Source organism: Bufo gargarizans, chromosome 3 (genome assembly GCF_014858855.1).
Source record: "Bufo gargarizans isolate SCDJY-AF-19 chromosome 3, ASM1485885v1, whole genome shotgun sequence".
Taxonomy (NCBI): domain Eukaryota; kingdom Metazoa; phylum Chordata; class Amphibia; order Anura; family Bufonidae; genus Bufo; species Bufo gargarizans.
Genome location: NC_058082.1, coordinates 589,279,255 through 589,423,433, shown reverse-complemented (window position 1 = coordinate 589,423,433; position 144,179 = coordinate 589,279,255). Strand labels below are relative to the sequence as shown.

General features: G+C 46.3%; 1 protein-coding gene across 2 annotated transcripts; it reads left to right on the top strand.

Annotated features, from left to right (window-relative positions):
• The first annotated feature begins 42,213 nt into the window (after nt 1-42,213).
• On the top strand, nt 42,214-110,617 carry DYRK1A (dual specificity tyrosine phosphorylation regulated kinase 1A). Of its 2 annotated transcripts, XM_044287653.1 has the most exons (13): nt 42,214-42,627; nt 67,674-67,745; nt 87,684-87,880; nt 90,570-90,662; nt 91,622-91,810; nt 93,859-94,006; nt 94,957-95,243; nt 95,339-95,485; nt 96,852-96,992; nt 97,123-97,429; nt 106,840-106,964; nt 108,227-108,874; nt 110,587-110,617. In XM_044287653.1, exons 2-12 carry the CDS (start codon nt 67,736-67,738, stop codon nt 108,857-108,859), a joined length of 2,277 nt encoding a protein of 758 aa, XP_044143588.1. In that variant the 5' UTR covers nt 42,214-42,627; nt 67,674-67,735; the 3' UTR covers nt 108,860-108,874; nt 110,587-110,617. The 2 variants fall into 2 exon arrangements, with proteins under 2 accessions (XP_044143588.1, XP_044143587.1); XM_044287652.1 differs by lacking the exon at nt 110,587-110,617 and having other exon boundaries at nt 108,227-110,143.
• Nucleotides 110,618-144,179: the final 33,562 nt, after the last annotated feature.

The window sequence follows — 144,179 nt, the reverse complement described above, 5'->3', positions numbered from 1 at the left end:
GCCGTCACGGCTTGGTGGCTGTTTACCGTAACACTTTCTCCGTGCATGTTTGTTGCCTGTGGCAACGTGTTGTTGTATTGCATGCGTGTGTGCTTTCCCTTTAAGGCTGTTGCCCTTCCTTTCTAGTGTGCACAGGGTTAAGGTGTGAGCAAGGTAGGGTTGTTTCGGGTATCGAATTTTCGGTATCGGTATCAGCTGTTTGAAGAGAAGGCAGCATTGTACGAGCGCTGCCTTCTCTTCTCAGGTTACCTGCTCGCCACAGCAATTGCAACAGCAAGCAGTGTAATTACAACTATGGCGTTCCCTTTCACTTCTATAGGACGTCTCTGTAGTATTCGCTTACATAGAAGTGAACGGGGACGCCATCGTTGTAATTACACTGCTCGCCTCTACAATTGCTGCAACAAGCAGGTAAACAGAGAAGAGAAGGAAGTGCTTGTACGAGCGCTGCGTTCTCTTCAAACAGTTGATCAGCAGGGGTCCGACACACCTAAGGATAAGTCATCAATAGTAAAGCGGACAACCTCTTTCCCACCTATCTACTTTTTCAAACGTGGTGAGAGTGACAGAAAGTAAAAAAGCAAAAGTTGCTTGTCCAAATATGGCTTGTACAAATATCTGTGACTTTTTTACACCAGAAAATTGATACAACTTAAATTATAAAATCACCCAGATCTCTGTTATGATGAAATCTGTTGGAATTTCACATACAGGGGTGGACTGGCCATAGACCCTACAGGGAAATTTCCTGGTGGGCTAATACCCATAGGGCCACCCTAGCCCTCCTCACTGCCGCTGGCTGGGTACATTCTACTGGGGGAACTATAGGGGTAATTTTTACAAGAAGTCCAGGCAGCATACTGAAGGTAGGGCTGGCTTGGTGTTGTGGCCCACATGTCACCTCCTACGCCACCTGCTCCATATCCATATTAGAGACAAGTAAAGGAGGCCAGAACATGGCAGATATTGATGGCCACCACAGAGGGACAGCTTCTGGGGAGGTATTTTGTGCTGAACTGTGGTATTTAGTTCTGTGGGATGGTATTCTGTGCTACACTATAGTAATACTGACCCTGCCAACTTGTATTGGCCTCAACTACTTCTGTTGCCCCACCTTATGTCTATTTGGTCCCACCTACAACATTAAGGCCACTTTAAAGGCTATTTATACATTTGAGGGCAATTTTTTTTATTGCATTGTACTTATCTTGACCTATATATAATTTTTTCAATTGGTCTTTATTAACAATATGGAATCCCTTTTTGTATACAGAGCTGTGATGCTGTAGCTGTAGCCTGTGGATTTTTTTGTCTTTTTCGTCATCTGAGGAGCAGACGGACTCCTTATCTCTGCTCTCTCACATTATAAACATTTTAGTAAACATTATAATGTGGCTTAAATAAGTAGTTTAGAGATAAGATTTATTAGATGACACAATGTTAAAGTGAAAGTACCAGTCACACAGTTAGAAAAACAGTTAGCGTATTCTTCACCACATAAGACGCACCAAAAGTGGGGGAAATATGTTCCTGCATCTTATGGGGTGTATACTAATGAGCACTTCCATTATGGAAGCGCTCATTAGTACCGGAGAACCGGAAAGCGGTGAAGGTTCTGTACTCATTTGACCCTGGTCCTAGGCTGTCGTCTGTGCAGTGACTGCGCACAGCGTGAGGGCACTCTGTGACCTCACACTGTGCGCATCAGATCATAGCACAGCCGGCAGCAGGATGAGGAGGATAGTGCTTTAGGTGAGGAGTGGCAGGGGGCTGATTAGAGGCATATGGGGGCTGATGAGAGGCATGGGGTTCTTATCTGAGGTCTGATTGGGAGTTGTGAAGAAATCCCCCTTTTCTTTCAATATTTCTTCCTATGCCATTCGGTAGTGAACGAAGCCCACCCAGGGTGAACCGGTCACAGAAGACTTCCATGTCTCTTTGAGAACCCCTAAACCGATCTGGGTGAAATTTGAATATGTTGATCACCCAGATCGGGGCTATCAGGGGACATATGATTTGTGGGGATACCTCATGTATAAAGGGGTGTTCCAGATATTGGGGAAAACTGTGACTTTTCTGCCTAGAGATAATCAAGTTGTTACTTTATCAGGCTTGATTATATCCAGGACTAGGGGAGGGCATTGTATGTTTATGCTGGAAGGGTTTTATGTTTCCATTGTACTGGATTGGCTATACTGTGTCCCTCCCTGTGGGATGTCCCCTTGCATGGGGACTTGCATAAAAAGCCTGTGTGTGATAATTAAAGCGTGTTCTATTTGTACCCTTCTTCTTGACTTCTGGTGATGTTTGGGGATCCGCATGCTTTATTAAGGGAATCATCTTATAAAGTCATTGGCATTTCGGATGGAATTAGTCTACTTCAACTGCCGAACGGAGCGCTATATTCACCAGGCTCTGGCGGTTCGGGAGGAAACTACCGAATGTGGTTTAAATATACTTGGTTTCCTTACAGGAGTCATTCACATTGGGGTCTGAGCTGAGGACTTATTGGGGGTCTGATCTGAGGTCTTATTGGGGTGTTATTAACATTGGGGGTCTGATAGGGGCTGTGAGCTGAGGTCTGATTAACATTGGGGTTCTGTCTGCTGGTCTGACCTGAGGTCTAATGAAAAATATTTTTTTCTTATTGTTCTCCTCTAAAACCTAGGTGTGTCTTATGGACCGGTGCGTCTTATAGGGTGAAAAATATGATAACCCTTTGTGACAGAATGGCTCAATATTTTTAATAAAGGCCAATAAAAAATATGATTTTTAGCCAAAATGAGTAAAATGCAATAATTAAAAAAATTGACTCCGAAGGTGTACATAGTGTGGGGATTCGCTCTGGTAGACAGGATAAGCGGATGCGGTATAGAGGCACCAACCAGTTCTTAAATCAAACAGTTCAGTGTTTATTCACACTCTTGGCAAGTTCATAAACAAAAAGTCACATTCAACACAAAAAGTCACCTTGTGGTTTTGGTGTTAGTTCACACCCTGCTGGCAATTCTGCCTCAAGTCCATGAACACGCTTTAGATCCCAATATAGAGATTCTTTTTGAACCCAGCTGTCTTTTAAAGGCAGCTAGGTGTTGCCAAAACCCGGACCGGCATATGAGATCCAGTCCGGTGTTTGACCCCACCTGGCCGCTAATCAGTCCAGCAGCACACACTGGGAGGAAAATACCTGCCTCTCCATACAACTCCCTTTACTGTGTCACATACCCTCCCCTTTGTTCAACCTTGAGTGGGTGAACACATGCCAAACAGTGCACCCGGGACAGGGCATCCGCGTTTCCCTGCAACTGGCCTGCTCTGTGTTCTACCGAGAACTTAAAGGGACACTGTCATGTGGATTTTACTTACTGAGCTAATAACATCACCACATTAGTCTCCACGATTTACATAAAAATATACTAGTATTACTGCCCTGTGTCGTTTATTTGGTCTACAAAATCAGTTTTATTAATATGCATAAATTGGCAGTGGGGTGGTGCTGGGCTCTGAAGTAATGGGCATGGCTGGGCTCCAACTGCTGGAGGGACGTCCCCTTGGGCTCCTTATTGAGGTACTTTGCATATTAATAAAACCGATTTTATAGACCAAATAAAAGACACAGGGTAGTAATACTAGTATATTTTTATGTAAATCGTTGAGACTGATGTGGTGAGTAAGTAAAATCCAAGTGACAGTGTCCCTTCAAAGTTCTGTAAGGATAAGAACCATCTGGTGACCCGGGCGTTTCTCTCTTTGGCCTGGCTCATCCACTTGAGAGGGGAGTGGTCGGTCAGCAGGCGGAACTTTCTCCCCAACAAATAGTAGCGGAGAGACTCGAGTGCCCACTTGATAGCCAGGCACTCTCTCGGCTGGGGTGAGCTTGCGGCTTAGGAAGACAACGGGATGCTCCTCCCTGTTGACTTTCTGAGACAGTACAGTAACGAGGGCTACTTCGGAGGCATCCGTCTGTACCACGAACTCCCTCTTGAAGTCGGGTGTCACCAAAACCGGTGACCCACACAGGGCCGACTTCCAAAGCGAAAAAAGCCTCTTCCGCCCGATCATTCCAGCGAACCATCACTGATGTTCGTCCCCTCAAGAGTTCTGTCAATGGTGCGGCTAGAGTAGCAAAGTTGGGGACAAACCTGATGTAATAGCCCACTATTTCCAGGAATAACTTTACTTGCCTAGTGATAACAGGAAGGGGCCAGTTCTGTATCGCCTCTATTTTGTTCAATTGAGGTTTGATGAGTTCGCGCCCAATGACATACCCTAGGTATTTAGTCTCTTTTAACCCTATCGCACATTTTTTGGGGTCAGCGGTTAGTCCAGCCTTCCGAAGGAAGTCCACTATGGCCTGCACCTTGGGAAGGTGACTCTCCCAGTCGGTACTATGAATGACAATATCGTCCAGATAAGCCGAGGCGTACCTACGATGGGAACGAATCACAATGTCCATTAGTGGTTGAAACATGGCGGGGGTGCCATGAAGACCAAAGGGTAACATCTTATACTGATACAGCCCCTCAGGGGTGATGAAGGCAGTTTTTTTCTTTGTTCGGCTTTGGCCAGTACCCTTTTGTGAGGTCTAAGACAGAGAAATACCTTGGTGATGGATCATGTGACTGACCATGTGATGAGCGTAGTGACGTCATCAAAGGTCCTTTTCCTCACAGATGAAGACAGAAGAGATGCCGGCTGCGCGAACAAGCGGATTAAGGTGAGTTAAATTATTTTGTATTTTTTTTTTAACCCCTCCATTCAGAATGCTATTATTTTCCCTTATAACCATGTTATAAGGGAAAATAATACAATCTACACAACCTTGAACCCAAACCTGAACTTCTGTGAAGAAGTTCGGGTCTGGGTACCTCAGTCAGTTTTTTATCACGTGCGTGCAAAACACATTGCACGCGCGCGATAAAAACTGAACAACGGAACACAATCGAAGTCAAAACTACTGCAGTTGCGTACCTACTCGCGCGGGTTTGCTGCAATGCACCGGGACGCATCCGGACCTAATACGGACACGCTCGTCTGCAAGGGGCCTAAGGGAAGTCAGCTCTAAAGTCCGTTCTGATCATTGGGATTTTTCTCCTGGGGTTTCTCCTTTCTTTTTCTCTTCTGTTCTTTTTCCCTTTGTATGGTTTATTATAAAAAACGTATCAGTTAGACACACCTTCCCAACTTGGAGTTGTCCCAATCATTGTCGGTTAGGCGTGTACATATGATAACGACTGTGATGTCACTGTATTATTGTGTTGGTGTAATGTTACTTATTTATACCTAGGTGGCACTATTGCATAAGTTACTAGCATCATTACTAGTAAGGATTAAATGTCCAGGTCTGACTAGGGTTGTTTCAGGTATCGAACTTTTGATACCCAGTCGATACTTTTGTCCCGGTATCGATACGATACCGAGATTTGCCTTTTATCGATACTAGGCTGTGCTACTGCACAGCCCAATATCAGAGAACATGAGCGTCCTGCTCTCAGCGTGGCTATGTTCCCTCAGCAGCACAGGGAGAAGGAAGCAGTCTCTCCCTCCCCCTGTGCTTTCCCCTGTGCTGCTGCTGCCATTGCCACCAATCAGAGTGCGGAGGAGGGGAGGGGCTGTGGCCACTGTGCCACCAATGATAACTAACGTTTAATACATTACAAATACAGCCGGCGGCAGAAACACATTGCCGACACCCGACCTTTTACAGGGTGCTGCAATCCGTGGCAATTAACCCCATCAGGTGCCGCACCTGAGGGGGTTAACTGACGCTGATCGCAGCGCCATGTCAGAGGTTGGGTGCCGGCAATATGTTTCTGCTGCCGGCTGTATTTGTATATTAAACTTTAATTATCATTGATGGTGCAGTGCGCCCCCCCGTCCGCAGTATAAAAAACATTGGTGGCGCAGTGCGCCCTCCCCCCCTCCACAGTATTAAAATAGTTGGTGGCAGTGGCCACAGAGTTCTCTCACCTCCTCTCATTGTTGGCAGTGGCAGTTGTGATCGGAGCCCCAGCAGTGCAATCGGTTACCATGGCAGCCAGGATGCTACTGAAGCCCTGTCTGCCATGGTCAGCTCCCTGCTGATGTGTGCACAGAGCACAGGGCAGCAGGGACAGTGTAAGATCCTCTTCACCCTAATAGAGATCTATTAGGGTGAATAGGACAAGGGATTAAAAGATCCCAGGTTCTACCCCTAAGGGGGGAAATAGTTATTAAATAAACTGTAAAAAAAAAAAAAAGTTAAAAAAATACACAAAAATAGTATAAATCACCCCCTTTCTCAATTTTACGTTTAAAATATATAAACAATAAATAAATAAAATATTACATATCGCCACGTCCGAAAAGTCCAAAATATTAAAAAAACTCTCTTATGCGGCGAACACTGTAAAAAAGAAAAACTGCACGATTCGCAATTTTCCATAAAATGTGGAATGCACGCAGCTTTTTGGAGTGTTTTATTTATTTTGCGGGGTATCGAATGGTATCGAGTATCACAATACTTTTTTATGGTATCGAAACCGAATCAAAATTTTGGTATCGAAACAACTTCATCTTACATTTCATACACATAACATATGGAATCCTAAATCAGAGCTACAGGGATTAACTTTGACACATGTACCAATTATAGCATAGACATTAAGGTACCATTTTAGACATCTCCCAACTATCAAATTTATGGTACCGATAAGAATATAATAGACCTTGTACTCTCACAGACGTGTGTCTCCCCTGTCACTTCAACGGGTGATTGATTGTTAGTTAAAATAACACCGCCTTCCCTGAATGCAGATTCATTAACAAAGTCTATACTTACAATTCTTCTCATCATATTTTAGGAGTACATGCATTCCTAGTGAGAAATATATAAGATAATAGAGGCATTGACGTCCTTCATAATATTTAACAATATAAAACAATACATATGTCCTATTGATTATATCTTGCACAAAAAAAAACTAAGGTTCATTATATGTGTATACAGACACCACAGATTTTCAGCTTCACCAATAGACATCAACTGTAGGGCTAATTAGTACCAGATACATCTAGAGAATATACTTATCTTAGTCATAGATATATAAGGAGACAAGAATGACTCTTCTCAGACTGGTACATCTATAAAGAAGAAACCTTATGAACAGCGTACTTTCCATGAGCCTATTTCGGCCAACTTTAAAATATATACAAAACGGTGAATATATCACAATATGGCATTTTATATATAATTAAATCCACTATAATTATATTTAGATATAAATGTTATATACCTATGAAAAAGCACAACAGTTGGTGCCCTCTAGCGAACTTTGGTACTGGTCCTATGAGATCCATAGTGATTCTTTCAAACGGGACCTCGATGATTGGGAGAGGTACTAAGGGACTACGGAAATGGTGCTGGGGGCTAGTTATCTGGCAGGTTGGGCAAGACTTACAAAACTCTTCAACCTCTCTAAACACACTGGGCCAGTAAAAGAGCTGTAGTATACGGTCCTGTGATTTCTGCAATCCCAGATGACCCCCGAGAACATGTTGGTGCTCTAGATCTAGTACCAGTTTGCGATAAGCCTTGGGCACCACCAACTGTTCAACATTCTCACCGTATTTGATTGACCCGATACAGCGAATCATGGAGAACCACAAAACGTGGAAATATCGACTTGGCCCCCAGTTGTGGTTCTCCATGGATCATTAACACATTTTCCCAGGCTCGGGATAATGTTGGGTCCCGGTGTTGTGCTGTACCGAAATTATCAACAGAGACATTCAAGTCTGCCAATTCAGGGCCCGCCAGCAAGTCCTCCACTTCCTCAACCACCTTATTCAGCAGGGTTATTTCCCCCTCATCTACCGAACTGGCGGTCACCCCTACCGCTGGCCCTTAAGCCTCGGGTTCCAAGGGTTCTGGCCTCCCACCTGAGCAAGGCCAATCCACTGAGGTTATCCCTAACTCTTGGGGACCAGTAAGTCTCATAGCTGGCCACAGTGACGGGAAGCACGGGAAGTCTCTTCCTATTAGTTCATAGTGCAGATTTGTGGCGACGGCCTCTCCTTATGAATCCTCCTACTGGCAACCGTGGTTAAAGACACCAGAGCAGTGGGGTAGTGTTTTAAGAGATTTTACGAGATTTCGCCCATTATCGCACACCACCAGGGCGGGCTTGAGGCTCAGTGGCACCAACTAATAATCGTCTGTTGTTCCATGCCTGTCCACAGCTCCTGCGCGGTTTCGGGTTTCCCCCCCAAACAGATGAGTTTCAAAACAGCCTGCTGTCGTTTCCCCCTGGCTGTGCTGAAGTTGGTGGTGAAGGATGATATATTTTTGTGTCAGGGGTACAAAGATGGTGGATTGCACCCACAATAAAAAAAATCGCTATAGTTCACCCACAGAATTAACAGCCAGATTAATTATTATATTTCTTTGTCAGGGGTACAAAGCTGGTGCATAGCACCCACAAAAAATCCACTATTAGAGATGGCCTTGCGGTTCACCCGGCTGTCGGTTTGTGGCGAACTTTGCTCGTTCACGATTCGCCGAATATGCAAACATATGGCGATATTCGCGCCCGCCATATTCTTTTACATTGTGAAGAACTTTGACCCATGACACATCCATCAGGTGGTACAGGACAGCTAACTGAGACGTTTCAGCACATGGACATACCCCCTACCTTATAAATAAACCCGATCTGGCCGCCATTTTACATTCAGTCTTTTGCCAGTGTAGGGAGAGGTTGCTGTGTGGAGCAGAGACAGGCTGTTAGGGACAGAAACGCTAACAAATAGGTCCACAAAAGTCCTTTTAAGGGCTGGTATAGGTGTGCTATTGATAGGTGTGCAGTACAGAGGGGTGTAATACACTTATAATATACTTTCTAACATAGAAAGCATATTATAGTGGATTTGTATTGTGCAGCAGTGGTGAGCGGTTCTGCAGCTACACAGAGTGACAAACGCAATTAGAAAAAATAATTATAACTGGTGTGATATACCAGTCGCCCCCCCCAAAAAACTGATAGAAGTGGGGTGTTGTATACCAATAATATACTTTCTATATAGTGCATTTGGGTACAGCAGCATTTGTTTGCGGTTTTACTGCGTTCCATCTGCTACACACAGTGACAAACGGTATTGGAAAAAATGATTATACCTGGTGTGCGGGTACGCGAAAATTATATTGCTGATATTTCGTATTGAAAAAAATAATGAAAAGAGATCACAAATTCGAATAATACATCTGGTATGTCACTGTCCATGTTGTGAGACTATTTGTGCACTTCTAGTAATTATTTCTTGGCTGAAAATATGAGCTGAAGGTTTTTCAGGTTCGCCTGCCATTAACCCCATATTTCACCTTAAGGACCAGGCCATTTTTTGCAAATCTGACCAGTGTCACTTTATGTGGTGATAACTTTAAAACGCTTTTACTTATCCAGGCCATTCTGAGACTGTTTTTTTTTCATCACATATTGTACTTCATGACACTGGTAAAATGAAGTAAAAAATAATAATTTTTATTTATAAAAAAAAAATAAAAAATTACCAAAATTTTGAAAATATTTGCAAATTTCAAAGTTTCAATTTCTCTACTTCTATAATACATAGTAATACCTAAAAAAATAGTTATTACTTTACATTCCCCATATGTCTACTTCATGTTTGGATCATTTTGGGAATGACATTTTAGTTTTTGGGGACGTTACAAGGCTTAGAAGTTTAGAAGCAAATCTTGAAAATTTTCAAAAACCCAATTTTTAGGGACTAGTTCAGGTCTGAAGTCACTTTGTGAGGCTTACATAATAGAAACCACCCAAAAATAACCCCATTCTAGAAACGACACCCCTCAAGGTATTTAAAACTAAGGGTTAACAGCCAAACGAAACTCTATATTTATGGCCCTGATTCTACGGTTTACAGAAACACCCCATATGTGGTCGCACACTACTGTACGGCCACACGGCAGGGCTTAGAGGGAAAGGAGCGCCGTGTGGTTTTTGGAAGGCAGATTTTGATGGACTGGTTTATTTACACCATGTCCCATTCAAAGCCCACCTGATGCCCCCCTACAGTAGAAACTCCCTAAAAGTGACCCCATTTTGGAAACTACACCCCTCAAGGTATTCAAAACTGATCTTACAAACTATGTTAACCCTTTAGGTGCTCCACAAGAGTTATTGGCAAATGGAGATGAAATTTCAGAATTTAATTTTTTTGCCAAATTTTCCATTTTAATCCATTGTTTCCACTAAAAAAGCAAGGGTTAACAGCCAAACTAAACTCTAAATTTATTGCCCTGACTCTGCGGTTTACAGAAACACCCCATATGTGGTCGTACACTACTGTACGGCCACACGGCAGGGCGTAGAGGGAAAGGAGCACCGTGTGGTTTTTGGAAGGCAGATTTTGATGGACTGGTTTATTTACACCATGTCCCATTTAAAGCCCCCCTGATGCACCCCTAGAGTAGAAACTCCCTAAAAGTGACCCCATTTTGGAAACGAGACCCCTCAAGGTATTCAAAACTGATCTTACAAACTATGTTAACCCTTTAGGTGCTCCACAAGAGTTATTGGCAAATGGAGATGAAATTTCAGAATTTAAATTTTTTGCCAAATTTTCCATTTTAATCCATTGTTTCCACTAAAAAAGCAAGAGTTAACAGCCAAACTAAACTCTAAATTTATTGCCCTGACTCTGCGGTTTACAGAAACACCCCATATGTGGTCGTACACTACTGTACGGCCACACGGCAGGGCGTAGAGGGAAAGGAGCACCGTGTGGTTTTTGGAAGGCAGATTTTGATGGACTGGTTTATTTACACCATGTCCCATTTGAAGCCCCCCTGATGCACCCCTAGAGTAGAAACTCCATAAAAGTGACCCCATTTTGGAAACGAGACCCCTCAAGGTATTCAAAACTGATCTTACAAACTATGTTAACCCTTTAGGTGCTCCACAAGAGTTATTGGCAAATGGAGATCAAATTTTAGAATTTAAATTTTTTATTATAATCCATTTTTTCCACTAACAAAGCAAGGGTTACCAGCCAAACTAAACTCTACATTTATTGCCCTGACTCTGCGGTTTACAGAAACACCCCATATGTGGTCGTACACTACTGTACGGCCACACGGCAGGGCTTAGAGGGAAAGGAGCACCGTGTGGTTTTTGGAAGGCAGATTTTGATGGACTGGTTTATTTACACCATGTCCCATTTGAAGCCCCCCTGATGCACCCCTACAGTAGAAACTCCCTAAAAGTGACCCCATTTTTGAAACTACGGCATAAGGTGGCGTTTTTGTTGAGACTATTTTAAGGGTACATATGATTTTTAGTTGCTCTATATTAAATTTTTGTGAGGTAAGGTTACCAAAAATAGAAATTCTGAAATTTCATCTCCATTTGCCATAAACTGTTGGAGAACACCTAAAGGGTTAATAAAGTTTGTAAAATTAGTTTTGCATACCTTGAGGGGTGTAGTTTCTTAGATGGGGTCACTTTTATGGAGTTTCTACTCTAGGGGTGCATCAGGGGTTCTTCAAATGGGACATGGTGTAAACAAAAAAAGGCCATCAAAATCTGCCTTCTAGAAACCATATATCGTTTCTTTTTTTTTGCGCCCTGCCGTTTGGTCATACAGCAGTTTACGACCACATGTGGGGCGTTTCTGTACTGCAAAATCAGGGTAATAAATATTAAGTTTTGTTTGTCTGTTAACCCTTGCTTTGTTACCGGAAAAAATGGATTAAAATGGAAAATGTGCCAAAATAGCCGTTTTGGCACCGTTTTTAATATTTTTTTGGGGACCGTGTTAGGCCTCATGCACACGACCGTTGTGTGCATCCGTGGCCGTTGTGCCGTTTTCCGTTTTTTTTCGCGGACCCATTGAAAGTCAATGGGTCCGTGGAAAAATCGGAAAATGCACCGTTTTGCAGCCGAGGCCGTGATCTGTGTATCCTGTCCGTCAAAAAAATATGTCCTATTTTTTTGACGGACAACGGTTCACGGCCCCATTCAAGTCAATGGGTCCGTGAAAGAACACGGATGCACACAAGATTGGCATCCGTGTCCGTGATCCGTGGCCGTAGGTTGCTTTCATACAGACGGATCCGAAGATCCGTCTGCATAAAAGCTTTTTCTGATCTAAGTTTTCACTTCGTGAAAACTCATTTCCGACAGTATATTCTAACACAGAAGCGTTCCCATGGTGATGGGGACGCTTCTAGTTAGAATACACTGCAAACTTTGTACAAGACTGCCCCCTGCTGCCTGGCAGCACCCGATCTCTTACAGGGGGATATGATAGCACAATTAACCCCTTCAGGTGCGACACCTAAAGGGGTTAATTGTACTATCATATTCCCCTGTAAGAGATCAGGGCTGCCAGGCAGCAGACCCCCCCCTCCCCAGTTTGAATATCGTTGGTGGTGGCACAGTGTGCGCCCACCATCGCCCCCCCTAACTCCCTCTATTGTAATAAATCGTTGGTGGCACAGTGTGCGCCCACCATCGCCCCCCCTCCCTCCCTCTATTGTAATAAATCGTTGGTGGCACAGTGTGCGCCCACCATCGGCCCCCCTCTCTCTATAGCAGTAACAACATTGGTGGCAGTGTGCTGCCTCCCACCTCCCCCCCCCCGATCATTGGTGGCAGCGTGGTTCCGATCGGAGTCCCAGTTTAATCGCTGGGGCTCCGATCGGTAACCATAGCAACCAGGACGCTACTGCAGCCCTGGTTGCCATGGTTACTTAGCAATAGTACAATAGTAGAAGATTCATAGTTACCCGCTTGCTGCTGCGATGTCTGTGACCGGCCGGGAGCTCCACCTACTGGTAAGTGACAGGTCTGTGCGGCGCATTGCTAAAGAACTGTCACTTACCAGTAGGAGGAGCTCCCGGCCGGTCACAGACATCGCAGCAGCAAGCAGGTAAGTATGAATCTTCTACTATTGTACTATTGCTAAGTAACCAGGGCTGCAGTAGCTTCCTGGTTGCCATGGTTACCGATCGGAGCCCCAGCGATTAAACTGGGACTCCGATCGGAACTACGCTGCCACCAATGATCGGGGGGAGGGGGGAGATGGGAGGCCGCACACTGCCACCAATGTTGTTACTGCTATAGAGAGAGGGGGGGCGATGGTGGGCGCACACTGTGCCACCAACGATTTATTACAATAGAGGGAGGGAGGGGGGGCGATGGTGGGCGCACACTGTGCCACCAACGATTTATTACAATAGAGGGAGGGAGGGGGGGGCGATGGTGGGCGCACACTGTGCCACCAACGATATTCAAACTGGGGAGGTGGGGGGGTCTGCCCCCTGCTGCCTGGCAGCCCTGATCTCTGGGGGATATGATAGTACAATTAACCCCTTCTGGTGCGGCACCTGAGGAGTTAATTGTGCTGATCACGGCCCTAAGATCGGGTGCTGCCAGGCAGCAGGGGTCAGTCATGTACACAGGTTTTCAGTATATTCTAACCTGAAGCGTCCCCATCACCATGGGAACGCCTCTGTGTTAGAATATACTGTTGGAAATGAGTTTCACGATGTAGCTCATATCCGACAGTATATTCTAACATAGAGGCGTTCCCATGGTGATGGGGACGCTTCAAGTTATGTTCGGGTGTCCGCCTGGCCGTGCGGAGGCAAGCGGATCCGTCCAGACTTACGATGTAAGTCAATGGGGACGGATCCGTTTAAAGATGACACACTGTGGCTCAATTTTCAAACGGATCCGTCCCCCATTGACTTTCAATGTAAAGTCTGGACGGATCCGTCTGAGGCTACTTTCACACTTAGAAATGTTTTAACAATATAATGCAGACGGATCCGCACTGAACGGAGCCACCGTCTGCATTATATGAACGCAAGTGTGAAAGTAAAGGGACTCCTGACTTTACATTGAAAGTCAATGGGGACGGATCCGTTTGCAATTGCACCATATTGTGTCAACGTCAAACGGATCCGTCCCCATTGACTTGCATTGTAATTCAGGACGGATCCGTTTGGCTCCGCACAAAAATCAAGGAAGACCCACGGACGAAAAAACGGTCACGGATCACGGACCCACGGACCCCGTTTTTGCGGACCGTGAAAAAAAACTGTCGTGTGCATGAGGCCTTAATCTGGGGGGTTAGGTCATGGGGTATTTTTATATAGGAGATTCTTACGGACACAGTGATACCTAATATGTCTACTTTTATTACATTTATTTAGGTTTTACCCTATATTATCCTTTTATAAACAAAAAAAAAACATTTTAGTATCTCCATAGTCTGAGTCATTATTTTTTTTGTTTTTTAGCCGATTATTAGGTAGGGGCTCAGTTTTTGCAGGATGAGGGGATGGTTTTATTGGCACTATTTTCGGGGCTATATGACTTTTTGATCGCTTGCTATTACACTTTTTGTTATGTAAGGTGACAAAAAAATACCTTTTTTTGCACTTTTTTTTTTTTTTTGACCGGGTTAATTTGGGAGGTTAGGTCATTGGGTATTTTTATACAGGAGATTCTTACGGACGCGGCGATACCTAAGGCTACGTTCACCATGTCGGATCCGTCCTGCGGCTATTTTGCCGTGACACCGGGCCGCCGCTCCGTCCCCATTGACTATAATGGGGACGGGGGCGGAGCTCCGGCGCAGCACGGCGGTGCAAGGCGAAAGTTGCCGGACTAAAAAGTCGGACATGCAGGACTTTTTAGTCCGGCGGCTTTCGTCGTGCTGCGCCGGAGCTCCACCCCCGTCCCTATTATAGTCAATGGGGACGGAGCGGCGGCACGGCGAAATAGCCGCAGGACGGATCCGACATGGTGAACAGCCTGTCGGATTCGTCCTGCCGCAAGTATGAAAGTACCCTAATATGTCTACTTTTTAAAAAAAAAAAAAATTGTTTTACTAAACATCCGTTTTGGGGGAAAAAATTTTTTGGGGGTGTCTCAAGTCTGAGAACCATAGTTTTTTTTTCCGATAGTCAGTGGCTAAATTGTGAAAGGGGATTATAAATTTAGTACTCCATGGAAGTGTGGTACTCCCTGAAGCAACCAATAATGCAGAGGCCCGGATGAACGGGGCACATGTCACACTGAGTGGTGGTGTCCTTTCGTATCCCCCTCTTGTGACACACTCTGCACCTTTTTTGGGTCCGTCCCTTCTTTCCATTATTGGGGACCACACCTGTAAAGTGTTGGCCAGGGACGATCCGGGCGCCTCCAGTTCCTGAGGTACTCCCGCCTGCTCTTTCCTGGTCAGAAAAGATCAGGGCCTTGAGGACTGCCTCAAAGAACTGAAGGAATGTCCCTGTGTTGCCAGCGCTCTGGGACAGTGCAAAAGAGTTGTACAAGGCAACCTGCACCAAGTAGACTGCAACTTTTTTGTACCATGCCCGGGTTTTGCGCACAGCGTTATATGGCTTGAGGACTTGATCAGAGAGATCAACTCCTCCCATATACTGATAGTAGTCGACGATACAATCGGGCTTGAGGACCGTTGCTGCGGTACCTCGCACAGGGGTGATGCCGTTACCGTGAATTGTGGACAGTACAGGGACATCCCTCTTGTCCTTATATCTGACCAGCAGCAGGTTTCCACTGGTAAGGGCACGGGTCTCACCCCTGGGGATAGGTACCTGAAGGGGGTAGGTAGGGAGGCTGTGCAGATTTTTCCACACAGTCCCACAAGCGGACGTGGATCTGGCGGCGAGGGACTGGAACAAGGGGATACTAGTATAAAAGTTATCCACGTACAGGTGGTAGCCCTTATCTAGCAGTGGGTGCATAAGGTCCCACACAAGTTTCCCGCTAACACCCAGAGTGGGGGGACATTCTGGGGGTTGAATACGGGAATCTCGCCTCTCGTACACACAAAACTGAGGTACTCTCACAAAGTTTGTACAGCTTCACGCCATACCTCGCCCGCTTAGAGGGAACATACTGGCAGAAAATGAGTCTCCCCTTGAAACAATGAGAGACTTATCAACCGCGACCTCCCTTCCAGGTACAAAGGCCACCTCAAATTTGGCCCCAAAGTGATCGATGACGGCCTGATTTTGCACAGGCGGTCATAGGCAGGATCACCTTGGGAAGACATGCTGCATTATTTGCATAATGCAGGCATTTCCGGATGGCCTCAAACCGGGTACGTGTCATGGCCATACTGTGGAGTGGGGTCTGGTAGAGGACGTCCCCACTCCAGTACTGCCTGACACTGTTTTTATTTTACTAGGCCCATGTGCAGCACGAGGCCCCAAAACGTCCTCATCTCGGCTGCACTGATCGGAGTCCAGCCACCGGCCCTAGCCAAAAGGGAGCCTGGGTGTTGAGCAACGAACTGTTAAGCGTACAGGTTCGTTTGCTCCACCATCAGATTTACAAAGTGGTCACTGAAAAAAAGATTAAAGTAGTCGTATTCAGTGAAGCCCACTGTGGAAGTCTGGATTCCTGGTTGTCCTCCGCCGCCTTGCGGGCTAATCATCATCGCTAGATGATGAGGAGGACGCAGATGACAACAGGAAAGTGGGGTCATCCTCGTCCTCACTGGGGCTCTTGGACTCGGAGGCAAGCAGGGCGTATGCCTCCTCGGCTGAGAACGTCCGGCGGGCCATAGGGGAGTGTGTGTGTGTGTGTGTGTGTGTGTGCGTGTAAATCTTTATTTAGTGTGCGTGTGTGTGGGGGCACGGGTGTTCGCGAACTTTGCCCTACAGCTAAAAAAAATAAAAAATAAAGAAAAACTAACAAAAAAATTCAAAAAAAGTGTAAGAAAAAAAGAAAGTTTCAAATGCGCTGTGGGGTGGGGTGGGCACTAATAGTGGCCGGACGCAAAGAGTGCTGACTACAGTCAGCGCATGCAAAAAAATATAAATATGCCCCGCAGCCTTTCAACAAGCTTTATTAAATGCCCAAACACCGAACTCGAACCCAAACTTTTCCTGCAAAGTTCGGGTCAGGGTACCCAAAATAGTAAAGTTCGGTACAGTTCGGGTTTCGCTCAACACTAATCGTGAACGCTCGGGGATGCTCCTGCCTTCTGTAGAGCCATCACGTATTGCAGCAGCAGCTGGTTTGTTTCTTGCTGCTGCTTATTAGCCTCCCGCTGTTGCAGGTTAGCCTCCATTACAGCTTCCATTTTGCGGTGTGACACGGGTTGAAATTTAGCTGGTTTAATCCAGGACATACAGTGCTGCCCATAATTATTCATACCCCTGGCAAATTTTGACTTTACTTTTATTCAACTAGCAAGTAATTTTTTGACAGGAAATGACATAGGTGTCTCCCAAAAGATAATAAGACGATGTACAAGAGACATTATTGTGGAAAAAAAACATTTCTCAGCTTTTATTTACATTTGAGCAAAAAGTGTCCAGTCCAAAATTATTCATACCCTTCTCAATAATCAATAGAAAAGCCTTTATTGGCTATTACAGCAACCAAACGCTTCCTATAATTGCAGACCAGCTTTTTGCAGGTCTCCACAGGTATTTTTGCCTATTCATATTTAGCAATGAGCTCCAAATCTTTCAGGTTGGAGGGTCTTCTTGCCATCACCCTGATCTTTAGCTCCCTCCACAGATTCTCAATTGGATTCAAGTCTGGACTCTGGCTGGGCCACTCCAAAACGTTACTGTTGTTGTCTGCTAACCCTTCCTTCACCTCTTTTGGTGTGTGTTTTGGGTCATTGTCCTGCTGAAATGTCCACTGGTGCCCAAGGCCAAGTTTCTCTGCAGACTGCCTGATGCTGTCGTTAAGAATCTTCATGTATTGCTCTTTTTTTCATGGTGCCGTTTACTGTGATTAGGTTCCCTGGTCCAGTGGCTGAAAAACACCCCCAAAGCATTAGGTTCCCACCACCATGTTTGACAGTGGGGATGGTGTTCTTTGGGTTAAAGGCTTCTCCTTTTTTACGCCAACTGGACACTTTTTGCTCAAATGTAAATAAAAGCTGACAAATGTTTTTTTTTCCACAATAATGCCTCTTGTACATCGTCTTATTATCTTTTGGGAGACACCTATGTCATTTCCTGTCATAAAAAATGACTTGCTGGTTGAATAAAAGTAACTTTAAGTCAAAATTTGCAAGGGGTATGAATAATTATGGGCAGTACTGTACATCCGTGCCGGAGGGAAAAACAAAATATTTAGGCTTTTACGTCAGCCTCACTGCATCTGCCCGCACCCTCCACCAACTGTGGGGATTCGCTCTGGTAGACAGGATTAGCGGACGCAGTATAGAGGCACCAACCAGTTCGTAAATCACACTCTTGGCAAGTTCATAAACAAAAAGTCACATTCAACACAAAAAGTATCCCTGTGGTATTGGTGTTAGTTCACACCTTGCTGGCAGTTCTGCCTCAAAGAGTCCATGAACAGGCTTTAGGCGGCCTGTTTCCCCTCACCCGGGACTCAGCCCTCTAAGTCCGGCACAAGCCTCAGATCCCAATACAGAGATCCTTTCTGCTGAACCCAGCTGTCTTTTAAAGGCAGCTAGCTGTTGCCAAAACCCAGACCGGCACATGAGTCCAGTCCAGTGTTTGACCCCACCTGGCCGCTAATTGGTCCAGCAGCACACACTGGGAGGAAAATACCTGCCTCCCCATACAACTCCCTTTTACTGTGTCACAATAGCCTTTAAGTTCCCAATCCACCTCTGAGCAAAATGAACCTGCTGCTCACCCACCCTCTAATGATAATGAGATGAATCTGCCCTAGTCTACACAGCAAAGCAAGTGAGCTACAAAGAACAGGAAATATCAGCTCACTGTGAGTGCTCTAGTGTGAAAAATTGAAAATTTTAGACACAACTATTTTAATTTCTTTCTGACACAGTGATTTTCCTTTTTTTTATTTTTCGACTTACAGGAGACATATCTTTTTTTGTTTTGCTTATATTACATTTTTATAGTTTTTCTTGTGTTTTAATCCTTTCTTTAATAAAAACAACAATGCATCACCTTATTTTATACCACCGTATCTATGGGGCAGAACAAGGACTCGTTTTTTGCAGGGTGATCTATATTTTCATTAGTGTAAAAAAGTGTATGACTTTTTCATCACTTTTTATTAAATTTTCTTGGAAGCGATCAAAAAATGTCGACTCATCAATTCTTTTTTCCTTTATGCCATTTACCATATGGGATAAGTACTTTTTTATTTTAATAGTTTGGGTATTTTGGGACACTGGCAATACAGATGAATTGTATTTGTTTATTATTTTTATTTATAAAATGGGGAAAGAAGGGTTATTTGGATTTTTCTTTTAATTTCTATTTATTTTTTTACTTATTTTTAGTCCCTCCCAACTGGGACTTTAAAATGCAATCGTCTGATTGCTTCTTTCATAAACGGCAATGTTTTAACATTGCATCCTGTGGTAGACTCAGTCCATGCCGATCAAGCCCTGCTGCAGGTAGGGCGTGAAAGGAACTTTGCTTTGGCAGGCCTCGGAGCTTTCAGAAGGCCTGAGGGCTGCTATAGCAACTGAAGAGCTCACGTGATCTCACCATGGGGGAGCCGTTCGAATACTGGAAGCGCAGCGCTCCTAGTAACTGACTGCTTATATGCCGTGTTCAGAGTTGACCACAATATTTTAGGGGTTAAAAGTCCATGACTGGTGTTATTGCCAATCATGGACTCTGCCACTAGGTGTCTGCTGCATAAAACAGCCGACACCTGGCGGCTATGGCGACTGCTCAGCTCCCGAACTGGCACTATCCTTAAAGACCTGACATTTGCCGTACATGTACGCCCGATGTTGGGAAGGGGTTTATCTAACATTTTTTTCAAATATATTTAAAAAGAAAAGCTAATGAAAATATTTACCGCTCCCTGGTCTTCTGCAGGCGCCGTGCTCTGCTGTTTCTTGACTCCATACAGTCGCGGTGTTGTCTGGTGCAAGAAAGTTCTTTTATTTATGTCTGATGAGGATTGGGGGTCTTATCTGAGGTCAAATGAAGATTGGGGGTCTGATATGATGTCTGATGAAGAATGTTTGTCTGATCTGAGGTCTCATGAAGATTGGGGGTCTCATCTGAGGTCTGATTTGGGGGTATGACGAAGATTGGGGGTCTGATAAAGATTAGAGTCTGATCTGAGGTCTGATGCGGATTGAGGGTCTGATTTGGGTGGGGGGGGGGGTGATAAAGACTGGAGTCTGATGCAGATTGGGGGTCTTATATGGGGAGTCTGATGAGAATTGGGCTTCTGATCTGAGGTCTGATGAAAAATACTTTTTTTTCTTATTTTCCTCCCCTAAAACCTAGGTGCGTCTTATCGAGAAAATAATGCAGTAATGTTCTGTAGGCCGCTTTCACACAGTCATAGTTTTTTCAGTGATTTTTCCATCAGTGATTGTGAGGCAAAACCAGGAGTGAAGAGTAATATAATAATCTACAATGGATAGATTTCCACCTCTTCTGTGTTTTGGACCCGTGTCTAGTTTTGGCTCACAATCACTGGTGAAAATCACTGATCAAACAATGACCAAACACTGACACTGTGGAAGTGGCCTAAGATGAGAAGGAGTAAATCAACTAGTCATGTGAACCATCGAAAAGTTCTTCCTAACAGGGCCAAAAAGAGGAATTTTCCTATCCGTAAACCCGATAAAATCTTCATAAAGAAACCTGCGTCTATTTACCCAACAATACTTACATAAAATCCATATGAAGGGAAATCACTTGAGTCGGGGACCCTTTAACTATGTAAAGCAGGGAAAAAAACGCTTCAGGCAAGAACACTGTGGTCTGCTGTGTACAGCACGATATGCAGAGCGAGAGACGATCGAGGGTAACGTGCCTGTAGCTCAAACTGTTCGCTTGTTCCCTCTCTGTAATTTCCCCAAATTCAGATGACAGTCTGAGTTTTCTACATACAGTCCACCTAATGAGCCTCATGCACTGACCGTGTCCATACTGCAGTCTGCGAACCACGGATCCGCAAAATACGGACACCTTCAGTGTGCAATCTGCATTTTTCTCACTCCCATCATTAGAAATGTCTATTCTTTCCTGCAAAACTGACAGGAATGGGACATGTTCTATAAGTTGTGAAACGGACACACAGATGATATCCATGTACTGTCCATTGTTTTTTTTTTTATTGTGGACCCATAGAAATGAATGGGTCCATGCAGGGCCGGCTCCAGGTTCATGTGGGCCCTTGGGCGATAAATCCCAGTCAGCACCTTTGAGGCATTTTGTACATTTACACGTCCCTCTGTGACTCCAGCACGGTATAATGACCACCAGTGGCCCCTATACAGTATAATGACCACTAGTGGCCCTTCACACAGTATAATGACCCCCCAAACACAGTATAATGACCCCCAGTGGCCCCACACACAGTATAATGCCCCTACAGTGGCCCTACATTCAGAATAATAACCCCCAGTCGCCCCTATTCAGAATAATGACCCCCAGTCGCCCCTATTCAGAATAATGACCCCCAGTGGCCCCCACACTGGGGGTTATACTGTATGGAGGGGGCACTGGGGGTCATTATACTGTATGGTGGTCACTGGTGGTCATCATACTGAATGGAGGGTCATTGGGGATTATTATACTAAATAAGGGACACTGGGGATCATTATACTATGTAAAGGGCCCTCACAGTATAATGACCCCACAGTGGCCCTCCATTCAGAATAATGACCCCCAGTCGCCCCCACACTGGGGGTTATACTGTATGGGGGGGGGGGGCACTGGGGGGTCATTATATTGAATGGGGGCTCTCTGGGGGTCATTATATTAAATGGCAGGGAAAGGGATACAGTTATGGCCATACAGTTATTGGATACCACCGGCATACATTGACCGGATAACACCTCTGTACAGTGACCGGATAACACTGCCATACAATGACCAGATAAAAGGGTTTAAGAGGGCACAGTACAGGGAATGACTAGGGGCACTGTACAGGGTGTGGTAAGAGGGCACAATGCAGGGTATAAGGGGACACAGTACGGGGTGAGGGGCAGTCACATGACCCTGTGACGTTAGAAGGTCCTTATGGTGAATGCGGTTCAGATGCCACCATAATGAGAGGCAGAGGAGTGAGACAAGGGCCCTGGATGGACAGGAGAGGTGAACACCGCAAGTAGGCGGAAGGGGCTCTGAGGTGGATTCATACAACAAGTAGTGGCAGGAGGTCCGTGCAGGGCAGCAATAGGAGATAGGAGGGTGGAACAGGAGCTCTTGATACATGAGGGAGGAAAGGAGACAGCAGGGGCTCCATGAGCATGAGATAGGACAGGATATGGGGGGCAGGTTTCATGGAGGCAAACTGCTTAATGAGGCAGTAAAACAACTAAATAGCATGAAGCAGCATCCAGCAGCAGATTGAAGAGTTCCCCTTCCACCCTCCTGTCCCACAGAGAAGAGACAGTCACAGTGCAGACTCACTGACAAACTCTGTGTGTCTGAAGCTGGTAAGGTAACCTGCTGCTCTGCTGAACGAAGTGAAGGGGGTGTCTGAGTCTCTGCAGCAGCCAGCCTCATGTGACTCAGAGGGCCCACCAGAGGGGTACTGTGTAAGGGTACTTTCACACGTGCGGCAGAGGATTCAGGCAGGCAGATCCGGCAATCCAGATGCAAACTGATGGCATTTGTCAGGCGGATCCGTCTGACAAATGCATTGAAATACCGGATCCGTCTCTCCGGTGTCATCCGGAAAAACAGATCCGGTATTCAATTTTTTGCACTTTTAAAGGTCTGTGCATGCGCAGACCAGAAAGCCGGATCCGTTTTGCCGGAACACTTAACTGAACTGATGCATCCTTAACGGAATGTTCTCCATTCAGAATGCATTAGGGTAAAACTGTTTTTTTCCGGTATTGAGCCCCTGAGATGGAACTGAATACCGGAAAACAAAAACGCTAGTGTGAAAGTACCCTAAGTGAAATGACAGCAATGAGTGCTTCCATCTGTATTGATGGAAGTGCTCATAGCAGCTCAGTGGGCCCCCTCAAGAGCAGTGGGCCCCGGCATTTGCCCGGGTTTGCCGGGTGCTGACACCGGCCCTGGGTCCATGTGCAATCCCCAAATAATGTGAATTAGACACAGATGCAAAAAATACGGTCATGTGCATGAGGCTTTACGGGGGATACAGACATCTAACTAGATCAGGGGTTGGCAACCTCCGGCACTCCAGCTATTGTGAAACTACAACTCCCAGCCTGCCTACATGCTCTGCTCTTATCAGAACTGGATACCAATGAGCAATAAAACACAAAATCGGAATGTGGCTGTACAACACAAATAGAACACAAGTATCAAAAATGAATAGCTCCTAGATGGGACAAACCCTGACACTCAGCGTATACACAGATATAATAAAAAAAATGTATCTTTATTGAAATTGATCAAACAAATAAATAGATGCATAAATTGGCAAAGCCAGACACAACCACATGGAGCGTGCACAAAATATGTCGGGACATCAAGTTATAGCATTGCAAGTAGTGGAAAAACAAGTATAAATAAATACAAAATCAAACCATGTGGCTCCCCCACCTAGATAAAAAACCACGATTCACAACATATACACAATACAGACCCGGCTAGTGGCACCTCCTAGAGACTCCAGCTATTGTGAAACTACAACTCCCGGTGTGTCTACATGCTCTGCTCTTATCAGAACTCCCATAGTAATGAATGGAGCATGCTGGGAATTGTAGTGCCAAAGATTGCTGAATCCTGTACTAGATCCTTCAAAGGGGCTTCTCCTTTAGAGGGCATCTGGCAGCAGATTTGTCCCTATGACACCGGCTGGCCAGTTACACGTGTGCTTGGCAGCTGAAGACGTGTGTTGGTCCCTTGTTCATATGTGCCGCATTGCTGAGAAAAATTATGTTTTAATATATGCAAATGAGCCTCTAGGAGCAACGGGGGCGTTACCCTTACACCTAGAGGCTCTGCTGTCTCTGCAACTGTTGCGTCCACACAGGGCCAGGTTTGATGATGCCTGCACTTTCTGGCCCTGTCAATCAAAGTGCAGAGGGTGCTTCAGTTGAAGAGCCTCTAAGTGTAACGGCAACGCCCCCGTTGCTCCTATTGGCTCATTTGCATATATTAAAACATCATTTTTCTCAGCAATGCGGTCGCATATGAACATGGGACAAACACAGATGTCTTCAGCTGCCAAGCGCACATGTAACAGGTCAGCCAGTGTCGCAGAGACTTACATGCTGACAGATGCCCTAACACACTCCAGACCTCCTTGTCCTATGATGTATTCTTGATTAACGCATCTAAACTGACACGTACGTCACGCGGTAGCGGCATACAGTCATCATTGCTGGCACTAATGGCGTTCTGAGAAGGAGTCATTCTCCCGGCCTCGCAAATCATATTACCAGCGGTCACCTGATAAAATGCCATGTTTCAGTGGCGGGTGCCTGGGTTGTCACACAGGTCACATGCTGTACTTACAGACCTCACTGCTTGTATTTAACCCCACAGAGGAAGCAAATCACTGCATCCGATGCAAGTTCAGTTTCTCTTATTATTGTACTAGTGCAAAAGTTTTGTAAAGTCTTCGATGACATGCTTCTCAGGGATGGAGATGTATTTGTCAGGGTCTTCTGCTTGGCCAAACCTATGAAGACTAAAAAAGAACAAAGCGATTATGAGAATGAGGGTCCCGTATGTCCTATCAGAATGCAGCTTGTGCACTGCCGCTCAATGCAGAGCCTATGGGACTGGCGCTGAATGCTGCTCTCTCCCATGGAGCAGCACCACACATGCATGACAGCCGCTCCATTCAAATGGGAAAACACAAGACCCCTGTTCTTGTGACTGGTGTGGTCCTAGCAGTCGGACCCCCGCTGATCAGACACTTATCCCCTATCCTGTGGATAATTCATAAGCACTGAAGAGGCCGATCCTCCCTTGACCCTATGTATCAATGATGGGAGCGGAGGGAAGACTCAGTACCAGCCATTTACACCCCTGTGATGCCATTACGGCACGAAGGGAGGTGCTCCTAATGTGTGCCCATTGCTGGAAAAAAACGGACCGACAAATGCCCCCGGGGCAGTGCATTGTGATAGGGAATGGGACAAAAACATAAATGTTGAATGAGGTTTAAAGGGGTTGTCCAACCTAGGAGCCGATAACCCAAGTGGTCAGAAAAACCCCCGAAAAATACCTCACCTGTCCACAGTTCCAACGTTCCAGGACCGCTGACCCTTTCCCAGCCAGACCAGAAGTGGCTTGGTTCTGTGGCCGCTGCAGCCAATCACTGTGCTGGCACATCACTGCTAGTAAATGGCCACAGCGGTCAACAAAATTACTAAATGAAAGTCACAAAACATGATTTTATGTTATCGCTGTGTGCGGGGGTAAACACGTAAATCTACCTCGCACTCTGATGGCCAAAATTACTTACATCCTTAGGGCTCATGCACAATTGCACACGAACATATTTTTTATCTGTGTCCGTTCTGTTTTTTTTTTTTTTTGCGGAACCATTCACTTCAATGGGTCCGCAAAAAAAAAAGTGAAATGACTCAGTTTCCGTATGTCCGCATGGCCATTCCGCAAAAAAAAAGATTGAACATGTCCTATTCTTGTCCATTTTGCGGAAACAGATCACCAAAAAAAGGATGCAATACGAATGTCATCCGTATTTTTTGCGGATTAGTGTTTTGAGGACACATACAGTCGTGTGCCTGAGCCCTTAATGGGTTAAAAATCTGTGAGGAGGTCCTACCAAATGTACGATGCTTGATGGCGAGTTGGCAACATTATTTTAGGGGGCAATTTCATGTTTAATTTTTAGATGTTTTTCACACCTTTATTTTCTGTAGATTTGATATTTCATATTGGGTCCGCATTCCCCATCAGGACAGTATTTGGGCACTATCTGGCAGCATTTATGTGTGTCTAAGTGCTATCTGGACACTGTATAGCATTACTTATATAAGATATGTATGTATGATTTATCTATTAACCACTTGCCATCCGGGCCATTTGCCCCCTTCCTGACCAGGCCTATGTTTGAAAATCTGACATATCTCACTTTATGTGGTAATAACTTTGGAACGCCTTTACTTATCCAAGTCATTTAGAGATCGTTTTCTCGTGACACATTGTACTTCATGTTAGTCATAAATTTGAGTCAATATATTTCACCTTTATTTATGAAAAAATCCCAAACTTTCCCAAACTTTTGAAAAATTAGCAATTTTCTAAATGTCAACTTCTCTGCTTTTAAAACAGAAAGTGATACCTCATAAAATATTTATTACTTAACATTCCCCATATATCTACTTTATGTTGGCATCATTTTGGAAATGTCATTTTATTTTTTGGGGACGTTAGAAGGCTTAGAAGTTTAGAAGCAATTCTTAAAATTTTTAAGAAATATGCCAAAACCCACTTTTTAAGGACCAGTTCAGGTCTGAAGTCACTTTGTGGGGCCTACATAGTGGATACCCCCATAAATGACCTCATTGTAGAAACTACACCCCTTAAGTTACTTAAAACTGATTTTACTAACTTTGTTAACCCTTTAGGTGTTCCACAAGAATTAAAGGAAAATGGAGATCAAATTTTAAAATTTCACCTTTTTGGCAGATTTTCCTTTTTAATCAATTTTTTTCTTTAACACATCGATGGTTAACAGCCAAACAAAACTCAATATTTATTACCCAGATTCTGCAGTTTACAGAAACACCCCACATGTAGTCATAAACTGCTGTATTAGCACACGGCAGGGCGCAGAAGAAAAGGAACTCCACATGGTTTTTAGATGCCATGTCCCGTTCGAAGCCCCCCTGATGCACCCTTACAGTATTAATTCCCAAGAAGTGACCCCATTTTGGAAACTAGGGGATAAGGTGCCAGTTTTATTAGTACTGTTTTTGGGTACATATGATTTTTTGATCATTCATTATAACACTTCATGGGGCAAGGTGACAAAAAAAATTGGTGGTTTTAGCACAGTTTTTATTTATTTATTTTTACAGCGTTCACCTGAGGGGTTCGGTCAAGTGACATTTTTATAGAGCTGGTTGTTACGGACGTGGCGATACCTAATATGTATACTTTTTAAATTTATTTCACTTAACACAATAATAGCATTTTTGAAACAAAAAAAATGATGTTTTAGGCCCCTTTCACACGGGCGACTTTTCCGTGCGGGTGCGATCCGTGCGGCGAACGGATGGCACCCGCACTGAATCCTGACCCATTCATTTCTATGGGGCTGTGCACATGAGCGATGTTTTTAACGCATCACTTGTGCGTTCAGTTGAAATCGCAGCATGCTCTATATTGTCCGATTTTGACGTGACGCAGGCCCCATAGAAGTGAATGGGGTGCGTGAAAATCGGATGGCATCCGGATATCATGCGTTGCGTTCAGTTTTTTTTTGACGGAAGTCACTTAGCAACACACAGGCTTTTTTTTCTCTGTGTCTGTCTGCGTCTGGTTTGTGGCAGCACATGAGGGATCAGTTTTCTGCAGCTTTTTCAAGCCCTCGCGGAGCGAATAGTTGTCAGAATGCCCAAAAATCCACGTGCCATGGATGTGGAGAGGCTGATAGTCCTGGTGCAGGATAGGCCCTGCCTCTGGGATCTCCGTTGTTCTGAATACCAGGACCGATATAAAAAGGACGCTGCCTGGGAGGAGGTTACCCAGGATCTGTTTGCAGCCATATGGCAAACGACCAAAGGACAAAGTCGCAGGAATTTAAGTAAGTTAAAACAATGTATACATGTTTGATCTATGTTGTCCTCCCTAGTCTATATGCCTTGTTATACGTTAGTTTACCTATCACTTTAGAAATTGATCCCTGTTCCTTTCTTGCCTTTCTATTACCAGTTGAAGAGGTCAAGAATCGTTGGCGGAGGAAATGAGAAAGCAGGGGCGGAGCGGGGCTGATCTCCACAAGAAAAGGCCGTACCTCTTCCGGGAGCAGCTAATGTTCCTTCGCGCCGTCATGGATCTGCGTCCGTAAGTCCATTCTACACAATAAGCTATACGCACTGTATGGCGAATTGTTACATACTGTGAATGTTTTGAATGGATCAATGTGAGATGTCATATTTTGCAATAGCAAACATTCACATTGCTCCTTTCTTAACCCAAAGTAGGATATTAAAATGATAAGTTGAGTAAAGATTGATGGTACGTAAATAATGTAGCAGGATTAACCCACATGCTCAATGGTACATAGATGTCTAATAAATGTTTTTTTTTAAATTTGGTTTACTCGTTTTGGTTAAAGTTAACACGATAGTATACACGAGTATACACCTTATATTTCTGAGTGTGTGGGTTATCCCTGCTACATCTATACTACCACAATTACCACATATGTCTATTTTTGGTTGGCAGGGGAGTTGCTAGTGTGTGAAAACATCTGGGGCACAAGGCCACTGTACAACGCCCCCGTGAATCCAAGTCGCCATCCCCGGGGCGGAGGGGGGCTTCACAGTAGTTATTAACCCCTTTCAGCAGTCCCCCCCTTCAGTGAATGGGGGAGTGCTGAAAGTGGTTTAATAACTACTGCGAAGGGACTAGCCATCTGGGCAACCCCCAGATCACCCCCCATCCCCCCTTGTACTAGTTCCGCTACTTATCTGTTGCGCTGGCATGAGTTCAGTCACTTCTGTGCCATCGGTGCTCAATCGCAGCAAATAAGTAGCGGAACTAGTACAAGGGGGGTGATCAGGGGGTTGCCCAGTTCCAATCAATGGAAAAATTCACTTAAATATTTCCTTAACATTCTATCAGCAATCCAGCATAACATTCAGGGCACTGGACCAAACATATGGGGCACAAGCCCCGAATGTTTTGCCATAATGAAACCTCGGTTTGTTGGACCTGTTAGTACTATGTGACAAATGTAGATTGTGTAGCTCATGACAGGAATATGTTAATAATCGAATTTTTAGATTCCTCATGTTTATATATTTTACTCATTTTGTAGAACGGAGGACAACCTAGAGGAGGAAGGAGAAGAATCGGCACCACAATTGTCGAGTGCTTGCGAGGAGGAGACGACAGCTGGGCAGCAGGAGACTGTTCCAGGACCAACACCAGCACCTTCCGAGCCTCCCGCAGCATCAGGAGCTAATTCCCCCCCTCCCCCCCTGGCTCTACCCATCAGGTCCAGACGACGGGCAAATCCTCCTGCCGAGTCCAATGTGAATGTTCAAGTTTTGGATTATTTATCTCGGGCTCGGCAGGAGGATCATCACGATATGTTTGCCCGTAGTCTGGCCCATTATATGCGGCAGCTACCTCCAGAACGATTATTACGGACAAGAACTTCCGTAGAAATCGTTCTGGAGCTAGCGAATTCCCTTCCTGATCCCTCGGTCATGCATGACGCCCTTGAAAATTTACGTCGCTATGGGCAACTAATTGTCCCCAAACACCCCACTGTTTCCCAGCCAATCCCCGACCAACCACAAATGCCCCCCCCAAGGGATCATTATGGGCCACCAATGGCACCATATGTTCCACAGATTCTGGGTGAACCCAGCTATGGGCCTCCGGGACCCTCGCCCAGTCGAGCTGGGCCACCACAGTGCCTTGGCCCCCCTTCCCAGGCACAATTTTCAAGGCCTCCTTCCCAGGGCCAATATTCCGGGCCCCCATCCCAGGGCCAATATTCCGGCCCCCCTTCACAGGGCCAATATTCAAGAGCTCCTTATGAGGGACAAGGTCAAAATCAGCCTGGACCCTCACAATATTCGGCCCCTCCTTATCAGGGATCTTCTTCGCCGTCAAGGCAATATGTTAATTTGTAGTCATTTGGCCATAAAAATGTATTTATTTTCATATCCCAGAGGTTTTATTTTATTTTAATGTGTGCAATAAAACACATTTTTGTTTTCAAGCTTCGAATGTGTCTGATTTTATTTTATTGTGCATACACATAACACAATATATAGATAGTACATTTGTACTAGACATTAGTAACCACATAGGACACATATGAAATGTTAATTTTGCACACAAACACTGACGTTCAATAGTTTTTATTTTTAGGGGTTCTTACATCAAAATGGAGGTCATAATCAATTTAAATTAGTTTGTTTTATTACACATACATACAAAACATGTTAGACCAACAAATCTATACTCCTCCAACACCATATAATCAATATTAAGACATTTGTTTAACTCTGTATTATACCGAAAAACATTTTTACAATTTTGAGTAATTTAGCCACATTTTGTAGGTAATAGAGAAATGAGGTATTAGTACATATTTCACAGACCATGTAGATTAGACTATTTATTTGCAAAATATGTAAGCTCGCAACCCACGTCAAGGGTCCTCATAATCTTGCGAGTCCCTAACTAACAAAAATACAAACTTAACTAAACTCAAACCATCCTGGTTATGAAAATAGAGTGGCAAACACAAAAGTCCATGCATTGAGGACTACTGTTGAAAAGGAAAAGAACCAATAGGGGACATAAAATAATCCGAATAAAAATCCCGCACTCTGAGTCCAGCATATCCAGATCGTCCAAGTAGTAAAGTGTCTCTGGGTGATGGTGTACTGTACACTTGGGCGTCTTCATCAGGTGTGGCCTCATAGGTGCGTATGTAGTTATGCAGCACTACACATGCCTTGATGACCACATTGACATTTTGTGGTGCCAGCTGTATTGACGACTGGAAAACCCGCCATTTATTTGAAAAAATGCCGAATGTGCACTCCACAAACCTTCTGGCTCTACTTAACCGATAATTAAAATTGCGCTTCTTGGCATCCAAACCGCGTCGAGGATATGGACGCATCAGGTGGCTAGAAAGGGCAAATCCCTCGTCCCCTACGACCACATAAGGCGCAGGTGGGCCAGTAGAGCCAGGAAGGTTTGCTGGCTATGGTACGTCCAGTTGGTTGGACTGAAGCCAGCGACCCATTCTGGAAGCCCTGAAGATGCGAGCATCTGCAGAACTTCCATAGGACCCAATATCTACAATTATAAACCTGTAGTTTGTGTCAGCCAAGGCCAACAAAACTACAGAGAAAAACTGCTTATAATTATAGTATTGGGACCCTGAGTTCGGTGGCTTCTTAACCCGTATGTGTTTCCCGTCAAGGGCACAAAGACAATTAGGAAATTTAGCCCTTTCCTGGAAGCCATGGGCTATATCAAGCCACTGCTGCCTGGTTGGTTGTGGCAGCACTGAAGCCTTCAGTGTCAACCAAATGGCGGCACATGTAGCCCGTACCACGCAAGCAATTGTGGAAGTGCCCATTCGAAAAACAAAATGCAAAGACGAAAAAGAATTACCAGTCGCCAGATATCTGAAAAAAAATAAATAAAATAGAATTAGATACTTTCAGAGCATATGTTTTTAAATCTAGCACATTATTTGACATTATTTAATGGAAAAGTAGCTGATAAATATATGAAACAAGCAGATAGTGGTATATTTTGACTAAAATATGATTTATATTCTGATATCAAACTAAATAAGGAATAGCATTGAAACCTTCAAAAAGTTCAAGACAATTAACATATACACACACAGGTGAAGTGTCCTCATCATTACAGGCTGCATTTGAATAATTAACCCCTGCGGAACTGGATTCTGGTGTGACTAATCTAACCACACACACTTTATCACTAAAAATAAGGGAGTTTAAATACAGGTCTACTTCATTTACGCACTCAGGCATATAATAGTAAAAAATTAAAATACATAGGCCATTGACCTAACAACTATGTATTGGAAAACAGGGTGGCATTAAAGTATTTAGTCTGAAAATATATATAGTCTTACCTTAAAGTAATAATAAGCCGTTCTTCAGGTGACACACTCCGCCGCATATTGGTGTCCTGAAAAGTTAAGGAAGGCCTCAACTCCTCCAACAGACGATCAAAAGTAGACACCGACATGCGGCAATAATTGAAGAACTTTGGAGGGTGCGCACGGAGCTCAGCGTACAAGCCAACAAAGATACCTTTGCTGGCACGCTGCGAAAGTATAGGATGCACCCACATGCGCTTCCTCCGCGGCTCCTCCTCAATCATTTCTGGCTGCTCTCCAAAACAGCGGGAGACCAGCCAGTGCAAAAACACATGGTCAGTGGATGACAGGGTGAAAGTGGACATCCTGCAAAGGATAATCCACTAACAAACACACACACCAATCAACACACAAACCACTCCACCAAAAAATTGAGCTGTCCAACAAAACAATGCATGCTGGGGGTATTTATATGGTGTTTGCAGTTACAGGTGAATGTAGTGGATTGATCAGTTTTTTTTAACGCGCGTTGAAAAAAACGCATGCCATCCGGATGTCACACGCACGGGAAAAACGTCGGAACGCGAGCCAAACGTATAATGAACTGACAGCACTCGCCTGAAAAATCGCAAGCTTTTAACTGAACGCACCCTGAACGCATCCGGCTAAAAAACATGACGCCCGTGTGAAAGAGGCCTTAGTGTCTCAATGTTCTGAGAGCTATAGGTTTTTTATTTTTTGAGCGATTTTCTTATGTAGGGGCTCATTGTTTGCGGGATGAGGTGACGGTTTTATTGGTACCATTTTGTTGGAAATTCGCTTTTTTGATCACTTGGTGTCACTTTTTGTGATGTAAGGTGACAAAAATGGCTTTTTTTGACATATTTTTTTTATGGTGTTTATCGGACTGGGTCGATCATGTGATATATTTATAGAGCCGACTGTCACGGACGCGGCAATACCAAATATGTCTATTTAATTTTATTTTTTTATTCCTTACATGGGGAATTATTTTTTTACATGTGAAACCTTTTTTTTTATTAATTTTTTTAACACTTAATTTTTTTTATTTTATTTTACACCTTACATCCCCCATAAGGTCATACAAGACCTCTGGGGCATATTTTATTAATTTTTTTTTCACTGTTGATTTCTCCTGTAACTGGGGCTGACATAGTAGCCCCAGGTACAGAAGAAATGCACCCCCCAGAGAGGCTGTACAGCCTCAGTGCAGGGCTGATCGAGGTCTCTGAAAGACCTCACAGCTCCTGCACTCTCCGGTCCCGGCGATCACATGACCGCCGGGCCGGAACAGGAAGCGCATAGCGCTTCCTGCTCTGTATGCACAGCATTCGGTGAGCGCTGTGTATACAGCGATCTAGAAGGCAGGGACACCTGGGAACTGTCCCTGCCTTCTCTAAGGGTTGCCCTGCTGTCACTGACACCGGACAACCCGATCAGCAGCTGCACGATTAGCTTGCAGCTGCGATCTCTGAAAGGACGTTTTAAAACGTCCATTAGGAGATAGAGAACCACCTCCTGGACGTTTATAGTCTATGGGCGGACGGGAGGTGGTTAATGCAGTGCACTCTGGTCACTCTTATTACTTGGTTAATGTATGTCTTTCTATGAGCACTACATGGCGGTGTTATTTATCTGTTTTCCAGTATTTATCTCAGTATTGAATGCAATTCTCTTAGCACTGTATGGCTGTATTATTTGGCACCCTGTTGACATCATGTATTTGTTATGACTCTTTGCACTATATATTTGGATGATGAATGGTGCTATCTGGGCACTGTATGGCAGTACTATTTATCATGGCACTGGTAACCATGCACTACTGAAGAGCGGGTGCTGGGCACTTGATGACACTTAGTGAGTACTGAATGACAGTATTATTTGAGCTCTAGGTGGCAGTGTTAAAGGGGCTGTCCCAGGAGAAAAAAGTGGTAGATGGGTGTAAAAAAACAAACAATAAAAAAAGGCATACTTAGGCCTCATGCATATGACTGTATGTGTTTTGCAATCCGCTAATTATGGATACTGTCTGTGTTGCATCCACATTTTTTTAAGGACCCATTGACTTTAATTGGTCCGTGATCTGCAATTTGTGGGCAAGTATAGAACATGTTCTATCTTTTTTGCAGAACGGACTTACGGATGTGGAAACCACATGGATCATCCGTGTGCTTTCAGCATCCATATGTTCTGAAAAAAAGGTAGAACGTGTCAGCAAAATGCAGACAACTGACCCATTGAAGTCAATGGGTCAGCAATAAAAATTACGGACAGCATCTGTATTTTGCTGATCAGCAGACCGCAAAAGGGACACGGTTGTGTGCATGAGGCCTTACCCTCATAGATTGACAGTCGCCATGGTAACACGCTCATCTCGCCGCCATTTTGTCCGTCTTTTTTTTTCAAACCGGGTTCTCGCTCCCGCATGAATCCTCCCGAGGAGAGAAAAAAAAACCTGACAAATGATAAAAATAATATTGATTAAAACATAAACGTAACTAAAAGAGATATGACAGTGTGGTAAAGACATTGGTGGGGGGGGGGGCGGGGAGTCTCATCACGATGATGGAGGAAGAAGGGTGGTGTTGCTGTCACGGTGTCATGTGGTGGTAGGTGCCATCGGTGTGTGAGGAGGCGGTAGTGGTTTCCCTGTCCTCCCTTGCTCCGCAGCTTTGGAAACGCGCACCATTTTGTGACTCCCCCCTCCATCCTGTATACGGCCGGGACCCGAGGAACAACCGCTGCCTTCTCCTCCCCTAGCAGCGGGACCATGTTTCCCAGGCAGATCACAGTCATCTGCGTGAGACCTTATTGGAAACAGTCAACAAGCTTATTGTCAGACACACCCTTTAACCCCTTAGGGACCGGGCTCATTTTCACCTTAAGGACCAGGCCGTTTTTTGCAAATCTGACCATTGTCACTTTATGTGGTGATAACTTTAAAACGCTTTGACTTATCCAGGCCATTCTGAGATTGTTTTTTCGTCACATATTGTACTTCATGAAACTGGTAAATTGGAGTAAAAAAAAAATCATTTTTATTTATAAAAAAATACCAAATTTACCAAAACTTTGGAAAAATGTGCAAATTTATTTTCAATTTCTCTACTTCTATAATACATAGTAATACCTCCAAAAATAGTTATTACTTTACATTCCCCATATGTCTACTTCATGTTTGGATCATTTTGGGAAGGATATTTAGAAGTTTAGAAGCAAATCTTGAAATTTTTCAGAAATTATCAAATAAACACTTTTTAAGGACCAGTTCAGGTCTGAAGTCACTTTGTGAGGCTTACATAACAGAAACCACCCAAAAATGACCTGATTCTAGAAACTACACCCCTCAAGGTATTTAAAACTGATTTTACACAAGGTTTTAGGCGTTCCACAAGAATTAATGGAAAATAGAGATAGAATTTCAAAATTTCACTTTTTGGGCAGATTTTCAATTTTAATAATTTTTTTCCAGTTACAAAGCAAGGGTTAACAGCCAAACAAAACTCAATATTTATGCTCCTGATTCTGTAGTTTACAGAAACACCCCATATGTGGTCAAAAACTGCTGTACGGGCACACGGCAGGGCGCAGAAGGAAAGGAATGCCATACGGTTTTTGGAAGGCAGATTTTGCTGGACTGGTTTTTTGACACCATGTCCTATTTGAAGCCCCCCTGATGCACCTCTAGTGTAGAAACTCCCAAAAAGTAACCCCATTTCAGAAACTACACCCCTCAAGGTATTCAAAATTGATTTTTACAAACTTTGTTAACTCTTTAGTTGTTCCACAAGAATTAATGGAAAATAGAGATACAATTTCAAAATTTAACTTTTTTGGCAGATTTTCCATTTTAATATTTTTTTTCCAGTTACAAAGCAAGGGTTAACAGCCAAACAAAACTCAATATTTATGGCCCTGATTCTGTAGTTTACAGAAACACCCCATATGTAGTCGTAAACTGCTGTAAAGGCAAACGGCAGGGCGCAGAAGGAAAGGAATGCCATACGGTTTTTGGAAGGCAGATTTTGCTGGACTGGTTTTTTGACACCATGTCCCATTTGAAGCCCCCCTGATGCACCCCTAGAGTAGAAACTCCCAAAAAGTGCCCCAATTTTAGAAACTACACCCCTCAAGGTATTCAAAATTGATATTTACAAACTGTGTTAACCCTTTAGGTGTTCCACAAGAATTAATGGAAAATAGAGAAACAATTTCAAAATTTCACTTTTTTGGCAGATTTTCCATTTTAATATTTTTTTTCCAGTTACAAAGCAAGGGTTAACAGCCAAACAAAACTCAATATTTATGGCCCTGATTCTGTAGTTTACAGAAACACCCCATATGTGGTCGTAAACTGCTGTACGGGCACACGGCAGGGCGCAGAAGGAAAGGAATGCCATATGGTTTTTAGAAGGCAGATTTTGCTGGACTGTTTTTTTTACACCATGTTCCATTTTAAGCCCCCCCCAAATGACCCCATTTTAGAAACTACGGGATAGGGTGGCAGTTTTGTTGGTACTAGTTTAGGGTACATATGATTTTTGGTTGCTCTATATTACACTTTTTGTGAGGCAAGGTAACAAGAAATAGCTGTTTTGGCACAGTTTTTTGTTATTGTTATCTACGACATTCATCAAACAGGTTAGATCATGTGGTATTTTTATAGAGCAGGTTGTCACGGACGTGGCGATACCTAATATGTATACAATTTTTTTTATTTATGTAAGTTTTACACAATGATTTAATTTTTTAAACAAAAAAAAAATCATGTTTTAGTGTCTCCATAGTCTGAGAGCCATAGTTTTTTCAGTTTTCTGGCGATTATCTTGGGTAGGGTATGATTTTTGCGAAATGAGATGACGGTTTGATTGGCACTATTTTGGGGTGCTTATGACTTTTTGATCGCTTGCTATTACACTTTTTGTGATGTAAGGTGACAAAAAATTGCTTTTTTACACCGTTTTTCTTTTTTTCTTTTTACGGTGTTCACCTGAAGGGTTAGGTCATGTGATATTTTTATAGAGCAGGTTATTATGGACGCGGCGATACTTAATATGTATACTTTTTTTATTCATGTAAGTTTTACACAATAATAATAATTTTGAATAAAAAAAAAAAAAAACATGTTTTAGTGTCTCCATAGTCTGAGAGCCATTGTTTTTTCAGTTTTTGGGCGATTATCTTAGGTAGGGTCTCATTTTTTTGCGGGATGAGATGACGGTTTGTTTGGTACTATTTTAGGGTGCATATGCCTTTTTGATCGCTTGCTATTACACTACGCGGCGATATCTAATATGTATACTTTTTTAATTTAAGTTTTACACAATAACAGCTTTTTTTAAACAAAAAAAATATGTTTTATTGTCTCCATATTCTGAGTCTTATTTTTTTTATTTTTTGGGCGATTGTCTTAGGTAGGGGCTCATTTTTTGCGGGATGAGGTGACGGGGTGACGGTTAGAATGGTATAATTTTGGTGGGCATACGCCTTTTTAATCGCTTGCTGTTGTACTTTTTGTGATGTAAGGTGACAAAAAAATGGTTTATTTAGCACAGTTTTTATTTTTTATGGTGTTCATCTGAGTGTTAGGTCATGTGATTTGTTTATAGAGCCGATCGATACGGATGCGGCGATACCTAATATGTCTACTTTATTATTTTTTTCCCTATTTTCTACCATTTTTTTTTTAACTTTACTCGGGGAAAATGAGGTTTTTGTTTATTTTTACTTGAAACTTTTAATTTTTTGTGGAAAACTTTATTTTTTCAACTTTTTTTCACTTTATTTTTTGTCTCACTTTGGGACTTCAACTTTTGGGGGTCTAATCCCCTTTACAATGCATTCCAATACTTCTGTATTGGAATGCATTGGCTGTATGAGTAATACTGTGTACAGGTCCTTCTCATAAAATTAGCATATTGTGATAAAGTTCCATTTTTTCTGTATTGTACTGATAAACATTAGACTTTCATATATTTTAGATTCATTACACACCAACTGAAGTAGTTCAAGCCTTTTATTGTTTTAATATGGATGATTTTGGCATACAGCTCATGAAAACCCAAAATTCCTATCTCAAAAAATTAGCATATCATGAAAAGGTTCTCTAAACGAGCTATTAACCTAATCATCTGAATCAACTAATTAACTCTAAACACCTGCAAAAGATTCCTGAAGCTTTTAAAAACTCCCAGCCTGGTTCATTACTCAAAACCGCAATCATGGGTAAGACTGCCGACCTGACTGCTGTCCAGAAGGCCATCATTGACATCCTCAAGCAAGAGAAGTGAAATAAATTTCTGAACGAATAGGCTGTTCCCAGAGTGCTGTATCAAGGCACCTCAGTGGGAAGGAAAAAGTGTGGCAGAAAACGCTGCACAACGAGAAGAGGTGACCGGACCCTGAGGAAGATTGTGGAGAAGGACCGATTCCAGACCTTGGGGGACCTGCGGAAGCAGTGGACTGAGTCTGGAGTAGAAACATCCAGAGCCACCGTGTACAGGCGTGTGCAGGAAATGGGCTACAGGTGCCGCATTCCCCAGGTCAAGCCACTTTTGAACCAGAAACAGCGGCAGAAGCGCCTGACCTGGGCTACAGAGGAGCAGCACTGGACTGTTGCTCAGTGGTCCAAAGTACTTTTTTCGGATGAAAGCAAATTTTGCATGTCATTTGGAATTCAAGGTGCCAGAGTCTGGAGGAAGACTGGGGAGAGGGAAATGCCAAAATGCCTGAAGTCCAGTGTCAAGTACCCACGGTCAGTGATGGTCTGGGGTGCCATGTCAGCTGCTGGTGTTGGTCCACTGTGTTTTATCAAGGGCAGGGTCAATGCAGCCGCTATCAGGAGATTTTGGAGCACTTCATGCTTCCATCTGCTGAAAAGCTTTATGGAGATGAAGATTTCATTTTTCAGCACGACCTGGCACCTGCTCACAGTGCCAAAACCACTGGTAAATGGTTTACTGACCATGGTATTACTGTGCTCAATTGGCCTGCCAACTCTCCTGACCTGAACCCCATAGAGAATCTGTGGGATATTGGGAAGAGAAAGTTGAGAGACGCAAGACCCAACACTCTGGATGAGCTTAAGGCCGCTATGGAAGCATCCTGGGCCTCCATAACACCTCAGCAGTGCCACAGGCTGATTGCCTCCATGCCACGCCGCATTGAAGCAGTCATTTCTGCAAAAGGATTCCCGACCAAGTATTGAGTGCATAACTGAACATAATTATTTGAAGGTTGACTTTTTTGTATTAAAACACTTTTCTTTTATTGGTCGGATGAAATATGCTAATTTTTTTTGGATAGGAAATTTGGGTTTTCATGAGCTGTATGCCAAAATCATCAATATTAAAACAATAAAAGGCTTGAACTACTTCAGTTGGTGTGTAATGAATCTAAAATATATGAAAGTCTAATGTTTATCAGTACATTACAGAAAATAATAAACTTTATCACAATATGCTCATTTTTTTTAGAAGGACCTGTATATTACTCATACAGCTTCCTGCCGGTGAGATCCAGGGGGCTGGATCTCACAGGCATGTCACAGGAAGGCAGCGGCGATGCCTAAGGAAGGCATCACGCTGCCTTTCATGTCATCGGGTCCCCCTTACAGCCGCACGGGGACCCGATGCCATATCCGATCACCGCCGCAACCTCCCATAAAAGCCGCAAACCGCAGGTCTGAAGTGACCTGCGGTTTGCGGCGATCACCGACACGGGGGGGTCACGGGACCCCCCCCACGCATTGACCCAGGTACCTTGTTCCGATCACCGCCCGCCACGCGGGGTCAGTATAATCTATATGAGGGGCCTGGGCATTGGGGGGCATGTTTTATAGTTTGGATAACCCCTTTAAAGAGGACATGTCACTATAAAATGCAATGCATCTGAAAGCATGTTATAGAGCAGGAAGAGCTTAGCAGATTGATATATAGTTTTGTGGGAAAAGATTAAAGTGGTTCTCCAGGAATTAAAAAAATGAAAATACGGTACTTAAATATGACTTTATTATAAATATATTCCCAAATACCTTTCATCAGTTATAATTGTCTGGGAAGCCAACATTAGGAGAAATAAAATGGCCGCCGTCCTATTAGTACACACAAAACCTGTCCTAATCACACAGGAGAACAAGTTACTTCACGACACAGCTAAAGAGCTGCCTCATCCTCCTCTCTGCTTGTCAGGGATTATCATCCTGAATACAGATAAGAACGTTAGCTGAATCTCTGTAGGAATGGAGTTCATGAGGAGACATGAAATACAGAGAGGAGGTGGGGGTGTAGATAATGAGCAGCAGTACTTGTATGCAGTCTCCATTACCAGTCTGTCCGTCTTCTCTGTACTTCATGTCTCCTCATGAACTCTGTTCCTACAAAGATTCGGCTGAAAATCTTATCATCTGTATTCAGGATCATAATCCCTGACAAGCAGAGAGGAGGATGAGGCAGCTCTTTAGTTCAGTGTTGTGAAGTAACTTGTCCTCCTGTGTGACTAGGACAGGTTTTGTGTGTACTAATAGGACGGCGGCCATTTCAATTCCCCTGATGATTGCTCCCTAGACAAAACGAGCCATTATAACTAATGAAAGGGATTTGGGAATATATTTATAATAAAGTCATATTTAAGTATTTTTATTTTCTTGATTCCCAGAGAACCCCTTTAAAGGGGTTATCCAATTTCAAGCCCCCCCCCCCCCCCACATGTGCTGGGCCCCTCACCGGTATTATACTTACCCCACTCACCTCTTATCCCTGCACACAGGTGAAAACATCTGGTGTTGGGGGGGGGGGAGAAAGGCGGGGACAGGCCTCCCAAGCATCACCCGCGATGTTAGGGAGGCTCGTCCTCATCTGCCATTGGCTGCTCCCCCCCAACACCAGATGTTTTTATCTGTGTGCAAGGAGAAGCAGCAGTGGCGATGTGGGGACCAGGAGTGGGGTAATTATATTACCGGTGAGGGGCCCGGCACATGAAGGGGGGGTCTTGAAAAAGGATAATCCCTTTAAGTAAAACCTGTAATTCATACATTTATATCTCTGCTATAGGGAGGTGTAATCAGCAACTGATAGCATTGTGTGTATATTGTGCATAGAAAGATAGCTGTCATTGTGGGCATTGAATCGCTTTAACTACTGCACATGCGCCGGAAAATGCCACATTGCCGCTGGTTTTGCGCCGTAAGCGATGCCGTGCCAACAATGAGCATCGCAGCGCGCATGCTCCGGCGAGGCAGTGCACAGTCGTGGGATCTCGGCCGGACCTTAGGATGACTCAAGGGAATAGGAGGGCGGACATATGCAGAGGCTGGGGCACAATGAAAAAAGGCAGGGCAGCCTGGGCACCATCCCAGTGAACGCCGCCCCTGGGCACCTGCGAGCGCTCATTTGCATATCAAAGTTCGTTTTCCAGCTTCTGCAAGTGTAAAGACAAAGGTTCCATAACATTCACGTATAGGTGTGCGATAGGGCAATGTAAGCGCTGTGTACGGCCATATGGAGCTGACAGACTGACTGCCTAATCTAACTGGAATACCCCTTTAAGGGCTCATGCATACGAACATTGTTGGGGGTCCGCCGCGTTTTTTTTTGCGAGTCGGATGCGGACCCATTCACTTCAACGGGGCCGCAAAAGATGCGGACAGCACTCCGATCCGTATGTCCGTTCCGCAGCCACACAAAACAAATAGAACATCCGTTTTGCGGCCACAAATAGGCACTTCTATTATGGGCGGCCCGTTGGGATCTGTATTTTGCGGATCCGCAAAACGCGGCGCGGTTGTGTGCATGAGCCCCAAGCCTTGTCCGAGTTCCTACAGTGGTGTGGGGGCAGTTTAGTGTATACACCACCGGGTGACCTCTGTGAAGACACCGAGCTAGCAAGGAATGCCGGGACATTTCAGCTCTGAAGCCGCTGTATAACGGCATGCTGTAAGCCATGTCACAAGGCAGCAGCAGCACCGCCGCCGCCAGGTCCCGCTCCACCTCATAAACACTATTTACATAACTGTTTATTAGCTTGCCAGCTCACGCCCCAGCCTTTTTTTTTTTATACCCCCCCTTCTTATATCATTAGTCTCCGCCTTCTGTCACAGGACCCGCCCTCCTCGTCACCGCCTTGACCACAGCAGAGAGCTCCACCTCCTCGATCTGCCGACGTCATGGCGCATCCGGGGGACTTGGCGCTAATTGACAGTCGCCATGGTAACACGCTCATCTCGCCGCCATTTTGTCCGTCTTCTTTTTTTTTTTTTTCAAACCGGGTTCTCGTTCCCGCCCGAATCCTCCCGAGGAGAAAAAAATACGTCAAATAATAATAAAAAAAACCCCGTCAAATAATAAAAAATATAATGTTGATTAAAACATTAACGTGACTAAAAGAGATATGACGGTGTGGTAAAGACACTGGTGGAGGGGGGAGTCTCCTCACGACGGTGGAGGAAGGAGGGGGTGTTGTTGTCACGGTGTCCGGTGGTGGTAGGTGCCGTCGGTGTGTGAGGGGGCGGTAGTGGTTTCCCTGTCCTCCCTCCTCCTCTTCCCTCCTCCCTTGCTCCGCAGCTTTGGAAACGCGCGCCATTTTGTGACTCCCCCCTCCCCCTCCCTTCCTTCTCCCTCCATCCTGTATACGGCCGGGACCCGAGGAACAACCGCCGCCTCCTCCTCCCCTCGCAGCAGCAGTGGCAGCGGACTGTGTGGGATCTCCTGCACCGGGATATGAGCGGCAGTGACAGGAGCAGCAGCAGGCGGGGAGAGCTGGGGATGCGGAGCGGGAGCGCTGTGTGAGGACACCGGCTCATCCTCCTCCTCCTCACCACCGCCTCTCAGGCCCCGGACACCGATGTGACTGGAGAGCTGCGTCGTCTGGCGGGCAGCAGAGGAGGACACGGGTAAGGAGCCGAGCCCCCCGCCATAGCGCCCATCCATGGGGGTCTCCATCACCCCCTCCTTATTTCTGCTGGTGACATTTCGTCTGTACATTTGTTTAAGGTGCCGCCAAGGCAACCACCGGCCTCCTCAGGAGAGGGAGGGGGGGGGGAGGATTTTTGTATGGGGGGGGGTTGTTATTAATAGAGGGGACTGTGGGTGTGGCTAGAAGCCCCCCATGTTCTCCAGCTGCCCTAGGTATAGGTGCCATATACCTGAGCCATCCCTGGTAGATTGGGTGCAGGTTGCACCCATTGAGATGTATATATTATATTTTGGGGGTGCTGTCATGGGGGTCCGGGTCGTGGAGGAATTTACTGTTTTGCACGTTCATTATTTTTATTTTTTTTGCTCTGACTTTTTTTTTTTTTGGGTTGCAAATCTATGATTCAGCATGGTGACAGGGCTGTCATTTGCTCTGACTCAGTCCACATGTGGTTGGAGGTATAGGATGCGGGGCTTGGCGTGATGACACGAATGTCGGTTGGGGGGGTTGTTTATGGCACACGTGTGCCCCCCCCCCCTCCTTGGTTGGTTCTGTAGGCATCCCTCTGTTGTGACACTACAACTTCCAGCATGTCTACTTGCTCTGCTCTTCTAAGAACTATCATGGAAATGGATGGAGCATGCTGAGAGTTGTAGTTTACTGGAAGGTTGCTGGACCCCCCCCCCCCCCCCGCGCTAGCATGGACCGTGTTGTGAGTATAAGGCTGTTGAGGGCATGCTGGGAGTTGTAGTTTGACAGCAGCATTGGGAGCACAGGTCTGAAAAGGGAACTTGTTGGGGAGTTTGTGGTAGGATGGGCTGATGTTCCGGCGCGGGCTCGAGTCAGGCGTGGAACACGACGGGCATCGATGCCCCCCCCGGGGGAGGCACACATGGCTTGTGCAGATATCTGTATACAGAGTGATGGTCGTGTCTGTGTTGTCGGAGGTGCAGCGATGGGTTACGAGGCGCCGGATGTGTCGGGCATCCAGTCTCTTGGTGGTGACCATTCAACAGGATTTGGATGCAGCCGAAAACCCTCATTTGATGTTGTCCACGTGGTCCCGACGTCGTGAGAGAGGGGGGCGGTCGTGTGTTTTTAGGTAGAGGAGCGTGGGCAAAGTTGGGAAATGTCTCAGTCGTGTGACAAAAATGACTCCGCACCTCAGGACGTGTTGCACGTGAGACCAGCTGTTCGCCGTCCCTATGTTTGCATACTTGATATGTAGCCACGTTGTTGCCTTAAAGGAATTGTCCAGAATCGAGGAAATAAAAGGGCTTTTCCATTAGTTTTGCAAGTTTGAAAAAAGAAAAAAATAGGCTAAATGGCCGGGAAGGTGCGATGATGATACAAGAAGTTATACTCCTTGGTTCAGACCGCCCTATTGCGCCAATCTGACCCCGCCGCGGCTGCAGCCAATCACTAGCCTCAGCGGTGTATGGCACAAGGCCAGTGATTGGCTGCAGCAATTGCTCGCGGGTTATGGCGCATAGACGGAGCAGCGGCGCCGCAGTATGTTTGAACCGGTGTATAATAACCTGTTTTAACACCTTCCTTGCCACTTAGCAATATCTCATTCAACACCAGGAAATGTTACCAAAATACTGTAATTACCGTAAATCATAAAGTTCAGTAACTTTCCACCGCAACGGTACGCCTCCAGAGACTGAACGCTGGTCCAAAGCTTCCGTAGGTGAGGGTTTGTTACTGTGTGACAGTTTGGGCCAATCCTTTCGGGGTTAAATTTGGCAGCCCCCAAATTCCTACCTCCCAGACTGAGTGTATTAATCTGCACAGATACATTGTAACAAGCCCTCAGCTGTGAGTGAGCAAGAGTATCAGGACACTTTGAGAATCAGGATATTTCCATTCACTAACAGCAAGATGAGATCTTAAAAATGATGAGGAACTAAAGTGTGAAGTCCATGAGAAACCTGTAAGAAGAACAGTCGGAGTCTCTTCTGGGGCAGGGTTAAAGGGATTCTCCGCTACTGGTTAGAAAGGTTCCTGGATGACAAGCAGATGTGTGTCCTCTGGTGATCAGCTGTGATCTATGGGGAAAGCCGCCAGTGACCGGGTCTCTGCAGCGCCACCACAGGTGAAACTAAGCATTACAGCGCCCATTCACTTCAATGGTTGTCCGTGTGATACAGGAAAGGTCCTACAGAGCAAGAGACGGGCATCGCGAACTGAGGCCTCTCTGTTAATTCAGGTTCCCCCAATAGGGTGTATGAAATGGCTCTCCTAAACTGGACAGCCCCTTTAAGCCCCTGTCCTGAGGATGGATGGTATCCTCCCCAGGTCAGTCCCCAAGACGGAGCTGATAGTGATGTCCTATCCTGAGGATATTAAGATCCAGGACTACCCCAGAGGTAGACATTTACTGCCCGAGCCTGGCCTTCTGAGCCGTTCTTCATTGATCACCCAGGTCTATGTCCGAGTGGTTCCCAAATTTTGGTCCTCAGCGTTTCATAGGCTGCAAGTCCTTTCCCAATCAGTTGCAGATGATATGGTTCTTACCAATCTCTAGATCTCCAGCTGCTGTGAAACTACAACTCCCAGCATGCTGTATTGATTTATTTGGAAGTCTGAATGAACAGCCAAGCAAGTGTGCATGCTGGGAGTTGTAGTTTTACAGCTGCTGGAGTACCAGAGATTACCATGTGCCAGTGGCACAGGGTGATAGCTGTGGTTGCCTTCGGCAGTGTATGTCGGACTGTGGAGGGGGCACTGAATAGGACTATAGGAAAGGAAAGTTTGACAAGTGGAGACGTAGCGTGCGTCGTAGGAAGAGGCTTTCTCCGACTTGGTATCCTTAGGGTGGGCTATCGGATCGGTAGGGGCAGGACTGGCTCCCTCACCAAGCAGTGGGCTAGAGAGGCCTTGGTGCAACCTCTTGACTGGGCCTGAGCTGCAGTACCAGGCACAGCCACTGCAAAATGAGCGGCACTGTGCCTGGTAAACAAGGGGACGTGACACTCGTCAGTCAGCTGACAGGTCGGGGGTGTGACCTCTACCAATTAGTTATTGATGGGTTCAGTCCTGGCAGACCCCTTTCCTGTATAAGAATATAACGCACACATTCTTTTGAGTTTTGTCCTTATGGTCTATGATGGTGGCCGCTGCGCTGTGAATGTTTTGTCACCCAGCTTTCCTCTGACCTTGCTGTGCGAGGGGTTTGCCAATTGTGGCTCTCCAGATTACAACTCTGAGCGTGCACTGAAAGCTGCTGGGAGTTGTAGTAACCCAACCACTGGAGGCCTCTGCTGAAGAGCATGTTGATGAAATTCATGATGTGTAGTACTTATTGCAGTCTCGGGGCATCATCGGGTATGATACCCATCTCTGTGCTGGAGTGAAGAAGTAACTGCGCATCACTGAGCTGTCCTCTGCTGCTTAAAGGGAACCTGACACCAGGATTTTGTGTATAGAGCTGAGGACATGGGCTGCTAGATGGCCTCTCACATCCGCAATACCCAGTCCCCATAGCTCTGTGTGCTTTTAATGTTGAAAAAAAAAAATACAATTTGATACATATGCAAATTAACCTGAGGTGAGTCCAGCGTGAAGGAGCCCAGCACCACCTCGCATCCTTAGAATCTGCTCCCCAACGTCAGAAAGCTAGAGCGCTGTAATCTCGCGAGCTAGCGCATGCGCAGTGTCGTCAGTGTTCCGTCCCTGTGCTGGAATCAGCCTCAGGGAACGAACTGCGCATGCGTTGGCTCGCAGATCGCAAGATTACGGCGCTCTAGCTTTCTGACGTCGGGGAGCAAGGAGGTGATTCTGAGGATGCGGGGCGGTGCTGGGCTCCTTCACGCTGGACTCACCACAGGTTAATTTGCATATCTATCAAATTGTTTTTGAGCTATGGGGACTGGGTATTGCGGATGTGCTAGCGGCCATCTAGCAGCCCATGTCCTCAGCTCTATACCCAAAATCCTGGTGACAGGTTCCCTTTAAAGCGGTTGTTCAGAGCTAAACCCGGACATACCCATCATTTCACCCAGGCAGCCCCCCTGATATTAGCATCAGAGCATCTCATGCTCCCATGCGCTCCCTAGATCGCGCAGGGCACGGGCTCTTTTGTTTACAATAACACACTGCCGAGCAGAGGCTTCCGCCCGGCAGTGTGTTCGGTGACATCACCGGCTCTGATGGGCGGGCTTTAGCGATGCTCTAGCCGTTTTACAAAGCCCGTCCATCAGTGCCGGTGATGTCACCGGGCTTCCTGGCAGCCCCATGGAGAGCCCCGATACGTCACCGGAACTCCGGAAAATGCCTTTGCTCTGCGCGTTTTAGCGTAGGGCAAAGGAGAGCATCGGAGCATGAACTGCTCCGATGCTCAAGTCAGGGGGGCTGCCGGGGTGAAAATGGGAGTATTTCCGGGTTCAGCTCTGAATCCTGACAACCCATTTAAACCCCTCTCACTCCAGCAAGAGGCATTTATAATGTAGAGGAAGTTAATACAAGGCACTTATTAATGTATTATGATTGTCCCATATTGCCTCCTTTGCTGGCTGGATTCATTTTTTCCATCACATTCCTCCTTCCCAGGGGTTACGACCACCCTGCAATCAATGAGTGCTGGCCGTGCTTGCAAACACTATAGGAAAAAGCACTGACCTCTCTGGTGGCTAGAACCATGGGAGAGTGCATAGGCGCGCATGTGCAGCAGCTCCCGTCCTGGCCACCTTGTATCTCTGCCGCATTACCCTAGCACATGGGATAGCAGCTGTGCTTGTTATTGCAGCCCAGGTACATTGGCCATGTGACTGACGTACGTGACATCACTGGCCTAGCAGGTGGCCGCAGCCTCTTCCAACAGCTGATCAGTGGGGGTGACGGGGATCACACCCCCACCCATATGAAAATCTGGAAAACTCCTTCAATGTCTATCAAGCAGGGAGGCTCAACCTGTGCCCCCCAGCTGTTGCAAAACTACAACTCCTAGCATGCCCTAATAGCTGTGGGCTATCCAGGCATACTGGAAGTTGTAGTTTTGAAACGGCTGGAGGGCCGCAGGTTGGGCATCCCCGCTATTAAGGTAAACCAGCAAAACTTGTTTACCGCCAGCCACACATTTCCAGTTTAGTTTTGTACGTCCACCGTCATAACCGAATGTTATTGTCCCAGCACATTTAAAATAAAACAGCTCTGCAATAGGCAGGTAGGAAACGGAAGACATACCCCCGTATCAGCTGATCTTGCGGCCGGACCGCCCTCCATCTGTTCACAGCTTAAGGGTACTTTCACACTAGCGTTTTTGTTTTCCGGTATTGAGTTCCGTCCTAGGGGCTCAATACCAGAAAAAAACAGATCAGTTTTATCCTAATGCATTCTGAATGGAGAGCAATCCGTTCAGGATGTCTTCAGTTCAGTCGCTCTTACGTTTTTTGGGACTGAGAAAATACCGCAACATGCTGCAGTCTTCTATCCGGCCAAAAATACTGAACACTTGCCGGATCCGGCATTCATTTACATTGAAGTGTAATAAAGCATAAAGCAAAACGGGTCCGGCTTTCCTTTAAAAATGCAAAAAAAAAAAAGAAAAAAAGAATACCAGATCCGTTTTTCCGGATGACACCGGAGAGACGATCCAGTATTTAAATGCATTTTTCAGACGGATCCACAGCCGGATCCGTCTGACATGCCATCAGTTTGCGTCTGGCTTGCCGGAATCCTCTGCCGCAAGTGTGAAAGTAGCCTTAGGCCTCGTGCACACGAGCGCAAAAAAAACACGGATCCGCAAAAAACGGAAGCTTCCCGCGTGCCTTCCGCAATTAACGGAACGGACGGCCCATTGTAGAAATGCCTATTCTTGTCTGCAAAACGTACAAGAATAGGATAGGTTTGTTTTTTTTTGTTTTTTTTCAGGGCTACGGAACGGAGCAACGGATGCGGACAGCACACGGAGTGCTGTCCGCATCTTTTGCGGCCCCATTGAAGTGAATGGGTCCGCACCCGAACTGCAAAATCTGCGGCTTAGATGCGGACCCGAACAACGGTCGTGTGCATGAGGCCTTACTCGCACATGCCTTCAGTAGGTTACTGGGAGAAAGCATGGCTGCAGTATCAGACTGTACAGCGTTTGTTGTCTGTTGCCATAGAAACGCATAGGTTTGCATAGAAACAAGACAATATTTTTAATTCATTTTTTATTTTTGATGCTTTGAGACAAAAGTAATTGGTTGCAAAAGGATGGACATAGCCTCTAATTCTATCGGAGCTCCACTTCAGCCCCCCGACTCCCCTCTCCTGTGCACGGGTAAGGCCTTATTCACACAGTCGGTGATTGAGCCAAAGCCATGTGCGGCTCTAAACACACAGAACAGGTGCACATTTTTTTTCCATTGCACTTTATCTCTGTGTAGCCTCCACTCCTGGTTTTGGCTCCAGTCGCTGACATATGAATAAGGCCTAACGAAGCCTGCAGTATTTGGTCCATCCCGGCTTTATTGCACCCTGCCCTGAAGTCTTTAAAGCTACAGGCAGTACATGACACCAGCGCCTGTGTGCTTAGCTTTCTAAGAATCAGCTAGCGAGTGCGATGAGAGGTAACCCAAGATCACTGCCCGGTGACTCAAGTGTTGGGTAGCAGGTTTCTTCATCACCGGCGGTGGTTTCTTCATCTATCTGTCCTTGTAATAATAATAAAAAAAATCCTGGCTTTACGCATCAGCATCCTGGAGAGCTTGTGCTCATCATATACTGTAGCAAGTGTGAACAGTCAGAGCTGCGGTGTAAAGCACAGGGGAGTGACAGCAGCAGCCTGACATTCTGATGGAGCAGGTGGATTGCAGATCACTTTCTGCCTCAGCTCTCTCACAGCTTGGAACAGTCAGTATGTCTGTTGGCATCTGAAGGATGGAACTGAGCATGCGCGACCATAGCAGCAGGTGGACGTACACGTTATTAAACACCAGGGGGCACCTTTATAATGAATGAATGAATGAAAGAGAATATCGCACAACCGGAGCATTTGTGTAACAGTAAATTATAAACTCATTTTCATGCTGAATTATAAAAAAAAAAAAAAAAAAAAACACTCCCTTTAAGACCCTCCTTTCAGACGGGCAGTATCAAATATCAATGGGTGGTGTCACACATCAGTAGGTCTGCCTAGAGAAATCTCCTGAGCGTGTCCTCTTCTGGTCCGAGTCTCTGATCAGAACAGAGATTTCCTCGCTTGGAGCTGCCAGTACATAATATTCGTGGACAGACCACGGGGCCGACGAGACACTCGCAGTCTGAATACAACCTAGCCCCCTCATCTGTGTCGGTCAGCCGTCCTTTGGCCTTTCCCTGCTTCCTATTTAGATTAGTGTGCCGCAGCTCAATGGAAGCCTGGACCTGGCAGAACTAGTTCTCCAAGTACTTCCCATCCCGACTACTGCAAAACTTTTATTTACAGGGAATTTACTAAAAAAAAAATACCGATGACATTAGACTGCCATCAGGGTCTGCCAGCGCCCATACTGGAGGACTGTATTGGCCCTTTACCTATGAGTCATACTGTGGCAGGGTCACGGATGGAGCCGCCATGTCCGTCTCCTGTTGTCCCTAACGGGTCAGACTGCAGGTTGCCAGGACAGGAAGTGATGTCATCGGATTGACAGATGGAGCCAGGAGGGCATGGGTTTGGAGAAGGGGGATATGTCTCTGGCAAAATACCGCAATCCAGTTACAGTGACACATTATATATTTCACATAAGTCCCAGGTTTTATTGCTGAACTTGAGATTTATAGGAGTTAGGCAGCATGGAATTTTAAAGTTATCAGTCATCAATACCGACTCCGGTTTGGGGGCACGACTTCAGCAATCAGCTGTTTTAAGAATAATCTTTATATAGCGCCACCATATTCCGCCGCGCTGGGTTGTCTGTTTTATTATTCCCATCTCTTCACCTAAGTGGAGAGCGGTACAAAGAGTGCCTCTTGCTCCGCAGGACCGGTCCCATGGATGTGAGTGGGCACTGGGATGATTAGTTTTCTCCATACTGGCCGTCATGGGAGCCTTCTAAAGCTGGCCGTACATTTGAAATAATGATCGTCCACATTGCGGCCACTCAGTCGCCCATGGGATCATTTCTGTGCTTGAGCGCAGTGACAAGTGATCGGTTGAATCCAAGTTGACATTTTCCAGCATGGCACCGCCGGCAGTCGGGCGGAATAGCCCGAATCTGCTATTCCGGCTGACTGTAATTTTGTGTATGGGCAATACTTGTTAAGGTGACCAAAGTAGTGGTGAACCCCATTCAATCATGTCCATAGGACCACTGTACACATGGGGTTGTAGGTGGTTCTGCAGATGGTCTACAGGTAGATATCACTTGCCTATGGCCTAACATCTAAGTGGAGGAGAGATCAGGGCCTGGTCTTTGCCATGAGGGATATTTGGGGAACTGTTGCTTAATAGCTTATAAAAATGACATTTGTAGTTTGGTTGCCTTTCGCTGGTCCGGGGGGCGTATCTGGCCGACGTAAAATAAAACGCAGGATATGGCAATTAAAAAAACAAGAGGTTAAAGTAAGAACCCTTTTACACTGGCAAGTTTTCCGCGTGGGTGCAATGCGTGAGGTGAACGCATTGCACCCGCACTGAATCCTGACCCATTCATTTCTATGGGGCTGTGCACATGAGCGGTGATTTTCACGCATCACTAGTGCTTTGCGTGAAAATCGCAGCATGCTCCTCTTTGTGCGTTTTTCACGTAACGCAGGCCCCATAGCAATTATTGGGGTTGCGTCAAAATCGCAAGCAAGTGCGGATGCGGTGCGATTTTCACTCACGGTTGCTAGGTGATGATCGGGATGGAGACCCAATCATTATTATTTTCCCTTATAACATGGTTATAAATGAAAATAGCAGCATTCTGAATACAGAATGCATAGTACATTAGGGCTGGAGGGGTTAAAATTTTTTCAAATTAACTCGCCTTAATCCACTTGCTCACGCAGCCGGCATCTCTTCTGTCTTCATCTGTGAGCAATAGGACCTTTTGATGTCACTGCGTTCATCACATGGTCCGTCACATGATCCATCACCATAGTGATGGATCATGTGATGAGCGTAGTGACGTCATCAAAGGTCCTATTCCTCACAGATGAAGACAGAAGAGATGCCGGCTGCGCGAGCAAGTGGATTAAGGTGAGTTAATTTTTATTTTTTTTAACCCCTCCAGCGCTATTGTACTATGCATTCTGTATTCAGAATGCTATTATTTTACCCTTATAACCATGTTATAAGGGGAAATAATACAATCTACAGAACACCGATCCCATGCCCAAACTTCTGTGAAGCAGTTCGGGTCTGGGTACCACAGTCAGTTTTTTTTTTTTATCACGCGCGTGCAAAACACATTGCACCCGCGTGATAAAAACTGAACATCGGAACGCAATCGCAGTCAAAACTAACTGCAATAGCATTCCTACTCGCACAGGTTTGCCGCAATGCACCAGGACGCATCCGGACCTAATCCGGACACGCTCGTCTGCAAGGGGCCTAAGCCTCTACACCCGTCTTTTCCAAGACTCATGTGTAGAAATTACCTGATGTTTTTTTTTTTTCTTGCTGGTGGTTACTGGTCTGTACTTCATAGTCCTTCTGCTGAGCTTGTCCTATACTACAGCAGCTAATCAGAAGAGGCAGAGCAACAGCCTGAACCAATGATGAGACGGGGTGTGTCTCGGACTACTTCGGGCTCCCTGTATGCAGCGCAGCTAAGCCGTAGTCCTAGATCCCAGCTAGTCTGCTTCTGTCTTTCATTTTCCCAAAAAAGGAGTTGGAATTTAGTTGCACAACTCCGCTTTTCGCCTGTTTTTAATGTCTATGTTCACTATTGGCCTGTCCATCTATAGTCCATAGAGAGCAGCCCGTCTTGTGCTGCTCAGCAGAACGCACCTTGAGTCTCAGACCAGAGCTGTCAATCCCATCATTGTGACCACACTGCATGTCTACCCAGATACCTCTAAGGGTATATTCACATGCAACTGTCCCATTCCTCCGAATCGAGCTCGCAGACATCCATTCATTTGCTGACAAAACCAACCGCGTTTGGATTCTTGCTACTGATTTTTCAGGTGCAGAAATTTCTGCAAAAAACACTCTAAAAGTGGTCGTCTCCTCTGGACAACACCTTCTCAGGTCATTGTCTCCACAAAGACTTTATAAAGCTAAACTCAAAGCTTCACTGATGAGTATTTACCCCTAAAAATCTAAATGACCTGTTAACGATAATCTGCCGCCCTCCTCGGTCAGTTTGTTAGGCTTTATTTTTTGTTTCCTGGTGCACAGAGTTTTTTTTTTTTTTATTATAGCCTATGTCCCACCCCGTGGCAATTTTTGATCCATCCTACAATTAAAGGGGTTGTCTCTTTGGCAACACTTTTCCGAACGTGAACCCTAGAGCTCCCGGCTGACTTTGCTGGGGTGACACATTGCGGATTTACTTGGCGGTCAGGTTGTGTGTCGGTCAGGCCCACCACAACAGATGCACCTTTGCATTTTGGCTTACAGACAGCCTGAAGTTGCGGCCCCACCTGGTCACACAGACAGGACTTGCAACCCTTGTAATATAAAAAATCCAGGTTTTCGACATATTGGGAAATTTCATCAATTTTCTTGGCCTGACCTAACCATTTTTCATATACTTAGGACCCCGGTGTCTGTGTCTGGTGCTGGTTGGTCAGGCCCATCTGTGACAACCTTTCAAGGAGAAGATGGTGTCTGCAGGGTTTTCTGGTGGCTCTGTAGTAACGCCAAATTCCTTGGTTTAGCCCATATTTAATCAGAGATTGGTCCAGTCATGGTATTTGACTATCCAAATGCCATTAGAAAAAAAAAGTGAAGGAGTTTTTGTCCGTGGCATGAGTGTGAAAAAGGCTGGCGTCACCCCACTGGTTCTGCTCTGCCTGGCAGTGTGACGCCTCCATTCTCCTTATGGGCGAAAGCCATCCATTTTTCTCATTGGCCTGTTATAATGAGAATATCAGGACAGGAGAAGCGAGAGGATGGCTCTCAAACAGCTGAATCAGTCCTGGCACCCCAAAATCGAAATTTGTGTACTGGTTTGCTCCATGTGAATGAATGTGCCTCCCTGCCTGACTGGCCGTGGCAGCACGTGGCCTGTAGCAGTCATAGCGGCGACTACCTGATGCCACTCCACCTGTAGGGTACCTAATAAATGCTATTACTAAGGCTACTTTCACACTAGCGTTAATATTTTGAGATCCGTCATAGGGGCTCAATACCGGGAAAAAAACGCTTCTGTTTTGTCCCCAATTATTGTCAATGGGGACAAAACGTAACTGAACAGCATGCTGCATTTTGCTTTCTGTCCTGGGATGCGGAGCAAGATGGATCTGTCATGACCCCCAATGCAGGTCAATGGGAACGGATCCATTTTCTCTGACTAGTCTAAAATGGATCCGTTCCCCGTTGACTTTCAACGGAGGTCATGACGGATCCGTCTTTGCAATGTTAAAGATAATACAACCGGATCCGTTCATAACGGATGCAGACGGTTGTATTATCGGTAACGGAAGCGGTTTTGCTGAACCCTGCCGGATCCAGCAAAAACTCTAGTGTGAAAGTAGCCTTAAAGGGGCTCTCTGATATTAGATGCTGCAAGTGTGCCAATTCCACTCCTGTCAGCTTGACTCTCTTCTGGCAACTGTATGGTTGGTAATTGTAGTCATTGGCGACATACTTTTACCTTTAAGCTTAAGCAATCCCTTTAGTTTCTGCGATAACTGTACTACTTCTTCTTAGTGTTTGGGTGCAGACTGGTTAAGGGGTGCCAGGACCAGGAGGCGACTGGTTAAGGGGTGCCAGGACCAGGAGGCGACTGGTTAAGGGGTGCCAGGACCAGGAGGCGACTGGTTAAGGGGTGCCAGGACCAGGAGGCGACTGGTTAAGGGGTGCCAGGACCAGGAGGCGACTGGTTAAGGGGTGCCAGGACCAGGAGGCGACTGGTTAAGGGGTGCCAGGACCAGGAGGCGACTGGTTAAGGGGTGCCAGGACCAGGAGGCGACTGGTTAAGGGGTGCCAGGACCAGGAGGCGACTGGTTAAGGGGTGCCAGGACCAGGAGGCGACTGGTTAAGGGGTGCCAGGACCAGGAGGCGACTGGTTAAGGGGTGTCAGGACGTTGCTGCCCTACAGGTCGCTGAAGATGGAGTGTGCAGGGCGACGCTCCCAGTCTCTGTGCTGGTTAATGCAGCTTTTTTTTTTTTGTGGAGCCGTGCACATAGTAGTAATCTTTTGTGTATGTACCAGTGGCATCCTGATCTTATGTTGCTATGGAAACCTACACCGCTTTCCCATCAGTTCCGCCGTCTCCTCAGTACATGTGAGCGATGTGCAGCAGCAGGCAGACAGGGGCTTGTTTGGGAGGACGAGAAGAGGAGGCTTAGGGGGCCACTTTTATGTACCCCTCATGTTTAAACCGCACTTGGTTTTCACAGTTTTTATACAAATCATTTTTGAACAATGTCCTAAATGTTCTGCTGAGATTTACATTGTGTTCCTGAGACCTCACTGAATATATTACATAAAGGGGTACTCTGGCCCAGTAAAAAGGACCAGCGAGTGGTATAAATAAAATAATAGCGCTTATACTCAGATTCCCCCGCCGGTGCAGTTCCTTCTGTGGCGGGGTCTCTTCTGCAATTCGCTTTCTGCTTCTGTCTCGACACGGCCATTCATTGGCTGAGGCAGGGCACCTCTGCAGCCAGTGATTGGCTGGGCGCCTTTAGCAGCCGTTTCCTGCTGTGTCCCAGAAGCAGGAGGTTACTTCAGTGGGGACCCCAGTATCGGTGGAGCGGTGAGTATAAGCGCTGCTGTTTTGTTTATACTATTTGTTGCCCTAAGGGAACCCTTTTTTCCCCCGTTGGGCTAGTATACCCCTTTAACAGTGAGGGTAACTAATGAGGCCCCATTCACATGACTGCGGGACTGCCCTGTCCATGTTGTGGACCCTAAACCTGTGAGCTTATGGGTTCATTGCAGTGAATAGGTCTGCAACATGGTCCCTGGGTTGTGTGAATGCATCCTAAATGTGACAGGTTCTCCTGAAAAAACGCACCAAGACATGGACACACCCTGTAAATTGAGCCAAAAAGCGGAGCATGTGCGCTCTAAATCTGTGTGTTTTAGCTATTTGGAGGACATATGTAATGAGGGGAAGTTTTTTAAAGTCCGTTTTGCATGAGTCGGCGTTTCTTTAATTAGCTCCAAAGGATTGGATTCTGGGGCATTGATGGCGTATTGCTAGGATACACCATCAATGTCCGAGAGCTGCAGCCGAGCATGTGCAGTCACCCTCCGTTTACCCTATGGGAGTTCCGAATACAGCCGAGCGCCGGCGGTCCTTCCTGCAGCTGTGGTCGCTCTGGAGTGCTGCTTCCTCCATTCAGTGCTCAGCTATTTTGTGGACTCCCAGTCCCAATGCGATGAATGGAGAATATACCATGCATGCTCCATGTGCTCTCCGCTCCGGGGGTTGCATTCTGGAGTTAGGAGCAGGTCCCAGAGGTGGGACTCATCCCAACCTAGCGGTATGCCATCAAATTCCCAGATGGGTCTACGTTTCCATAAAAAAATTCTCAAGCTGCCAGCTTCAAATAAATCTAGCAGAACGACTGGATCAATGAATGGGAAGATCTCCGGTTCCCTGGGAGGTCCAGGGCTTGGTTCCAACTTTGTAAGAAAGAGTTGGTCATCTACTGGATGATGTCTGATGGGATAACCCCTTTAAAAGGAGATGTTCCTCCACTTTCTACACCACCCCTTAACTGGTGTAGGATTGCCACAGTTTTCTGGATTTTTGTTTTATTTTATATTCTGATAAAACTGCCTAAAATCAGCTGGGCAGGCTTCAGTGATTGGTGTACAAATGTGAAATGTCTCCAAAGACTTTGCAGAATAAGTCCAAAAAGTCACAAAGCCCTGTTCTATTCTGCCACTTTCATTTGGAAGTGAGAGTTGTGGAGCGCAGGGCGTCCCCCCTCCCCTTACACCTCCCTCCACCATCTTTGTGTTTGTCTTGGAGCCGAAATGTGTTTAATTTATTAATGATGTAATTTTATTTACTTTGCGCAAAATAGCAATGTGACCCACGTCAGCCCCGAGTGTTTACAGGCCTAGTAACTCGCTCAGACGAGTCCTCTAAGCCTCTGACTTCTGTGCTATTCTTCTATGTATGCCGGGAACTGTCGCCAAAAGTGTGATCTTGTCTAAGCTGTGCGGCTAAGACTTGCAGTTAAGACTGACACTGCTGCAGTTGTATTCATAGGAGTTAGAGCTCATGCACACGAACACGTGTGTCCCGTGCTGTGGACCACAAATTGCAGTCCACAATGCACATGCACCAGCCCTTTGCCTTTGCGGACCCATTCACTTGAATGGGCCCGTTTACCCCAAAATTCAGTCCACAGCGCAAAAAAAAAAGTAGGACATGTTTTTTTTTGTTTTTTTTTTTTTGCGGTGCAGAGGCTCAGGCCAAAATCCCAAGGAAACGCTCCGTAGTGCTTCCGCTCCATATCTTGCCATTTGCATTCACTTGAATGTGTCCGCATCCGTGATATGGAGAGCACGCTGCTGGTCTCCGAATATTGCAGGTCGTGTGCATGAGCCCTTAAAGGGGTTGTCCAAGATCAAGCAAAACCCTATCGCAGGGAGAAGGAGGGATTGCAGTATAAATCCTCCGCCCTTCTAGTGCTGTCTTTCCAGTTTACTTGACTGCTTTGCCCATGTGACCTTGGCAGCCAATCGCTGACCACCGCGGTGTGCGGCTGGCGGACAGTAATCCCGGAGGGGATCCATGGTGGTTAATTTAACGGGTGACTATTGTGTCTCTTACTTTCAGTTTCTCCCCTCTTGGCTAGATTCTGTCCTAACTTGGACAACCCCTCTAACAGAAGGGTCACTGAATCGTGATGGTTACAGGTAATTTCTTATAACTTTTGGGCAGAAGCCCCTGTGAGGAGAGCTACTGTTACTTACTTTGCGCTCCACGGGGACTTCTGTAAACTTCCTGCATGGACGGTCAGCGGTAACGTTGCGCTTGGGTACATGTCACCATTGGAGTCGGATGTTTCCAGAAGCGCCCGCCTTCCGGAAATGAACCTTTCTGCCTAGTGGCCGGCCCTCTTGCTGCAGCGCTGCTCCCATCCCCTAGATGTGGAAAGATGCAACTGGGCGCTTAGTGGTACATTGGCCAAGGCGAGCATCGTGCATGGGTCCCCATGAATGATGGCAAGTGTTTTGGTGGTCGTCCAGGCTCGTCATGTACGTGTCAGGATCCTGTGAACATCAGAAGAACCTGATCCAGACAAGCGGTGTATGATCGGCAGCCTGCAGGGTTTTATCTCCTGTGTTACCAACCTGACGTGAGGATGAGCTGGAAAGATGCTGCTCCATGCTACGTATGATTCACTTCCGGGGGTGGGTGAGTCAGCCCGAGTCATTCCATCCATTTTCTGACCTTTCTGGGTTTTTCCTACAAAATGTAGTATTCCATTAAGAATCCTTGGGGGCTTAAATGCTAGTCTCTAATTTAAAGGGACTCTGTCCCCAGGAGCAGTGCCTTTTATGTCCCCTGCAGCTGAACCTAAGGGCAGGTTTACACTTGGCTTTTGTGCTGCTTTTGAACAACACGTGTATTTTTACAGCGATTGCATTTTTATTTTTAAAGGTGGAACATGTTAAATCAATGTGCTGATTGCCTCTGCAGGGGATTGTTAAAGGGGATGCCCATCTGGGACATACCCATAGGCTTTCCCATCCATGTCAGGGGCGGCACCCACCTCCTATCCCCCCCAAAGTGGAGCACACCACGTGTGCGTGTCTACCCTCTCTTCATCCCTGTAGGAGTTCGGAAAATAGTTGAGCAAGCTCACTCAGCTGTTTTTGAAAGTCCCCCATAGCGGTGAATGGAGATCACACTGCTCAAGCGTGGACACCTCTCTATTTACCGATGTGGGACTGACAGACATAGCCGCGCAAGCGCTCGGCTCCTTTCAGAACTCCCACAGCGGTGAATGGAGAGACGGCTGCACATGTGCAGCTGCTTTCTGTTTACTTCATCCACAGCATAGGTGATAAATGTTCGGTTGCTGCAATTCTGACCGCTGGGACCCCTTAGCGATCCAGAGAAAGGAGGGTCTGCTCTCTCAGCTGAGCAGTAGTGCACCTGTTGGTCCACCTCTTGTGTGGGATAACCCCCTTCAAGAAAGCAGAGTTTCACAATTTTTAATAAAAAAAAAAAAGGCTTTCAGTCTTTAGATATTGATGACATCTTTAGGATAGGTCATCAATATCTAGGTTGGTGGTGGTCCGACATCTAGAACCCCTTCCCCACTTGAATGGGAGCAGTACTCCAACCCATGGAGCCATCTGCCTCCAGCTCTCTCCGCTGTTTTGCTTATGGTGGTTACCGAGAACAGCTGATCAGTTTGCGTACTTGGATTTGGGTCCTCGCCAATCTGATATTGATGACCGAGGATAAGCAAAGAATATCTTGAGAACCCCTTTAAAGTGGCTCTCCGGGACCCCTCTTGCTCAGGTTTTCCCCTTAGTATATGTGTGAAAGTGTATGTATTTATGAAATTTATATATATATATATATTTTTTTTTCCCTCACTGGCAGTCTAGTAATATAGCCAATCAGAGACAAAGTAAGGGGCGGAGCAGAAGCCTGAACCAATGATGCGAAAGGGGGCGTGTCTCAGACTACCTCAGCCCTTCTATAACGAGGCAGAGCTAAATAGCAGCCAAGGAGCAAAATCTAAGGGAAAGGACCGTAAGGGGATCCTCCCTTCTTGAGTTGCAAATCAAATTTGAGCCCCTTTACTGAGCAGTAACTTTAAATGTGTTGCTGACCCCCAAAAGCAATGTATTGTCATGGCCTTGATAGTGATTAGCATGAAGAATAAAAGCCGCTCACCTGTTCACTTGCGCTCCGTTCCAGCGTCGAGGGTCTGAGCCTGAGTTGAGTGGCCTCCCATGTCCCATCTGGCCGCTCTGTTATAAAGCCCAGATTGGGAGGAGTGCTGCAGACATGGTTGAACTTCTGGAAGTTTCTCCCATCTACACACAGGATCTTTGGAGCACAGACAGAAGGACCATTGGGTTCTTGGTCACCTCTCTTACCAAGGCCCTTCTCCCCTGACTACCTGGGCTACTTTCACACCAGCTATTTTTGCTGGATCCCCCTCCCCTTCTCCAGATCTGTGCCTCCACACAGTCCTGTCTCTGAGCTCTACAGGCAGTTCTTTCCTCCACACTGTTTTTTTTTTTTAGGTCTGATATGCATTGTTGGCTGTGAGACCTTATATACACAGGGCTGTGTCTTTGCAAATCATGTCCAGTCAGCTAAATTTACCACAGGTGACTCCAATATAGAAACATCTCAAATATGGTCAAGAGGAATGGGAGGCCCAAGAGCTAAATGTCAGGTGTCCTAGCAAAGGGTCTGCAGGAGAAATTTTAGTTCGAGGGTATTAAGTGCAGATTGATGGGGAAAACCAAATAATTTTTTTTCAGCGTAAGGCTACAAGCACACGACCGTGACGTTTTTTTGCCGTCCGCAATTTACGGAACGGGCGGCCTATTGTAGACATGCCTATTCTTGTCTGCAAAACGGAGAAGAATAGGACATGCTGCAACGGATGCGGATAGCACACAGAGTGCTGTCCGCATCTTTTGCGGACCATAACTACGGTCGTGTGCATGGGGCCTAACAATGTGGAAAAAAAGGGAATGTCGCATGAAAGGGGAGAAGTGTGATAAGCTCTGAGGTAGAGTTATCTCCATGTATTATGTCCCCAGCCCTAGAAAACTCTTAATTTCCCCCAATATTGACATTCTCGTTTTGCCTATTTCCACATAAAGAAGAATAGACGCCCAAGTGATTAGTTATGAACTGTCTGAAGGTCTTCTTGATTCGTGGCTCACTTCAACCTTTTTGAGAGAAACCCAAAAAAACGTCCATTTTTATTAGTTTGTATTGGGGAATAGGACTCTAGGACTTTGTGATTGCCAGAACTATGCGATTTTACAGGCAGGGTTCTTCCGGGATCAGGATATTGATAGCCTATCCTCAGGATAGGTAATTTAATATCGGATTGGTGCGGGTCCGATTCCCGACACCCCTGCCGATCAGCTGATCTCTGCAGCCTTGGCACCAGAACTAGCACTTTGAATGGAACAGGAGGCACGGCTGCCCGTGGCTGGGTTACTGCAGCTAGGCTTTAAATTGATGCCTGGGCCCGCTGGCAGGACGGTATGTTTTCCTGCCTGGGCGCAGTAGCAGGATGCTGTATAGTAACTTGCCTGGGTACATTAGCAGGACGCTGTATAGTAGCCTGCCTGGGCGCAGCAGCAGGACGCTGTATAGTAGCATGCCTGGGCGCAGTAGCGGGACGCTGTATAGTAACCTGCCTGGGTACATTAGCAGGATGCTGTATAGTAGCATGCCTGGGCGCAGTAGCGGGACGCTGTATAGTAGCATGCCTGGGCGCAGCAGCGGGACGCTGTATAGTAGCATGCCTGGGCGCAGCAGCGGGACGCTGTATAGCAGCCTGCCTGGGCGCAGCAGCGGGACGCTGTATATAGCAGCCTGCCTGGGCGCAGCAGCGGGACGCTGTATATAGCAGCCTGCCTGGGCGCAGCAGCGGGACGCTGTATATAGCAGCCTGCCTGGGCGCAGCAGCGGGACGCTGTATATAGCAGCCTGCCTGGGCGCAGCAGCGGGACGCTGTATATAGCAGCCTGCCTGGGCGCAGCAGCGGGACGCTGTATATAGCAGCCTGCCTGGGCGCAGCAGCGGGACGCTGTATATAGCAGCCTGCCTGGGCGCAGCAGCGGGACGCTGTATATAGCAGCCTGCCTGGGCGCAGCAGCGGGACGCTGTATATAGCAGCCTGCCTGGGCGCAGCAGCGGGACGCTGTATATAGCAGCCTGCCTGGGCGCAGCAGCGGGACGCTGTATATAGCAGCCTGCCTGGGCGCAGCAGCGGGACGCTGTATATAGCAGCCTGCCTGGGCGCAGCAGCGGGACGCTGTATATAGCAGCCTGCCTGGGCGCAGCAGCGGGACGCTGTATATAGCAGCCTGCCTGGGCGCAGCAGCGGGACGCTGTATATAGCAGCCTGCCTGGGCGCAGCAGCGGGACGCTGTATATAGCAGCCTGCCTGGGCGCAGCAGCGGGACGCTGTATATAGCAGCCTGCCTGGGCGCAGCAGCGGGACGCTGTATATAGCAGCCTGCCTGGGCGCAGCAGCGGGACGCTGTATATAGCAGCCTGCCTGGGCGCAGCAGCGGGACGCTGTATATAGCAGCCTGCCTGGGCGCAGCAGCGGGACGCTGTATATAGCAGCCTGCCTGGGCGCAGCAGCGGGACGCTGTATATAGCAGCCTCCTGTAGTACTATAGTATTTTTACCAGCAACTTGACAGCTGGGTCACGGGTGTGTGTCCCTCTACATTCTTTCGTTGTTCATTTGGTGCCGACACTGTCTGTCTTTACTAGGGACAGGCTCCTCTGAGGGGTATAATCACACCTGGTTGTCATTTTATTCCTACATTTTCAGGAGGAATAGCAGAGGAATGACACAAGATACAGCAGTCATGTCGGGGGGAGGGGGGTCTGGTCTGACAGCTCCTATCACTTGAGCCGTGATCTGAGAAGCATATTGTGACCTGTGGGGCTGACGCCCGGGACGTCGTTTCGTTTTCCCACCCCTGCCCCTTTAATGCTGTGTCACTGTTGGCCGGAGCTCCGTCTGAGCAGCGCCTGTGATTCTGTGCATCTGAAGCGCTGCGTCTCTTATATAGGTCACCTATTGGAGGGAGACAAGTGATGATTCATCGACTATTCATCGCCCGTACACAGCCGATCTGTGGGACTCCTGATTCCCTCCTACACCTGCTGCGTGTGTTTGGAGAGACGTCTGTAGACGTATACATTTCCAGCATAATACCTTATAGCATCAGGCTGCCGGTGGCGCTCCAGGTGTTGTGGAATTACCAGGCCCGTCCTGCTGTGCATTGCATGCTGGGGGATTGCAGCTTAGTACCAGCTGGGCAGCTGCACTGGTTAACTGGCGGGAAAAGACCCCTCGTATCGCAGTTACTGGGGCGGATCTGCTTTCTGGTAATCACATTTCTATCGATTTAACCGCCATGACCCTCACACACGTGCCATCTACTTGTATTAGAGCTATACATACATCCAGCCTTCTGATTAGTGACTTGGGCATTAAAGAGGAGCTGTCACCTCTCCTGACGTGTGTGTTCAGTGACTACTGTAATACCAGTCCTAAAGCATCTGTGCTGTACCATTCCTCTGTTATTCCTACTAGAAGTTTATGAATGAATTGCTAAGAGTCTGGGTGTCCCTGCCAGCACTGATCAGATAGTGTCAGACTGTGCAAGAACACGCCACCACTGGTAACACCAAACCTCTAGTAGGAATAACAGAGGAATATCACCTGCCATAAGAATAGATGCTATTACATGGGGAATGCAAGTAGTTCCTAAAACAGACATGTCAGGAGAGGCAACAGCTCCTCTTTAAAGGGGTATTTAGGCTTCACAATATTGATGGACTGACGGTCGGACCCCCACCAGACTGATGTATAGAGGACCTGTATTGTGGGTAGTCCATCCATATTTTGATGCTGAAGTAACCCTTGAAGAGTACAGCGGCGCCGCAGACAGATATGGGGTCTACACCAGTCTGACCCTGGAGTAACGCACACACCTCCTGGTGGAAAGTATTCACCCCCATGGTAGTTTTTTCCATTAAGATGGATTTTACTTTGTTTGGTGTAACGAAGCCCCGAAATAGGGTCCGGTCAAATCAATTAGAGGTACGAACACGCGGTCAGGTTTCTGCATGCGGTTTTGAAAGCCATAATCAGGAGTGGATCATAAAAGGAGAGAAAATATACAGGACGGGTATGACTTATTTTTTTTTTTATAAATACACTCCTGGTTTTGGCTTCTAAAACTGCATGCAGAAACCTGACTGTGTGACCATACCCTAAAAGAAGTGGCCGCTATCTCCATTACTATCTGCACATATGCTGGGAATGGCAAGTTAGGGATTGTCCAGCACGAGGATAGGCTATCCTTAGCTGAACGGCGGGGGTCCGACACCCCTCGCCTCCCCATCTGGAAGCCGTCGCTAGAGCTACATGGCACCATCCACTATTATAGTGGACAGCGCTGCCCCTGGATAAGCGCTGCAGTGTTGAGCACTGTCCACTACAATGTTGACAGAGCTGTGTGCCGGTTCTGGCGCTGACTTCTTACAATGGAACTTCACCCAAACTGCTGATTGGCAGGGGTGCAGGGTGTCACATCCCCACCAATCAGATAGTGATAGCCTATCCTCAGGACAGGCCATTGCTTAAACCGTTTCCTAACCTTAATCATGGCAGGGGCCCGGCTGTAACTGACACAGAGGCTCCTCCTATAAATGCCGGCATGTCGGGCGTTTAACCCCTTAGATCTAACTTTGCAGAAGACGATTGCTATGGCAGCCTGATGTGCCTAATGTATGTAGTATTTGCGGGTCTGCTCACCTGCTTCCTGGATGCTGATGGCGGGTCCCGTCCTCCAGTGGCCTCCGTTCAGACTGCGCTGTGCCCATGCACCATTGGTTTCTGTATTGTGCCAGCAGCCCACCTAACGTGACTATGACCTTGTGTTTAAATGGAGCCAGATTTAAAAAAAAAAGATTCTGCCCTCTCGTTTGGTCCTTTTTTTAAATTGCAAAAAATGTTTTCTATAAGTAGGTTAGCGGGTGACTCCTTGAAGGCATAGAGGTGCGGGCGGGGGCGTCAATGTCGCTACCACGTGCGGCCGGATCGGGTTTTGTCCCATTCTCTTAAAATGTAAGGTAAATGGTATTGAGGGAAGTGTTAAAGGCCGGGAATGACACGTGGACAGCTGGAATATTCGCAGTGCATTCTGTATGGCTCCAGGGGCTGTGTCCTCTGTGCTATGTGAGATTCCTACAGAGTTCTCTGCTGGGCATTGTAAGATTTGGTTGCATGGACGACCCCCCCCCCCCCCCCCCCCCAGATGAGCAGTACATAAACCGTCGCAGCCTCAAGTCCGTATAAAAAGCAGACCAGCATAGCCATCCCTACCACCCCTGCCAAAGTCCTCAGGCCTTTTGCTAGATTTTTCTTTTTCCTTTTTTCCCCCTTCTTTTTGGTATATTTGTGGTCTCCTTGTTTCATCTCATGGTCTGCCGTGGCCCTGAGCTCTGTAAAGTCGTCCCCCCGCGTCTGCTCCTGAGTTTCTTCCATTGCAGTCATCCGTCTGCAGGCATTTTTGGCCTTTTCTTGATTTATTATATATATATTTTTATAAAAGGGCCCTTTTGTTTGCTTCGTAATGTTTTATGCTGCTTTCGCCCGTCAGATGTACCCCTAGGCCTCTGTTCATCTGATGGATTCCCAAAGGGCCCTTGTGGGCTCTGCCGGGACGGTAAATTTCAGTAGTATGAAATTCTGCAGTCTGCTAACAATAAAAAACAAAAGTAAGGCTTTTCAAGGCTTAGTTCACACTTCAGTGATTCTGAGCCAAAACCGGGGGGATCAAAAACAAGGAACAGGTGCCGATCTCTCCGTTATACCTGATCTCTGTGGAAAGCACTGACCAAGCATTGTCTGTGTGAACGAGGCCTAACATGGGAACCTGTGGGCAACGGATCTGCTGTAGCCCTACTGGAGATGCCTGCACTGCAGAATTCAGTGTGAATACACCCTTACTCTGCTGCTGACCTGGATATCCACTGCTGGGCACCAAACGTCATCGGCCTTCATGAGAGAATTCGGCAGAAATAATTTAACTCTTCGTCGTCTTGTCAAATATCTTGTTGAATCGGTTTAAAAGGGGGACAGGAAGAAAATATGTAGGCATTTCTTATTCTTCAGTCTGGTGTGGGATCCTCTAAAGGGTGTATAATTCCCTGTATAATGAAACGTTATATACTGTCTATATCCATCCCTTACAATTTTTTAAGATCTCTGCTTGCTGACACTGAGTGGGAGCCTTATTATTTGGTCACTGTACGGTAACTAGCAGCGTGTCCATCACATGGCAGGACAAACTAAGGAAGGGTAGGTTCACATCTTATTCTGGTAGTCTGGTTACTGCTGGACCCCCATTCACCATAGTGGGGTCTGTTGGCTTTCCTGCACGGATGCAGCGGACGACGCAGATTCAGATGTAGCCTTACCTTTTATGCTTCATTCGCTGAGACCGGACTTAGGCCTCACGCACACGACCGTATCCACATTGCTGTCCGTCTGCAATCGGCAATTTTCTCACCCCCATCAGTATAAATGGCTATTCCGGACCGCAAAACAAATAAGAATAGAGATTGCGCTTTAATATGCGGAACAGCCACACCGATTCGGACAGCGCAGATTGGACGCAGATCCCAAATACTGTAATGTAGGTGACCACTTGTCTTCTTGGTACCTGAAGTTTATCTGCCCCCTTTCTATTAAAGTGATATTGACTGAGATCGGAATACCTGTCTCACGCGGTGGCATAGCAGAGCCCACTCGGCTGTTTTTGTAACGCCGTCCACCCTGGTCATAGCATGTAATGGAGCCATGAACGAAGACAGTTTCTGCGTGTCCTGTCATTGTGCTCATTTCGGGAGTGTGTTCTGATGGTGGAAGTATATAATGGAAGAATCTGCGGCACCGGTCAGACACAGTTTTTGACGGTTGCACGGCATGGATAAAAGGCTTCAAAGATTGACAATATTGTTTTGTTTAGTTGTGTTTGTTTATTTTTTTCTTCAAAAATTCTTTTTAAATTGCAGTGTGAACATACCCTGAGATGTGCGCAAGTAATTGATATTCTATAAAAACTAGACATGTACCCGCGCTGCTCATGTAAGGGCCTGTGATGTGAAGGTGACGCCAGTACGTTGTGTGAAACCTTCAATCCCCGCAATAAATCTGTATTTGCGATCGTTAAATCTTCTGTTCCCGTAGACTGACACTGAAGTTGCGGTAACGCCGTGATTTTTACCACAGCCCTGGTAGGGAAACCAGTAAAATCTCAGGCACGGTAAATAAGATCAGTTTTCATCTGCGCTTGGGAGGTTTTGCTCCTGTGCCGGTCTCCACTCCTACGGGTTGTTCTTATTTTTGAGTTTTGACGGTGGACCCTCCTCGGATCATGTCGGTGCAGTCATCGCACTGTACGCTACAAGTGAGCCGAGAGGACAGCTTCAGCCGGTGGGCAGCCTATGCCGCGCTGTGAACTGTGTGATTCAAACAGATTGAAATCGACAAAGCAAAACTATTTGTACGTTTATCCAGTTCACGGAGAGTCCGCGCCGCTGTTTGGTCGCCATCCTTGCACGCAAGCCTAATGATATTGTAAGTAATGCAGCGCGACTGGCAGCTCTACTTTGGCAAAGAAAGTGGGTCTGTGTACAGTTCCCCTGACCTTAAAGGGGTTGTTCCCGGGAAGAGACTATCACCTGATGAATGAGCGACAGGAGACCGGCGGCGCGGGGCAATCATTAGCTACGAGCGCCCCGATCATCGACCTGTGTACAAAACGCCTTAAAGGGGTTGTCTCATCTTGACACTGGTGGCATATCGCTAGAATATATGACCAGTGTCAGATACGTGTGGGCACTTATCTCTCTAGAACGGGGCCCCGAAAAGTGAGGGAGAGCGCTCCAATTCCAGCTCTTATGGAACAGAATGAAAGAAGTGACTAGCGCCTGTGTGAACCATGCCTTAATGTTGTGGAGTCTGGCAGCAAGCTTGCTTACAGTCTCCATTATCGACCAGCAGAACTGTGAATGCAGCTCTGAGTTATAACAGTCACTTGCCCATATTCCGCACACGATTAACAATGTACTTATATAGTATATGTATAACTGTATATGAAATGTACGCTCTTCAGAGGTGAACCTATGCTTTCGTGCAGATTGTGGCGCTCTGTGTCTAATACTGGGTTTTGTTCTGTTTCAGTGTTGCGGTTTGCTGCTGGACTCTCCCCTCCATTCACAGGATATGAGACTTGAAAGAAGACGATGCATACAGGTAACCCCGGCCTCTGCGTCCTCCTTCTATGATGTTTGAGGTATTCCTGTAAGGCTACTTTCACACCTGGGTGAAATAGAAAAAACGATTCCGGCGATTCGTTACGACTAAGGAGAAGGTCTCCGAAACGCGTAAACAGCTTGTTTGTGATACTGTCCCGCATATGATGTGATTGAATAAAGAGCAAGATTTTATGGGAAGAAAAATTAGGTGCCGGAATCGTTTTTTCTATTTCACTTTATCTACGCCCAGGAACTTGCTGGCTTGACTCCGTGCACACGGGATATTACACGCCGACCAGGTGAGCTGGATAACATTACCTTTATACTTTCACACCTGCGTTCGTTGCGGATCCGTCTTGTATCTGCAAACCAATAATGCAAACGCTTGTATCCGTTCAGAATGGATCCGTTTGCATTATTCTTAAAAAAAAAATAAAAAAATGATCCGTCCTGACTTACATTGAAAGTCAAAAGAGGGATGGATCTGTTTTTAATTGCACAATATTGTGTCAGTGAAAACTGATCCGTTCCCATTGACTTGCATTGTAAGTCAGGGCGGATCCGTTTGGCTCCGCATCGTCAGGCGGACAACAAAACGCTGCAATCAGCGTTTTGGTGTCTGCATCCAGAGCGGAATGGAGGTGGAACAGAGCCAAACTGATGCATTCTGAACGGATCCTTATCCATTCAGAATGCATAGGGGCTGAACTGATCCGTTTTGGACCGCGTGTGACATCCCTGAAACGGATCTCACAAGTGGACCCAGAAACGCCAGTGTGAAAGTAGCCTTAGCAATTTCAATTCTGCTATTGAGATCCGTCATAGGATCTCAATAGCGGAAGAAAACGCTTCATTTTTGCCCCCATTCATTGTCAATGGGAACAAAACAAGAATGTACCAAAATGCATTCCGTTCCGTTTGGTTGCGTCCCCATCGCGTACAGAAAAACGCTGCAACGTACCAGTCTCCCATTGACTTTCACTGGTGTTCAAGGCGGATCCGTCATGGCTATAGAAGGCATAATGCAACCGGATCAGTTCATGACGGATGCATGCGGTTGTATTATTGTAACGGAAGCGGTTTTGCAGATCCATGATGGATCTGCAAAAACCGCGAGTGTGAAAGTAGCCTTACAAGCCCTTGGATGAGATTAATGGGGTTCTCCGGGCTTTTATGATTGATTGACCTGTCCTCAGGATACTTTTACGTTTGTGATACTGTCCCGCATATGATGTGATTGAATAAAGAGCAAGATTTTATGGGAAGAAAAATTAGGTGCCGGAATCGTTTTTTCTATTTCACTTTATCTACGCCCAGGAACTTGCTGGCTTGACTCCGTGCACACGGGATATTACACGCCGACCAGGTGAGCTGGATAACATTACCTTTATACTTTCACACCTGCGTTCGTTGCGGATCCGTCTTGTATCTGCAAACCAATAATGCAAACGCTTGTATCCGTTCAGAATGGATCCGTTTGCATTATTCTTAAAAAAAAAAAAAAAAAATGATCCGTCCTGACTTACATTGAAAGTCAAAAGAGGGATGGATCTGTTTTTAATTGCACAATATTGTGTCAGTGAAAACTGATCCGTTCCCATTGACTTGCATTGTAAGTCAGGGCGGATCCGTTTGGCTCCGCATCGTCAGGCGGACAACAAAACGCTGCAATCAGCGTTTTGGTGTCTGCATCCAGAGCGGAATGGAGGTGGAACAGAGCCAAACTGATGCATTCTGAACGGATCCTTATCCATTCAGAATGCATAGGGGCTGAACTGATCCGTTTTGGACCGCGTGTGACATCCCTGAAACGGATCTCACAAGTGGACCCAGAAACGCCAGTGTGAAAGTAGCCTTAGCAATTTCAATTCTGCTATTGAGATCCGTCATAGGATCTCAATAGCGGAAGAAAACGCTTCATTTTTGCCCCCATTCATTGTCAATGGGAACAAAACAAGAATGTACCAAAATGCATTCCGTTCCGTTTGGTTGCGTCCCCATCGCGTACAGAAAAACGCTGCAACGTACCAGTCTCCCATTGACTTTCACTGGTGTTCAAGGCGGATCCGTCATGGCTATAGAAGGCATAATGCAACCGGATCAGTTCATGACGGATGCATGCGGTTGTATTATTGTAACGGAAGCGGTTTTGCAGATCCATGATGGATCTGCAAAAACCGCGAGTGTGAAAGTAGCCTTACAAGCCCTTGGATGAGATTAATGGGGTTCTCCGGGCTTTTATGATTGATTGACCTGTCCTCAGGATAGGTCATACATTTCAGATCGGTGGGGTCTGACACCGATCAGCTGTATGAGGAGACGCAGTGTGCACGTGCCGTCTCTCTTCCGGGTCACCACTGCTGTCCATGGTGTTTGCCATAGACAACAGCAGCAGACAGGAAGGGAGAGGGCACATGCATCTGATCAGTGGGGATGCTGGGTGTCGTACCCCTATCCTCAGGATAGGTCATCAATAATCAAATAGTAAAAGCCTGGAGAACCTCTTTTTAAAGCTTTACTTTCCTCCATTTAAAATCAGCGTTGGGGTCTCATACTGGGGTACAGCGATTCTCGGGAGCCATGTAGCGCACCACGATCATAGCTCCTGAGACCTCACCTTTTTATGATTTCATGAGACTCTTTTATGGGTCAGGTTTGCTTGTAGAGTGGTTATTAGAGCAGAAGCTTCGTGGTTTGCTTGCACTGTTTTTGGGCCTCACATTTTGCATTGGTATAAAGCAGGCATCCTCAAACTGCAGCCCTTCAGCTGTGGCAAAACTACAACTCCCAGAATATGCAAAGCCTGTCCTTCCTAGGACTTGGCCAGACCACTCCAGGTGCCTGACATTTTGGGTCTTTTTCCATCGATTTTATATATTGAGATTCTTGTAAGGTTATTAAAAGTACTCTTGCTCCTGGAATTGTCTGTAATTTGTCCACACCTGAAGTTTTCCAGGAGTAAAGTATTGATGTCCTATGATCAGTATAGGTCATCAACTTCAGACCAGTGGGGTCCGATGCCCAGCAGCACCCCCTCTGATCAGCCTCTTCACAGCATACCAAGCACAGTGCCATACATTGTATAGTGGCTGTGCTTGGTATTGCAGCCCAGGCCTGTTCACATGAATGGGACTGAGCTGCACATAGTGTGACCAGTATGATGTCACAGGAAGAGGCGGCAGAGCTCAAAGGGTGGTCACGCCCTTCTCAAACAGCTGATTGGAGAGATTGCCTGGGGTCAAACCCCCCCACTTACCGTATATATAATTGATGACCTATCCTCAGAATACCCCTTTAAGGGTTGCAGGGAACACCCATGAATCTAACCAATGCTAAAAATAAAATTGTGTTCTGGGTAACTGGCTTAAATGTAGTGGTTTGGATCCTGCCAATGTAGTGTGTGCTTTGTGCTCCTTTTATGCGGTGGAAAAGCTACTAAGTATAGGTTACTTTTTGCAAGTGGTGAGAAATTGGTGGGGTTTAGCCGGAGGGAGCGAGGCTTATTGTGGACAGACAGATTTACTATGGCTTACTACAGAAGTCGGCTCAATCTATAGAACAAATTATATCAGCATTCTTACTGCCAGCGGTCGCCACTAGAGGGAGCTTGCTTCATTGTATAATGGAATGCAGAGAGCTCCCCCTAGTGCTGGCTGCGGGATGCTAGAATGTTGTATCTCTGTCTGTGCAGGGGATTAGGAGCTCTGACTGCTATAAAGAAAACTTAATGGAAAGAATGTGTAATTAAGCAGAATTTAACCTTTATAGAAGTTTTAACGTGCGGACCTGGTGGTCGTGTCTGGGAGTTTGTAGAATCGAGATGCAGTGATTTTCCATTTTGCTATCTTGGTTTAATTTAGCCCATCACTCCGTCATGGAGGCGCAGTCTAGTTAACCATGTAAATACCTGTGGGATTTTAATGGTGGACTGTCCTGCTGCGTGCCGCGATGAGGTGTTCCGTGACTGTGTTGCTGCGGTCTATGCCGGCGTCCTGCAGTACAGCACATAACAAGTTAACATCTCTTGGCTGCGTGTACGTTCTTTAATCTGTTGGTTTTTACACCAATGTGAATGTGTGTCTGTGGCGAGCTCCCTCCCACCCGTTACATCTGTCACGCATGGAACTTCATCTTCAATTTTGACTGGCAAATTTGGAAATGTGAGCAGTGAAATCTGTTTCTCCTGTATGTCGTGTAGCTGCTAGCGACTTCCGTTCAGAAATATTTGACATCCACAAATGGTTAGTTAATTATGTAGTATGGCGGTTTAGTACATAGTACAGCGTGCAGGGCCATTTACAAAGGTCACAGGGTTTCACCAGTTGACACTCTAGTGGCGGTGCATCATCTAAAGGGGTTTTCCAGGACTTGCCCATTGATGATCTATCTTTAGATTGGGCCAGGTCACCAGAATCGGATTGCTGGCTGTCTGTCTCCCAGCACCCCCTGACCATCTGATAAAGATGACCTATTGTGAGGATAATCGTGGAAAAAGCCTTTGAGAGATTTTACTACAGATTTAGCCTTAAAGTTAAACTGGCACTCCAAGAATGTATTGTTTTTGCTCTCCTATGTGCCCGATTTCTTATGACTCACAGGACTGCATCATCATCCGTGAAGTCTATCCTGGCAGCTCTCAGACATCAGCCTTCTCACTAAGTTCTACCCCCCTTGTTCCCCTATATGTCCCTCCATGTGTAGAGTGCTTCTAAAAATATAATTTCTGCCCCCTCCAAGGGACCTGGAGTGCAGTAATATAGGTAGCTCCATAGAGTGATTACCTGCAGGGTTATACAACTTTCCTGACTCGCACTATCTGTCTGTATTATCTATAAGTTTGCAGAATCTCCAGTGTATCCTATGATATGTAAGGTCACCCTGCTTTCCCAAGCTTCCCTACTTGCCTGTACTATATGTAGGTTCTGTGTGCAGAATCTCCAGTGTATCCTATGATATGTAATGTCACCCTGCTCTCCCATGACTCATACTAACTGTCTGTACTATCTGTGTGTACTGTGTGCAGGATCTACAGTGTATTTCTAGGAGATGCAGCTTCATGCTGCTCTTCCTGTAAGAGCTGAAGCTTACCACAAGCAGGCTGAAGCTTCATCGCATAGAATACACTGAGACTCTTCAGTGTGAGTTGGGGGCAGCAGTTCTATGTCACTGATCTCTCACTGGCTGTCCTTAGAGCATAGCAAGTGTGATGAGACTGGCCCCTTGTCTTTAGGAGGAAGGGAAACAAGGCTGCATTAGGGTAATAAGGAATCAAGGTGGCAGACAACACATATAATAACTTACAGGTATACACAAGGCCTGTGTTATTCTATAGCCTGTGCTGCACTATATAAGAAAAAGAGTGCTTCTTTTATAGAGATTGTCTAATAAAAATATTATTTTCCATTTGCCCTGTTAAAAGGGTTGTCCGCTTTTAGGAGGGAACTGGACAACCCTCGGGATTCTCCTGCAATAAAGAAGTGATAAGTAATTACCTGACAGATCCCACACTGCTGCTTTGGTTCTATTTTACTGTCTGCAGAAGTGCACTTCTTCTGGGGCCAGTGATTGGCTGCAACGGGCATGTGTGGTCGACGTGATGTCATCACAGAAGCCGGATAAATACAGCCCGCCGCAAGAACCCGTGTGGCGGTACAGGATCTGTCAAGTGCTTAAATGGCATATGTCAGCAGATCTGTACCTATGACGCTGGATGACCTGTTACATGTGCACTTGGCAGCTGAAGGCATCTGTGTTGGTCCCATGTTCATATGTGCCCGCATTGCTGAGAAAAATGTTTTGCTATATGCAGATTAGCCTCTAGGAGCAACGGGGGCGTTGCCATTACTCCTAGATGTTCTGCTCTCTCTGCACCTGCCGCACTCTCTGCACTTTGACTAGGAGAAGTCAGGGTCAGATGTGATCTCATTTACATTGCCTGGCTCTGTCAAAGTGCAGAGGTCTCGGCAGTTGCAGAGAGAGCAGAGTCTCTAGGTGTAACGACAACTGCTCCGTTGCTCCTAGAGGCTCATTTGCATATATTAAAACTTAATTTTTCTCAGCGATGCGGGCACATATAAACATGGGACCAACACGGATACCTTCAGCTGCCAAGTGCACATGTAACAGGTCAGCCAGTGTCATAGGGACAAAACTGCTGACAGATGCCCTTTAACACTTCTTTTATTGTAGGTTGGTCTGGGCGGTTGTGTTTTTTATTTTTTATTCCCCCCCCCCCCCTGAAACCGGACAACCCCTTTTAAGGTATTTTTATATAATAAGATGGAGGGGCCACCACTTATGACCACACTATTAGCCTAAGCAGTGGACCACCAGACTTTGAAGGGTCTTGGCCATCCAGTAGTATGGGGACAGTCAGCAGTGCATATGAAGCCATTGTCCGAGACGTTGTTGAAAATGGTTTGACAACTAGACAGCGCCCGTCTATAGGTGATGTGTTTCTGGACGGCTCATTCTGCGACCAGCCCAGGTTATGACCACGTGCCTTGTGTTGCTTTTATGTTGTTGTTTGGTTATTGCTGTGTCGGAGTCCAACAAACCAGTCAATGTGATTCTAGAGATCCCACAAAACCTGGGCTTCACTTCTTTAAACCCAAGATTAGAGAATTTTTTTCATAGGATGCAAAGCTCCAAATCTCACCCCCTTGATGCCAAAATCCGGGACCAAAGAGGCATAGGTGCAGAATGAGAACTTGTCTACTGTGCATCGCTGGCAGATTCAGGGAGCAGCCACATGGTTTCATGCTTCCACCCCCACCGCTATATGTGTGAGAATATGGACAGAGGAAGCCATCATGGCCCCTTTAAACAGCTGGGTTGCCAAGAGTCAAACCCTACAACCTGGTATTCATGGCCTATCAGAAGGATAGACCATCAATATATGCTGATCCTAGAAAACCCCTAGATACCGAGCATGCATGTGTACGGGCAGTGGGAAGAGCCAGCTATTGAAGATGTGGCCCAGCTGTAAAGGTGTACTCCTGCTGTCCTCATGCCTCCAACGTAGGGTAGGATCCTAGATTTGGCAGTACTTTTGATGTTTGAATTCAAGTAGAGGGGTACTTGGCTTTGAGAAGCACTTCTACGTCACTGGTCCCTGCTGAGTTGTAGTTCTGCTGGAGAGTTGTTGCAGCTTGGAGCTGTTACTTCTTTCTTGACGAGCTTGCCGGTTTTAAAGGGTTTTTCCAGTTTTGTGTAAGTAGAGTAACAATCGCCGCACCTTTATGAGAAACGTTACATGTCCTGTCGATACCAGTTTCAAGATCTCCACTTGCTGTCAAGGAACTGAATCATTGTTTGCACTTCATAGGTGCACCACAGCCGAAACCATGGCAACACACGGCTCCACGTGGTTTTTCAAATTGACTGCACCTAAAAGCAGTTAGTGGACGCGGCCATTACCAGTGAGACTGCTTAGGGGGGCGTCCGCTTACATATTTGAAATGTCAGACCCTGTGATGTGTGTGATGGCATATAAAATGCAAAAATTCACAATGGCGGCGGTCCTGTGATTTTTGCCTCCCCCTCCTCCCCAGCTGCTTTTTTAGCGCCTGTGCAGTAGAGGACCCGGCCATGGGTTAGGTCATGAGACCACCACTATAGAAGCTGTAATCTTTTTCCATTCGGTACCTCTGGGCAGCGGGGCAGACCTCAACAGCTGCAGGGTTCAGCACTTGCGCTGTTAATTTTCCTGCGCGTTCCTGTAGATTTTTCCTGAATGCCGCCCCTTTGTGTACAATTTGTCGGCGTGGTTTTCTCATTGTAAGCACAGCCTAAGGGGCCAGCCTTGGCGAGCACGTATGGAGCCATTTACAAGCAGACGGTAGATATGGGGGCATCACAGGTAGGTGGGCAGCAGGGAGGTGCGCAGCGTCCCTTTCCATCCCGGAGTTTGTAGAAATAAGTGAGTGTTCACGCTTCTGTGTCTTCACGCTGTTGTGAGTCGCCCAGAAATAGCTGAAACGGGAATAGATCTTCTATATATATAGCCCAATTGTTGGGCAGAGCGCGCGGTCTCAAACGTGACTGCACACGCCGCCTGTCTGATGTGAGTGCAGCCCCACCACGTGAGTGTGAGGGCGGCTCACAGAGACCTAGCTGGTGCTAGCCATTAGGTACTGCAGGTGCTGAGATGTACTTGTGTGGTTCAGTAATGTTTTCAAGCACTCCGCTTGCTGTCAGTGACTAAGGACAATAGTGTTTGCATCCACTTACCCGCAGCTGAGGGTCTGCTACTTTGTATCAAATGTAGACTAAATGCATCAGTAGAGTTGCTACAATGTATCGGTGCAGACAGGACGCATGTACTATGAAGGGGATTGCGTGTATGGGGTTTCTAACTTCTTGTTGTGAATAAGAATGTTCCCATTCACTGACACTGGTAGAGATATTGCTAATACTGACAAACGAAACACAAGGAAGCCTCGAGTACAATGGTTTAGGTGCCACTTGGCAGTGCCGCTTTCATTAACGCACTGAGGGGTCAGGGGAGAGTGCCTGACTGTCGGCACTCAGGGGCCACGTGCATGCCGTTTTTAAATTAAAGGGAACCTGTCACCAGGATTTTGTGCATAGAGCTGGGGACATGGGCTGCTAGATGGCCGCTAGCACATCCGCAATACCCAGTCCCCAGAGCTCTCTGCGCTTTTATTGTGTTAAAAAACAGTTTTGATCCATATGCAAATGACCTGATATGAGTCCTGTACCCGGGATGAGTCAAGCGGAAAGGAGCCCAGCACCGCCCCGCGTCCTCCGAATCTCCTCTTTGCTGGCTGACGTCACAGAGCTGGAGCGCCGAAATCTCGCGATGCGCGAGCTAGCGCATGCGTAGTTCGTTCCCTGTGCTGATGCCAGTACAGGGAATGAACATGATGCCGACACTGCGCATGCGCTAGCTCGCGCATCGCGAGATTTCACCGCTCCAGCTCTGTGAAGTCAGCCAGCAAGGAGGAGATTCGGAGGACGCGGGGCGGTGCTGGGCTCCTTTCCGCTTGACTCATCTCCGGCTACAGGATTCGTATCAGGTCATTTGCATATGGATCAAAACAGTTTTTTAACACAATAAAAGCGCAGAGAGCTATGGGACCTGGGTATTGCGGATGTGCTAGCGGCCATCTAGCAGCCCATGTCCCCAGCTCTATGCGCAAAATCCTGGTGACAGGTTCCCTTTAAGTTGCTGGGTACAGTGACCTCTACCTGAGGTGCTAAGGGCCCTCAGTCCAGATCTCAAAGGGGTTTTTCAAATCGGCACCTGGATCTGAAGAAGTCTGTCTGTAAATTAATAACCGCTGAGTTTGTATCTGTACAACGCCACCTTCTGTTTCTTCTTTTTCCTATTTGTACTGCCCATCTCTCCAAGATGGACGCACATGCTCAGTTCCATGTGCAGCAGAAAGGACCCGCCCCCAACTTGATATAAATCTAGCAGAGCAATGAATGGGGAGATCCCTGGATCCATGTGAGGTACAGGGCTGGTTCCATCTTTGTTAGACAGAGATCGTCATGTCCTATATGACGTCTGATTTTCATTTTTTACATTAATCCTGGGAGAACCCCTGTAATGGGAATCCTTGCTGCGACACGTAAGCTTACTTAGTACTTCTGTTAAGTGCTTTTGAGGCTTTTAGATACTTGGTGTCACTGGCCTCGGTTGGTTGCGGTGTTGTCATGTTGTTACTTGTGCTGATTTTATCTTCATGGTGTTCAGTAGTGTTGGCCGCAGCCTTCACTTTCAGTTTCTATTCTCTTTGGGGTAGTCTGCCATATGTGAAGCACGGTGACCACGCTTAGCTGAGTGATCAGGTTATCGGTTGTGTGTTTACCAAGCTGCTCTTGATGGAATGAATTGGAGGTTGGTGAGAAGATTTGCGCTCCGGTCGGTGTATGAGGTAACATGCCATCACGTTATCCTAGTTGGGCTTCTTTCACGTTTGTTATGACCTCCATGATTATGTCCGTGACCCACGGTCCATGGAAAACCACTGACATGTGAACGCGCACATTAAAGTCAATGGATATGTGACAGCACACCTCTGCAATGAACTCATGTGTGAAAGAGGCCTTAAAGGGCTTGTCCATGTGATTATTAAAACAGCACCACCCCTGTCAGTGGGTTTTGTGTGGTACTGTAGCTCGGCTCCATTGGAGCAATACTGCACACGACCTGTGGACTGGGGTGGTGCTGTTTTTGGAAAAAAGCAACCACGTTTCTCTAATCCTGGAGACCCCTTTTAAAGGGCTATTAAGTGATATATCGCTAAGCTCTGCAGTCACTTTGACTAGTGGGGGTCCGACCTTTGGGACCCCACAAAGCTCCGGTTTAGCACTGTGCCCCTTTCAGTGTGTTTAGGTATTTTATTCATATATTTATTTTGTGCCTTTTTTAATTAAAGGTCTTGACCAATTATGAAAAAATATTCCCAAATTTTCCATAATGTGTGTTTTTGTGTGAAAAACATCTGTAGAGCATATCACGACTTAGGCTACTTTCACACTAGCGTTGTTTTAATCCGGCGTTCAATTCCGACACCGGAACTGCCCGCCGGATCCAGAAAAACGTGTAAAAAAAAGGATTACATTTGAATCCTGATCAGGATTTTGATCACAATGAAAAAATGCATTGGAAAAAACGGATCCGCCATTTATGGACTTTAACTTTTTTTTTCACATTTTTCGGGTTTAACATGCAAAAGCCGGATCCGGTTTGACTGAACACACGGGGCCGGATCCGGCGTTAAGGCAAGTCAATGGGAAAAAGCCTGATCAGGCGTTCAGTCAAAGTGTTCAGGCTTTTTGGCCGGAGGTAAAAATACAACATGCCACGTTTTTCTGAAAAGCCTGATCAGTCAAAGACTGAACTGAAGACATCCTGATGCGTCCTGAAGGACTGACTCTCCATTCAGAATGCATTAGGATAAAACTGATCAGTTCTTTTCCGGATTTGAGCCCCTAGGACGGAACTCAGCGCCGGAAAAGAAAAACGCTAGTGTGAAAGTACCCTTACCTGCCATGCATCAGACTCCACTGCGTCCAGGGGTTCAGGATGGGGGCGGTGATGGGATTCATCCAGCTCTCTGTGCTCTCGCAGGACGGATTCGCTTCTGCACATGCGCTGTTGACAGGTTTAGTGCAAGCGTAAAAGATCTGTCCAGGGAGAGCACAGAAAGCAGTGGTGTGGATGGATCCCATCACTGCCACCTTCTTGTGCCCTATGCATGCAGTGGCAGAGGGTCGTAGGGCTCGCAGATGGGGACCCAGGGGCCTTTCTGCTGATTGATTGGGGGGGGGGAGGAGGGGGAGGAGGAGGAGAAGTGTTGTGACCTACAAATGTATGTCTCACAAAAAAATATAGATTACGGGGTATTGGGAACCCCTTTCATTGCTGCGGTGGTGAAAACGGTTTTGCGTTTGGTGATTCCCCCTGGCACCTCGCAGTCTCCGCTGCTCTGAGTTTGGTCAAACTTGGGTAACTTCTCATTCCCGTAAACAGAAGTGGCGGCACCCCTGTCCATGGGTCATTACTGGTATTGCAGTTTGGTTTTCACTGAAGTCAATGGGACTGAACTGCAATACCGCATATAGCCTGTAGATGGTGCGGTTTCTGGCCAAAAGCAGCCATGTTTGTATGAATACCAGCACCATGATTTGATATGACAGCGCTGGGGCATATTGGACCATGTCTTCCTTTATGAGCCAAAGAATGTGACGTTTACTTTGCCCAGAGCTTCCCTTTAATTCAGACGTGTAGCGACCGTACTGGACATGCTGGTCGTCATCGGACCCATAAGCCCCCATTGACCCAACGACGGACTGCACTATTCTATGCACCACCATCCGGTAAAACGAGGTATACTGCTTGGTTTTAGCGGCACCCGTTAAACACGTACGTCTAGGCTTTCCGTAGTAGTCCTGATGGCGGCACATGGAGTGCGTGTGGGGGTGTACAGATAAGTGGGTGAAGGTGGGGACCCTCCAATCCTCTTTATGTGACCTACATTGACTCCATGGTAGAAGCCTCACACCCGCTGTCCTTTTCACCATCCCGCCGTTCAGGTTCCTTAGATGCTTTTTTCCCCTCCAAAGTGTCAACTGGGACAAAGGTGGACGTCAGATTTAGCAACTGACGGGGCAGAGAAAGCATGCGGACCCCCTCGCCCCTATCTGACGGGGCATTCCTCCTCCACCAGCTGTTGGGTTTCCTCTCTGGGAATCGGTGGCTGTCAGCTGTTTGAGGAAGACTCCGCTCCAAAGCTGCCCCATCTTCTCTGTAAAATGTCCGATGACCGGGGATGAAAGCGGCGCCTCATTTGCATCGCGCTGGTGCGGCCGGATACTTAACCCTTCGGCTGCCGTTGACAAAGCAGTGACCTGCTAGCCCTTACCCTGCTCAGTTTGCCGCAACGTGGAAGCTGATGACTGAGTCAAAAAGCTGTGCTGTAAATGAAGCGGTGGTCACACGCGGCGGCTCCGCTGTGGATTTTTTCCGGTCTGAAATAACAAAAAACAAAACAAAACTGTTTTGGCAAATACTGGTGTTGCTGACGGAGCCGCAGCTGGTCTTTAACTTGTGCAATGCTTCTGCCCCTCCGAATGTCGGGCACTACCAGCTCCCCGCAGCCCATGATGCACCAGTCTGTCTCAGAATCGAGCCTCGCATGGCCAGGCTCAGGCCGCGTTCAGACATAGCGCAGTTTTCCTTTACCTGCGATGGTTGTAGAATTGCGACATTTTAGCTGTAACCGACTGCTGCGTCATTGCTTTTTTTAATTTATTTTTTTGGTCAGCTCCTCCATCTCAATTTAAAGGGACCCAGTCTGGGGTCACTGAGATTTTATAAAACGTGCACGTCGCACTCTGTCCCTCCAGAAGGTAGAGCCTGTAGACTTGGACCCATCTCTGGCCGCTAGGGACTGGCGGGGGTCTCGGCGCCATCTCCTATCAAGAGCATTTATTTATTTATTTAAATCCACTGACCCTTTTTAGTTGCAGATCTGTCTAGATTTCCTTCCGACCCTCAGATACCCCAATATCAGCGGTAATCCTTGCGTTTTCTGCCCAGGATAATAGTCCCTTATTTCCATAAACTACAGATCCACATGGGATGCAGATTTCAGAGATGACCACCTCTGAAGCTTGTGAACCCCCCTCTCCACCACTAGCCAGGGTGGAGGACCACCAAGAACAAAGATCACACCCTGCCTGTGCAATTGATGAGCTCTGCTCCCTGCCCCAATCACTGCAAAACTGTCCCAAGTTGAACCGGCAGGGGGCAGCATTTTGGCAAAGGCCTTTTTTTCTTTTTTTAAAACTTGCCCCTGCACTTTATGCGATAGGCATAAGTCAATAATGCCGCCATCTCCTCTGGTATCAGTGGGGGCATCCAAGCTCATGGACCCCCCCCCGCCACGGTGTGGCGAAATGTAAGGTCACCCCCTCCCCTCCGGGACGTTTATGGAACTGTCTAAAACTGCAGCAACCTATCACAGCACGTCTTTCATTTTTCCATAGCAGAGTAGAGAATGAAAGCTGCGCCGTGATTGGTTGCTATGGGCGACACAACAAAAATCGCTTTCTGGTGCAGATGTAATGAGCCGTGTTGTCCCTGGCAACCGATCGGGCTACGTTGGATGGATAGGCTTATATACAACAACTCCCATCATGGTATGAAAGTGTGCGGCGTGGTCTCTTCTGGCACTGCATTGCCATGCCCTGGGTTGCAGCAGTGTCCCGTCACTTGCAGCCGCTCCCCCCGCCGTACCTCGGTAATCTGTGAAGTGAGGAGCGGGGACACAATGCTCACTTCTCATTTCTTGTTTATTGTTTGTTTTCCTATTGGGCAGCCGGCAAGCGGCTCTGCCCTGGCAACTGGAGCAAAGTCGATTTGCATAGGGCGGCCGGGATTGGCTCGCCTCCGCCGGAGCGCGTCCAATCAGGGCGCGCCGTCAGAGTGGCAGGCTATGCTAATGAGCCGCTGTTGCTGGGGCGCTCTCCTCCCTTCCCCGCGCGCTCCCTCTTCTCCTCCTGCATTGTGTGTTGCCTGGCGAGAGACGTTGATAAACGACCATTTAATGATCTGCAGCAGTTTCCTGCTCACTGCAGGCAGCGCACATCCCGGGAGCACGAGCACAAATAAGGCCTTAATTGGCCGCCTCTAAATGCCTTCATCCCGGTGCCTCAGAGAGAGCCCTCCAATGTGCCAGCTCCTGGGCTGCAAGGGGTTAATGGTGCATGCCCTCCCAATAATCCCCCCCCCCCCCCCCCCAACGTGCATTCTATAAATACCCAAGCCCGGGCATGTGTTGGTGTCGCAACAGGTGGGCACCGAGTTTGACTCCGGCGGATAATTTTAGTCCCGCAGTCACATGCCTCCATCCACCCAATCTGCGCCATTTATTTTATTTTTATTTTTTTCCCACTTTCTGCATTTAACCCCATCAGTAGCATAAATATGAGGGGCACGGGGTCAGCCAAAAATTCCTGTTGTGTGTATCTGCTGGCCGCAGCATGGCGCTCAGGGATGATCCTGCGCAGCATCTTTAGCGTTTACCCCCTGCCGATGCAGCAGATCAGGGCCACGAGCCGCTCAGATTGGACGAGAAGACGCGGCGTGTGAACGGCGGCGAGGTTAAATGCTGCATCTGTCACCTTGAGGGGAAAAGTGCACGAAAATCTGCCCCACCTGCTTAGAAATTCAATTTATTTATTTTTTTGTATATTTCATTGTCGGCTGTGAAACTACAACTCCCAGCAATGCAAACTGTGCTAGAGCGTTGGTGGGGCTCCCATAAAAGTGAATGGCGCATGCTGGGAGTTGTAGTTTCATTCTCTCTCCCCCCCCCCCCCCCACCTCTTCGCACCAAGGTACGTACAATCGGATAACTGCAGATGACCGGCATTGACTCCGTGCATCGTGCCCTGTATGGCGCTCTTGAATATTTCAGAGAGGCCCTGCTCGTGCCCTCTTAAAAGGGGTAAGCTTGGCTGCTATGGTAGCTTCCCGCCAAAAACAGCGCCACAAATAGTTGGTGGAAGGAAGCAGACGGCGGGGGCCCCATCCCTGCGAGCCAGAGACCTGAGCTGTGATACACCGGTCAGGTTCCTCCAGCAGCAATGTTACAAAGACTAATTAATATTGGAAACGCGGGTCTTTAGTAAATGACCCCCACTGGAGCAGCACTGCAGGTAGTCTCGGCCGAGTGTGCAAGTGTAGAGCGTCAACTAACTGCTGCCAGGCTACCATCTCCACTGAGAAGATCGGACCTGTTAAAATCCATCTGCCCAATCCTTCATTCCCACAAGATATGTATTTAGGAGACAGGTCCCATCGCCCACACCACGTGGTTAGCGGGTGCAGCCCATGTTACTGTATGTGGCCACCTTTAGACCATGTTTTAAAGTGCATATAATTGAGCTTTTCCTTTTTTATTTTTTAACTATGCGTCTGGATGCCTCTAGGACCCCTGCGGCTCCTCTTTATCGGGGGATCCCCCAGTGACCCCCTTTTTCCCTGTATGGAGGTCGGAGGAGATTGGAGTTTTCTCTGATCTCTGCAGTTTAAGAGCAAGTTCTACAGGTATAACCCAGAGCTGCGCCCCACTAATCTCTGGGCTCCTGGACTCGTTAACATGTTGATTAATCATCAGGGTAGATCCACCGCATTTTCGGGTCTGGGGGTTGACCGCGTGGTGGCTCAGCAGTTCGCACTGGCGTCCAACCAAGGGCGATGGGTTTCCTCCAGGTTCTCCACAGTCATGGTGATGGGCTAATTGGCCTCCTATGAAGATGGTCCTAATGTGTGGAAATGGGCTATGGAAATTAGATGGTGAGCATTCCCCCACCCCAATCGGTCCCAGGCTTGTTGGCATCTTCTGCCATGTTGGATTTGGTGGCTGTGTATCAAGTACAACCCACTGGACAAATACCCCATAGTGTGTCACTGTGGCATTATTTCCCAGTGTCGATGGGGGGACCCCCACCTCACCCCTTCCACATCCGCATTGAGGTATGGGGGTTATTGTTCGCAGTCTTTTGTCTGTGGCTCGGTGACGTCCTCCAGAGGCCGCTGCCCGCACTGGACACGCCGGGTCCAAGGACACATGGTGCATCTGACACCAGCATCAAGTGCAGACAGCGCCCATTGTGTTTGTACAGGAATAAGTGCTTCAATAAAATCTGCACAGGAAATGGAAGCGCATTCAATCTGTTTTTTATGCCATAAAAAAGATTATTTCCTTGTTTGTGAAATCCATAAAGTGTCGCTGTATGGTGAAGGGTTCCTACTGGCCACATGGAATGACCTGGGTGGGCTTCACTGCTTCATCTAGGTAAATGTTTGGATCAGAACTAAATAACTTACTGCATATGTTACCTAACTAGTAGTAATCCTGTGGAATTACACTCTGTATTGTACTTCAGAGCTGCACTCACTATTCTGCTGGTGCAGTCACTGTGTACATACATTACCTATCCTGTGCTGATCCTAAGTTACATCCTGTATTATACTCCAGAGCTGCACTCACTATTCTGCTGGTGGAGTCACTGTGTACATACATTACTTATCCTGTACTGATCCTGAGTTACATCCTGTATTATACTCCAGAGCTGCACTCACTATTCTGCTGGTGGAGTCACTGTGTACATACATTACATTACTTATCCTGTACTGATCCTGAGTTACATCCTGTATTATACTCCAGAGCTGCACTCACTATTCTGCTGGTGGAGTCACTGTGTACATACATTACATTACTTATCCTATACTGATCCTGAGTTACATCCTGTATTATACTCCAGAGCTGCACTCGCTATTCTGCTGGTGCAGTCACTGTGTACATACATTACATTACTTATCCTGTACTGATCCTGAGTTACATCCTGTATTATACTCCAGAGCTGCACTCACTAATTTCTAGGCTTCTGAGCTGAATTCTTCTAGCCTTAGGCCCCCCTTCACACAAGCAAGTATTCCGCGTGGGTGCAATGTGTGATGTGAACACATTGCGCCCGCACGGAAACCGGACCCATTCATTTCAGTGGGGCTTTGTACATGTGTGCTGCGTGAAAATCGCAGCATGTTCTATATTCTGCAGGTTTTTTTTTTTTGTTTTTTGTTTTTGGTTTTTTTTCCCCTCCACACAGCGTTGGCCCCATAGAAGTGAATGTGTCTGTGTGAATCGCATCGCTTCCACAAGCAAGTGTGGATGCGATGTGATTTTCACGGATGGTTGCTAAGAGATGTTTGTAAACATTCAGTTTTGTTTTTATTGCACGTGTGCAAAACGCAGTAAATTGCATTGCACCCACGTGACAAAAACTGAATGTTTGCAAAATTGCACAGTTTTCACTGAACGCATCCGGACGCGCTCGTCTGCAGGGGCCTTACTGCCATCATGGTGTGCAGAGATGAGGTTTGGCGACTTGCTGCAGTCTTGCCCCGGGTGCTGTGTGCAGTGATCCGGTGTAGAACACGCTGTCCCCCTGCGTTCTCTCTCTGCTGTCGGTCGTGTCCCCCCCTCTGCGATGTCCCGTGTTGTTTGCAGGGCATTCACAGGTCACATGACTGTATTATTCCAGGTGAATGTAGACAGGAATCGGCTCTGACCTTTTCTACCGATGACATCACTACTACTGAAATCTGCTGGAAAATGTGCAGAGTCCCGTCAGCTGCTTGTGGTTGTTTGTACTGTCACCAGTGGTGGGTGGGGCCCTATGTTCAGTCCGGGGGCGGCTGCGCTGTACTCACAGTGCATGCGAGGTCATGGCTCTCTAACGGAGAAGTGCCCCGGCTCAGAGGAGAAGTTCAGGTTTCTGCTTTTCTGAAGGTTTGCAATATTATATACTGTTTTGACCTTCAGTGCACTTAAAGGGGAAGTAAACTTTTAAAGGGAAGAGCAAGGTGTCAGCAGCAATTGTCTGGAGCAGGAATTCTTTCTGGACCTCATGTCAGCCCTCCTTTTGAGGGACACAAATTGACTGATAACAGCGAGCAGCCATAACTGTTCCGACATGTCCACAGGGTCATAGGATTGATGGGGGTCCCAACGGCTCTTCTGGGGAAGACTGGCTGGAAAGATTTTGGCAATTTCTGCGGCTCTCGCCATTGAAACCTTTAAGATCAGCAGCAAAGAAAGCCGCCTGCCCATTCAGCCATCCTGGGTGTGGGGTCCGGGGACCACCGCCCTGTCAGACATGACTCTTTAATGGGGAAGCTTGGCAACAATGATGTCAATCAGGGATCGGCATCCTCCAGCTGTTCTGAAGCTACAACTCCCAGCATGCTCCATTCACTTACATGAAGAGCCAAGGAAGTGTGCATGATGGTGGTTGTAGTTTCAAAGCAGCTGCAGTGCCGAAGGTTGCCGATCCCTGACCTAGATGAATGTGAGAAGAGTCTGTGACTTTGGACCTCTGACACTTTCCAGACACCGAGGTGCCGCACAGAATCTGCTTCTTCCTCCCATGGTCATGCTCCACGTAATAGTCCCCTCCCTCATGGAGTCAGGCTGGTTTTGTGATATTTTGATAGTCTTAAAGGCGATGTTAACTTTTATGTAAATATGTCTTAAAGGGTTCATATCCCGGTCTTGTAAAGTGGTGTCGTTCTCGCTAGGATTTGCGGTCTCTTTGAGATCAATGGTGGTCTGAGCTCTGGCACCCCCACTAGTCCAAGCAATGAGGCGATGGCAGTGCTTTATCCCAACCACCATTATTACCCGATGCCTCGGCCACCTACCATGTAAGGAATGGTGGCACAGTCCCATCCATCCCAGTGTCCTCTTCATTTTCAGAGTCCGTGGGGGTCCCAGAGGTCTGGGATAGCGTCACTTGTGGGAGTAACCCTTTAAAGTGATCTTTTAGGGGCTGGAATGGAGTAGGGGTAAACCTTACCGATCCCTTGTTTCGCTCCTTGCCCCTCTCTACTTCCTGGCCGCACCAGGAAATGGCTCAAACTGCTAATCATTGGTTGAGGCGGCTCAGTACCATGGGCGGTCTGAACAGAAATATTTTCAGCATTGAAACAAAAACACTGTGAACCTAGCCTTATCCTGTTCGTGAGAAAGGGGAGTCTGTGTATAGGTTTTCTGTATGTTTCTGTTCACTGACAGCAAACAGGTTATCGAAACGCACAGTCTGCTGGAAAGCTGCAGGATAGTGGGCGAGCAGGACTCTGCTTTCATTTTCACACAGCATTTAAAGGAGTGAAAGTTGCTTGTTGTCAGTTTTTTTTTTTTTAGATTTTTGGAATATCCGTGACCCCTGATATACACAGATTTACACAAGTTGTGCGATGCCCCCTGTGTTCTGATACAAGAGGAGTTATTAGTACCCAAAGCTAGGGGGGTTTATGACGGTGGGTACCCCAGGTTTACTGCACTGGCGCGATGGATACTGTTTGATTGCATCCTCTGACAGTATGCGCAGATTCCAGCATGATGTGTGCGCTGACTTGGTTTTATGGTATGTAATTACAGCAGGTATACATGAAGCTGTAGCGTTCATTGTATGGCCACTTACCTGCCGGGTCCATGTAATCCGGAGATCTGTGAGTCCTTGCCTCGGCCCCGCTCTGCCTTACTGCGATTATTTAGCTTGCTGCCGATGCGCAGTACTGTGTCCTGCAGCACCATCTAGTGTCTGTTTGGTAAACTGCAGTCAGATCAGCGCTCTGTATTAAAAAAAAAGAAAAAACACAAAAAAACTGGATTGGTTGTGCACTCTGCTGATTCAAGTTTACACCTAAATTGCTATGGTGGTTTTATTCTAGGATCACAAGGCTTCAGATTTTTTTTTTTTTTTTATCTTATTCTGAACTAAAAATACATTCCCTCAGTTCCATCAATTTGTGTAAAAGTGAAGTATTGATGTTAGGCGTTTTCCTAGAAATGAATGCTTAACTTGATTTCCCTTTCATTCTTTCCAGGAGGAGAGACTTCAGCATGCAAACCGTCATCTGTCCGGCTTGCACCCTCATTTTCATTCCATGCTGCGGGTCTACAGATGGCTGGACAAATGCCACACTCTCATCAGCAGTACAGTGACCGGCGTCAGCAGAACCTAAATGACCAACAAGTATCTGCCTTATCTTACAACGACCAGAGTCAGCTGCCGACTAACCAGGTGGGGACCTCTTGCATCTTGTACATGCTTCACCCTCGTCATATTTCGGATCTGGTCAGGCTTTGGGGTATCAGCAGTTTGATCCGGTGTGCAATGAATGTCTCATTATGTTGGAATAAAACGTCCTCGTGCAGCACCTGAGACCTTCCGTTGCTTGGTGGATCAATCCTTGGTGGAAAGCTGTGAAATAGGATCAATCTGTCAATTCACATGGTGCAAGTTATTATGGGACATGGACTGTGGTCTCTGCCAAATGTCGGTTGCTTGTGATGTGCGTCCCAGGATTAGGGGTCAGTGCTTCAGCCACTGTGCCTAGATGAAAGCACCTAATGACTCCTGAGGGTCATCTGCTGGTTTTACAAGCAAGGGGTTTTCCAGGGTTAGAAAAACATTGCTGCTTTCCTCCAAAATCATCGCCGCATCTGTCCGTGGGTTGAATCTGATATTAAAGAGAATGGTGCTGAGCTGCAGCAGCGCGCACAACCTGGCAACTGTGGTGGCACAGTTAATTGAAGAAAGCAGCTATGTTTTTACAATCTTGTAAACCCCTTTAACACTGGTGGCGCATGGGGAACAGAACGCTTGCACTTTTTATTTTTGTACATCGTCCGCTTGAAGATTTCTTTATATATGCATTTTAATATTCATGTTTTCCCTATTTGTATCCATGACCTGTAGTGTTAAAAAGCACAGGGTACAGTAAAGCCTGCGGGCAAATGTGGAAGTACCGTAACTAACCTTTTTATATATCATTATTTAAAATTATTCTAAATGCCCTATTTACTGGCAGAACAGGCCCGATGTTTAGCGCTTATCACTGCTTGGAATCCATATGCCACTGACATGCTGTGTACGGCTATACAGATTCCACAGTTGTACAGCTATGAGGGCTTCCGTATTCAAAGGACGGGTAGGTGCACACATCGCTGCTCCGGCCTATACCTGCTCTGCTCAGCTAAAGCCTGGCATAGCACTTCTCCTTGTCAAACCTGCACCCGCACTTCTCAGCTAAAGCCTGGTATAGAACAATAATAATGCAGGGTCTCTTGCAGCAATGTGCTGTGCAGAGTTTTTAGTGCAGAAGGCAGGAGCAATGATGTGCTATGCCAGGCTTTAGCTGAGCCCAACGGATACAGGTCGGAGCAGGGGGATGTGCTATGCCAGGCTTTAGCTGAGCAGAGCAGGTATAGGCCGGAGCAGGGGGATGTGCTATGCCAGGCTTGAGCAGAGCAGGTATAGGCCGGAGCAGGTGGATGTGTTATGCCAGGCTTTAGCTGAGCAGAGCAGGTATAGGCCGGAGCAGGGGGATGTGCTATGCCAGGCTTTAGCTAAGCAGAGCAGGTATAGGCCGGAGCAGGTGGATGTGTTATGCCAGGCTTTAGCTGAGCAGAGCAGGTATAGGCCGGAGCAGGGAGATGTTCTATGCCAGGCTTTAGCTGAGCAGAGCAGGTATAGGCCGGAGCAGGGGGATGTGCTATGCCAGGCTTTAGCTGAGCAGAGCAGGTATAGGCCGGAGCAGGTGGATGTGCTATGCCAGGCTTTAGCTGAGCAGAGCAGGTATAGGCCGGAGCAGCGGGATGTGCTATGCCAGGCTTTAGCTGAGCAGAGCAGGTATAGGCCGGAGCAGCGATGTGTGCACCTACCAGTCCTGAGCTCATTGCAGAACTGTATGGGGTCTGGTTCTGGCAGCAAAGCAGTTAAATTAGTCCATTACAAGAACGAGTTATAGTGAATTTAAAATGGGTCTGGGCTATAATGTATTTCTCCACACGTACTGTACACTGAAGCTATTAGGGTGCAGCCACCAACCTGTTGGAGTAGAAGTTGTTCAGTGGATCGGTGAGGCGGCAGGAGGAAAACTGATAGTCACTGACGTCCAGACAGTCCTCCTTACTGATGTTCCCCTGCTGGGAGAATAGGGGGAAGGGCTCATCCAGAGCCAGGAACTTCTCATACAGACCGTCATACATGACGCAGGTCGCTGGAATCTAGCGACAGAGCCCCTTTCTGTCGCCACTCTCCCATACTTACCAACAGCAGTTCCTGGAGTTAGGACCTTCTTTTTCTCCTGCAGGATATGCTCTCTAAAGTCTGGTGCCACCTACAGAGGAGGAGAGCAATGACAGCTATATTCTCCATACACGTCTTATGTCACTGGTGTTTAGTAGGCAACCAGTGAAAAAAAAAAAAAGTGACGATATTTTAAAAACCATCACCAGCCACTAAAAGGGCAAATTTATTGAAATTAATCACCCAGCCCTAATTTAGAATAGTTTCAAATAAAGTTGTGTAAAAGGTTAGTTACACTTTAATCTGTCAATGGGTCTGAGAGTCCCAGCACTGCCTAGGTCACATAGCATTATATTGATTTATGATGCTATGTAACCCTTACAGTTCTGGGATGTATTGGAGAACGCTGATGGCATTATATCCGTGTTATGCAATACATTCCAGAACTGTAAGGGTTACATAGCATCATAAATCAATATAATGCTATGCGACCTCGGCAGTGCTGGGATGTCAGGACGGGAGCTGCGCAGAAAGTCTGCAGCGAGACACTCGCTCGTTTGAAAGGGGACTTAGTCATAGATTCTGTGCACAAAGCCTTACCTGCCTCATGCGTTTGGCTGGGTATGTCTGTAGTCCTTTAACCAAAGTAAAATCTCATCTTTCATTTTGTATCCTGCAGCGGCGGATGCCCCAAAACTTTCGTGATCCAACTTCAGCCCCGTTGAGGAAACTGTCAGTTGACTTGATCAAAACTTACAAACACATTAATGAGGTAAGAGAGCAGAAAACGCCGTCTGTGTGCAACTTTACAAATTACTATTTTCTCAAATCATATGAAATGAAAAATGAAACAACTTTGCAGTGGATCTTAACTAAAAATGTCCTACTGTTCTTTTTACAGCTCCTGCGCAGAACTATGCCTCTCCATGGTAACAGATAACTTATTGTGTAGTCTGCAGTTTGTATCCGTCCTCTACTTCTATCTAACCTACCAAGTGTGTTATCACTAAGTAGGGGACACATGGAAGAAAGTACGGCACTGCAGGACTGCCATGCCATAGTCTGCATAGGAGCCGTAGAAACAACCTGATAATGGATGTTTATTGTCATCTGTTGCAAAGTTGTTGTTTTATTTTTTTGCTTCATTCATTGTTTTGGGAAAATATAGAACGTTTGGTCGGACGTTGCTGTAAATTTTCTCTGGAGATAATGACGTGCAAGGTCTTAGAACATCTAGAAATTCTGCTATATGGTTGTTAAAGAGACTCGTAAGTTTAAAAAGCAGAGCTCCCAAAGTTTTACATGATGTACAGCTCTGTGGTGGAATAATTATACACTTCCAGTGCACATGATACAGTATGTGACTTTTTTGCACTAATTGGAGAGAAGTATATGTCCCTTAGGGTCCATTCACACGTCCGCAAAATGGGTCCACATCCATTCCGCAATTTTGCGGAACAGGTGCGGACACATTAATTTTCAGTGGGGCCGGAATGTGCTGTCCGTATCCACATTTGCAGATCCGCACTTCCGTTCAGCAAAAAAAAAAAATAGAACATGTCCTATTTTTTGTCCGCAATTGTGGACAAGAAAAGGCATTTTCTATGAGAGTGCCGGCGATGTGCACTGGAGCCCCCAAATTATAACCATATTTTTTACGTGTTTCTTTGGTTCTAGTTTCTCTCTTACTTAAGCTTTTTTTCCACTTTTCATTCTCTTCCTTTTCTCCAGGTCTACTATGCAAAAAAGAAGCGGCGGCATCAACAAGGACAAGGTGATGACTCCAGTCACAAGAAGGAAAGAAAGGTGTACAACGATGGCTACGACGACGACAACTACGACTACATTGTGAAAAATGGCGAGAAGTGGATGGATCGCTATGAAATCGATTCTTTGATTGGAAAAGGTTCCTTTGGCCAGGTAAAAAATACCAGTTTCAGATGCTGACACCGCAATATGTTCTATCGGTTCTACTCTTCGCTATACAGTGGAATTAAAGAATAACTGTCATATTTTTTATTTTATTTTTTTGCCAAAGTGTAGGGCAAGTGATGGGTAACAATTTTGCAATAGACTTTATTTAGCCAAAATGTTTATTTTCGCTAGAAAACTGGGGCTGAAATGGCCCTTAGCAGCACTCTTCAAAAGAGCGTTGCTAACGGCCATCCGTCCATTAGAAAAGACGCTGTGCTTCTGAGCCGTGCTTCCCTGGAGACAGAAGGCTGGGGACAGGAGTCCTAGAAGTTAAATTTACATTTATATTCCCCCTTTCTATACTATCTAATGCTCCGTTACATTCACTGACCTGCGATCCCTGTGATGATAATTCATGAAGCAGCCGCCGGAAGTAGAAGCAGTGAGTCGGCGGTGAGTCACCGCTTGCTGTAATTCAGTAGGAACTTTTCTTCTTTACTTACGGAGACAGAAAATCTGTTCTGGTCATTAAGAAAACACAAAGGACCTTGCTAATTTCAAGACACTAGACTGTAAAAAGCCGCGCACCGGTTCGTCTGTCCTATTTGACTGGGACAGATTTTCCACCATCAGGACAAAGAATTAAATTTTCCGTTAAATTATAGCAAGCAGAGACCTTTTTTTTTTTTTTAAGTGTAGGATTCCCAAAGTACAATAAAATATTTTGAACCTGAACCTGTGCACCCAGTGATGAGCAAACCGAGCTTCGAATGCTACACATGGCTTTGGTTCTGAAGTACAAGTCGGAACTGAAGCTGAGTTCGGTTTTAAAGTGGTTTTCCAATTTAAAAATCAATTTCCAAAGTTATTCAACGTCAAAGTCAGGCGCGACTTCACTAATAACTTCGGCTCATCGGAGCCCATACATTTTAATACTTTTAGAGACTAATCTCCGTACAGTAGTATTCCAAAGTTTTGAATTAAGCGACTTCGGATGAAGCATCTGAAGCTCGCTTCACTCATAGATACCCTTAACTGACTCGAGATTACCAGTGATGTTGTCATTAAAGGGGTATTCCCACCTTAGACATTAAGAATCCCACCTGTGGGATCACAGCATACTCCAGATTGGTGGTACCCCAACCAATGTTTCCAGGTGGGGAAATAAATGTAGACATGGCCACGTGGACTCCATTAGAAGTAAAGGAGAGAGCTCTGCACACGCCAATTCATTCCTTGGTGGGATGCAGTGACTGCCTTATGAGGCCGGGTGTGGGCCCCACGTCTGTCTAATGTTTATAGCATCTTACGGCTATGCCATAAATGTTTAAAGGCTATTGACACTTTTGGGGAATTTTTGCAATTATTCTGTATTAAAAATTTTCAGCAGTTTTTGTCTATTTGCAGACTGTCACAATCTGTTTATGGAGTTCGGTCAGATGACTGCTGGTGTAAAGCAGTTATCATAGATCTCCTGACCTCATAAACACTCATTATAGCTAGATTGTTATCAAACCAAACCTGTATCACAAAAACAGCTGAAAATTTTTAAAAGATCAATGGCAAAAATTATTTTATCCCAACATGAGTAAAATGCAATAAACATTGCCTATGAAAGTGTTCCTAGCCTTTAGGCCTCATGCACACGGCCCGCTTAACGGATGTGGACCCATTCACTTGAATGAGTTCGCAATCCGGGAGATGCGGTGCGGCTCGGAAGCTCTGCGTATTTTTTTACGGTGCAGATAGATCACGGACCCATTCAAGTTGAATGGGTCTCAATCCGTCCCGGCCGCTGCATGGATGTTGCCCGTGCATTGGGGACTGCAAATTAGGGCGAGAATACCCCTTTAACTCCGGGGCATCCTCAGTTAGTACTCACGGTCTATCTGTGCTCTTCTCTGCTGGTCTCCCTGGGCTTCAGAAAGGGGAGAGGGGTCCCCAGAAGGTAGTCTTTGCTTTCTATTTTTGCTTCTACTAAAAGGACTAGATGTCTACTTAGAACAGCACACCGGTGCATCGCCACATAATAAAGGTGTTCTCATCCATTCCAGGTTGTGAAGGCATACGACCGCGTGGAGCAGGAGTGGGTGGCTATTAAAATTATAAAGAACAAGAAGGCTTTCCTAAATCAAGCCCAGATTGAAGTGCGACTTCTCGAGCTGATGAACAAACATGACACGGAGATGAAATACTACATAGGTAAGACGCCTTTATCTTCTCGGATCATCTCGCCCCATAGGCCACTGTGTACAGGACGCAGCTCCTGGGGATTAACAATTCTGCTTTTATTTGACAGCTGCAGGTTAGAAGATCAAAGCAAATATTTGGAAGTGGCTGCGAGCTGAGACGAAGATTTATTGAGCCGTTGCATCTAAATTGAAAAATGGGATAACTGTGCAATACATAATTTGTTAGGTTTGTACAGCTCCTATACGAACCTATGTATCTCCATGGTAACAGACAACAAACCTGCCCCGTGTGGTCTTCCCGCAGTCCCCTACCTCTTGGTAACCTGCTGAATAAATGTTGGGAAACCAGTGGAAGAAAGTCTGACTGCAGAATAAGGTTATACAGGGTTGACTTGTCTGTTACCATGAAGACACATAGGTCGGCATAGAACTGTAGACCCCCAAAAAATGTTATTGCAGAGTTATTACATTTTCTTTTTAGGTGCATTGTAACAATGAAAAATATTTGGTTGCAAAAGAAGCTGTCAAGAATTAGAGAAAAAAGGTTGCTTTTCCAGAAATGAGGCCAAAACTTCCTTGGTTACTGTCCAGTATTGCAGCGTGGACAGCTGGAAAACACAGACCCTTCTTGTTTGTCCTTGATATCCCCTTTAATGGTGTGTTCTGATTACAACACACAAGCCCCTGTTCTCTGGCTAGGGGGCACCTGTTAGATTGGTGGTGGTCTGACTGCTGGGACCCCCACTAATCTAGAGAGTGGTGGTCCTGTATCTCGCTGTATGATTGGAGCGTCAGTTACCCATCCCTGCTGCTTCTGCTCCATTCATCTCTATGGGACTGACCATCCCTTTAAGTCCGCTGTACAGAACACAATGCCTAGTAGAAATGTGTAGGAGTCTTATACTGCCCTTTACTACAGTTTCTAATTTTTGCTTTCTGCCTTTTATTTTTTTCCTTCAGTGCATTTAAAGAGACATTTTATGTTCCGAAACCACCTCTGCCTCGTGTTTGAAATGCTTTCCTACAACCTCTACGACTTATTACGTAATACCAACTTCCGGGGTGTTTCTTTGAACCTGACAAGAAAGTTTGCACAGCAGATGTGCACTGCACTACTATTCCTGGCTACTCCCGAACTTAGTATCATTCACTGTGACCTAAAGCCTGAAAATATCCTGCTCTGTAATCCCAAGCGAAGCGCCATTAAGATAGTTGATTTTGGAAGCTCGTGCCAGCTAGGGCAGAGGGTAAGTGCCTAGTTAATATGTCTGATGTCCTAATCTAGCCAAATATCACCCAAAGCTTCCACTGACATTGGATTTCTCTTTTTTTCTGCCCGCAGATATACCAATATATTCAGTCTCGTTTTTACCGGTCTCCAGAGGTTTTACTGGGAATGCCTTATGACCTTGCGATTGACATGTGGTCCCTCGGTTGCATTTTAGTTGAAATGCATACTGGAGAGCCCCTCTTCAGCGGAGCCAACGAAGTAAGAGGAATTATATGTTTAATTATCATTTTACAGATCTGCGGTCTATTACAAAGGCAGCTGTATCCCTTCACAGTTCACTTTGCTAGTGAATCGGCACTCTGCAAGTGTGAGAGGAGCACCCAGCCAAAAACTTGAATTGACTCACTTTAACCCTGTGAGTACTGATGTAGCCATAGGCAGTTGTGCCCATGTCATCAGTAACTGGGCAATGGCTGTAATACACAGGACGGACCTCTGATCTCTGCAGTCACTGCATTTAAAGGGAGAGACTGAAGGGGACTGGGAATCCCTGTGTCGCATCACAACGTGGATGGGAATACAGCCTCATTTCCAGTGAAGGCCCCAGAGCTCTCTGACCATAGTGAACCATATGTCAGTACAGTATAGTTAAAGCCTAAAAATGTAAAATTAACTTTTTCCATAATGAAATATGTAGCTAAATTGCACCTACATAAAGTACAACTCATCGTCCCTAGATCAACGCCCGAAGTGAAAAATAAAGATTGACCACCGGAGTGGCCTTGTTCCCAATGGGTCGAAGGGATTTTCCACTTTAAAGTAAAAAAGTTTTTTTCATTGTCTTCTTTCCTCACGATGTTCAAAGGTCTCTGCTTGCTGTTGGTGAATGGAAATATTCAGATGCTGAAAACCCTCCAGGTAATGTGCTGCTCACAGGTCAGAGCTCTCTTGTAATGGAATTTGCAGCTATGTGGTCATGATGGATTTTTCAGCATTTGATTCCTTCCTCCTTTCACTGACCGTGAGCAGAGATCTTGAGAACTGCAAAGCACACACAAACAGTATTGGAACGTTTACGTTTACAAGGATCACGGGACATGGACAATTTACAGATCTAGATGCTTGTCCCTAGGCTGACAGGATACCTTTAGAGTGTTTTTTGGAGATAAAAAAAAAAAAGAGCCAAAACCAGAAGTGGCTTCAGCAGAATAATAGAAGTACTTCCTTTCTTTCTATTTTCAAGTTTTAAGTTCTATTTTCAGGCCTCATGCACATGTCTGTATTTTCGTTCTCCATCAGATCCGTATTTTTTTTTAATATTTTTTTTTTTGTGGGACGGATGTGGACGCATTCTTTTCAAAGGGGCCACAAAACATGCAGACAGCACACCGTGTGCTGACTGCATTGGTAAGTCCATTCCATGGCCCAGCAAAAAAAAAGACATGTCCTATTATTGTCAGTTTTGCAGACAAGAATAGTCATTTGTGACATAGTGCAAGACCCACAAAAGAGGAAAATGCGAGATGCATATGGCCGGTATCCGTTTTCCTGATCTGCAGAACAGGTATGGCTGTGTGAATCAGGCCTCAACCAATTTGCATTGACATTGTTCTTCTCCCAACAGGTGGACCAGATGAATAAAATTGTAGAAGTTTTAGGAATACCGCCTGCTCACATCCTCGACCAAGCACCAAAAGCCAGAAAGTTCTTTGAGAAGCTGCCAGATGGCACTTGGAACTTAAAGAAGACCAAAGACGGGAAAAAGGTAATTTGCCTGTGTCACTAAAGTGGCTGTCTAAATCTGGTGCTTCCAGTGATAAGAGCTCGTAACTGCAGAAATTTCTCAGCTTGTGGTTGGAAGGAGTTAAATCATTCCCATTGCTTTCCCTCCGTAGGAATACAAACCACCAGGAACCCGGAAACTTCATAATATTCTTGGAGTGGAAACTGGAGGACCGGGAGGTCGGCGAGCAGGGGAATCAGGTCACACTGTAGCGGACTACTTGAAGTTTAAAGACCTCATTTTAAGGATGCTAGATTATGATCCTAAGACACGGATTCAACCATACTATGCTCTGCAACATAGTTTCTTTAAGAAGACTGCTGACGAAGGTACAAACACAAGTAATAGTGTATCTACAAGTCCAGCGATGGAGCAGTCCCAGTCGTCGGGAACCACCTCAAGCACATCGTCTAGCTCAGGTAACCTAACTTTGCAGTGCGTAACACGCAAGGAAGCCTCGGTGATGGGCTGCTCAATATTGGGAGGGTTTGTGTCCATGCCCTGAGCTTGAAAGGGTTTTTCTAAGACTTTATGGGTCCATTCACACGTCCGTAGTGTATTGCGGATCCGCAATACACCCGGCCGGCACCCCCATAGAACTGCCTATTCTTGTCCGTAATTGCGGACAAGAATAGAACATGTTCTTTTTTTGTCCGTAATTGCGGACAAGAATAGAACATTTTCTTTTTTTCCGGTAGCCGCGGACCGGAAGATCGGGGCCGTGGTCCGGAAATGCGGAAAGCACACTGTGTGCTGTCCGCAATTCTTCCCGCCCCATAGACAATGAATGGGTCCGGATTCATTCCGCAGCGTTGCGGAACAGATCAGGACCCATTCTACGAACGTGTGAATGGACCCTATAACTGATGACCTTATCCTCAGAATAGTTCATCAGTATCTGATCAGTGGGATCTGACATCCAGGATCCCCGACTATCCGCTATTTGAGAAGGCACCCTCTCTTCTATTAGGGCCACGGCCTTCTCTTAGCTCACCAAGTACAGCACCATACATTGTATAGTGGCTATGATTGGTATCACAGGCCAATTCACTTCCATTGAGCTGAGCTGCACCAAGGCCACGTGACTGGTGAACATGTCGTCACTTGGCCTAGGAAAAGTGGCGAGCCCCATTGCCCACACAAACGGCTGATCAGCAGGGGTCCCGGGTGTCTGTCCCCACCTATCAGATACTGATGACCTATCCTGAGTCAAATATCAGTGTCGATATGCTTCCTGTAAAATGCTCAAGCGCATCAGGTATCCGCTGTTAAGATTAAAGCCTTTGGGTAATAAGGATATGCCACAAAATTTCATCTGCATCCATGTGTAATTACGCTCCAGGGCATTGAATGTAAAGATGCATATTGTGGTCTTCTGCAGAGTAAAAGGTAGTACTAGTACAGACCATATTAAATGAGGTCATCTATGAGAAACTCTATAGGAAAGGTCTCGCCCACTGAACTGCGCTCCCATTCCTTATTTAGGGTGCTGACCTAGCAAGGTCGATGTAAACGAATGTGGTGAATTGTATGACAGGTACCACCTACGGCATCTTCAGGGGCATGACATCACGGTACTTCCTATTGTGCATCTAGCAGGTTCCCTTACTTTAAAGGGGCTATCCGGGAATTCAATATTGATCATCTAGTCATCAGTATCTGATCTTTGGGGACTGACTCCCGCCACCCCTTCTGATCAGCTGTTAGAAGATGTTGTGGCGCTCCTTGAGCACCTTGACTCTTCCTAGGGCAGTGACGCCTGTTACATGGCCTTTGTGCAGCTCAGTCCCATTTGAGTGAATGAGACTGAGCTGTAATACCAAGCACAGCCACTATAGAATGTCCGATGCTGTGCTTGGAAAGCTGTTAGGCCGCAGCACTCGCTGGAGTTCAGGTGAGCGCTGCAGCTTCCTGAAACAGGTGACGTGCAGCGAGTCTGACCCACCTGCTGATAGGTCGTCAATATCGAGAGCTGTGGTTAGATTGGCGGCGCTGCTGCATTTGGCTCGCAGAGGATTTGCTTCGGCTAGCACATTGTGACATTTTCAGCTGTGCGCAGGACTGAGTCAGGTTGGGCTTTTCTGCCTCTAAATGTAAAATACTTCCATTCCGTGACCACTGGGGGCGAGATGAGGGGCTGGGAAGCGGTCAGTGTTGATAGCCCAGGGCGGTGGACCTGAAGGAATCGCTTTCTTAGCACTTGCGCTCACGTGCGTGACCAGTTTTGAAGAGTGGACGAGAAGTGTGAAAAGTAAAAAAAAAAAATGATAGCGCAAATGTGGTGTTCCATAATTTGCAGCTTATTTTAAAACTCATCAGTTTAAAACTGATGATAAATCTGCCACAGTTTTTTTTTTTTTTTTTTTTTAAACAATTTTCCAGTCCTGTAAAAATCATGGACAGAAACAGCCCCGTTCTGTCGTGGAGCGGCGGGGGCATCTCTCGCTCCATTCAGTCTTTTCACTGCAGAACAGGAGACTAATTAGAAGTCAGAAGTGATGTCCCGAGGGATATGACCACTGTCACCGCTTCTGTGAATAAGTGAAATGTCATTTGTGGAAATACCTTTTTGGGCTGCATTCACACGCTTCGGATTATGTTGCAGAAAATTCTGCAGTTCTCTTCATTTGAGTGGGGTGGATTTTTGCAAGCCCCATCCAGGTGAATGGAAAGAATTCTTAGTTGTGGAAGTTTCTTCAACAAAATCAGCAGCGTGTGGAAGCAGCCTTAGGTGAAGGCCACACACGGCACGGAATTTCTGCTTTGTAATCCGTATTTTTGCAAATTTCTTGCAGTGGTTCACCTATTCTTTCGAATTTTTCATCCGTCTACGTGCTGCAGATTTCTTCATGTGGATCGGACTTATAAATCCGCAATCGACTGCCAGACAAATGTGTTGCAGATTTCATCCACTACAGATCTGCGCTGTGTAAACGTGCCCTAAGTTGACATTCTGTGGGTTTAAAAGTCGGTTCCAGAATTTATTATGCAATACTCTGGCCGCTTTGGGCTCCATCCACTGTATAGTTACTGCTACCGACAGCTGGCCGAAACAGCTGATTGGCATGGGGTGCTGGGTGTTGGACCCCAACTGATCTGATATTGATGACCAAGCCTGAAGATTTGGTTATGGAAAACCCTTTTAAAGGGGACATGCCATCACAAAAGTGCAATGCAATCTGCAGGCAGCGTGTTATAGAGCAGGAGTTGCTGAGCAGATTGATATATAGTTTTTACGGGGAAATATTTAGTATAACTTGTATTTTATTAATTTAAATCTCTGCTCATTCTGAGCTAAGAAGTTACACGGGCGGTCCTAATAAGTGACTGACAGCTATCTGTATGCTCACGTCAGTCACCGAGTAGGACCCCCCCCCCCCCCCCCCCCCCCCCACTGGACTCCAGCAGTACAGCACAATAGACACGGTCGGGCTGCCACCCCCAGCATCACACAGACCATGTTTTCCGGATCATGTTTTACCATGTGAAAATGGCCTACTTCCTCCAAGAGACTTATGAACATATTGACACTTGGGCATTAGCATTCCCTTGCAGAAGGGTTGTGTCCTTACTAACTACCGTAGATTGTTTTAATGAGTGCAGCGGCACACCTCTATCTAATAAAGCCCAGGTTTCAATTTATTCATACATTTCCAGGAGGAGTAACGGAGGAACCGCCCAATAAAGAGCTTCATGGGAAAAACTAGGGGTGCACCGAAATTCCGGCGGCCGAAAATGGGCCTAATCCATTTCGGCCGATATTGGTACATATCGGCAGAAAATATGGTTGGTTATATACGTTCGGGCGGCCAGCCGGCGGCGCCCTTCATGCTGTGCCTCCTAAACGCTTGCCGCTCTAAAGAATCTCCGGCTCAGTGCTGCGCAGCCTGCTGTGTCTGCTCTGTGCTACTGCTGTTGTTAGTGTAGCGTGGCCGAGCTCTGTTCGTTCCGCGGTACAGGAGCTTTTGTTCCCTGCACCCGGCCGGACTGACAGGAAGTGCTCACTTAGTGTGCACTTCCTTTCAGTCTGGCCGGGTACAAGAAACAAATGCTCCTGTACCGCGGACCAAACAGAGCTCGGCCACGCTACACAGGCTACACTAGAGGTGACAAGAGAGGGGGAGGTGGGGGGGGGGGGTGTAAAATGAGTGACATGGGGGGGGGGGTGTAAAATGAGTGACAAGGGAGGGGGGGTAAAATGAGTGACAAGGGAGGGGGGAGTAGAATGAGAGTGACAAGGGAGGGGGGGGGGGAGTAGAATGAGTGACAAGGGAGGGGGGGGGGAGTAGAATGAGAGTGACAAGGGAGGGGGGGGGGAGTAGAATGAGAGTGACAAGGGAGGGGGGAGTAGAATGAGAGTGACAAGGGAGGGGGGGGGGAGTAGAATGAGAGTGACAAGGGAGGGGGGGAGTAGAATGAGAGTGACAAGGGGGGGGGGGAGTAGAATGAGAGTGACAAGGGAGGGGGGGGGGGAGTAGAATGAGTGACAAGGGAGGGGGGGGAGTAGAATGAGAGTGACAAGGGAGGGGGGGGAGTAGAATGAGAGTGACAAGGGAGGGGGGGGAGTAGAATGAGAGTGACAAGGGAGGGGGGGGGGGAGTAGAATGAGAGTGACATTTTTTTTTTTTTTAAATAACCACTTTGGGTGGCATTGTGTGTATAATATCTATGTACCGTGTTTTTCGCCCTATAAGACGCACCGGCCCATAAGACGCACCTAGGTTTTTGGGGAGGAAAATAAGAAAAAAATTATTTTTAGCTTTTGGTGGGTTTGGAACTAATGGTGGTCTGTGGGTGGCACTATTACTGGGGATCTGTGAAGGACACCGTTATGGGGGGATCTGTGGATGACTGACACTGTTATGGGGGGGATCTGTGGATGACGGACACTGTTATGGGGGGGATCTGTGGATGACGGACACTGTTATGGGGGGGATCTGTGGATGACGGACACTGTTATGGGGGAATCTGTGGATGACGGACACTGTTATGGGGGGATCTGTGGATGACGGACACTGTTATGGGGGGGATCTGTGGATGACGGACACTTATGGGGGGGATCTGTGGATGACGGACACTTATGGGGGGGATCTGTGGATGACGGACACTTATGGGGGGATCTGTGGATGACGGACACTGTTATGGGGGGGATCTGTGGATGACGGACACTGTTATGGGGGGGATCTGTGGATGACGGACACTGTTATGGGGGGATCTGTGGATGACGGACACTTATGGGGGGGATCTGTGGATGACGGACACTTATGGGGGGGATCTGTGGATGACGGACACTGTTATGGGGGGGGATCTGTGGATGACGGACACTGTTATGGGGGGATCTGTGGATGACTGACACTGTTATGGGGGGATCTGTGGATGACTGACACTGTTATGGGGGGATCTGTGGATGACTGACACTGTTATGGGGGGATCTGTGGATGGCACTGTTACAGGAAGGGGGGGGGGGATCTGTGGATGGCACTGTTATATATGTGCCATCCACAGCCCCCCAGCCCTAAACAGTGGCATCCACAGCCCCCCAGCCCTAAACAGTGGCATCCACAGCCCCCCAGCCCTAAACAGTGGCATCCACAGACACCCCCCCCTTAACTGTGCCATCTACAGATCAGCTCACCCACCCGCCGCCGCCCCCGCCTCTGCCGCCCCCAGTGCTAATATTACATGTCTTATTCGATTAAAATGTATTAGATATGCCCCCTCACTCCTATATTGCTAATTGTACCTTACATCCTATTCCTAGCTTCTGTAATGCAGGCCGGGCGGCCGGCGCGTCACTCGCTGACGTCACTTGCCTGCGCCGCCTGCTTCATTCATAAAGTAGGCGGCGCAGGCACGTGACATCAGGGAGTCACGCTGCCGCCCGCCCGGCCTGCATTACAGAAGCTAGGAATAGGATTTAAGGTACAATTAGCAATATAGGAGTGAGGGGGCATATCTAATACATTTTAATCGAATAAGACATTTAATATTAGTATATCGGAGCGGCGGGGGGGGGGGGGGGGCTATAGTACATTGATTGCACCGCCCCGCCGCTATTCCCGGCCCCCAGCTCCTCCTCCAGTCCCTCCCCCGGCCCCAGCGTACGCTACATCGCATCCAGCGATGTTAAATTGTCCGCATTCGCCCCATAAGACGCAGGGGCATTTCCCCCCGATTTTTGGGGGGGAAAAAGTGCGTCTTATGGGGCGAAAAATACGGTATCTGTTTTAACTTTATATTTTAATTCACTTTCCTTTTTTTTTACTTAAAAAAAAGTATTTTAAAAGTATTTGGGCAAAAAGGCAGTTTCGGTTTCGGTCAAGGGCGACCAGAATTTTCATTTCGGTGCACCCCTAGGAAAAACAATTACTAAAACACTAAAATAGCCGTGTGAGCAGAGATGACCAGTCCTCTCTAGTTACGCCGCACCCCAGATGTAACCTCTGTGTTCTCTGCAGGATTTCTGCAAGGCGGTTTGTTTCTAAAAACAACCAGAAAATCTGTCGGAGACTGATAGACAGCGAGGGCAGGTTTATCTGTTTAGTTTTGACACCAGCTTTTATACTGGAGTGGTCAGTGTCTAGGCTCCTAAACGTGATGCCTGATTGTTGAAGCCTTCATTTTTATTTATTTTTTAACCGACTTAGTGCTAAACGCTCTTGTGGCAGGACGAGGCATACTTGTTTCTGCTTTACTGATCAGAAAATCCTCTCCAGGCCCTGTTCGCACTAGCATCAAGCACAGCTGGTATTAGCGGATGTCAGCTTATCCCACCGAACCCCGCTGACTCATAACAGGGATTATCGGGTTTCAGTATTTTTGGCTGCGAGAATAGTGCTGCAGACTGTCCACTTCTTGCTGTCGTGTAGTGGAAACCTGTAAGACTCTGTTCACACCACATTTAGAGGGGTTTGGTCAGCATATAAGCTTGACTTACAGCGACATTCATCATCCATAGACCCCCAACAAAAATATAGATATTAGGCTGTATATTTTATTACTTACTAGCAGAAGGACCCGGCTTCGCACAGGTATATTGAATCTATTTAATTTAATGTTTCTGTGTGTCGTTAAAAGATAACGACAGTATCCCCCATAACAGTGACCTCTACAGTGTCCGCCCCTTTAACAGTGACCTCCACAGCAGTTGCCCCTTCAATAGTGGCCCCTGCCCCCTTAACGGTGACCTCCACATAGGGTTGGGCGATATCAAAAATATTCCCACAATAACGATATATATCGCGATAAATGCCCGTTTAGAAAAAAAAAAGCACCCAAAACATGTACTCGTGTTTCCTTGTTGCCCCCCATACATTATAATGTCTCCTTGATGCCCCCATGCAGTAATAGCTCTAAGTTGCCCACCAAGAACGCGGTCACCGGTTTCCCCCCCAAATCTGATGAAGCGGCCGTGTCCCCTGCTGCTCCATTCATTCTCTATAGGAGTGCTGGAGATAGCAGCGATCAGCCATCTTCACCGCTACCACAGAAAATGGAACACCCTAGCGGAAAACCCTGATAAGTGGGTTGTTCAGAGTGTGCCCATCATAAATGCACATTGTTCTCAGCCCCGGCCTCCCTGTGCAGCAGCCCCCAGAACGCAGCGACTGTTATCCAGCGCCGGTTATCCACTAGATGCCATTTCTTTGTGACCGTAAGGACTTATACCTCCGTGACTAAGGTTGTCAAAATACCAAAATTTTGATTCAATTTCGTTCCCATAAAAAAGGAATGCAATACTAGATACCACGCAAAAGAAAAATTTAATGCAAAAAAATGTGCATTCCGCAATTTATGGAACGAGCTGCCCGTAATAGAACAGTCTTATGCTATTATTATTATTTTATTTTTTTCCTGTTACGGCATTCGTCACATAAGAAAGATTTTTCAATACTTTAATAGTTTGGACTTTGTGCACAGGGCAGTAGGGAGATTACCATGGTAGCCATGGATGCCTTCAGTAGCGTCCTGGCTGCCATGGTAACCGATCGGAGCCCTGAGATTTCACTGCTGGAGCTCCGATCAGAAGCTACCACTGCACCACCAATGAAGAGGGGAGGGGACCCTGTGGCCACTGCCACCAATGATTATAATACTGGGGGGCTTGGGTGTACTGCGCCACCAATGATTATAATTTATAATACTGGGATATGGGGGGGGGGGGGGTGCACTGCGCACCAATGAATGTAATTAACCCCATAATGCAAATGTAGACTGCGGGTGCCAGCCATATCACACAGCTGGCACTCAGCCTCAATGACAGGGATCCCACCGAACTGTGCCAATTAATCCCTCAGGTGCTGCATTTGAGGGGTAAATTGCCTCAGTTCGCGGGATCGCCTCTTCCTGTCATTGAGACCGGGTGCCGGGTATGTGATACGGCCGGCACCCGCAGTCTGTATTTGTATTGAGGGTAATTCTCATTGGTGGCACAGCGGCCACAGCCCCTCCCCTCCACCTCACTATTACTTTCTTATTGGTGGCGCAGCGGCAGCCGGATCACAGTGGGGAGGGACTCTCTCCTTCTCCACTGTGCCGGCTGTAATGTGCGCCGGACGTTTTAGGGGCAATCAGCACTGTGACGTGTGTCTGCCCCTATGACGTCACTAAAATACTGCTGTATTTAAGCAATGGTGTTATCGCCATATCGCCGTTTCTTAATACAGTGGTATATCGTTAATACCGGTTTATTGCCCAACCCTACCTCCACAGCAGCTGCCCCTTCAATTGTGGCCCCTGCCAACTTAAGTGTCCTCCTCAGCGCCCTGCTCCTTTAAGGCTAGCGCTACATGATGACATGTGTTGCGCGACATTTTGTCGTGCCAATGTCGCGCAACAATTTTTATAATGATAGGCTATGGTGTCGCACTGCGAAATGTGACCTACTGTGACACGACAGTCGCGAAAAATGCAAATGGATGCATGTAGCAGCATAGTTGTGCCCTGTGTGTCGTGCAGCCCTAGCCTAAAGACCTACAGCAGTGAAGAAAAATTGCTGAGTTGTTATGGAAACCTGGAGTAAAACTGTGTGTATGTGGAGACTAAGGGCCTGCGAGCTTCTATTGGCTGATAAGGGACCTGTGACCGTGTGTATGGCAGTTGGGATATGAAGAGAAAGACCTGCAGGATTGTATTGGCTAATGCAGGACATTTTTTGGGAATATCTCAGGAACTAGAGGGCTGTGACACCCCCCCCCCCCCCCCCCCACAAGATTTCTTTCCAGGTAGCAAGGGATGTGTATACCAAGGTTCGTTGAAATCGATGGTTGCTTTTTTGAGTGGATAGGGGATAACTGTCTCTAACCGGAATACCCCTTTAAGGAAGTACAACAGGCCACACTTACCTATACAATGTCGGAAGGGGGAAAAAAATTGCCTTCTGACGCACAAAAGTGCTCTTGGCATCCGTCATGTTTTTAGCGGTCTCTGGACTTAATTGGCGTATGCGCATGGAGTTATCCCGACCATGGTGTGCACACAGGCCTCTGTCTATGGCCATTTCACACATTTGGGATCCAAGAAGCAAACTTCTAAAAGGAGCTACAGATAGAGAGGAAAAAAAAGGCTTCAAAAGGATTTGGAAAATTCATTTTTTTTCCCCTTAATTGATATATTATACGTTATTGATGTTCTAAATTCCTTCTTCAGAAAAGGTTTGTTTTTTGTAGACCATGCACCCAGGTAAGCCTTTGTTCACACTGATTGTGAATGTCTGCTGTCAAGTCGGTGGGATTTTTCTTACATCTATACATTTGTTTGTGTCTTTTTCCAAGACTAAATATTCTACTTTCCCCTGTGCTTAATCCGGAATATTTCTTTTGTTTAAAAGGTGGCTCTTCTGGGACAAGTAACAGTGGAAGAGCGAGGTCTGATCCGACTCATCAGCACAGACATAGTGGAGGGCATTTTACTGCTGCTGTACAAGCTATGGATTGTGAGACACACAGTCCTCAGGTAAGTGCTCACTGTATGGCTGTAGAATATGCCATAAACGCCCAAGAGGTTGAGGGTACCCAGTTATGAGGCAATCGAGGGTCCCTTGCCAAAAAGCTTATCATAGTGCATCCCCTGCCAGGAACCCTAGTGATCAGATGTAATCTGTTTATAAGCGTTTAGTTTCCCTGCAGCGCCGCCACAGGGGAAATTAAGCATTACATGTATACCTGTACACATCATTGGGACATGTCCTCCAGAGCGAGAGATGCTCTAACTGATCTACACCATGCTCAAGAGATTAGGAGCTTGACCAGAGGAACACCTCCTCTATTAACTCGAATAGGGTGTGTTCATTGGAAAGCCCCTTTAAGACCGGGAGTAGCCAGATACTTTGATTGGCTTACTCCATGATGGAGAAGCGATGGCAGGAAAAATACAAATTGGGATGATTGTGTTTCTGTTGTCCGCCCCTGCCTATGGACAAAGTAGTGTCGGCATGAACGAGGACCTCAGTCGGTGTGCCCGGACACTAGATGGGGGTATGTCCTTTCTTTATCCACTGCCTCATCGGCCCTGATAACTGCATTTTATCTATGCTTGCTCTATCTTAAAGGGGTTGTCTTGTGAAAGCAGCACCATCCCTTGGCATAAGGATGTGTTATGCGGTGTACCGATGCTTGAGACCCCCTTTCTGAGTCACATTGGAGAGCTGCTCTGCACAAACCTCTACTGTTCTGGACAGCTCAAGCTGTCTTTGTATCACTTTGTATCTGTCTTTGTATTGATCTGAAAAGAGCTGCCATGTAATACTACTGGCCGTGGCATCCCCTGGCTAAATCATCTGTTTGCTGGGAGCAGTATCTGATGCCATAAGCTTGTGCTGCATTCTGAAAGGGGATGAAGAAGATTAAAAGGTGCTGTGCCACAAAACAGAGAACCTGGATCTGAATTCTTTTGTAATTGTATAGCAGTCAGAATTTTGTATAGCCACCTGCAGCAGAAAGGACATGTCTGCTGTGCTGGCAGCCTGATGAGAATCTAGCGGAGCAATGATTGGTGAGCTCTCTGGATCCATGTGAGGTCCAGGGCTGGTTCTAGTTGTGTTAGAAAGAGATTGTCATGTAATATCGTATGTCTGAGTTTTATTTTTTACATCAATCATGGCAGAACCCCTTTAAGTACAAAACAAAAGTCCCAATTTCTCATGCAGACGGCATGCTGAAACGCACACGTTTGACTATGTACAATTACGGTCTCACCGTTTTCCCCTCTCATTTCAGGTTCGACAACAGTTTCCTCCACCAGTGGGTTGGACTGTCACTGAAGCCCCTGCTCAAGTTACCATTGAAACCCACCCAGTCCAAGAAACCACATTTCATGTCCCCCCTTCACAGCAAAATGTACCACATCATCATGGAAATAGTGCTCATCATCCCCACCACCACCATCATCATCCCCACCACCACCACCATCATCATGGACAGCAATCATTGGGTAGCCGGACGAAGTCCAGGATCTACAACTCTCCTTCAAATAGCTCCTCCACCCAAGATTCTATGGACGTCGGGCACAGCCACCACTCCATGACATCTTTGTCTTCCTCAACTACTTCTTCCTCAACATCTTCCTCGTCTACTGGCAACCAAGGCAATCAGGCCTACCAAAATCGCCCCATGGCTGCTAATACCTTGGACTTTGGACAGAATGGAACTATGGATGTTAATTTAACAGTCTATTCAAATCCTCGCCAAGAGACTGGCATAGCTGGCCATCCGACGTACCAATATTCTGCGAATACAGGCCCTGCCCACTTTGTAACTGAGGGACATCTGACAATGAGGCAAGGAATCGATAGAGAAGAGTCTCCCATGACAGGAGTTTGTGTTCAGCAAAGTCCTGTGGCTAGCTCGTGACTAAATTCAATTTAGGTTTGTTTCTTGTGTGTGTGTTTTATTTTTATTCTTTTTACGTTCCTTTTGAAGACGTGGTGTTTTTTTTTGTTTTTTTTCTTGTTTTTGCCTTTTTGTTTGTTTTTTGTTTTTTTCCAAAAAAAAAACAAAAGAAAAAAAAACAAAGTGCAAAAGCTGCTTTAATCAGAAGGAGATAAACACACTTAACCGCTACAACAGGGAAAAGCTGACTATTTTTTTAAACTTGAAACGATTGCAAAGGGACAATGACGTTGAAACGATTTTTATTTTTTTAGAGCTGTGTCCAAATCCACCTTATTGGAAAGCTCCGAGGTTACAACCTCTCCTTTTGCTCCCCCCCTCCCAAAACCCTACACCCTCTCCATTTAACTCTGTATTGCAATTATTTTATAAAAAAAAAAAATTATTATATATGTATTTGTACATACATATATATATTTGTATATTTTAACCATAGTAAGTTATGCTGAACATAGTCAGTTGCCAACATGAGTTAAAAAAAAATAAAAAATCAAGGGACGTTCTAAAGAAAATAAATGCACCCCTCCTCCACCCTTCTTTCGGTCTATTTTTGGGGCTTTACAAGTCCAACCATACATGGTCACAGACAGAGGCAGTGCTGTAAGGGAGGACCTTCTGCAAAATCCATAGGTTTCCATGTCGAGGGGACGGTTAAGCGGTTGTCATGCCGAGCAGTCAACGTGTGAAGTGGCGGTTATCAGCTTGAATCTGGGAAACGGAAAGCAGCCGTTTAATGGGAATGTGTGGGTCTAGCGAGTAGATGACCAGTCAACTAAAGTGTCTAGTTTTTTAAGGTGCACTGAAAAGCAATTGATGGGGTCGGTCGTGTGGTCAGTCCTGGGGAGGTCCAAGTGGATCACCTTTGGCCTTATGGAATTGGACTCTCAAGTTGTAAGAGCCTACCGTTTCAGATGTAATCACTTTCGGACATGTTTTTGCAGACAGTCCTTAACGCTGAAAAAACACAGAATGGGGTAATTCAAGAGGCCTTTCTTTAAAAAAAAATAAAAAGACTTTTACGACCCACTAATTGAAGAGGGCGTTTTAAAAAAATTATTAATTTTTTTCCTCCAAGGTCACTTTGCGTGTGTCATAGAGCTGACTTCCTAAATGGTTGAAGGTCGCAGATACTAGTGGTTTGATGAAAATAGTTACACGTGTCTTTTCCGGCTTTTATTTTCCTCCCTTTCCCGCCCTAAGTTGAATTTTTCTTATAACTTCTTTTTTTTTTTTTTTTTTTTTGCTTTTCTTTTTCTTAGCACGTGCTTTCTCAACCATTACTTCTGCACAAAGATGTCTTCTGTTCATCTTGAACGTTAAAAAAAAAAGAAAATGACAAAAAAAAGAAAAATTGCAGAATTATGTGACTGCTTATTTTTTATTTTTATTATTTTTTTTGGGGGCTCACAATTATGCTGTGAATTTTACAAGGAAAAAATATTTTAATTTTATTTTTATTTTTTTTGATAATTTATTGTACCAAAGCTGTTTTTATAGCACATAGATGTCTGTAACCAATAATGTAGCAGTATCGCACTTTGACACAAGGCGTACATTAGATCGTTTTTCTTTTTTTTTTTTTTCTTTTTAACTCTGGCTGTATTATAGCTTCTACAAAACTGGAACTGTTGTCAGAACTATTTGCGAAATTTGTATATTATTATTATTTTTTTATTTTTTTTTTGCAGTCATTTCTTACCGAAAATTGAATGAACCATGTCTTAGTGTCTCATGCAACGTTCTCAATATTCAGGCTGTCAGAGGTATAAAGCGATATTCATGAGTATTAAAAGTTTTCTATCATTTTTAAAGGTTTTAAGGGATTTGTCTGGCCTCCATTTTTATTTTTTTAATAATAATTAAAGAATTGTTCCATCTAGACCCGGGTATAAACTTACCGCCGTTGCGTTTAGTCCCCGAGATTGAGGTTCATGTCAATTTTTTTTTTTTTTATAAAATGGCTTTACATCTCTGTGTGAGCCCCTAGGAAAGGATTGGGGCATCCAATGTCTTTTCTCACATTGGGGAATATATTATAGGCGCTAAGAAAGATTTGGGTTATCTGCTATCTCTTTGGCTGCTCCCAATGCCGTGGTAGTAATATTCTCCTCTTCGAATTCTAGATTTATTTTTATTTTTTCATGGAATAAGCAGATGGTTGACTGCATGAGGCATCAGTAGTCCTTTAAAGGGATAGGTGACGAGTGTCTGATCAGTGGGGCGCGCTACTTCATTCAGATGGAGGATCTTGGGCCCTTGTTCTCACAAGCACCAGTGGCCCAATCGGTTGAGCCCTCGCTGCTCAGACACTTAGGGGTGTAATTTCTTAAGACCAACGTTTTAGACGCTAGTCTTAATGTCCCCTATAGCTGGCAGTGGTTCCGCCAGAGTTATGTAGAGTCGCTCGACGGGCCTGCCGGCCAGGCCACGCCCACTTAGACTTGGTGTGAAAGTCGCATATAGCTGTATTTCTGGTTAGTAAATGACCCCCGCAATCCCTATCCTGTCCTCTCTGGACATATTAATTTTAGTAAATTTCTTGTATTCCCTATAATATACCCATTCTGGAGATTCTTTTGACTGTGTGTTGTGCCATTATTTCTTTTAGAAATTTATGAAATAATTGACAACTGAACCCTGCTATTCCCCTTGTTAAGGCCTCGTGCACACATCCGTATGTATTAAACAGATCCGCAAAAAATACGGATGACGTCCGTGTGCATTCTGTATTTTGTGGAACTGAACCCTAATAGAACAGTACTATCCTTGTCCGTAATGCGTATTTTTTTTTTTGCGGAACGGAAATACGGACATATACGGAAACGGAATGCACACGGAGTAACTTCCGTTCTTTTTGCGGATGCATTGAAATAAATGGTTCCGTATATGGTCCACAAAACCCCCAGAACGGACACTGAAAGAAAATGCTTGTGTGCATGAACCCTAAAGCATCAGCAGGTCCTACCCCAGTAAACCAGGCATACTGCCTTGTAGGGACGATCATGCCAATTAAAACGGTACTTTCCTTTCGTCTGTATGTTGAGCAGTAGTAAAGGAATCAGAGCTTTTTATGTATATGCAGATGAGCAAGTTAGAGCATCGGGGTGCTGGCCAGAGCACTTGGCGCATCGCTATCATAACGCCACCCACTCCCCCTCCATCTTTGTAACGCCCCTGTGCTCTGCACACTCCTCCTCCCCTTTTGTGTGCAGCAGAGGGGCGTTACAAAAGCGGTGCTCCATGGGCCCTGGCCGGCCCCTTGGTGCTGGAATCTGCTCATTTGCATCCAAGTAAAAACGCAGATATCTCTGAAGCTGTTTAACATACAGACAAAATAAAGGTATAGTTTTAATCTGCAAAATCAACCCTACCAGGCAGTATGGTTTAAAGGGGTTGATAATGCTGACAGATGCTCTTTAAAAGCCCTACACCTTCAGCACTGATTGGACAGTGTCAGTGTGTGAACGCTACAATTGGTAAAACCCAGTTGTCAATTATCCATGAATTTCAAGGGAAGGAAGATTACAAGCATTTACTAAAGCAAATGTGTGAAGCACTGACAGGTCCTCTTTAAGGGTATGTTCACAAGTGACCTCTTCTTGCTGCAGTATTTTTACCAAAATATTGCTGCGAAAATTAAATTTGTGAACATGCCTAAGGGGTTTACTTCAGTTACAAGCAATGAGCCCTGCCCGTCCGTTTAAAGTTTGTGGCATTAAGCAAAATAGCCGGAGTGGCACCAACTCCTTCAAGGGTCAGTTCACACGTGCTATTTTTGCTCCAATTTTTTTAAATTTTTATAACATATAAAATAAAAGAGATGACGTTCACAGCAAAATCCGCAACTGTGAACAAAAGGCAGTTATAAGCCAGGATTTTCTTTTTGATTTCAATGTGGGTTACCTTTCTTTCTTTTTTTTTTTTTTCTTCTTTCTTTTTTTTATTTTTTTTTCTTTCGACTAGTTTCCATATTGCTTGTTTTTATTGTACGTTCAGAGGCCATAATTCAGAAACAAAAATCATGGAAAAACCCAAAAGACATGATGTAAAATTGGCAAAATATGTAGAATTTGTGGGTCTCTGTAGAGTTTGTTATGGGAGGCAGACTTTTCTGTATATTGAAGTCTGTACTCCCATAACATGAGGGCGCAGCGGCCCCTGGCGCTGGTCTGGGCATAACCATTTTAGATCTTTTGGCCCCAGTTATTCAAAAGATTGATCTCTTATAGAGGCCAACACTCGTTTTAGGAGTGTGTAATACAATATAATTACATTATTTGTAGTGTTTGCTGTTTCAGGGGGGATTTTTATTGTATTTTTTTTCTCCACTTCCTTTTTTTTTTTTTTTTTTTTTTTTTTTAACACTGGCATGACCAAGGATGTTGGATGGTATCTGGTAACCCCTGATCCTATCTGCCTCCCTAGAACTGTCTTGTCCAGTCCAACATGTATGTAAAGGTCAGAGGTAGAGATGAGTGAATCTCCCAGTTTCACTGTGGGTCGATTCGTCCAAATCCATTGACCGATTCGGGTTCAAATCAATTCTGTCTGAATCAAGTGTTCATATTTGGTTCAAAATTTGTGTATGACACTCTGAGTTCTCCTAGGATTTTATTTTATTTTTTTTCTGTACCTTTCTTTTAACAATGTTTAAAATTTTTCTCTCTCTTCCTTCGAATCGAATCATTCAAAATTTGCATGAAACTCAAATTTTTAAAGAATTCACGTGAAATTTGTTAGAATCTATTCCTTCATCGGGCTTGAATTTTTTTTTTTTTTATAATCTATAATGGTTATGGCCAGCTTTTTTACTTTTTCGTACAAAATCTTAAAGGTAATTATATTATCTTCCAATACGACTTTGAGATCAGCCTTTTCTATATGGTCTGCAAAAGATCTGGAGGTTATCGCTCTGGATCCACACAGGCGACGGCCGCTGGTGTTCCCTCTTCATAGGAGAACAGACTTTTGGATAAAAGAGAAGTCTGGACCCTATGACGACTCTTCCACTGACCCAACAAAATGTTCGTCAGAAGCCCACACGCTCTCAAATCGTGGTACAGTCCAGTTTTGTCTGCTTTTCTGCACAGTTTGGTTACAGGACGTCTGTGCATTGTAAAGAAACGGCATAGGAAAAATATAAAAATTATTAAAAAAAATAAAAGGTACCTATACCTGTGTTCAGATTGTAAGATCTAGTCCGGACTTGCTGTGTATATTGTAACGTTAAATGACGAAAGAAACGCCCTTTGTATTATAGTCATGCAGTCTTATGTATGATAAACCGTTGAATAATTTTTGCTCAGACTCTTGACTTTTTTTTCTTTTAATTTATAAAAGAGAATTTTAAATTTGCAGCTTTCTATGCAGTTTATTCTTTTCTGCAAGATTTTGTAGACTGTATCTGTAGTGAAGCTATCTTATGAAATGTTGAAGGGGCATGATTTTTTTAAAAATATTTTTCCAAATGTACAGTTAATTTTTCACTAATGGTAAAGATGTATTTGGGACTGTCACTACACACACGTATTATTTTTTGTTGTAAATTTTTGTTGTCTTGTTACCTACATTTTAGAAGATGTGCTCTGTCGGTTTAAGATGACTCACAAATGCCTTTAACTTCAGTTGCTCAGTGGAAGGCCTTGATAGGTGCTGATGGTTGAGTAGGGTAACGGTCCAATCTTGGTTACGGAGGGCGAGAGGACGCTGCGCTGGCTCAGTTTGCCTTTTCTTTTGCCTTACTGAAAGTCGACTTCGCATCAGTTTCACAAAAGTAGATGATTAGCGACAGGACGTGCCCCCCCCCCCCCTTTTTTTTTTTTGGTTTTTTTTTTTTGTTTGACGGAAGAAAAATTCTGAAATATATTTATACAAAGGAACGATATATACAGCGTATATTTTGCTCATCAGAAATGAGATCTCTAAAGTAAAGTAAAAATAAATATATTTCTTAGTTCATATATATAAATATATATAAATATATATTGAATGCCAAAGCCAGCTTTACTTCAATGTTACTGTATCAACCAATTATTTGCTGTTAAAAATCACACTGAGCACTTGGATGTGTCTACAAGGTCCATTTACACGGGCAGATGAATTGCCGAGCGACGATCCAGCGCCGATCCTTTACTTGCCATAGTTTCATCCCCTCATATTAACTTTGCAAGAACAGGCAGTTGTCCGTTTTTACACGAGATGTTCTTCCGACCAGTGATGATTTTTTTTATTTTAAGGTCTACCTAAAAGTTGTGATCAGCGACAAAAAAAAAGTGAATTATCTTTTGCCGCTCACTCTTCGGACACGTTTACGTTGAACTATCACTCGACCGGTTATCGCCATTGTGTAAATGGGCCTTCATTTTCAGGCATATTAGGAACACTCATTACCAGAACTTGCTGTTTATTAGTTTTCTCATATAATCCGACCATAGCAAAGCTGAATAATAACGTGTTTTATAAGGGAGGGGGGGTGGACGGGAGGGCGGTCGTTTTTTCTCTGCAGAAAAAAATAATTCCAAAAAAAAACAAAAAACAGGTGTTCTCCATTTTACTAGTCTGCTGCATCAGAGTTCAGTACTTTTTTGCAGGTGTCCAAATTGAAGGATTTATTTTTGTTTTTTTTATTTTTGGTGTCTTAAAAAATAAAATAAAAATCAAGTTAATACTTTGTAATCCTTGGAATGGAATTGAGTGGCAATTAGTTTGCCTTGGAAAGTGGCATATTTTTGTATTCTTTACTGTAGATTTAAGGATTACGTTCACCACAAAATGTATTTTGTCATACTCCCTTTTAATCTGTATATAAACGCAGCTTAATAAATAAGTGTACAGTTTATCCCTCAACTGTGTTTTCTTCACTACTCCTTGACCTCGTAGATAAAGCACTGTGACCTGGAAAGCAGAATGATGTCATTTTGATAGCGTGACACCAGCCCCCGGGCGCGAAGGACTGAGAAGGAACATGAAAGTTTTTGGTTTTGCTTTTTGAGAATTTTTAGGACAAGTAAAATGATATCACACTGCCTTCCACAAGAAGCTATGGTTCCAAGCAGCCGGAGGAAGAGATGGCAGTGAGCAAAACACACCAGACACTTTCATGGGTGTCCATTGGCACCAGCCCAGCGCCTCGTTCACATTGCTGGTATACAGGGAGAACCACTGAGAAGATCGGTAATGGAGTTTACGTTTCAATATTACAATATTGTCACTGCCTTGGGAAACGTTGAATTAAAAAAAACACTTTGCTTTATTAGGTATTCATTAAAAGAAAAAAAATTACAAGAAGGACCTATACATCGAACAATACAAAACAAAATTATGTGTTGCTATTAACCTTAAAGGGGTTATCCAATCTTAGACAATAGGGGCATATCGCTAGGATATGCCCCCATTGTCTGATAGGTGCGGGTCCCCCTCTCTGGGACCCGCATCTACAAGGAGAACTGAGCCGGGGAGAGTTGTAGCCGGGTTTCCTGGGGTCCGTCCGCCACCAGGCGCAGCTCCCCGCCTCTCCCATTTGAAGTGAAAGTGAGCGCCCCACGCATGCGCGGCCACAGCTCCTATTCATTTCTATGGGGCCGATGAAAAATGGCCGAGCCAGTGCTTGGCTGTTTTCGTCGGCTCCATAGAAATGAATGGAGGACAGCTGTGCATGCTCCTCAACTTTCTCTGCTCCGTTCTCCTGGTAGGTGTGGGTCCCAGAGGTAGGACTCCAATATAGGCACCAATCATCAGTGGTCTATTTGTCTACACACCCTATTTCCCCCCCTTCCCCAGGTGCTCAGACACACTATTCACTCCTATCGGCAATTAAAACTGCTATGCGCCCCCTATGCATATTGTTCATAAGGTTCGCTGTGTCTACATACTGTATCCTATCTATAGCGCTACGCGTTTTACCGTAGGGCTCATCAGCAGCTGAGGATCACTAAGTTAGAGACAGACAAATATATAATATTTAGGGTGGTTGTGGCAGGGCTGCCAACCTACACTGTTTAAATAGAAAAGGTCCCCCGCCCAGGCGGATCAAACTCCTAGGTGGGCGAATGGAGGAGCGGTAGGTGTGATTGTGCAAGGAGTGTCAAAACACTCCAGATATAGCAGAGATATTCACGGCGGTTTATTAAAACAATACCGCCACATATATGGCATCATACTCACATAGGTAAGAGGATCAGACTCGCAAGATGTCCTAGTGCATCTACCATTTAGTTTATCTGTGCAAGCACAGAAGTAGACAACCTCGATTCCCCCCCCACAGACAATCGTGCACATAAACACTGAATGAAGGGTCAGTTGTCCTCCTTTATAGGTGTAATTACTAGGGGTGTCCCTATTTGGAAACCAGCAGAGATGCAGGTGCTCAAGAAAGGTCTTTCGTTTGTCCCTAGATGTGCATTCAACTGGGTCAAAGATTTTACCCTCTTTGTAAGGCTACTTTCACACTTGCGTTCAGAGTGGATCCGCTCATATAATGCAGACGATGGATCCGTTCGCATTATATTGTAGAAAAAATTCTAAGTGTGAAAGTAGCCGCAGACGGATCCGTCCAGACTTTACATTGAAAGTCAATGGGGGACGGATCCTTTTGAAAATTGCACCATATTGTGTCACCTTCAAACTGATCCGCCCCCATTGACTTACATTGTAAGTCTGGACGGATCCGTTTGCCTCCGCACGGCCAGGCGGACACCTGAACGCTGCAAGCAGTGTTCAGGTGTCCGCCTGCTGAGCGGAGGCTGAACGCTGCCAGACTGATGCATTCTGAGCGGATCCACACCCACTCAGAATGCATTAGGGCAGTACGGATCCGTTCGGGGGCTGCTTGTGAGAGCCTTTAAACGGAACTCACAAGCGGAGCCCCGAACGCTAGTGTGAAAGTAGCCTAAGTAAGCTGAAATGGAAAAACAATGTTTGCCACACAACAAACAGCAGTGTATGGAGTTGGGCATTGATTTAGATGATTTGCAGGATGTATGCCTACTGGCGGGTTTGATGGAGGAGGGGGAGAGATACCCTGGTGAAGGACCCTTCACAGATCTTAAACTCCCATCCAATAAAAATCTGCCTCTGGGGTACAATATGCCAATGGATATATTTCTAAAGGTTGTAACAGATCAGTTACGGTTGTTGGAGGGTCAGAGATTAGGTGGATCCAATTTATCTAAAACAGAGATTGAGGCTTTGTTATCCCTTGAACTTGACCTATCCATTGTCATTAAACCAGCTGACAAGGGGGGTATATTGCAATCATGGGCTGGGAGCAATATAGAGAGATGTGCCTCAGCATTTTAAAGGATAACCAGTGTTATCGGATCCACGACACCAACCCCCCAGACAGATTTCAGATGAAACTGAGGAATATCCTATTGACGGCCTACGAGAATAAGCTTATCAGTCAGGCAGAATTTTTCGTTCTGATCCCGAAACATCCGGTGGTCCCCTGCTTTTACAGCCTCCCCAAGGTCCATAAGTGGCTCTCCCCCTCAAAGGGAGACCAATTGTCTCTGGGATGGCGAACCTTATGCAGGGTGTCAGTACTTATGTGTACAGAGTCCTACGGCCGTTTGTGTTGGCTCTCCCATCCTATGTAAGGAGACTCGATGGATGTGATCAAAAAGCTAGAGGGTATCCAAATTGATGGCCATACCATGCTGGCCAGTCTGGACGTGGAGGCGCTCTACAGCTCCATACCCCAGGAAAAAGGGTGTGTGCACCCAAAGTGGTAGACAAATAGACCACTGACGATTGGAGTACCAGACACTAGGCTCAGTCTACTCTAGCAATTAGGGTCATTGGCCTGTTAATTCACAGTAGCTACTGGCACTCCATCCATCATCACGCACTACAGTGGATAGGCTATGGTGTAGGACCATATATAGTTAAATACTGTACTTGCGTGCAGTGTATCAAGTATCTACGCTGCAGGTGACAACACTCAGTAGTTATTGGTCCCTCATTTGCTACAAAGCACTACGGTAGACAGATTGGGGTGTAGGACCAATTATCTAGCTCCAGTGTGTAGGTGTTTAAGATCAATAGCAACACATTGTTTTGTATTGTTAGACGTACAGGTCCTTCCTGTCATTGTTTCTTTTTTTTATATCTAATAAAGCAAAGTGTTTTTAATTCAACGTTTCCCGAGGCAGTGATGACATACAGGGATAACCCCATTAGTTAGATAAACGTTTACATATAGAATTAACCTACAAAAAGTTGGGCCACTATATTAATATTTGTAGTACATACCTTGCTCACATCCCATGCCACCTGATTCTACTCCACAGCTGTATTTACATTTATGCAGGCTTCAGAGCTGAAATCTCCCAGCATTCCATATCTGCACAGAGCTCTTGTATTGTGAGATGAAGGGTCCCCATGCCACCCGACCCCCCGTCACATACAGAAGCTGCGGCTGCATTTATTTATTTATTTTATGCACTTATATAGCGCTACTATATTCCGCAGCGCTTTACAGACATTAGCATCAAGATGTCCCCAATGGGGCTCACAATCTAAAGTCCCTATCAGTATGTCTTTGGATTTACATGTGGTCCTCTCCTCTGAAGCCCATGGGAGCCAAGCCCGCAACCACTTTGATTTTCAAAAAGGAGTCACACTTGCTTGGCCACAGCTCCAGATGTTTTTGGGTTAGGTAGGATCACCCAATGGCCATCATTGTGGTTGTTAGAGGTCCCCCATGGTCCCTAAGATGGGGGTTTTGCAGGGCACTTGCACATATCAGCTCCCTACAAGCTGGCCCAGCTGGAAAGTGTACAGTAATCTTATGAAACTGAACTAACTAGCTCGGCTAAGGCTATTTTCAAAATACATTTTGCATTGTTCACCTGACACCCTCCCAACTTACAGTACTGGGCTGAAGTTATCAGGCAGTCGTATAAAAAAATGCTCCGAAGGAAGAATGCTTTCAAAAATAGAAGTGCTAATAGTTTAGTTTTGTCAACTTAACAAAATGCAAAGTGGATAAACAAAAGAGAAATCTAAATCTTATCAATATTTAGTCCTGCCACCTTTTGCCTTGAAAACAGCATCATTCTGCTAGGTGCACTTGCTCAAAGTCAGGGATTTGGTAGGATTATAGTCAGGTGTATGATTAACCAAGTATTCTAAATAGGTGATAATTATCTTCATTAACTGAAACGGAAACAGCAGTGTATAGACTTGACACTAGGTGAGGAACAGCCAAACTCTGCTACAAAGATGAGGTTGTAGAAGACCGTTTTATGTCACAGGTCATACACTATGGCAAGACCGAGCACAACAACAAGACACAAGGTATGCTGCATTGGCAAGGTTCTCCCAGGCAAAAATTTCAAAACAAACTGGAGTTTCAAGATGTTTATTCCAAGCTCTTTTGAATAAGCTCAAAGAGACTGGCATAGTTGAGGACTGTAGACAGGCCAAGGAAACTTAGGCCAGCAGGAGAAGGACACGTATACTTCTCGTTGAAATCGGAAGATGTCTGAAAGCAGTGGAACCCCGGAGAATTCTGGCCAGAAGTGGTCTTCATGGACAAATTGCGCCGAAAAGCCATACCTCTGTCGTGAAAACAAGGCCAAGCAACTCAACTATGCATGAAAACATAGGAACTGGGGTGCAGGTTAATCAAAATGTGAAATATTTGGCTGTAACAGAAGGCAGTTTTTTCACTGGAGGGTGGTACAATAATGAGTGTAACAGTGAAGCATGGTGGAGGTTTCTTACAAGTTTGGCGCTGCATTTCAGCAAATTGAGTTGGGAATTTTGTCAGGATCAATGCTGAGAAATACAGACAGATACTTTTCCATCATGCCGTACCATCAGGGAGGCGTCTGGCTCCAAATTTATTCTGTAGCAGGACATCGACCCCAAGCATACAGCCCCAAGCATCAAAAAGAAGTACAGAGTCCTGGAAGTGATGATATTGCTTCCACAGGGTCGTGATCTGAACAACATCCAGTGTGTCTGGCATGACATGAAGAGGTGGAAGGATTTGAACAAGCCTATATCCAACAGAAGATATGTGGTTAGATGTTTGTCACTGGAACAACCTCCCTGCCGAGTCCCTTCAAAAACTGTGTGCAAGTGTACCGAGAAGAAGTGGTGCTGTTCTGAAGGCAAAGGGTGGACACATATTAATTGGATTTAGATTGTTGTTTTTCATTCACTTTGCATTTTAATTGATACAAATAAACTATTAACACTTCCGTTTTAGAATGCATTCTTGCTCTGTAGCATTTTTCCCACACCTGCCTAAAACTTCTGCACAGTACTGTATACCATGGATGCTACTGAATACATCCAGTAGACCCCTAATACGAGATCAATACACAATAAGTGATTTCAGGGGCGGACTGAGAACCCTCAGGGCCCCCGGGCAAAATAAATCAAGGGCCCCCTTTCAGGCCCCACCCATGTTCCACCTTCAGCCACGCCCATGTCCCGCCTCCAGCCACGCACTACACAAAGAACAAAAGTGCAATAATTTATCAATCTGGGGCTCTGGCTGAGGGCGGCTGACACAGTCAGTCAGCTCACCTCTAGGTAGGACCTGTGGCTGCACTCCTGTCTCCTGCTTCCCGCCGCCGCGGCACCGCTTGTCGCGCCTTCGTGGCCTGCCCTGAGCCCATGTTGCTGAGGCAGAGGGCAGTGGCGGCCAGGCTACCTATCACACGCAGCAGGCTGGGGACTGTGGCGGATCCAGGATTTAAAATTAGTCAGTGAGGTTGCAAAGTTACGCTCAGGTCCTAGTGACCACCTAATTTCAAAACAATTAATAGAATATCGTATCAACCTCCTGAGGGATTTCCCCGTTTGTCATATTCAACTAGTCTCGGGAGGGGCACTTCCAGATTTTTTTTTCTGTCCGCCGCCACAAAACAATGGTGCTTATAGAACAGACTACACAGTGTAGCGGTATACTGTATATTGTGTGGCACAGTGTAGGCTATATGTGTATAACAAACATATTTCACATGAAAACTTACAATTACTTGGCTTGGCCCTTGGGGATCTCGGACGCCACTTCAACACTTGCTGGGGGCTCGGCGGAGCTGATGTTGTGCTTTATCCTAATGAGAAAGATTTCATAATAAGGATTTGGAGAAGGGGCAGAGGGATAGCAGAGCAGGGAGAGGCTGGTGCTGCTACTAGGGAGCTCATGCCATGGGGGAGTAATAAAGCCCACCATAATGCCCTCCCAGTAGAAATAATTCTCCTTATAATATGACAGTGCAAAAAATACCCCCTGCTAATGTCCCCATAATGTCCCAGTATAAAATACCCCTATATAGTGCCCCTAGTAAATGCCCCCACACCCTCCTTCCTCCTAGTGTCCCCCATAATGTACCAGTATAAAATGCTCCAGTAGATGCCCTCAGTGTCCCCCATAAGTTGCAAGTATAAAATACCCCTTCTTAGTGCCCCCCGTAGATGGGGCATACCCCATAGTACTCCTCTCCCCCCTTCCCCATAGTACCCACCATAATGTGTCCCAGTATAAAACTGTACTGTACAGAGCGCCCATATAAAATACCCCTTCTTTGTGGCCTCAGTAGATGCCCCTATAGTGCCCCCAATCATGTGCCAGTATTACTAACAGCCCCCCATGCCAGTAATAGCCCCCTGTGCCTGTAATAGCCCACCTCCGTGCCAGTAATAGCCCCCCGTGCCAGTAATAGCCCCCTGTGCCAGTAATAACCGCATTGTATATATATATATATATATATATATATATAAAAAAAAAAAAAAACATACTTACCTCCATGTCAGCGATGCGATGCAGGCCTCTTCCGGCCTGTGTCCCGCACTGTATGGCTCAGGCGGCGCGATGACGTCATCGCGCCGGCCTCTGATAGGCTGCCGGCCTAGTGTGCCTGCAGCCTATCAGAGGAAGAGAAAGGGACACGCCTCTCCCTCCCCTGCCGCAGCACAGGCATCTGTATCGCTGTCCTGAGGACAGCGCTCATCTCCCTGTGCCCTGCCGCAGCCAGCTCCGCGCCGCACAAGCATTTTTTTCCGCCCTCCGCACACCCCAAAGGCCGGCGGGCCCCCTTCCCGGCCGGGCCCTCGAACCACGTCCGAAGTGCCCGACCGCTCAGTCCGCCCCCCCCGAACTGTGAAAGGGAGAGTTGCAGCAAAAAGAGATGCCCCCTGAGCTATGATGGGGAGGGAGGGGGGAGCTGCTGCAGAACGGGCACGCTTACTTAGCTGTGATAGGGGGAGAGCTGCATCTGAAAGAACATGCCCCCTTAGCTGTCATAGGTAGATTGCTGCAGCATAAAGGAAATGTCCCCTGAGCTGTCAGCCCAACACATGGCCCTGCAAAGGCTAGTCATTGGCTGCAGTGGTCCACGTGACCCTATCTGTTCCGCACAACTCCTTTAAAAGGGAGTCTGTCAGCACATTTACCCCTTTTTAACAGTTCCCATAGCGCTGTAGCCGCAACACAGATGATTAAACGGTACCTTTATATGCTTTTTTGGACATGTAAAACTGCCAAAAACGAACTTTGATGCATATGTAAATGAGGGCTCGCAAGTGCCCAGGGGCGGCGTCCACCGCGTTGGTGCCCAGGCATCTCTGCCTCTTCGGCTCTTATCCCCGCCCAGCCTCTTTCTCTGCCCGCCCATCTGTTTTCTCTCCCCCTCAGCGAGATCCGGCGCCTGCGCGCTGATTTCCTTGGCCGGGGCATGCGCACTGCGATACCCATTGTTGGCACGGCATCACAGTAGCTTATGCGCCAGCTAACGGATCAAAGAGATAAATGTATCTGTGTTGGCTCTCTGTGTCTGCAGTGACAACTGCTCGCTCGGCTTTCCTCTTCTCCTGCGCCGATGGACCGCTTCCTTTCTGCAGTTTTTGCGCTGTTAGCCGGCGCATGCGCATAAGCTACTGCAATGCCGTGCCAGCAATGTGCATGCCCCGGCCAAGGAAGTCAGCGCGCAGGTGCAGGATCTCGCTGAGGGGGAGAGAAAACAGATGGGCGGGCAGAGGAAGAGGCTGGGTGGGGATAAGAGCCGAAGAGGCAGAGATGCCTGGGCACCAATGCTGTGGACGCCGCCCCTGGGCACTTGCGAGCCCTCATTTACATATGCATCAAAGTTCGTTTTTGGCAGTTTTACAAGTCCACAAAAGCATATAAAGGTACCGTTTTAATCATCTGTGTTGCGGCTACAGCGCTATGGGAACTGTTAAAAAGGGGTAAATGTGCTGATAGACTCCCTTTAAGCCTGTGCTTTGCCGCTGGTGGTGATGAAAGGAGGGGGCTCCTACTGTGTTTTCTTTCATCAGTCCTGCTTTGAAATCACAGGGGCTAAAAAAACAACAACAAAAAAACAATTAACATTATAACAACAATAGGGCGCTAATACAATAAACACAGTTAAAAAATTGTGGGGGGTTCAGTCAGCACAACCCTGTTTGCGTTTGTATGTGTATTTCGCCATAGCAATGTGCACCTGCATACAGGGTTGTGCTGACTGAACCCCCCACATTTTTTTCTTTGTAGTATATATTGGAGGCGTGGCGATCTCCATGCAGTCATGCACACCTGACCAGTTAGTCTGCCCTAGAGGCTGGTTTTAAAGTCAGTATAAAACTGAGTCTGCTTTTATAGTGCCTACCAGTAGCCATTTGGCTCCAGGAGAAGTATATAGTGGGCTCAGCATGCATGTTGGTACTTGCATCCCTGGATCCGATGGAAGCTGTTATGGCACCGGACGGGGTTAAAAGCAGAGTGTGCTTGGCGTGCATGCTGTACCTGCGCTCCCTGGACTTTGTGTGGCTGTCATGGCCGATAACAGGTAGGAACTAGTGTTAGGGACCACTCATAGAGGCGACCTTGACGTGGTGAGTGGCTTATTACGCTTTGGCCAAAATGTACACCAATGCCTCATTCAACATCTAGCATAGAGGCAGGGCAGAGTGCTGGTTGCAGAGTGCGATTGCATTTGTGTTTTTACAGTTAAAAAATTATTCAATAAAAATTAATAATTTACCATATTAACATAATCCTAAAATATAGCCACACAATAAGGCCTCATGCACACAACAGTATTTTTTCACGGTCCACAAAACGGGGTTCCGTTGTTCCGTGATCCGTGTCAGTTTTTTCTTCCCTGTGTCTTCCTTGATTTTTGGAGGATCACCAGACCAGAAAAGTGACAATCGCGGGTGACAATCTTATGTGCCTCCGTTTTTTTTCACGGACCCATTGACTTGAATGGGTCCGCGAACCGTTGTCCGTCCAAAAAATAGGACAGGTCTTATTTTTTGGACGGACAGGAAACACGGATGCGGATGACAAACGGTGCATTTTCCGAGTTTTCAACTGACCCATTGAAAGTCAATGGGTCCGCAGAAAATCACGGAAAACGGAACAACGGACACGGATGCACACAACGGTCGTGTGCATGAGGCCTTAGAGAGTGAAGCAATACATGACTGCAGGATCAGATGACGTACGGTTTGTAGTCAATGGCACATAGATGTGCATAGGAGCTGTACACCCAAAACGGTATGAGATATTTGATCAAGACAATGTTGCCATGTTGCTTCTATATTTTAGATGCACTGGAACAATTAAAAATTGGTTTCGAAAGCATACTTCAAAAGGGTTTTCTAGTTTTCATCACTATCCTTTAAAGTCATCAAAGCTGTAATTTTGTAATATATTCATTTTACCCTTATCGCGCCTATCTCTCGTTCTGGGCTGTGGTCACATGACATGCAGCTCTTATTTCCTGTGATGTCATGGCCATGGGCGGGGCATTGATAAGGGAGTGTATGTAACGAGGTAGGTGGGAGGAGCTATAAACAAGCTGTGCCTTTGTTAGGGGGCGGTGCTGGAGCTGTGGCAGAGGAAGGAGAAGTGCATCATGGGTTTGGTTGGATACAGGAACAGAAAGTGCTACATACAGAATGGAAACCAACCAGAGGGATTGGACTACATGGTGAAAACGGGTCAGGAGAGTCCAAAGTGAAGAAGAAAAAGCATGGAGAAGATGTACTGGAGGTAAGCAACTACTTGAGCATAACCATAGTAATCTTGGAAAATCCCTTTAAGTAACCCTTGGTGTGTAGCAGGGTTAGATGACAAGTCGCACGCTTACTGCTTTTGGATTGGACCATCCATTTAAATATAACATGGAGTGGTCATTTTGAGTAAAAGTTCTATTTTTAGAAGACTGGTGTAAATTGATCCCTGTAATCCGCTGCTATTTTCAGAACACAAAAGGTAGTATAATTTCTGCCTCCATATGTAGACGACGCAGTAATTACCAGCTTCCATAGCCAAAGTAACTCTCTTAGTTGCTAGGAGAACCAATACCCTTTGTACGGGCTTTGCCATGTACTGCTAAGTGCAGGCTAATTACAGCCCCTGGCAATAATTTCAACGCTGTTGCTGGAATATCTGTCACAGGACAAGATTAATTACAGTACCGAAGCTGCCCGTTTCCTCTCATTCATAGTTTCAAGAAGGGTTTTACCTGGTTGATAAAGGGAGTCTTTCACGCCGATTGACCCTTTTAACCGATTAACACACTTATGTCCACGGCATCCCCCCTATTAAAACTGTTCTTACCGTTAGTTCCCTGCTAGCATCATTCGTCCAAAAAACACGTGTTGTGATCACGGCAAGAATGTAAGTTAAGCCGGCGCATGCGCACAGTAAACTGTGATGCCCCGGCCAGACTGTGGTCATTCAATGCGCACGCGCCGATATTGCGGTCATCGGCGCATGCGCGGGATTACGGACAGTAGGAGGAAAGATAGAAAAGAGACCATGGGCGGGCAGATGCGGCGGAGGGGGAGTGAATTGGTATGAAAATGACCCAAGGGCCTGGGCACCGGCCGTTGTAAGGCCGCCCCTGGGCACCTTCACAGCCTCATTTGCATACGGAATAAAAGTGTTTTTTGGACGAATGATGCTAGCAGGGAACTAACGGTAAGAACAGTTTTAATAGGGGGGATGCCGTGGACATAAGTGTGTTAATAGGTTAATAGGGTCAATCGGCGTGAAAGACTCCCTTTAAAGGGGTTATACCTTTTTCTTTTTTTTTTATCCTGAAAGATGATTAAAAATACCTTTTTATTATTTTTCGCATTCCATGTGCTCTCTCCTGGAGCTTCTGGGGATAGGCTTTGGACAGAATCAGTCTCCTTCCCCCTCTGGAAGCTTACAATATATCCCTATTATATCCTGAAAGATTATTAAAAATAACTTATTATAATTTTTCGCGTCCATGTGCCCCCTTCTGGAGCTTCTGGGGACAGACTTTGGACAGAATCAGGGTCCATTCACACATCCGTGTGCGTTTTGCGGATCCGCAAAATACGGACAGCGGCAATGTGCGTTCCGCATTTTGCAGACCGCACATTGCCGGCACTAAGAGAATATGCCTATTCTTGTCCGCTGTTGCGGACAAGAATAGGACATGTTCTATTTTGCGGGTCCGCAATTCTGGATCAGGGCCGCACGTCGTGCGGCCCCATAGAAATGTATGGGTCTGCAATTCCGTTCTGCAAAATTGCTACAAAGTGTGTGAATGGACCCTCAGTCTGCTTCCCCCTCTAGCAGCTCACATTATAACCCTTTCTAAACGTTCCCTGCAAAATAAGTCTTCTTAGGACCTACTAAAGTCGATGGGTACGCAAAAAAAAAAAAAAAAAAAGAATGTAACATGGATGTCATCTGTGTTACAGACTGCAGAATGGATACGGTCGTGTGCATGAGGCCTTATACTGGCATGTCCTTCAGAGGCTCTGCTCGTTCCTGAACAGAGGATCACTATGCAGAGACCTGGGTGTGGGGACAGTGAGCCTGGATGCCCAACAGCACCCAGCATATTGGCTAGATGTGCACATTCCTTCACCCTGTGAACACTAGGTGGCACCATACTATGTAATTTTATGGCATAACTGTTCATTGGATCGTTTCAACAGCATGAACATGGCAAATATGCTTCACTTTTTATGTTCTATACCAGGGATGCCCAGCCTGTGCCCCCCCCCCCCCCCCCCAGCTTTTGCAAAACTACAACTCCCAACATGCCCTGGTAGCTGTAGGCTATCCGGGCATGCTGGAAGTTTTAGTTTTCCAACAGCTGGAGGGCCGCAGGTTGGAAATCCCTGTTCTGTACAATGAATATATTTAATGGTGGGGCAGCCCCTTCAAAATGTATTATTGCCAAATCGTATTTGCACTAAATTGCCCCTCATCACCAACCTTCTAAGGACGATTGTCTGACGTTAGAAAGAAGTCTGTTTTTTCATTCCATAAATAGCGCCACTCTTGTCCATGAGCTGTGTCTGGTATTGCAGGTGACATTCTAAATTACCAACTCCAATAATGTGAGTTTAATGAGTCATGCAAGTAGAAAAAAATCAGGTGGTAGAAATGTCCTCTGTGCCCCCTTTGTAGTAGTAATGCCCTCTGTGCCCCCCTTTGTAGCAATATTGCCCTCTGTGCCCCCTCCATGGTAAAAATGCCCTGTGTGCCCCCTCCATGGTAGAAATGCCCCCTGTGCCTCCTCAGTTTAAAAAACAAAACAAAAAACAACACAGTACCGATTCGCCTTGTCCCGTTCCTGAAGCTCACAGTCCTCTCCCCTGCAGACACAGATCACTCTGCAGTCCTGTGTGGGAGGAGCTTAGGCAGATTCCCTCGCTGCAGGCTCCTCCCACACAAGCCGGCAGCACGATCTGTGCCTGCAGGCTGAATGGTGGATCAGGGAGAAGTCTCCCTGCTTTATCATTCAGTGCGGGAGAGAAGGAGCGCGGGGAGCTGAGTGACATGACTGCAGCTCCTGACGCTCCAGCAATGAGCGTTTCCATCTGTATTGATGGAATTGCTCATTGCTTCTGGACTTTGGCACCCCCCTGAGAGCGCGCCCCCAGGGCGGACCGCCCCCACCTTAGCACGCCACTGCCTAGAATTAGGCAGTGTACTATTTGTTCTGTTAAATTACCTGAATCCTGCACAAAATACTCTATGTAAAAAATGTACTTGCAATATTGCCAATGGTATTAAGGGACGTAAATAAGCAGAAATTGCGCCTAGCACTGATGGAGAGTTCTGTGGCTGTTTCTGCTCCTTCTTCCCTTAAACGTCGGGAGCCTAAGGTGATCAGCTCAGATGTGTCTTCCTCCGAGTCAGATCCAGACTCTGATATAGAGTCCCAGGATTCGGATGATTCATCCAGATCTGACTCGGAATTTAAGAGATTTCTTTTTTCATCAGAGGACACTAAAGAATAAATTAAGGCTGTTAGAGCAACTATGAATTTATCTGAGGAGAAAGCGCAAAGGTCCGTACAAGACGAAATGTTCAATGGCCTTGATAAAAATTAAAAAAACTGTTTTTTCCAGTTCATTAAATTATGCACTCTTTAATTAAAGGGGTTCTCCGGTAATCAGGAAAATGAAAATACTTAAGGGAGTCTGTCACCTACCTGACCGGTTTCAAACAGGTGACATTGTTCAGTGGGGCGCAAAGACATGACACAGATGTTACCCATGTTTAGTTCTTCTGATGCTTCAAATCGCCCAAAAAGTCGTTTTTATCATATGCTAATGAGCCGTCGCAAGTGCCCAGGGGCGGAGAGTTTTCTGAAAGTGCCCAAGTTCCTCCGCCTCACTCGCGCCTAACTCCGCCCCTCAGTAAGATCAGGCCAGCCCTGTGGCTCTGTGACATCATATTTCCCTATAGGCTCTTCGTGCATCACTGCCGGGCCCGGGCATGCGCAGTGTTCTGCAGTGCGCATGTGCCAATTTCACGCCAGTAACTGGTGCATGCGCACTCCATATCCCTGTCCCTCTGCCCACAGTGGGCAGAACACTGCGCATGCCCGGGCCCGGCAGTGATGCGAGAACAGCCTATAGGCAAATATGATGTCACAGGGCTGGCCTGAGCTTACTGAGGGGCGGAGTTAGGCGCGAGTGAGGCGGAGGAACTTGGGCACTTTTACAAAACTCTCCGCCCCTGGGCACTTGCGACGGCTCATTAGCATATGATAAAAACGACTTTTTGGGCGATTTAAAGCATCAGAATAACTAAACACGTGTAACATCTATGTCATGTCTTTGTGCCCCACTGAACAATGTCACCTGTATGAATCTGGTCAGGTAGGTGACAGACTCCCTTTAAAGATTTCTTTATTATAAATATATTCCCAAATACCTTTCGTTAGTTATAGTGGCTAATTTTGTCTTTTGAGCAATCATTAAGAGAAATAAAATGGCCGCCGTCCTATCAGTACACACAAAACCTGTCCTAATCACACAGGAGGACAAGTTACTTCACAACACTGAGGTAAAGAGCTGCCTCATCTTCTTCTATGATCCTGGATACAGTTTAATATGATCTTCAGCTAAATCTCTAGAAATTGAGTTCATGAGGAGGCATGAAGTAGAGAGAGGAAGTGGGGATGTGGGTAATGAGCAGCAGCTCTTGTATGGAGTCTCCATTACCACAGTCTGTCCTGTCCGTCCTCTCTGTACTTCATGTCTCCTCATGAACTAAATTCCCCAGAGATTCAGCTAAAGTTCTTATTATCTGTATCTGGAGGATGAGGCAGCTCTTTACCTCAGTGCTCAGAAGTAACATGTCCTTCTGTGTGATTAGGACAGGTTTTGTGCCATAACAATGTTGGGAACTCTGACCGCATGTATCCCGGCTATGAGGTGGGCCCAGTTCCATTCTCGAATGGTTCAGCATTGGCTACTGGAGAACTGGAACAGGGGTCAAAACTTACTGGAAGACAAAATTCTATTCACTCTGTCAGTAATTCAGCCCCTTCACTGGTGGCAGGACCTGAACCACATTCAAAAGGGAGTTCCCTGGGGTTTCAAAAATCTGGATTCAATCAAAACAGATGCAAGTCTTTGGGGCTGGGGAGCGCACTGCTCACAGCTCTTTTTTCAGGGTCAATGGTCAGCAATCCAGGCCAGGTTGTCCTGAAATCTGAGGGAATTGTTGGTTGTTTGAGATGCTATAAAATCCCTTCCTCCCACATAGAGAAAAAAGATGTACAGATAAGATCAGACAACTCAACAGTTGTAGCTTATTTAAATCGCTAGGGAGGTACAAAAAGCAGATCATTAAACCAGATCTCAGAAGAAATGGGATGGGAACATTGGAGTAGTCGCATTAGCACAAAAAATGAATTTTCATCTTGCTTATGCGTTTCCTCCCTTGCCTCTCATACCCAGAGTTCTGAAAAAGATAAGGGAAGAAAAAGCTCATGTGATTCTCATTGCACCTTTATTTCCAGAGAAGTCCTGGTTCCCTCTGTTAAAACTTAGGTTCTCCTTTGGATGCTAGATGTATTGTCACAGGGTCCAGAGGTCTTTCGGATGCTGTAATTAATGCTATGATAGCAAATAGAAAACCAATAACCTCAAAGATTTATAAAAAAAATTGGAAAAGTTTCTTCAGACGTATTTTCAATTCACACAGTGTTCTCCTTTCTCCAGTCAGACTTTGAAAAGGGTCTTCGACCAAATATCTTGGAAGTCCATATTTCTGCATTGTGTAGTCTTTGCTACAAAATTTGCTGATCATCCATGGGTAATCCGCTTCCTTAAAGTGGCAGTTAGACTAAGACCTACTCTAAGGCCAATTTTATAACAAGACACGGAGGCTCCTATTGCTTTAACCTTTCTTTACTTCTACCATAGCAGCAAAGAGAAAAAAGGTATACAAAATGGAAACCATAGTAACAGACTCCTCCCCCTTATCCCAGTATATCCTTCCTTGTCTGCCTGGGCTCTTCCTCTTTCTTTGCTGCTACCAGGCAGATAAGTACTCTCCAGCTCTGTGGCTTTGCTCAGGGTCTGGTATATATATATATTTGCTTTGGTTCATGGGATTTATCCCCCTTTTTCAGTTTGTTGGGTAGATTTCTTAGCAGATATTCATCTTTACTGTCATATATATATATATTTTTCCCTTCAGGTATTTTTGTGCCTCAGTGCTCCGTTCTGCTTAGAGAATATTGCCCTCTATAACGGTTCTGGCGGCTCCTCCGCCCCCCCGGCGTCATCCGCTCTCCGTCCAGTTACCTTTTGCCCCCTGGTTACCTCGGTCTGCGTCGCCATTGCGCGCGCTTTCTTCTTCTTCTTCCTCTCCTCCCCACCCGAAGTCTCGCGAGATCGAGTTTTCGGGCGCTCTTTCCCTTGTTCGGCTGTTGCTGACGGCGAGATCTCGCGAGATTTCGCCGTCTCTGTGAGTTCCCCGCTCTGAACACACACCGGACATTACCGTTCTGCACAGCTCGTCTTCCTTGCAGCTTACTACTGCTCCTCTGGCCCTTTGCTATTCCTGCTACTTCCGGCTGGGGTGACTAACTCCTGCCGTTTTTCCCCTATACCATGTCTCTCAGAAAAAATTCCATTGCCTCTGTGGCCCCTAGTGAATCCCCCCCATGTAGATCAGGGTTCCCCTACTCAGGATAGGAGGTCCGAGGTAATTCACCCGGACGACCATGATGTGGCACTGCAGAGATCTATATCAAATGCCATCATAACCGCCATGGGTTCAATGTCATCTGCATTGACCCAGTCTATATCTCAGGCCCTTATGGCGCGTCCTAATACTGCTGCCCAGGGTTTGGTTCCGCCTCCAGGGCCATCACCTATTGCCTCCAGAACACCTCAGATTGATGGGCCATCCCCATCCCAAGATAACGCGCATTGTTCGCGTAAACGAGCTTGCACCCGCCAGGCAGAAAAAACGCGGGCATGGAAGACTGCCAGGTCTCTACCTGAGCCAAGGTCAGACTCTGATAGGGAGTCGGAGGAGGAGACTCATGAGAATGTCTATGAATTGACTGATGAGGTGGAGGACGATTTGGCGGATATTGCTGTGGATCCGGCACTTAATGTAGGCCCGGAAACCCCGTTATTACACCAGGGGTCAGCAGAGGATCTCTTATTGGATCCGTCTGGGGAACCATTGTTCAACCCCGAGGAGCTGCACCATCCCCGCTCTGCGGAATGGATGCCCACCACACATGTGGCACAATCTATGGAGGCTCGCATACGCAATCCGCTTAGTAAGGAATTGCGTAATAAGTTGCGAGCGGAGTGCCCTCGTCCTTTGATCCCACACAAAGTGTGTGAGACGCCATCAGTGGATCCGAAGATGGTCCAATTCTTGGCGAAGACGGGTTTTAACCCCCGTAAAGGGCTGGACGCAGCCTTAAAGGCAGTCCAAGACAAACTACTGGACATTACAGGTCCGTTAGCGAAAATTTTCGATTTGGCTGAGTCCGCTATAGCGGCAGGTAGCCAGGTAGACCCTAAGGAATTGAGAGGTTGGGCCCAGAGGGCCATATGCGTGGCTGGTAATGTCAATACCTCGCTCGCCATTGAGAGGCGGAAAGCGATACTGATTAGGATCGAGCCAAAGCTCTCTAACTTGGCCTTGACTGAAGCGGGCAAAGATGCCCAGGGGTTGCTCTTTGGCGACTCTTTTATTAAGGAATTAGGGAAATATGTAGGAGCCTTTACGGCTCTTGATAAAGCCCAGACATCGATGCGTCGAGTCTTTCAAGGGCGTTTCTCCAACAGGGCCGGCAGTTCAAGGGGCCGACTGTCCGGCCGTTCCAATTTTCATGCCAGGGGTTCCGGCAGAGGCTCCTTTAATTATAGAGCATCCCTCCAGGATCAGAGACACCAGCCGTCCTTTTTTCCATCACGAGGCGCTCCCTTCAGGTCACGAGGTTTCAGAAGAAATCCAGGCTCCCGTCGACCATTTGGTAAGTTATATTCTTCGTCCTCCACCTTTTTTAGACCGTTTAGTCGGAGGCAGACTCCGATTCTTTTCTCATGTGTGGTCAGCAGGGCCGGACTGGGACAAAAAATAGGCCCGGGCATTTTTGACTGAGCAGCCCAATCACATGACCCCCAACAAGCCCCACCCCCTTGCAGTCTAGGGGCGGAGCCAAACCCGGAAGCACAATTGAGGGGCAGGGCCAGCCACCAGTAAGATAGGAAGGCTTCAGCCAACACACAAGCTTTGCAACAATATAGGAAGCTACAGAAAAGTCTTATAATATCCTCAGTGGATCTCAACCTCCCCATCCTCACACCCTGTACAGGTCAGTGCCCCCGAAATTGCACTCACAGTTCTCCAGCAACTCTGGCAAATACCACCTATTCCGTACAGGGTGGGTTTACATCTGCGTTATGCCATTCCATTATAGGTTCCATTTCAAACGGAATATAACGGAATGGCCAGATGGAATGCAAAACGGAAACCTTTAAGGGTCCATTCACACGTCCGTTGTTTCTTTCCTGATCTGTTCCGTTTTTTGCAGAACAGATCTGGACCAGTTCTGTACCCATTCATTTTCAATGGGTCCTGAAAAAAAATCTGACATTGAGCTGTCCGATTTTTTTCAGGACCCATTGAAAATGAATGGGTCCAGATCTGTTCCGCAAAAAACTGAACAGATCAGGAAAGAGACAACGGACGTGTGAATGGACCCTAAGAGACATTCCGTTTTGCTCTGTCCTAATAGAAGTTTATGAGAAAGCATAACGGATCAGTCTGGGTCCCCTTATGCAAGACGGAAAACAAAGTCCTGTCGACAGGACTTTGTTTTCCGTCTTGCATAACAGTAACCAGATGGATCCGTTTTGATTCCCATAGACTTTTAAGAGGACGGAGAGCAAACGGAAAGCCTCCTGCAGAGTCTGCACTGTATGAGAGATAGCAGTGGCTGTGAAGGGAAAAGTTCCAGAGCACAATGACAGCCCCAGAGCCTTTCTGCTGCCTGACCAACTGTATGCTACCACAGCGCCAGCCTGCAGGACATCAGAGAGGCCTGGGGTCCACATTATAGCACCACTACATTTACTTATTATCAAAAAGCATCATACATAACCAAGCAAAAGCCAGAATATAATAAAAGACAAAAACATTAAACTACATTTATAATAAAACAATTTACTTACAAAAGAAGCCATTCAGTCGTCTGCTGTGCCATCCTCTGCTTGCTTCCAATTATTATTTGCCCTCCTTTCTGTCTCTCCTCAGTGCGCAGGCGCACTGTTATGGGGGATCTGTGGATGACAGTATGACACACTGTTATGGGGGACCTGTGGATGGCACACTGTTATGGGGGATCTGTGGATGACAGTATGACACACTGTTATGGGGGACCTGTGGATGGCACACTGTTATGGGGGACCTGTGGATGGCACACTGTTATGGGGGACCTGTGGATGGCACACTGTTATGGGGGACCTGGGGATGGCACACTGTTATGGGGGACCTGTGGATGGCACACTGTTATGGGGGACCTGTGGATGGCACACTGTTATGGGGGACCTGTGGATGGCACACTGTTATGGGCATCAGTGGATGACACACGGTTATGGGGGCATCTGTGGATGACGTACTGTTATGGGGGCATCAGTGGATGACACTATTATGGGGGCATCAGTGGATGACGCACTGTTATGGGCATCTGTGGATGATGCACTGTTATTAACAGTGCGTCATCCACAGACCCCACCCCATAACAGTGTCATCCACAGATATCCCCTTAATAGACTGTTAAGGGGATATCTGTGGATTGCATGGCACTGTTATGGCGGCATCTGTGGATGACACTGTTATGGGTGGCCGGGGGGATCTGTGGATGACACACATATATGGCAGCGCAAGCATCTTGTGCTATATATATGTGTCATCATCCACATGATCCACAGATATACCCCCCCCCCCCCCCATAACAGTGTCCCTCCCTATTGTAAGACAGACCCCGCTGTTCCTTATGTAAGTGAGCTATTGAGCTTGTAAATAAACTTGTGCAAAGTATATGAGTAGTTAGTAACTACTCATACTTTGCACAAGTTTATTTACAAGCTCAATAGCTCACTTACATAAGTTACTATCTTATCTAATATAATCTATCACGATTCACTATCATCACTAACTTACTGCACAGTCTGTGGCAGACTGTGGGCATGGGCAGGCGGCAGCGACAGCCAGTTGGGCACTACTGGGGCGCAGGGGCGGGCACTGGCAGGCAGAAGCTGGTGGCGTGGCAGTGCTCCAGTCCCGCTCTTCAACATTCAAACTTGGCGGCCGGCGGCAGCGTAACTGTGACGTGACGTCACTCACTACGTTACGTCGCACGCGCTGCTCCTCCCACACTGAAGGCGGAGCAGGCGCGTGACGTCGGAGTGAGCGACGTTACACTGCCGGCCGCCGGAAGATGGGAGGCGGAGCACGGAGGCGGAGCACGGAGGCGGAGCACAGGAGGCGGAGCACAGGAGGCGGAGCAAAGTCTCACACAGTCAGTATATGTGTCTGTTCATTGTGTCACAGTGGGCGGCCGGGGCTGACAGGAGGCGGAGCAGTCACAGTGACAGGGGTGTGATTAGGCCATACCCGGCCGGCAGTCACGGCACACAAACTCGAACCCTGAGGCGGCCCCCCTGAGGCGGCCCGGCCCACCGGGCAAATGCCCGGTCTGCCCTATGGCCAGTCCGGCCCTGGTGGTCAGGCATAACCTCAGACCAATGGGTCCTTTCTACTGTGCAGGGGTTCACGATATATCTGATTGCCGATCCAAGTTCCCTCCCGACCCCCCCTGCGATACCACTGTCCAATTCAGCACGATCCCTATTTCAGAGAGAACTGTCGGACCTTCTACAAAAAGGCGCGATCGAACGCGCACCAGAGAATCGAAGGGGTGTAATCAGCAGTATTTTTCTGGTGCAAAAGAAAGGGGGCCAGATGCGCCCGGTGATCAATCTGAAAGCCCTGAACGCTTTTGTACAATACCGACATTTCAAGATGGAGGGCATCCATCTTTTGAGGGATCTGCTCCTTCCAGGCGATTGGTTGGCCAAGATAGATCTCAAAGACGCCTATCTCACGGTCCCAGTGTCTCCCTCTTCAAGAGACCTGCTGCGGTTCCTATGGAACGGTCAGACCTGGCGCTTCGCCTGCCTTCCGTTTGGCCTGTCCTCCGCCCCCTGGTGCTTTACCAAGATCATGCGCCCAGTGGTGGCCTGGCTTCGCAGCAGAGGTGTTCGTCTAATCGTCTACCCGGACGATATCTTGATCATGGCCCAATCACATACTCTCCTACTGAGGCACCTCCACTTGACGGTGTCGCTCGTTTCCAACCTGGGGTTCATCGTCAACCAGGAGAAATCCTGCTTGACCCCTTCCAGGTCAATAGAGTTCCTGGGGTTCCAGGTGAACTCGGAAGAGTTATCCCTCAGTCTTCCCCTCTCAAAAATCAAGACCATCCGCAAGGAACTGAAGCATGTCCTACGTCTACCTCAGATGTCGTTGCGACACTTAGCAAGGATAATCGGACTTCTGGCCTCCTCGATCCAGGCCATCTTTCCAGCCCCCCTCCATTATCGGGCGTTGCAGCGCCTCAAAATTGCTCACCTTCGGACGGGGGCCTCTTACGCAGACTTGGTCACATTAGATGCAGAGACAAGGGACGAAATGAGATGGTGGATCCACAACCTGTCAGTGTGGAATGGCAGAGCAATCGTGGGTCCCCAACCGGATCTGATCATAGAATCCGATGCGAGCCTGCACGGATGGGGAGCACATTGCAGTGGTGTTTCCACAGGCGGTCCATGGTCTCAAGAAGAATCCCGTCTTCACATCAACGCCCTGGAACTTCTAGCAGGGTCGTTTGCCATTCGCAGTTTTGCCAATGGTGTGGTCAGCTCAGCCATCAGACTCCGCATGGACAACATATCAGCGGTCAGGTATGTCAATTGTATGGGTGGAACACGGTCGGTGGTTCTGACCCATTTAGCGAAGGATTTTTGGGAATTTTGTCTCGACAGGAACATTTCTGTGGTGGCAGAATACCTTCCAGGCCTTCACAATACTCTAGCGGACTGGAGTTCGCGCTACATATCGGACTCCAGCGACTGGAAGTTAGACGAGACGGTTTTTTCTGCTATTTCTTCTCTATGGGGTCCCTTTGCAGTCGACCTATTCGCTTCCCGTTTGAATACCCAACTGCCCAGGTTTTTCAGCTGGAGGCCGGATCCCTTGGCGGAGGCAGTAGACGCTCTACTTCAGCATTGGGGAGGCGCGTTGATGTATGCATTCCCTCCCTTCGCGCTCATCCCGCGGGTGCTCCTTCAGGTTCGTCAGCAGTTGGCGAACCTGGTTCTGATTGTTCCATTTTGGAGAACCCAGTCCTGGTTCCCTCAAATCCTGGAACTTCTGGTGGATTTTCCGCTTCTCCTTCCCGCTCAGTTGTCACTGCTCAGTGGGCCTGCAGGAGAGTTTCACCCACTCCTGCAGAACGGATCGCTACGCCTCCTAGCTTGCAAGATCTCGGGAGTCCAGAGGGAGGCGCTGGACTTTCAGGAACAACTAGGTTCTTATTGGACTGCGCTTGGGCTCCCGGGACGAGACGGGCCTATCGAGCCGCCTGGGGTTCTTGGTCTCGCTGGTGCGTCGACCGGACTTTGGATCCCGTTGAGGCTCCTGTAAATTCCATCTTAGCCTTTTTATCCTCACTTTTTGAGGCAGGGAAGGCTTACCGCACCATCAATGTCTTTAGGTCAGCAATTTCCTCCAGGCATAACGGTTTCGAGGGACGTCCAGCGGGTCAACACCCCCTGGTCTGTCGTTTACTAAAAGGTTCACGTTTGGCCCGACCACCTCGGCCACGGTTTTCGTCAACCTGGGATGTGTCTGATGTCTTAACATTTTTAATCAGTTGGCCCTCGAATGATCTTTTGTCATTACGTCAGTTATCGGCCAAATTAGTCACTTTATTCTGTTTAATCTCCTGTAAGAGAGTTTCGGATGTGCGTGCTTTGGATTGGGACGCTATATCCTTCACCCCGGAGGGGGTCCACTTTAACATTTCTCGTCGCACGAAAACCAGTATCCGGTCGGTCTCTTACCCCCGTTTTCCGGCTTCACCACAACTATGTCCTGTGGCGTGCTTACGCGAATATGAAGACAGAACCCATCCATTGCAGTCTCGTTCTCTTCCCCACTTATTCATTTCGTTTCGCAGCCCATTTGCTCCGGTTACCAGTGTTACTTTATCTCGCTGGGTTAAGTGGATTCTCTCCCTTTCCGGGATTGATACGTCTATCTTCACGGCACATTCGGTTCGCAGTGCGGCAGCTACTTCCATGACAATATCTGGGGCTCGCTTGGAAGATGTTATGAGATTGGCGGATTGGTCCAGGTCTTCCACTTTCCGCGAGTTTTACTTTAGACCGGCTTTGCATGCTTTTGATTCTTTAGTGGCTCAGCTTTAAACAAGCAATAGGAGCCTCCGTGTCTTGTTATAAAATTACAGGATTTTACTAAAGTATGACGTAAAGTCATGATTTTATTAAAGACACGGAGGCGAGTATTGCCCTCCCTGGACCCACCCTTTGGGCTTGAAGTAAGTATGTAATGTTGATTTACCCTATGGTCAGGATTTTAAAGTTGTTAGTATTTTTCCTACAAGTGGATCCTATGTTTTCTAATGCACTGGATTACGCTCTTAGAAGGTTTTCTCTCTTTATGTCCTTTTTCCTAGGTTGAGAGTCTAACGGCTTCATGCTTTGGAGTTACACAGTTCCGGTCCGGTCGGATGTCCGGTTGTTGCGGTCCAAGTCGACAAGTTTGAGAGGTTTTTTTGTTATCCGGTTGTTTCGGCGTCTGTTGTTCCGGTTGAACAGCGCTGGTTGAGACGCAAAGAAAGAGGAAGAGCCCAGGCAGACAAGGAAGGATATACTGGGATAAGGGGGAGGAGTCTGTTACTATGGTTTCTATTTTGTATACCTTTTTTCTCTTTGCTGCTATGGTAGAAGTAAAGAAAGGTTAAAGCAATACTCGCCTCCGTGTCTTTAATAAAATCATGACTTTACGTCATACTTTAGTAAAATCCTGTAATTGTATGTCCTTGGGATCTAAAAATTGTACTATCGGGCCGAACTGAGACTCCCTTTGAACCCTTGTCCGTGTCCTCTCTAAAGTATCTGACAAAAACAGTGTTTCTGGTGGCCATAACTTCTGTACACAGGTGAAATTCAGGCCCTAAAAAATGTTAGAACCTTTCTTTAAAGTTTTGCCTGATGGACATGGACAATTCCCCATACGTTTATCAAACATACCAATACCAGTCAGGACCTAGCATTGAGTAGAAAGGTGCTGCAGGCTATTGTCCCGCCCTAATCCTGTTAATCTGGTATATGTCATGGTAATGCTATCAGGGAAGATGAAAAGGAAAAACTATTACTTACCGGTAATTTCCTTTTTATGAATCCTCCACGACGGTAAATGGGATTTTCCCCTCATAATAATAAAAAATTTAAAAAACTTCTTGTGTGACCAGTTTCTTCACATTCTCAGATAGTGGTCTTTTTATGGATCCCCGTCTTAAGAGTCGGTGGGTGATGACTACTGATATTGCCGTTTGCTCCTTTGTCTCGTTCTCGCAACCGAAAACGACCGCCAGAAGTACAATCAGGAAATCCTTGGTGTAGTGTGCGTCGATGTGTGTGCAATTCCTCCAAAATAACATCACAGAGACGTTCTTAAGTAGGATCCAATAATGTGCCTGCCTCCAACAGCTAGGCAAGTTTAATTTATACCAGAAGATGGAAGGCGGTCTTACAATCATAACCAATGGGGAGACAGGTTATGGTATGAAGTGATTGGCTGGAAGGCGGTCTTACAATCATGACCAATGGGGAGACAGGTTATGGTATGAAGTGATTGGCTGGAAGGCGGTCTTACAATCATGACCAATAGGGAGACAGGTTATGGTATGAAGTGATTGGCTGGCGAAGATGTGAACTTGTTTGCGCCCTTTTCGGTGCCGCCCTTATCCTCGTGGATGAAGAAACCTTTGTTCGGCGGTCCCCATCCCTCCCGCCTCAGCCGGCGTCATGACACTGGTATCCTGCAGTAATACCAGGCTGGGCACAAATCAGCTACAAGTTGGGACGACCAGACCATTGTGCGAAAGTTTCTGCGCGATGCGAACGAATCTGCGCATTTCCATAGGATAGATGGCGACCATACGGCAAACAATAATTTTCCACAACAGTTCCCCTCTTTTTCGCCATATGTCGTCATTTCAGCAGCTCCCTAACACTACAATCAGACCTCTAAAGGGAATAAACATGTAAAGGGGAACATGCTACACTACAGATGAACTAACAAGAAGAACTTGGCCTAGCATTCTTGGGCCTCTTCGGTTGCTTGACCTTGACGTCCGGCAAGGGTGGTGACAGTGAAAAGTCTCTAACGTGTCTCTAAAAAAGAAATGCCTTTAAAAGGAAGGGTGATTCTCTATGACGGTTCCTCAAAATGCGGTGGTTCTTCTTGGGTCCGTCCTCCTGGAGTAAGAATCCGGTTGCTCCGGGCGATGGTTCTCTGCGATCATAACGTGGTCCTCTGAACGGCTCCTCGCGTCTCGATTCAACAAGCAGCAGGTCATTCTCACCGCCACATAGAAAAGAAATAGAAAGCACAGCAGTAACAGGACATACACTCCTATTTCCTTAAGCCACGATCCTATAGAAAACAACATATCTCTGAAGCCCCCCAGACCTTTAACCCCTTAAGGACACATGACGTACCGGTACGGCATGTTTCTCCGAGTCCTTAAGGACACATGACGTACCGGTACGTCATGTGTTGTTCCTAACACTGCCGCCCGGCCGGCTGTGATCGGAATAAGGTGCCTGCTCAAATCATTGAGCAGGCACCTCGGCTAAATGCGCTGGGGGTCCCGTGACACCCCCATGTCTGCGATTGCAACAAACCGCAGGTCAATTCAGATGTGCGGTTTGTTGCGCTTTCTGCAGTTTCTGATCCCCGCGGGGGGGTTGCAGGCGGGATCGCAATCCCCCGCCCACCTCCCCTTAAATAATCGTTGGTGTTCAGTGGGTATGCCAGGGTGCCAGACATCTGTAATGTGATGTCAGCCGTTTAACCCTTTCCATACCGCGGTCCCCAGAGAGCCCCGTCCTTACCCTTCCCCGTCTTCTGAGGCATCCTGCTGTCCATGGTGCTGAACAGATCTGTGCTAAAGGCATAGATCTGTTCAGACAAAGTGTAAGTAAAATACAGTACAGTACCCTATATAGTGTACTGTACTGTATTATACAGACATCAGACCCACTGGATCTTCAAGAACCAAGTGGGTCTGGGTAAAAAAAAAGTAAAAATCAAAAAACACATTTATCACTGATTAAAAATGAATAAAATTAAATTCCCTACACATGTTTGGTATCGCCACGTCCGTAACGACCTGATCTATAAAACGGTCATGTTACTTTACCTAAACGGTGAACGCCATAAAAATAAAAAACTATGATGAAATTGAAATTTTGCCCACCTTACTTCCCAAAAAAGGTAATAAAAGTGATCAAAAAAGTCGCATGTACGCCAAAATTGTAACAATCAAACAGTCATCTCATCCCGCAAAAATCATACCCTACCCAAGATAATCACCCAAAAACTGAAAAAACTATGGCTCTTAGACTATGGAAACACTAAAACATGATTTTATTTGTTTAAAAAATGAAATCATTGTGTAAAACTTACATAAATAAAAAAAGTATACATATTAGGTATCGCCACGTCCGTATCGACCGGCTCTATAAAAATATCACATGACCTAACCCCTCAGGTGACCACCGTAAAAAATTAAAATAAAAACGGTGTAAAAAAAGCCATTTTTTGTCATCTTTAATTGACTATGTATGGTTGAACTCTATGGATGGGTGACGCTCCACAGATTTACCTAAAGGGTTGATTTTTCTCATGCCCACCCTGATATCATGAAGGGCATGAACTGCCGCCATGGGCGGGAGGCTCTGACCCGGAGGTGGTTTGGAGCACACTGAGCAGTTGGATCTATTTGCCGTCTTTGCTAACTGCAAATGCATTCTGAATAACAAATTCAGATGTGACTCTTCATAACATTTTCCAAAGTGCATTAGACAGAGAGAATAAAGGAATACGAGGTACCTGATCATTGCGCTTTGTGGTCCAGTAGCTTCTTGCAATGGCTGGCGTGGATCCACCCGTCACGTTCCTCGACCTTGAGGGAGGTTGGTGTTTTAAGTAGAACCTGGTACGGCCCGGTATATCTCGCCTCCAGTCCCTGGTGCTGATGTTTTTTAACGACCACCCAATCCCCTGGTTGTATGAAATGCAAACCAGTTATAGATTCTGGATCAGGAATAGATTCATGAACTCTCTGCTGTATCTTTTGGAGTTACTGTTGAAGAGACTGCACATACCCCGTCTGCTGAGAATGTAAAGATGACAGCTGCTGGGCAAAGTACAACCCCGTCTTTGGTCTACTCCCGAACAGAATCTCTTATGGGGGACAGCCCATGAGGCCGTCTTGGTGCATTGCGCACGGAGTAGAGAGCAATGGACAAACACTCGGGCCACAGTTTACCCGTGTCGGCGAAGATCTTAGAGATCTTGTTCTTGATAGTACCGTTTAGTCTCTCCACCTTGCCACTGCTTTGGGGATGATAAGGAGCCTCACATATCTCCTTGAAAACTTGTCCCGTAAAGTGAGTCCCCCGGTTGGATTCAATGGCTTCGGGTACTCCCCATCGACAGACATCCTCAGAAAGGATCTTTTTGGCGGTTGTTGTGGCATTAGCTTTTTTAACGGGCCAAGCCTCCGGTAATTTAGAAAACATGTCTACACAGACCAAAGCATACTCGTGGGGCCCACTCTTAGGCATGTTGATGTAATCAATTAGGATTCTCTGGAAAGGGTACTCAGGTTTTGGGGAATGTTTCTTTGGGGTTTTAGCCGGTCATCCAGGGTTGTGAAAAGCACAGACCAGGCAGGCACTAGAAAATTTGGTGGCTGTGGTGGAGAATCCTGGAGCTATGCAGTACTCTTCCACTTGAGCACAAATGACAATTTTGGACTGGTGACTGGGGTAGTAAACTAAATGGGCCATCATTGGATACAATACTCTTGGCAAGCACCACTTACCACCAAGACCCCAGATCTTATCAGCCCCCTCCGTTGCCCCCAACGCTATCCATTTCCGCTTCTCTGAGTTCTCTGCCTGAGCCTGCAACTTCTTAAACTCATCCAACGACACATCAGTGGGTTTAGCCAACAGTAGCATCAGGGGAGGGGGGTCTAGGGCTCCTTCTTTAGCAGCCAGATCTGCCATTGCATTGCCCCTAGCTTCCATGGTGGTCTCTGTGGTGTGAGCCTTGACCTTTAAGATAGACACTTCTAATGGGAGTGTAAACGCTACGAACAATCTG

What these genes read in the sequence shown, in the direction of transcription:
- DYRK1A (XM_044287653.1), top strand. An exon ending in CTTACAAACACATTAATGAG is followed by an intron (nt 90,663 to 91,621) that starts GTAAGAGAGCAG and finishes CCTTTTCTCCAG; the next exon opens with GTCTACTATGCAAAAAAGAA. An exon ending in GTGAGACACACAGTCCTCAG is followed by an intron (nt 106,965 to 108,226) that starts GTAAGTGCTCAC and finishes CTCTCATTTCAG; the next exon opens with GTTCGACAACAGTTTCCTCC.